Source organism: Diadema antillarum, unplaced genomic scaffold (assembly GCF_040938485.1).
Source record: "Diadema antillarum isolate AM-2024a unplaced genomic scaffold, OU_Dant_1.0 seq00001454_RagTag, whole genome shotgun sequence".
NCBI classification, from domain to species: domain Eukaryota; kingdom Metazoa; phylum Echinodermata; class Echinoidea; order Diadematoida; family Diadematidae; genus Diadema; species Diadema antillarum.
In genome coordinates this window covers 857,458-1,001,636 of record NW_027272200.1, presented here as the reverse complement: position 1 = coordinate 1,001,636, position 144,179 = coordinate 857,458, and the positions used below count along the sequence as shown (strand labels likewise).

Sequence of the window (144,179 nt, the reverse complement as noted above, 5' to 3'; positions counted from 1 at the left end):
CCCTGTTTACAAAAAAAAAAAAAAATCACACAATCAGGGACTGATAATAGAATAAAAATATAACACAAATACACATAGAACGGTACAATGCATTACAACATTGTGACTACATAATCATATACCATATATTACATAATTGTTCATGTTTCACGTCATGAGAACTCAATGTTCGTACCTGGTTACTTCAGTATTTACTGTATAGGCCAGGTCGTGCGTAATTTCGCGAAATCTGCATAGACACGTGAGCGGACATGTGTGTGTCTGTGCTCAGGCGTACAGGCATGACGATTTAAAAGTTAGTTGTAAAATCCCGGGTGTAAAATCAAACCTCATCGTGATATTAATGTGACAATATGGTAACGTTTAAGATAGGAACAAATAAAAAGATATACATCTTTGTTCAAGATGTCGACAATTGATTTCTCATGAAACACTTCAGCTAACGAAAGAAAAATCCTCCAAGTCTGTTAGCTGGAAAGCAAGCTGATGTAAAACTTTAATGTATTTACCCGGGAACCGAATTAAATGTTTAGACAATTATAACTCCACATATTAGGATCTTGCGTTGGTATTTTCTAGTGTATAACATGAACATAGAAAACAGATCAAAACTTATTTCAATTTTTGTCGTTCATTATGATAAAGTACGTGTTGGAATTTCAGTATAAGCAAAACCTAACACTGCCAACCAACATTTTCAATATCTCAGTATAATACAATGCTAAACCACCAACTATAATTATAACTACCGTCAAAGGCCACTGCGAATGCGAGCAAAATTACAGTAATGTCTTTTCATACTACTTTTTATCTGATTGTCATTCTACCGAAGGTATATCTATTTTGTCTAATTTTCATTGTTGTTGTTTTTCCCCAGCATATTCCATGGCAAATTGTACCAGAGAAAAAGTAAAGAAACAAAAGTGGCTTTGCCATCTCAGTCAGTACAGTCTATTTTGCCCATCCATTTTTCAATGTTAGTTAAACTAATGAATTGTGGAGCATTTTTATTTTGATAGCATTTGCCCGTATCATATTCTCAGTCTTGAACGAACTCCGTTAATAAGGCAACTTCTTCTACAAAGGTACAGTCAAACATACACGATGGTTGAACTATCAAACAGCTATGTGAGGATCTTAGGTGTTGATGAGTTCGAAGAACTATCCACGGAGACTGTCTTTCCAAGATTATCCCAGTCTCATAAAAAAAAACTACTCAGGTCAAACTTTGGAGTGTTTCCTTTCTCTTGAAGGGGGAAGGTGATGGGGAAAAGAGCAATCATTCTTTTAACTAGCTACTTCGAAGAGCAGATCGGAAGCCTCTGTTGGAAAAGGAAGAGAAGGCAAGATCCGTAGCTGCCATCTGGAAAGTGAAGCTGTCGTACACGGCAAACTATCGCCAAGTTTAGGACAAATACGTTCGAGAGCGAGTTTTCAAGGCCTGTTGAAATTGTTCGTCTCACCCCTCTCCCTCTCTTTCTCTCTATATATCTACCTATCTACCTCTTTCTATCTATATATCTACCTATCTACCTCTCTTTCTATCTATATATCTACCTATCTTCCTCTCTTTCTATCTATATATCTACCTATCTACCTCTCTTTCTATCTATATATCTACCTATCTACCTCTCTTTCTATCTATATATCTACCTATCTACCTCTCTTTCTATCTATATATCTACCTATCTACCTCGCTCTCCCTCTCCCTTTCTATCTTTAATGCTCTATGTCTTTCATCATCCTTGACTTGGGCGGACATAACTTCGTGTTGGATCAGAATGACATAGTGCACCCCCGCACCTTTTCTCTCTTTCTTTTTTCTCTCACACTTTTTTTCCCCGTCACACACGGTTTGAATTCTTCGCCTGAAAGTATCCTTTGCCGCTCAATAATATCAAATTTGTGAGACCTTGACTAAAAATTTACACCCTTTATCTGAGTAAATACCTTTCCCCCAAGAATGTCTTGTTAAGAGTAGAATGATTCAAAGAAGCGGTGAAAGAGAAATGAAAAGCACCACGAGGTGAGAGGGATAAAGGTGAGCTAGGATTTCTTGAGAAAAGATGAAGAGACTTCAGGAGGTGCGACAATCTTGGGGCATAAAACTATTTTCATCCTAGAAAATACTTGTAGCGGTTTGATGTTTTCGAGATCCCGTGAAGGTGCACCTTGCAGAGAAAGGCAGAGAGAAGAATAGAGAGGGGGAAAAAAGAGAGAAAGAAAAAGAGAGGCGCAGAGGCGAATTCCGTTGATGAATTGGGCGAGCTATCAATTTACGCGCGCCTGCAGAGTCAGTTTCTAGGCGCGAAATAAAGACGCCCTCTTAGTCCAAATCCCGACTACAGATTTGACGGCTAAACCCGTAGGGTCGGCGAGAACGCGGTGTTATGTTCCTTTTCTCGCTGTGCTTCTTCATGCTGAAGAGAACAAACAAAGGGAAAAAAGGAAGATGGGGGAAACGTGGCTCTCACTTGTGTAATAAAACAGGGGAAAAAACTTTAAAGATAATATTGCGCATACCTCAGTCTCATACTTGTCCAACTTGTCAAACTTATCAATGTCACCAACCCCCTTTCTTACCTGGCATTTACAAGTTAATCTTTGCGAGGCAATATTTCTTTCTTTTCTCCCCTTGCCGCCTCCGTCATCGCCATATTTTCGTTTTCCCCGCTCCGTTTGATTTTCCGTGTAATTTCGTTGTTATTGTTTCTGACTGCCTCGCTCACGCACCAATGTCAACCGCCAAATACTGCGCATTCCAGTCATGGTCGTAGACACGTCACACATCTCACGGAGGACGCGGCGGGGAGCGAACATTGTGGGCAGCTAGCAAGCAGCCAGCGCGCACGCACAGGGGTAAAAATAACAGGGAATTTCTTGACATCGGGGCGAACGCGGAAAATGAGACAGAATGTAACAAACGATGCCGTGTGAAAACAAACAGGGCAGCATGACACGAACAACACTGAGTGATCCTCAGACCCTGTTCACATCCCAGTTTTAAATCAATTATATTGTCATAACTCTCAACTTTTCAAAAAAATGATATTCTAACAATCTTGATTGGATTAAGATTACTGCACACATTAATATCACTTGGTACATTATGTAACCTTATTTGCAACATATTTTATAAGGTAATTGTTCGGATTCTTTAACTTTGTTTCAAAAGTATGAAATTATTCTAAATCTGCAAAAGATTTGCAAGCAAAGTTTGACAAATCTAGGTATATTGTAAGCATTTTGTTTGTTTTGTTTTGCACTGTGTTGTACCCAACTGCTACAGTTCAATGATAGTTCTGTAGACATAGGTAGGCCTATGTAGAACACAAATGTGAGTACTTTTTTCTTTTTTCTTTCTCTTTTCCCTCACAGTATTACGATTACAGTAGACACAAACACACACACGAAATCAGACCATCAAACTCGGAGGTGTGTGTGTGTGTGGGGGGGGGGGGAATCCCTAAACTCACAGGTACAGACACGCACACATGCTGAAAACTTTGTCGAGAAACGGCAACATCAGTCCCGATGACATATTGTCACTGACACACAAATCCTTTTCCAATAATCATACCATGTTGTCACATGTGCATAGAAATCGCATCACCTTTCCGTCTTTTTATTTCTCACCTCTCGCATACCACAGGTGACAGCAATATAGGTGGGATTCGGAATTACGGTGGGCCAGCTCCGCGAAGATCCGGCTTAAAAATCGCGGTGTGAAAGTTTGCCGCCGTAGGTATAGCTCGGCACATCGCTTCGTCGCTGCACGGCTTTAATTGTTTGACTGTCTTGACACGCCATATTGGCTGTCTAGATGAGGTGCCTTTTGCTCACAACTATTTCGGGTGGATTACGTCCGGGGATTCGTTCCATATTTTCGCTCTGATCAATGTAAGCCTGTGTGTGTTGCGAAGATGGTGATATGCCAAGATAGACAGACAGAAGAACAGAAGAGTAGGGGAGAGAAAGGGAAAGTAAGAGATAGATAAATAAAAGGAGAGATAGAGAAGGAGGATGGGAAGAAAGAGAAGAACATGAAGATGAGACATCACTTTTTTGATGGTTAGAGGAAAAGGCTCTACTTGCCAATTGACAAGAATGCCTTTGTGATTCATTTTCATTCTATGTCATATTTGGAGACACGGATTGAATTAAGAGAACTTTCTATAGAAGCATAGGACGATTCCGCTTTATTTTTCGAAATTTTCCTTTTCAAATTAAGCTCTTATACTCCGTCATAATATCGCAATTTCGTTCCGCGCGTCACGTTGATATGAATGCATCATGATATACAACGTATCACTATTTGCTATCGTTTTGATATCACACATGATATAGCGACTATTCGATGCAAATGTTAAACAAAGAAGAAATCAACAAAAGGGATTTGGGAGGAGCAGAAAAGTTTGAAATTGATTCTTACAAATTCTAAACGGTCACTATAGTCTGACCAACATTAGTACAGATTAGGGCTAAATCGCTCCAGAATTTCGCCATACAGACCATTCACTTCCACCGCAACGTCAGCTGCCGTGCGCTCCTAACTAAAAATTGGTAGTAAAATGAAGAGGAAAAGATCTAAGTAGGATAGTGCGACGATGGGATGTAAAATCTATCCACCAGCTTAGGTGAATAATGTAAAGACACGCCATTTGGGCTTTATGCGCGTATTTTGGACCAGTTATCTACCGTAGACGTAAAGTTATTACGTAATCACCAACCACGTAACAGATTTATATCAGTGTCAATGTTCAAGCAAATTTGTTCCCCTCAGTAGCGTACTGAGTGAATGCACCTGATTTGATATATTTTGATTAATATACACAGTTGTACGAAACCCGACAGGTATCGCGCACTGCACACCAACCAAGAACAATGTCCAATAGCGTGAATTGGAATTTTTCAGCATCGCTGAATCCAATTCTAATGGACGCAGCACTGATGATGTAAACAAAACATGTAAATAATCCTTAAAGTAATCAAACGTTGATGCAAGAGCTGAAAAATAGAAAAGAAATGAAAGAATACACATGATAAAGTTAGGGAGAAAGGTAGGGAAAACGAAGTATGCAAGTCTTATTACAAAACTCAAAAGTCAAAAGTTTACGGGTTTGAAAGAAATGCATATCAGTATCTGGCCGGCCATTCGGTCAGTAGCTATAGCTGTATACCTCAGACTACGCTTGTTCGGCCAGCGAGCACTGGTGGGGAGACCGCTTTTCCCTTGCTCGTCTGTAACACTTGTCGACATTCGAACGTAAACAGGCCTAATCCGCCGGCCTACCTGCGTTTAAGGTCAGGGACGCGTGACAATAGCTATCGCAGCGAGCGGGGCGGGCGAGCGAGCCGCGCCGGAGCGGGCTGTATATTTATTCGGACCCCGTCGCAGGAGCGCTCAGGCGGCGAGCGACGACGTACGGCCAACTCTTGAGATTTGCGACATGAAAAACTTTCTGTCGACGTGGTGAGTTAGAGGGTGTGGGACGGGAGAGAGGAGGTAGAAAGAGAGAGAGAGAGAGAGAGAGAGAGAGAGAGAGAAAGAGACATACAGAGAGAGAGAGAGATGAAGAGAGACTAGTGGGGTGAAACAGAGGAAGAGTTAGAGTATAACAAGAAGGAGACGGAAAGAGAAGAAATGAAGAATGCAGAGGAAGAAGAAGAAAGAAAAAGAAGACGAGGGCTGAGAAATGGAGACAGAAGCAAGGCAAAGTGATGATGGCAGTTTTAGAAGTATAAGGGTAATGATGATAATGAGGATGAATCAGGACACGAAAAATGTCAATGAAACAATGAGGTTTAATGCTTACACGTTATTTCCGAGATTCCTTAAGCATTGACATTCTGTGATCTACTAGATGACATTCATTATCTTGAAGCAGTTGGGAATTGCAACTTAAAGGTGCACGCATTTTGATCGGTTGTCAGGTCAATATTGTCAACAAGTCAATATTGTAGCACATGGCAGTATTTGATACAAAAGGAAAGCGAAGATACCACAATATTCTAAAATCACAGAAAAGCATTGATTGCGAATGCATGAAATTAATTGTCAGATCACGCATTTATAATGTTGGATAACATTGCTTTTAATCACCAGGAACACAAAAGAAAACATGAAATTAAATGAAATGATAATGCTATGATTATACATGAGTGTGTGTATGTATGTATGTATATATGTATGTATGTATGTATGTCAGAGAGGGGGGAGGAGGCAGGGGGAGGGAGAGAGGGAGGGGGTATGCGAGAATAGAATAATACTAGGTTAGTTAACTAGAGAAAGTATGAGCGCTAGTCAACAGGTTGCCACAAACTCTTCGTACTTCCGTCCCTCCTCCCATCTCCACTGCATTCACATTTCACATTTCATACATTTGTCTACTGTATCCCCAACGCCCGATTTCAATACAGGAATTCAAAAACGATATTTTGACGCCTTGCTTCATCCGACTTTATATTTCATTTCATTTCATTTCATTTTATTTCATTCTCCTTTTTCCAACAAAACACAACACAGTATGAATTAGGTTATTATCACAATCGTATACACACAACTTACAAATGATATCAAATGATACAATAATAAAGTAACATTTTATGTATACGCAAAATAATATAAGTCTTTGTTTCAGTTGAAAAAAAAGGAGAACTGAGAGGTCCACTAAAAAGCAAGCTTGTAGATTGTGAACCACTCAAGAAACTCTAACTAAATACTTATTTGTATATGCTGGACACAAGTATGATTTACACAAGACGGAAACAAACGGGAGACACACAATAACATGACACGACTAGACAGAAAGGTGGAAAATGAAATGAAGGAAGGAAGAAAGAAGGAGAATGCCTACACGCTGATCAAAGAAACGAAAGAGAGAATTGAAGAGGGAATTGAAGAAATTCTTTAAACAGCCGGTGGTTGCATACAGCTGTGTAGAAATTATAATGGCTATTTCATAAATTAATGAATTCAGAAATCAATTGATTGATGGTTGGATGATAAACTCTGTGGTTGTTGGAACTTGATTAACAAAAACGAACATCAGAGAGGGTTTAACAGAAAGGATTTCAACTTACGCTTAAAGGAATACAAAGAAGGAGAATTTTTTATTTCGCTACTTAATGAATTCCAGAATCTAAGGCCTGTGTATATAAATGTATTCTGAGCCAATAATGTTCTCAGAAGAGGTAGATGAAACTCAGAAGATTGTCTGGTGGGATAATTATGGAAAAATTGATTCCTTGCAAACATTGAATTGAATATACAGGGAAGTGCATTTGTGTTGAAATTAAACATAAACTGTCCAAGCTGAAAAAAATACAAATCTTCAATTTTTAAAATCTTATATTTAGTGAATAATGGATCTGTATGGGAACGTGGCGGGACGCCACAAATAACACGAAGTGCCTTTTTTTGTAATACCAGTAATCTATCTAGTAAAGTTTGATGAGCGTTACCCCATGCTAAAAGACCGTAGTTAAGATAAGGTAAAATTAAAGAGAAATATAACGTCAGCAAAGAAGACAATGGAATATGAAACTTAAGTCTATTAATGATTCCAATATTACGTGATATTATTGTACTTATGTTAATAATATGCGGCCTCCATGAAAATTTATTGTCTACTGTAATCCCCAGGAATTTTATATGAGATACGCGTTCTATTTGAATGTCATCAAAAATAATCTCTTTACGTAAAACTTCTGTAGAGTTACTAAATAACATATACTTAGTTTTCAAAAGATTAAGAGATAATTTGTTAGCTCTTATCCATTGGGTCACTTTTTTAAATTCGGAATTAACAATGTGCACGAGTTCATCTGGATTTTGATGTGAAAAGAAAACATTTGAATCATCAGCAAAAAGTATAAATGACAACACGTCGGATGATCTGCAAAAATCATTGATATAAATGATAAAAAGTAAAGGACCTAATAAGCTACCTTGTGGGACGCCACACTTAATGAATTCGAGACTTGAAACGTTCTCGTTCAGAGATACGTATTGTTTGCGGTTTTGCAGGTAGCTCCTGAACCACTCCAAGACCTTCCCCCTTATCCCATAATGAGACAACTTGTAAAATAAGATTTCATGATTTATTGTGTCAAAGGCCTTGGAGAAGTCCAGGAATATACCAATAAGATGGGAATGATTATCAATAGTATGCGCTGCGTGGTCGATAAACTTCAAAAGGGCATGAATGGTACTGTGTTTTTGTCGAAACCCAAATTGAGAATTTGTAAAAACGTTATGAAAAGTTAAACAATTAATTGTTCTTTTAAAATATCAATTTTTCCAAAACTTTAGATAAAGATGAAAGCAAAGAAATGGGCCTGTAATTACTCATATCAGAACTATCGCCTTTTTTGAATAAAGGGAAAACCTTAGCTATTTTCATAAATCAGGAAAAACACCACATGATATAGATCTATTAAAAATATGTGAAAGTGGGTCAGCGATTGAAAATATAATTCCCTTTAAAATAAAATTACTTATGTCATCGTAACCAGCACTTCGCTTGTCATTCATTGCAGTAACAATATCAATAACTTCATATTTCGTAGTTGGAACAAAAAAGATAGAACTTGGGTTTGGTTGACCTAAAAATGTTGAAAATGCGTATTTGACTGTGGTACCCTTCTAGCCAAATTCTCCCCAATCATTGAAAAATAAGAGTTAAAAATATTAGCTATGTCACTTGGATCTTCATATATTTTGTTGCCATATCTTATTGTTGTAATATTTGATTTCTTTTTTGATATATTCATGGCCTGGTTCAAAACCTTCCATGTATTCTTCATATCATGTTTATATTTTTCTAACTGAAACATATAATATTTCCTCTTTTCTAACCGTATAATCTTAGTTAAAGTATTTCTATAGGAAGTATATTTTTCTTTTGACTTCTCAGTTTTTTCCATTTTGAATTTATAATATAGCCTATTTTTCCTATTGATTGAACGAAGAAGAGATTTTGATATCCACGGAAATCTGGGAGATGTTTTATAATTAACTAACTCATCTTTTGATTTAGGTATATACTCATCTAAATAATTACTAATTATCCCTGAAAAATTGTTAAATGATATATTAACGTCATCACTATCGTAAACACTAGACCAATCAGCCCTTTCTAGGCTAGCACCAAGGCTAGCCAAATTTTCTGGTGTAGCTCTACGTCTGGTTGGAGAAAAACCAAATTTATCTACCGAATACCCGAGATCAAAACACGCTATAATAGGGAAATGATCAGTCATATCAGATAAAATAATAGAAGAGTTTAAAATTTGCAATACATTAGTGAAAACATTATCAAGAAGGGTGGCGGAATGATTTGTAACACGTGTGGGTTTCGAAATTAATGGCAAATATGAGGCTGACAAAAATATTTCAAAAAATTCTTGTGACGTATTATCGTCATTTTTAATCAAATCAATATTAAAATCACCCATTATAAAAATATTTTTATTTACCAACAGGGGATTTTTCAATAAATTTACAATACAACTCAAAAAATCTTTAGGATTAGAACTTGGGGGTCTATAAACAATACCAACAATAATGTTTTTATTTTGCGGAATGGAAATTTCCACAAACAAGGACTCTATAGTATCATTCATAATTTGTAATTCCTCCTCACAAACAGTAAACTCAAATTTCTGTGATAAATAAAACGCAACACCCCCACCCGTCCTATTCACTCTATTCACTCTATTATTGACAATTAACTCATAACCATATCAAAGCTATAGGCATGATAGGTGTTACATGCTACTGCTATCATACTGGAGAGATGTTTGACATAGACGATGGTGTGTTTGTGTATGTGTGTGTGAATGTTGAGAGTTGATAATGTTTCAGCCGACTTATCGCAGGGATAAATCACCCTCTGAAATGGGTACCGAAAAAAAAAATATGAAAGTAGCTCCACACACTAGAACATAAACTCAAGGGGTCCCAGGACGACGGCATCTTAACTCGTAATTTTGTGACGCCAATATCACTGTTAGTAATGAACAATTTCCGACTTTTTCCTTTGTTACGATTCAGTTACAATTTGCCCTTGCATTTCTTTATCTAATAGTATGTTTTGTTTCATTGCAAAAAAATGGCATGCATTTAAATCTCATTTGAATATGCAAAAGTTACATTGTGCTTTACTTTGTTTATATGCAAATGTCATATTGTATACTTTCGTCGGAAATGAAATAAAATGAAATGAAATGAAAATTGAATGAAAATGAAATGATAACTCTCGACTCAGAAAGTGCGATTGAATAACTAAACTCTTCCACACTGCTCTCTCGAGTTGGTATCGCAGCTGTATGAAGTGTTCTCTCATTTCCATTACTTCTCATGCCTCACCTTCCACACGTAAAAAACGTAGTTTATCCACTGCGTACTGACCTCTGCAGTACCCTGTTAAGATCACATTGGAAGACGTCATATCTAGGATGAAATGGGGTTAGTAAAGAGAGATAACTATCTCCACAAGGTGCGAAAAAAAAGAAGAACCCAAAGAGAAGTCAGATGTGTATGTTGAGACTGTTTCGGAGCTGGGGTGGCGAGATGGAGCCGGATACCAAAAAGAGGGACTGGTATTGGTCCTTACATGGGTAGCCTAGAGGGAGTGGAGTTGTACGTTATTGGTCCTGGGGATCGTCCCCCCCTTTGATTGGGAAATCGTCAGGTCACCCCTTGGCTTGTGAGAAAGACGGATTCAAACAGGTGAGAACATAACTTCCGTTTTCGTCTAGTTTTGACACAATTTGGGGTGAGCAGGCGCGTCAAACGACAACCACCAATACCACCACTATACCATTACTCTTTCTCACCTAAGAAATCCCTTCAAAAACCCATAGAAATGAAAGAGGACATTTCTCCGCGACGCAGACATTGACCACGAATTTAAAATTGATTGGTGAAGTCCGTTTTCATCATCTGAAGAATATTCAGGTCTACAATTACCTGAGGTCGAAAGGGGGGGGGGGGATATTATAAATGTATAAATGTAAGTTGTAATAATGTCACTATTGATAGCGAAATGAAAATGGCACACAGTGGTTTTGACATGAAATGACAGGAAAGCGTACGTACATCATTATAGTGTCCTGCTAATCCTTCAATAATCAGTCGCATGCAACATTAAATGGCAAATGTCTCATTATCGAATCTACCATATATGGAGTATAGTTTTGGGCATGAAAATGTTTGGTCTAATACATAATTTTATTTACTAGTAACCGAGAAATGAACTTTAGATTAGTAATGTTTATTGGTGTTTCTGCCTGGAATCGAAGTTCAAACTGCCGATAAAAGAGAGTTGGAGGTTTAACAAAACTTACTATTGCCTCACTGACGTCACACGCACAAATTCTCTTACATGCCAAGATAGACATGCATGACATTGTGTGCGTTAATGCTTTTTAGAGTCATTGCAAATATACGTTGAAATAGAATGTTAAATGTTCTGCATGCTTCTTAATACCAATGATTATGGATATTAATTTCTGAACTATGTAGGGCCTACTTCATTTCGAGTTATATACTCATTTTTAAATTCTGATTTTATATATTGCATTATACAGCGATTTGGCGACTTCTGTATGTTTTTAAGACCCTATTTCATGAGCTGTTACAAAGCTTTGATTGGACTGTGCTGTCACTAGGCTCTGAATACACTCGCTCATCAAAATGTGTATCATTATAAGATTGTAAATTCGATAGGCGGTGTCTGGAACAGTGTAATAAACTTGATTCTTTCTTACAGCTGTCAACCCTCTGCGCGAAGAAAAGTTTTATTTTGTTTTCCTCTCAGCTCTCCATCCATCTCTCTCTCTATGTATTTCTCTCCACCTCTTTGTTGATGTTTTTTTATCTGTTTGTTTGTCTGTCTGTCTGTCTAACTGTCTCTTCCCTGACATGTGTCTTCCTCTGCCAGATACAATGTCATTACTTACTGACGATCTCCAACATGAGTGTATGATTGGTTGTCACAACCAATGTGACCCGCGGGGTTAGTCTCGCCGCTATTCAATGTTAGCGAACCCCTCTCCCGTCAATTATTCTACACTATCCCCTAATTGTCTTAGAATTCACCTGCTTGGCTGTCTGCATGTGTCAATGAAGGAGGACCGGAGCGAAGAATAATAGAGAAAATCTCGCCTCTGTATTAGTTAGATCCGGCGCAACTGCGAATATTTTCATTGCGTCTTATTTGGTCTCGGTGTGAGGCTTAAATCAAATACTGTTCTTACCGGCTGGAACTAGGCTAATAGAGGTGGTAAGCATGAACCGGTAAGAGACCAGAGAAAGATGAAGAAGAGACTTCAAGAGAGGAGGAGAGAGAAGAAAAGTGAAACGGGAGATGGAAGGAAAGTGCAGCTCACCCCGAGAGCTTGGTGGCGTTAAGAAGAGGGCTAGCTTTCGACGAAGATCCTCGCTAATGCTCCGCTTTGCACCTACCACTAAACAGGACTTTGGCGTTATACACAGTGTATACCAATATGTTGCCCGCGCAGACTTCGACATCCGCTCTTATCCCTCTTCTGCCCCCACCCTCTCCCGTCCACTCCCTGGTTCGCTGACTGAAAAAAAGAGAAGAAAACCCTTCCCGACATCGACTCACGTTGGGAGCTATTGTTTGGTGTCACAACACCTCTTTGGGGCTTGTTTGCAAACGAGCTGTATTACCCACACATCAATCATATGGGATAATTTCTCATTCTGCTCCTTGTTCTACAGCTTTTCCCCCACTTCACCTCGGAAATATCACTGCGCCGCCCCCTTGGCAGATATAAACAAGTTCATACGGGGCAATACGCTCAGGCTCGAACTGTCTAACTCCCGGTGTGTGTATCTGGAGGTGTGAAAAGTGCAAAGCAAGCCACTGCTCAACTATACTGCGTGCCATAGTGAATAAAAGTTACATACTCAGCAGATATTACCATATCGATTTCAAGTGATAAGAAGGCAGGGTAACGTGACGTCACAAAAGATATGGGATCTTAACTTCCAACTTTACGTTACTCCTCAACATGATATTTTCATATGTTTTACAGATGAACAAATAATACTAATAGAAACATCGTTCAAATATTGACGAATTAAGAGAAATTGGCCCAACAAGTTCAATTTTGTCTGCCAATCTGAAAAAAAACCCCAAATCTTAAGTCTGCGTCCAGGTAAGTTTTACCATAATTATGAACATTACATAAATTTCCTAATAGATTCGTTAGTCTTTTCGGGTTTAGCGTTTAAACAGAGCATTAACTTTGAGGGGTTGTACTTCACGTGATCTTTCTTTGCATGCATATATACCTCAAGTGGAATGTACGTTTTGTTCCGCCATTCCAACAAACTTTAAATGAAATTAATCTTTAACTGTTTTTTTAACTTGTCCTATCTTCTTAAGTGCAATGTTTTCTTATATTAAAAATGTTGCACTTGACGAGGAATTGATAATACTGTGACCTTATTCACATACAGCACTAGATTCTTAATGTGAACTGGGTTGACATACATTCTACTCCACCCCTTTTTTTCCTACCCAACCCTGTTTGCTTACGACTTTGTTTCTTTTTTTCTCAAGTTCCTAGCTCCCAATCGGAAGAGGGAGAAGGATTGCAATGTTTTTGTGGACCAGAGTAGAGTTTCTTCGCCTAGATATCACCACATTTATTTGCAGTGCTTTACCCCTGGCCGAAGGGTTTGTTATTTTCGCCTGATAATTGGGGTATATTTGACAAATCGCATCGGAGAGCGACACCCTTTCTTCTCTATCCGTCTGAGTTTGCACTTTCTGCTTGATCATCGACCCAGATTTCATCATAAGTGATGGTTGAGAGGAATAAACCACGGCGATGTGTCATGAGAAAAAAAAATGTTATTTCATCCGAACTTAAATTGTTTGGACTGAAAGCATGTTGCAATGACAAGTCATGGTAGAGAAATGCGCCACCATGGAATTCAAACAATTGTCTCTCTGTTGTCATTGTCTGTTTACTTGTCTCTTTTATCTCTGATACGCCTCCCCTTGGTGGAAAAAAAAGTGTGACATTTATGTTACTGTCACAAATGGGAGTAAAACTAAAGAAACACACAAACAGAGACAGTTCGGGCCACCAGGAACATGATTAGTCTCACGTTTGTCTCGTATTAGGTTTATAGAACAAGATTGTCTCCTTTTTTTTTCATTGGTCAAACGGTGATGACTGAAGTGAACTAGTGCAATGAATCCTTTCTCAATAAAATGAAGCATCGTTCTGTAATGCATCAGTTCAACCAAACAATAACAATGAAACATTGCTTTTATGAATGAATAATATAAATTATACATATATATATATATATATATATATATATATATATATATATATATATATACATATATATATATATATATATACATATATATATATATATATACATATATATATATATATATATATATATATATATATATATATATATATATATATAATGATAGATAGAAATGGATATACGTATAGATATTCAATTCAATTCAATTTTTATTTTCCGCTCATGGGGTGGAACACCCTCGTCAGCCAAAGGGTGGATTTCAGAGGGATCCACACATACAGGTTAAAAATACAAACATACATACAGTATGACAAACATATACGTCACATATGCAAAGAGCAGAAAAAAGGTATAACTTAAAGCACCATGATAAGCTTGTTTCAGACACAAAAGAAGAAAAAGGAAAAGAAAAAATAACAACAAGGCCTTAGATTACGACATGGAGAGAGATAGGGCCTTAATAAAAAAAGGGGGAAAAGAAAGACATCACAATATAGATTAAGATTGGAGATAGATAATATGTCCCCGAACAAAGTGTTGATGGAAATTGAGGAGGTAAGCAGATTAATACATTATAAGTGAAAATGATGCATACAGAGATATAGGAATTGATAACAAAGTTATACAGGTAGCGCCTGAGTTTTAGACACACAAATAGATTATAAGAATAAAAAAGATAGATAGATCAATAGATAGATAGATAGATAGATAGATAGATAGATCGATAGATAGATAGATAGATAGATAGATCAATAGAAAGATAGATAGATAGATAGATAGATCAATAGATAGATAGATAGATAGATAGATAGATCGATAGATAGATAGATAGATAGATAGATCAATAGAAAGATAGATAGATAGATAGATAGATCAATAGATAGATAGATAGATAGATAGATAGATCAATAGATAGATAGATAGATAGATAGATAGATCAATAGATAGATAGATAGATAGATAGATAGATAGATAGATAGATCAATAGATAGATCAATAGATAGATAGATAGATAGATAGATAGATAGATAGAAGCAGCACAGAGGAGAAAGAGAATGGACGAGAGAGTGAGAAGGAGGGCAGAGAGGGAGAGGGGAGGGAAGGAGGAAGGGGAAGTACTGGAGAGTGAGAGAATGAGAAAGTGGGAAAGAACATCAGGAGGAGAAAAAGAATACAACAAGAATGGGACACGATCGAGGGCTGCCGAGTTGGTGACGGACGAGGGGGCGAGGAGGGCACGAAAATTTGCACCCCTTCCGAGCGCTGTCACACCGCGATCTGTCATCCAAGACCGGGAGGGTTATCGGAATAGCACTGAGAGCTTGGGGAGGTTTCATCCTTTGTTAAGGAGCAGTGCAGTGGTGTTCCACGTTTGTCATCCGTGTCAAAACTGAGGCGAATATCAAGCCAGCTCTCTTTCTTTTCTTTTTTTCTCGACATGTGCAAGATGAAAACTCTATCACTGATCACACAGTCGATGCACGAAGTGGGTATAAGCAGTTGACCAATGCATACGTGGATTTTGAGTAAAAATGTCCTTCTCGTTAAGATGCGTGCTCCACTCCCTACCTCATGTCAAACCATGGCAAACACTTGGGATAGTCATGGCCTACCTCCTTTAAGTTTTTTCCCCCTAGTCATGTGACTGGCGTTGCTTGTACAATGTACACTAAAATATTGAAGTATGCCGTACTGTCTGAAATGATTTGCCATTAATCTTGTCAATTTGACTTTCTTCCCCCCCCCCCGTCCTCTCATTAGATAAATGGGAAAATAACAAAAGCAATACAAGTATTATGTTGTTTCGCTCATGAAATTGTGATAACTTGAGGAAGACTCTTAAATAAACACAATAATCGATACTGTATGCCGAGATGAAACAATCAGTATGATAATTTCTGCAAACAGTTTTCGTTGTGGATGGATACATGAGCTCTATTCTATTCACAAGATAAAGACAGAAAAAAAAACTGTCAGAGGCTATTCATAGCAGAGCTGTCAGAATTGTAACAAATCCTTTTAATTCAAGAAGCTTTAGAGCGGCGTTCAAATGGTCTAAAACCTATTTAAATAAACAGTATCGAACTTCGCTCAATTGTATTTGTCTATGTATTCCACATAGTTTCGATTCCAATACTTTCATAGGGAAGCACTGTTCTTTTTATCACTTAATTCTTTGTAGTAAGTCAGAAGGCTTGGAATTTATTGTTTGACCAAGGAGCTTTTAAGAGTGTTTGAAGCTCCTTGGTTTAGCCACTGAATTATGGAGATACACACAATATGTTGTAGCTCCATGGTTTGGAGGGATATCCACCTCCGATGGTCCGACAGTAAATTGTCGAGTTGCTTCTTTAGTGGCTTCTCTAGTGTGCGGTAATTTACTTGTCAATTTACAGTTCTATTTTGTTTCGTGGTATAAAGTTTAATCAAATGCAAAATATCTTACTTAACCCCCAAACGATCTCTCATCCTCTCTTTCTTCAAATTTTCTCTCCTATCTCTCTCTCTCTCTCTCTCCTCTCGCTTCCTTTCTCATGCACACACATACACACAAGCACAAACTCACCCCCACACACACGCACACGCACACGCACATACACAGACACGCACACACACACAGACACGCACACACACACACACACGCACATACACACGCACACAAACTCACCCACACACACACACGCACACGCACACGCACACACAACACACACACACATACACACACTCACACGCACACGCACACACATACACAAAGACAGACAGACAGACAGACACACACACACACACACACACACACACGCACATACTTGCACCCCTCCCTTGATGACCGTTTCTTACTTCCTCCCAATTTCTCCCTCGCCCTCGCCCTTGAACTTTAACACGTTGAAGTTGTTTGCTCCTCAAAAAGCCCCACCGGCATAAGGCATCGTGACGTGAGGCTTTCGAGACTGAGGACACAACATGTCGACGGCAGAATGGTAGGGGGAGGGGGCAGTTGGGGGTCGGGATGGGGTCGGGGGTGGGGAGGGTGGTTTTTATGCTTCATATACAGCGGAAGGAAGGAAGGTACCGATTATACTGGGTGGGGTGGGATTGTATAGTAGCAAGAGGTTCCCACCTGACATCATTTGCACGCCCTTTCCAGTCGTCCGTAGCAAGGGGCTATGCTACTGGCGGAAGTTATTTGTCCGTAGTGAAAGATGCGATGCGTACCTTGATATCAGTTAAGAGCTCTGTGAGTGAAGTTGGTTGTGGTGGGTATACCAAACTAGGCTGTCTATACTAGATTACAAGGGTGGGTGGAAGTGTCATATGGTCTGGCGCTTGTGTAGGGGAAAGGGGTGTGATAGCTGTGGATGTCAGGCATCCACCTCAGAATATACATGATCATATACATCCGGGACCCACACGTATTCCAGGAGGGAGTGAAAGAAGCTCGAAATTAAAGGGTCCCTGCAATCCAATTGATGAATTAGCTTCTTAAAACTAAATAAGTAACAAATAACTTATACATTCAACCCTTATCTTTTTCAGGAAATCTCTGATTGAGCAGGAAATGAAAATACCTTTTACCTACTTTTCCACAATGTTACGCCTGCTAATAGTCTCGGCCCGACAAAAAAGTTAATTGCGGACGTGACTTATGAAGTAGCGTACGTGTTGTCACTGCTGGAAAACATGTCAATTTTGAGCCATACAGCTGTATAGTCAAGGCCTGAAAATAGGATGATAGTACACATTCACATATGTAGAAATTACGGTAAACAGCATTGGCTTATCATTCATAAGTTTTCATATGAATATCAAAAACTGTTAATGTCTTTTTTTTTTTGAAGTTTGGATTAAATGGGGATTTTTAGATGTTTTTGAGGGCCATTTTTTGGGGGGGGGGGAGGGAGTAGCGAGCAGTTGGTTAGACTCACATTACAGTAGTTAGTGTGGCTGGCGAGTCTGGCTAGTGTTGTGATGAATACCGTAAAATAAAAAAACGACTGGTTAAATTTCCACGGTGTTTTATCATCTCCAGTTGACTGATTCACCCTCGCTGTGTGAGCTTCGTTAGTTGGTTCTTCGATCAGCTGAGCAGATTGCTTTTGATGCTGTAATTCGTGAATTGTCGTGTTCTGACCTCTGAATTTGAGTTGTGAGTTGTCTTTCTATTCATCTGTGTAAAATGCCGGCATGCTTTGCTATAGCTGGCTGTAGTGATACAAGGAAGAAGTGATTTGCGTAACGTTCCCTGAGACGAACGTTTGCGAAGGGCTTGTTGCAGCCATCAGCGTCACGCTCATTCCAGCCGAGCGGAGCGGCCCATAGCTAGGTGTAGTCACATTTAAGGCTAAGGTATACTACATACCTGCTCTGCGATGCTCTATTGATAATGAAAAACGAGTAAAGATTATACTGTGGATCTCGGATTTGGGATTTAAAAAAAAAAACCGGAATACTCACCTGCCCCTACTGGAAAGAACACAGTGTGTTCACATAGTCGACTATGTGAAAACGCTCGAATTTAGCAGTGTGAAGATGATTTCACAATGTAGTGTGGTTTTCACAGAGTGTTCACAAGTAATGCTTTGTTTCAAACCGTGAATTGGTGACTCCCATTGTATTCACACTGTTAAAACGCTTGAATTTAACAGTGTGAAGAGATTTCACACTGTGTTCAGAGATTTCACACTGTGTTTCACACTTTGCATCTCACACTGTGGGACACTGTGTTCTTTCCAGCAGGGGCAGCGATTGTTATTTTTGTAATCGTTGATGTCTCTTTGGTCGTGAACAGCTCTTTTTATCTGTGACTCAGCTCGAACTTCGTCTTTACTGTCATAATGATACGATGGTTCAGACTGATGGCTCTGTACAAGCCTACTGCTTTGGAGCTCCTCACGAAATGACATCACTTCTCTTCTTGTAATGGTTCGATGCGTTTTGACAGAGTTTCTATAGAGGCGTTTCCAGTGCAATTCCCCCACCCTTTTATCTCATTTCTCGTTCAAAATCGTCGAAAGTAAGTGCACCAATCACAATCAGCGATGAAAATTACATGATGCCTATGAGAATAAATGAGATGAAAGCATAATATCATTAAAGTAGAGGGGTGAAGATGTGCTATAACAGATTGTAATCAGTAGTCTCCCTTTAAGAGCCGGGATATTTGTTCCAAGTTTATCGTGTCACTGCCGGCAACCAGGGATAACCTGGTGGTAGTGTCGCTACTCGGAAAGCAGCAGATGACAGGTTTGAGTCCCACTGGATTTTTCTTTTTCCCCGACATGATTGTTAGAATATATATATATAGATCAGTAGTTGCAATCTTACAAATACATTTGTTCAGAGAGAGATAACTGATAATCTGTCATAGCACGATGAATAAGATGTTCTGGACTTCTTTTTGTAATATCTAAAGTGCACTCAGCAAGACGATTTGCAAAGAAATGAATTAGAATCCTTGATGTTTAGACACACATAACACTATACTGCTGAAATGGAACTATTGACACTTCGTGCTGCACTATCAGTAACCATGGGGCTATCCAAAGATATCATCACCCGTCCAAGAGTCTTACTTCCATAAGATATTGACGCGGAATTCAGCTCCAAGATAAGTTAGTAACAAGAAATGACAGCAAAAGAAAACGAAACTAAGCAAAAGCTCATTCTTATCCGGAGATCAATATAAGTATGATGAACTTCTAATATGTCTAACGTGGTTCGGTGATGGTGTCTGTAGAGTGACATTAGCTCATTGAGGATAATCGATGCCGCAGAAGCAAGACTATTGCTGTTAATTTGATTGAAAATTGGGGTGTTCCCTATCGCCAGATTCGCTCGCATAATCTGTGTTAATTGCCCATTCAAACAACTATAATCCCAGTGATTGTTAATGGAAATTAAGCAAATGTGTACATAACGGATAGATTGACATATTATTGCCTCACATTAACGCCAATTGGAACAATGCTTGTATTTGTAAATCTTATCAAAAGCGTCTCATCTATAGCTTTACAAATTTATACGATCAACACTATCCGAATGCGTACTGAAGATTAAACAATAGGGGTCCGAGAAAGAACCCGCATTCCAATATCGATGTGTGCGATACCGAAGAAACGGAAATCGATTGCCCGACGGACGATACAAGACGCCGAGTAATATATCAATTAATTGAGATTTCTGGAGACATCCGGAAGTCTCCATTTGAGGATTTGTCTGCATCCAGCGATTTGAGAGGAAAATAAAAAAGGTAAGGTGAACTTTGCAATAAGCCCAAGATCTCTCGAAGTTGTTATTCGGCGCTGAAAGCTGAAAGCGGGAATATTTGTGATTGCGTTTAGGATTATATTTTCCCCCCTCCGCATGCGCTTTCCTCGGCGATACACATTCGCGATATAAAAGCATTAAGTAATTGAGCACACAATTTGGGAAATGGTTATGTTTGACGTCCTGTAATGATAATGAGTTCCTTTTTCTGTAATAGATTTACTTTCCCCCTCTCTCTCTTCATTCCTACCTTAGAATTCGGGATGCCATTTCGTAACAAGCTTCTGCAGGTGCACCGAATAACTATCAAGGGAAAACCGCCTTGGCAAGCCGCACTGTACATACACCGAATGAGAAGAAAAAAGAAACGAAGGACAAAAAGAGAGAAGAAGAAGGAGGAGGGGGAGAAGGACAAAAGAACTAACTAAGAAAGCCACGTAGTTTGAACAACGAAACAGGGGCTCGACAATGAGGTTTGTCAAACGATCTAAGTGACAAAACATTTAGCTAAAAATGTGATATTTTAATGTCTATAGACTCAAACTCCGAGCGGGAGCCCAGAAATTTACGGAGTATTCGCTCCTGGAATGAGGGTCAAGAAGGGTTATTGAGCGGCCACTCTGCCCTTTCCCACGTCTCACAAACTTTTTTTTTCTTGACTAACTGAAACATTTTGTCATCACCTTCTCACGTCCTGCCTTCAGACATCACCCTAACGTTGATCTCTAAGTAGTATTTTCATTTTCCTTGCCGTCATTTCTTTTCCTTAAATTGATTCCTATGTTTTGTTGTTTTCATTCTTCCGGAGCTGAAGATTGATTGTATAACAAGGTGATGCAGAACATATATAAAAATGATGCTTTTACGACTTTAGATTAAACAAAACGCGTCAGTGTACTTTGTCTTTCTCTCATTCAGAGCATAATGCTAATATTTCATTTGACTTCGGCACGTAATTTTATTAATCAGGATGGTCAACTTAAATGTAAACAAATACCAAAATATAAATGAAACTTTCATTCCAATTAATTAATCAGCTGACAGGTAGATACGGAAAATTAAACATAAGAGAATATTACACCTACGCATATTGTAAGGAGAGACCACAAGAACGATGATTCATTTTGAACCCTTAAAGAATATGTATATATGGATACATAGATCACATGGGTTTAGAATATATCGGATCATATCATATCATATCATATCATATCATATCATATCATATCATATCATACCATATACCATATATCATATCATATCATATCATATCATATCATATCATATCATATCATATCATATCATATCATATCATATCATATCATAATACAAAATCACATCACATCACATCACATCACATCACATCACATCACATCACATCACATCACATCACATCACATCACATCACATCACATCACATCACATCACATCATACCATTAGGTTCCTGGACCATATCAAACAATTTGATAAATAGGCTTTGTGGAAGATATGCTTTCTCTTCCAGCCTCTTCGTCATTAATATCGTTCATGATACCAAGGATTATCCCTATATATTTGACATTTCTGAGACAAACGACCCGAAAGTCGATTTTATAATCCATCAAACTGTGGCAAGGATTGGTCACATCCGTAGACTTCACTCAGGTTTATGTGATTTTTTCCCTTTCTTCAATCCATCACCTCTCACAAAAATGTACCTTAGAACGCGGGAAGTTTGACCAGACCCCCCCCCCCCCCCCCCAAAAAAAAAGCGGAAAGTCAGTGATCATAGCTCTCTGCTATACCATCAGTTTAGAGCCTCGATGCGGAGTCATGCAATATTTGATACGTAAACTATTTACGTGCTTAGTACGGCATACTTTTATATTGATACTATAATTTCAAAAGTTACGGAGATTTCATCTAATTTCCACAAAAGATGATAAGCAGGGTGTGGCAGCTTGCTAAGCGATTTACATTTACCATATCTTCAATATTGGCTTCGAAACGGTAAAAGGCATGAAAATGTACTTCTTTTGGAATTGAGCTGATTGCAAAGAACGTTAATTGCTTCCTCCCGTCTTCCCTGCTTCTTTGACACAATGTTAAACACTGAGCATGCGTGATGGGTGGAGATGGATGCCTTTTAGAGGCGAGCTTAAATTTGTACAATCCCTCTATACCACTCCTCGATCCTCCTCTTGTTTCTCCATGCAGTAAATTAAGATTGTATTCGAGTTTGATCACTATACAGGTCGATAAGTTATATCAATCAAGGAACTTTGCTCCCTGTTTATCAAGGCGTGATCTGCATACTGCAGTTTCTAAAGAACTACCGAAGAGTGGCAAAGATGGAGAGGTTAACTCGCTCGAATTTCTTCCAAAGGGGCCTCTTTATCGACAAAATGGACGATCACTTGTCTCCGTGTTCGTACCTCTCACCTTGTCTCTCCTTATCCCCATCCCCTTCCCTTCCCTTTCCCACTTTCATCGTCCCTACGAAACCCCAAGCATCTCTTTACACGACCAGCTCGGTACATTGATGGATAATTCCGGAAGCGAGTGCGCGTGACATCTCCCGTTTTGAAATTGTGGGTCCCCAGAATTTCAGACGATATTTCATACAGAACTCATGCTAAAATTTCCTCCATATTTTTGTTTTCTCTTGTTTATTTCTACTTTTTTTGCTCGATTTTGCTCAACTCTGTGTCAACACCGGAAGGACCATTAGAGAGCTGTGGAGCAGCGAAACAGGATGTTTGCAAGAACGTCCTGCGAGACGTTTTCACGCTCAAAAAAATAAGATATAAGAGGGGAAGGCGGACCACTCTTCCCATGCAATTCTCTTCGTTTTCAAGGACGTAGAATGACCGAGTAAACTCGCTCTTGTTTATGACGAAACTTCGTTTTCGCGTGGATTCTCTTCTTGCCACTTCGATTATTACACGTTCCTCTTAGAGAATTCATACCCGGTAAATACGATGACGCAGAGTTAGACGGTATTCCATGGTGGATTATCCGAACAAGAGTGCGCCAAACGAACTCGTGCGCGGGAAAGGAAGGGGGCCGAATATTTAGGAGCGAACTAGAGGGAAGACGAACTCTCAGTGAGACACTGTGATGTCATAATACACTTTATTCACGTCACTGACTTCGTGTCATCCCTATCACATGTGCAATCCCTTGTTTCACCTGCTGCTGTACTTGTCAAAACATACAAGGGTAAGAAAGAGGAAGATATGGCAGGACAAAGAAGTAGAAAGAGAAATGGGCGAAAGAGCGTGACCAGAGGTATAGTCTTGCTTTTCCTGTTTTGTCTGTTTGATCAAAGACCGTGAAAACATCACGTGTCTATTATACTGAGACTACATTTTTGGCAAACTTAAATTTATTGATTGTTACTATGACGCATCATTACGTCATCTTAAGCAGTCGTCTCATTTTCTGCATAGTGGCCAACTCTTCCACTGTAAATCTAGATTAATTGCATAATGTCATTCTTGAATATATATTATTTCATTATAAGTCGTTATTTTCAGCTTTAACCATTCCATATCAAAATAGTCATACTATATAAATTAATAAGTGTGTCTATTGACATTGCAATGACTGAATATGACTATGGTGACAGCGACGAAAGTGTCGATGTTATTATCATTGTTATGATAATTTCTTGTATTGTATATCTTAATCATTATCATCGTTATAACTATAAGTACTTTTATTGATAGGCCTATCATCATCATCTTTATTTTCATAATTATCACCAGTTCTTTGCGTGTCTCATTGCAACTGTTTGTTAAAGTGAGAGATACATGTACTTACTTTTATTTCATTATTATTATTATTATTATTATTATTATTATTATTATTATTGTTATTATTATTGTTATTATTGTTATTGTTATTATTATTATTATTATTATTATTATTATTATTATTATTATTATTATTATTATTATTATTATTATTATTATTATCATTATTATTATTATTATCATTATTATTATTATTATTTTGCTGTTAGGCGACAGCGTAGGTTCGAATGGCAAAACTTTCCTATTTCTTTGACTCTTATTTTTCAGGTATTCGTGGTCGTCTACGTTGAATGCCGAGCGCAACTCCAGAAAACAAGAACAAGACTCGGTAGCAACCTGTCCCATAAATCTGTTTTGCAATGTCCTTGCCATTCGCTGGATACATTTAGCCTGTTAACACTGTGAACCCGGTTATACATCCTATTTAAAAAAAAAGACGTTGCCGATTTAAGTTTTCACATCCTGTTTTTTGTTTTGTTTTGTTTTTCATAAGAGCTTGGGCCACTTTTATAAGTGCCATTCCAAATATCGACTAGAATAAAAATGACATTGTCGCATTCAGGCCACTTCAAAGTGGCGTCGACCTTATCTTATTTTCCGGACCAAAACGAAAGATGAAAAGTTGCGATCAGACACTTGCGAAATACTGTATTTTAACCTTTTTTTGTGTGTTTCTGTTAAGGGGACTATATCAGTTGACTTCCGTCAGCTATTATCATGAGTGTTACTGCCGGACGGGCAGCCCGCTAGGCTCCCGCTGGTCTTTTAGCAAATCTCGATATTTATTTAAACGACTCCTCGGGTTGGTGAAAGACGTCTCGTAGATAACACGGAACTGTCTCCTTGCAACAAATAGACTGCAAAGGGGGGGGGGGGGGAGGAGGAGAGAAAAGGGGAAAATATAATCGCTAGTCTGTAAATCCCCAATCACCTATTCAGACAGATTATCTTTTTTTTAGTTTTATCTTTGTCCATGTGCATTTAATAGTTCCAAAGAGGACTTTATGAGAATCTTTGCGCAATGAATATAACTCAGGATTCTCTGGGTTCTACACGCTTTTACTCATTCTATTCATTCTACGCGATGTGATGTATCACTGAAGTGTAACAAGAAGGAAAACTCTCGGTTATATTGTAACATCGAGTCACAGCATCCTATAAAATGAAATGGTATGATCAATCTCTGTGTTTACACGTATCATTGCACTGACGACAGTCACGCAACAGTGCCAATGTCCTTCTCTTTGTGTTGTCGATATAGTTTAGTGCAATGATGCCGTATCAAAATTTCAATTTTTATTTATCTCTGCAACTTCTTTCTGTCAAGAATACATCGTATGAACGAAAATAAAACAATAAAACAATTATAGAGATTTTGGTAAAGCTTTATTTTCTACCAAGAAAAAAAATACTGTTAAAGTGTTACAAGCAAATTCTATAAATCATTCAGATACAATTAATTTTGCATCATCTCTCCAATGACATGTACCATGTTGCAAGGGCTGTCATAATAAAGATACAAAAATGTGCTTGATGGGATGACAACCTTTTTCCTCGTCCCTTAGTTCTTTTGTACATTGCATATACATCTCATGTTACTAATTTGTACACGTTCTGATTTTTGATTCATTGTAACTTTGTATAAAACATATACACTTTGTATAAATGTTCACGGCCTTGCTGAAAACCAGCTAACAGCTGGAAGCATTTTTTTTTAATCCATGATGAAATAAAATCAAACAAACAAATAAAACGACTCAAATACATTTTTTTAGATTATTTACACATGTCACACGAAAGAAGGGATTTATTACTGGTGCTCATATTTTCGTCATACACTTGTATTGGAGCGGACATGGTGAACGGCCTCAGGAAGGGGGGGGGGGATTCCTGCTTTTGTAGGTAGCCTCTTTGTTGTTGTTATCGTAGTTGTTGATATTCCTCAATCTGTTACAAACACTTTTCCAATCTCAGCGACTCTCACGTGACCTTTGACCCGACCGGATGCACTTATGGGAAGAGAGCACTCAACGCTATAAACATCTTCCAGCCGACAGAGTATTTGGAGATGACGTATTTTAATTCCGTCTTCAGTTCATATTATGGTGCAAGTGTCCCCTTATCTTTCAGTCAAAATATTATTGTTACTCCTGAAGTGGAGGTCGGCTAGCTCGAAAATATCAAAACGCTCCTCAAAAAAGTATCCATTAAAAGCGTCAAGATTTCCCAACCCTCATGACCCGAATTATATTTATCAACTAGTGTTTAGTCCGTCCAACTCCCCTAACACATTTTACAGACAAACACTTTTTTTTTCTCAAATACATGCATAAAAAAAAAGACGCTTTATTTTTGAACTAGGTGCTGGCATTGCCCTTCATTGGTGAAAGTGTGCGTGGTACAGATGTCAGGCGTGTGACGTCACATGAGGTTTTACTAAGTGAACGATACGCTGATTTGCATTCACACCGGAACTTTATTAAACCAAATCCGAAGCAGATATCTCGAATTTTTTTATTTTACACACTGCCATTAAATACTCATTTAACTTAATGAAAAGCTTAAGCACGTAATTGCAAATACAAAAACGTTTTTTTTTTTTCATCCTGACTTTCAGTATCAGTGTCAAATCAATTATATTCAGTTATGCTTTATTGCCATCCAACGAAAGTAATACATAACACAATACATATTGCAAATTATTTAAGAAATACAAATAAGAAATATAATATGTCGTAAAGGACAATACACAATTTATGCACAAACATGATGAAAAATGAGAGAATTGGTACATCGCAGCTTTGGTGCAATCATAACTTCTGCGCTTTTATATCTCATTCATACCTATTTCTTTCTTTCTTTCTTTCTTTCTTTCTTTTTCTTTCTTTCTTTTTTCATTCATTCTTTCTTAATTTCTATGAGCTTTTACTTTGAAATTCCATCAACCACTCACTCAATTTATGAACTTATCAAATCAATATTTTGAATTATTACAACGATGCAAGCAACTGGGGACTGCTCTACAACCGAGAAAAGAAATATCACGAACACGTATACAAAATCAGAGCCGTGCATACCTATAATCCACTTCACAAATGCCGAATAGAAATCCCCTTAAGGATGACATTAAATTGTTTTAATATCTTTCATCAAGTGCCCGCAATGGCAAGCATACTTGTTACGAAAGAATGATAATTATTTACAAACTTACGTCACTGTATTGTCATCTCATCCGCTTACCTTGTTAGTTTGTGTTCTGTTTGAAAATTGAAACGAATATTCAAACTGAGCTAAACTGATTTGAAATAGATTTGGAACATGCATTGAATTGTCCACTGGATTGCTTCGCTGTGTCATCGATCTACATGATCTAGCGACTAGCTAAAAGTTGGTTTTACATCTATCAGAAGCTGAAGACATAAAATCATCTACAACTTTATTCTGTTAGGTGTTATAACTATGTAATCACACCAAATTGGTGTCTCGCTGGGCATGCTGGGAATCACTGAATTTTCTGAGAACTGAGGAAACTTAGAAAAGGAGAGGGGGTAGGGGAGGGGTGTCGGAACGAAATGGAAAAGTCACCTTGCGAATGGCCGTCGTTCCATCGTCTTGCATCAAAACTAAGTTTTCATTCACATTGTAAATGCATTGTAAATGTTTGCATTTGATACTTTGTTTTGATCTACAAATTTGTACAAAATGATTCTTGGTCAGTTTCACATGCTATTTCTCCTCAATCAAAACCCATCTATAGGCGATCATTCCTTAAAGTCGGGCCGTGTGTCCGACATTCGGTTAGGTGGTCTGAGATGAGCCTCCATTCAAGATTTATTACCACAGTTGGACCGAGAAGAACCTTCTTAGCTGTTATAGTGATTACAATGCGAACGTAAACTTGCTTTATAAACTTGACACATCTCATCTTAATATTCAACTTTAATTTGAAATCCCCCTTTCCCCTTCCCTTCCCCTAGAATTGTCAACGTACCAATGATTTTTATCTCTTTAACAATATCAACGAAATAGACAATGACTATAGTTGACGATGGTGGCGCTATTTTCTTCCCGTCTCGGTACTGACGAGATAGGTAGGCTGTGGTGCCGAGAATATACTTGATATCATAGCCTCCTATGGGTATACTGTACAGTCACTAGGGAAGTAGTCAGGCAAATCTACGTTATTAGACCTGTCTGACGATGTGAACAAAAGAATAAGGGGAGATGGTTTGAAAGTCTCGACAATACATTGTATCACCACCTTCCCTTGGTTCCAGAGAAAACAAAGTGGGGAATGAAAAGATAAAGAGCTGGACCTGCAGTGAGCAAACACGTTGAACAATCCTTGCCCTATTCAATCTGATTAGCAGCGGTAACTATAACATGCCGAAACTCGATTGCAGATCAAACGAAAACGTTTCTCCATTCAATCCCAGTCTTGTTTGACTGTGGAGAATAGGGATTAACATCTGATTTCTTCCCCCTATCTCTTCTCATTTCATCGCACTTGATGTATCTCTCACGGCAACGCCCGGGCCACACAGAAGCCCATGAATAGCCGGGGAGGGAACACAGTGGACTGGACACTTCGCCTGGAACAGCAAACAGAGTTTAACTCGATTTAAAATCTTGACAACAGTCGGCGCTGTTTGGTTAGCTCATCGCCGTTGTATGAACAGAGGGCGACTTAGTGACTTCGATGATTAGAGAGTTTAGGGTTAGAGAGGAGAAGGGGGGGGGGGGGGTTCAAGTCAAATACAGCTACGCAACGAGATTCTGAACATAATGGCCGTGTTTGTTTTCCCGCCGAAAGATCGAATGAATCAAAGAGTCATCGCATAGAGCTCCACTGCTCTCGCCTTTCTTGTTGCCCTCTCGGGTTTGTGCGGTGAAAACAGAAATGGTGTTTGCCCAAACCGAAAGTTTGGATTTAGCGATACAATGATGATCGGTGGCGTTACTAACACCAGCCCTCATCATCTTCCTTTTAAAGGGACCAAACTATTCAAACTCACGCCTCCCTTTGATAGGATTAAGAGCGATGGGTAGGTAACTCGTACCACTCGGGACATTATCTCTGAAGTGTGCCAAATAGGTCACTGTTTTACCCCTTCCATGGTAGCAGAAAACTTGTATACATCGTACTCGAAGAAACCACGGGGATGCAAAGGGGCGCCAAATGCGTTAAGTGTTTTGCTCTGACTCTATATGGGATTAACTCTCGGATAAAAAGCAAAAATGCGGACGTCTGCCCTTGCTCTCGCTATTTTTATCAATATCTATTTTCTTTTTATAATACAAGATCAAAATAACTGAGTCTACTTATACATTTTTTTTTTAAATTTTGAGTCCTAATTTATAATTTCTATACCTTATTGCAACTATTTCTTTCCGTAGTTAGTGAATATCATGTTGAAATTTACTGTAAGATATCAATTGTATTATTACACCTTATGTCCCAAAGAATATTACAACGGCACCCTCCGCAATGATAACTTTAAAAATGGTTAATCAATCCAAATACATTGTCAGGGTATGAAAGTATAACTCATTGCCCACATCTTACAGAAAATCCCATTCGATTTGCTTCAGCGGTCAAAGAGAAATGATGAATTTTGTAGAGCATGTCAGGAATCTCTTCCCTCCAAATTTTGTCTATTATGTTCACACATTAACATGCAGTTCCAAGAGCATCCAAGTGCTAAACTTGGAAGAATTAGACTCATGACATGCATTACCACAACCCACATTTATCTGTGACCGCTTAACCAAATTGAATGGAGTTTTATGCAAAATAGAGCTAAGATGTTATATTTTAAGACCCTGAAGTAGCATTTAGACGGTTTAATCATATTGGGTGTTATCAATGCGAAAATCCGATTGTAATTTTTTTTGGGACATACTGTATACTGAACGCGCAGGAACAGAGTCCTTCCTGAAACAAGGAAGCAAATCAATCCTGTGTGTTGATCAGATTTGAAATGTTTCTTACGTAAAGGGGGGGGGGGCGTTGTATTCACTCCAGAAAAAGAAAAAAAAAATCTCCCTGAAATGTTAACGAAACATTGGAATTCCCTGGATAAGATTAAGATGATCACTGTTAAGCTATGTTGATATCATAACATACTAGTACCCATTTGTTTTCTTAGGAATTCTATGTTTTTCAGCATCGATGACATCTATTATATTGTAAGTGTTAGAAAGACAAGAAGACTAGACGCTTATTTAAACCAAAACTGGAACAATGTGCCCACTCAAATTACTTTAAATAAAGGAAGACATGATTCGCAAATCTAAATTGTTACTATATAGTTCCACTGCCTTTCTCGTGCATGTGACTGACATGATATGAATATCCAGGTTTCGCTGTACAGTCTCAAATTCTGACAAATTCGAAACAATGAGAACGACTGACCTGAGATGACATACTTTCTATACACAAGTCAGTCTTAAAGAATTAAACAAAAATGAAATGTATTGTTCCCCTATATAGAAGAACAAACATTTCATAATATTATGATACAGATTAATTCGCTATCAACCTATTGTATGAACTAAAAATCAGTGGTTCGTAGTAAAAACTAACAAAAAGATGAACTAACTACAAATGTATGCGTCAAATATTATCTCGGTATTTTATAGATACGTGTAATTTCCCTGTCTTCAATACTACTGTTCCTTAAAAAAAAAAAGAAACCCTTGCCTCTTTTGTATAGGTCTGTATTTCCCTTGGGGTTTTTTTCTCTCTCAAAGATAGAGAGTCAACTTAAATGGAAATCAGTCGTCAGCGCAATCATAATGATGATGATGATATTCTGTTTTGAGATGGTCAAGATGCTGATTATGTTTCGCAGAATGTGGTTTCTCCTCTCAGCTCCATTCGCGAGTGTGAGTAAGCGAAAGGAAGAGAGGGAGGGAGAAAGTAAGAGTTAGACAAGGAAATCGAATAGTGATGCCCGGTGTCAGTACATCAACTTGGTAACGAATTTTGGGGAAAGCATGTCGCGCCCATAGCAACCGCGTACACACAGCTACCGAATAACAATATCATTCCCATTGTGTCGGATCTTTCTCTCGTTCTTTCCCCCTTTTTTCTTCTTATTCCAAAAGTTGACGGATCGGGCCCGGAGAAATGGATGATCGTCCGGGCCTGTAAAAGGTTGAGTCAATAAGATTCTTGCAAGCATTTTTCTGATACCCGGTGATACAAATTCGACGGCAAACACGCCAAATTGACAAGTGCGCTCCGAATCACAATGAATGCCCAACTGGTTCTATATGGCGTTCGGTTCAGAAGTCGCTCATAATATGTTTCGATGTCATGTGCAATGATTGTGTAGGTAGAGCTACCCAGCAAAAATAGTCCTTTCTTGAGTCCTGAAGGCAGTATAAAAAATACGAAGAGATACAACCTCTTGAACATGCCTTATTGACAAAAGTTTGTCTTATGAATTCAAGACATATTGACGTCTCTCTTACTTTATACGCTTTCTTTTTATTGCACATGAATCGGTATTAAGCGTCATATATCATATTTATACAATGCATGGCATGCTCATTCTTTTCGCGGGAGGGGTGGAGGGGGTGAAGGGAAATGGAGAAATACCAATGAGGGAATGAAGGATAAAAGATGAAGGAGAACACAGAGGTTAAATTGTCAGAAGAAGCTGATTGTTGCTGCTGATATATCTTGCTGGAGAACAATTGGTATGATTCGTGAAAGCTCACAAAAATTGTCACATTTCATACCTTGAAATACATTTTATTTAAGTATATGCTATCACAAATCAAGCACGAGGTACAGTACATTAGATGAGCTGCGTGAAAGGAACGGAGGATAAGAATAGAATAATGCACCCGCTGCTACAAATTAGTATACTTTAAATTTGTTACTCTATCAAGAGCTTACTGTCTACGTGATTTTGATTCTCTGCTTTGTATGTTTCTATGGAGGATATTGGGGCCCCAGCAGAAATCACTAATCAATTTATCATTCAGAATGCTCTATCATTACAAGACAAACACAGAAGAGATTGAGTTTCTTATCGTAGTTATTCGGGATACAATCTACCTTTCAATAATTGCTCATTCACATTTTCATACACTATCGCTGACTCGATTCGAAAGAGACTTGAATTGTAATCATATTCCTACCAATATCTATAGCAAAATGTATTTGCAAAAAAGGAAATAAAACTGAAAATGTAAGCTACATTTCTTGTTTGACTATGGTGGACATGAAATCATCACATTGAAAGTAACAATTAAGGTATCCGTGGCACACTGCATACCCGCACGCGGACCACTACCGCGGCTTATCCCGGCCGCTGGGGGCTTTTGTGTCCACCTAGCACCAATTGGTCCCCAGTGTACAGAGGCAGGTGTATTTACTCGATTAAGCTGTTTGTTCTCCGTCATATTATTCACTCTGTCCTCTCTGTCTTTTTCTCTCTTTTATTTGAGCTCGCCACAATACTGTAACGGTATTTTTTTTTGTCTGTGTCGATCTCCATGTTACCTCCTTGCCCTTCATCCACTTTTTTTTTTTTTGGGGGGGGGGAGGGGCTTTTTTGATATTTCCTTAATTTCCTCGATTTGATATAGCAAACATCATTCATGAAAAGGAAATAAATGGTGGGTAAGAAAGAAGGATGAAAGCATGAAAGAGGGAGAGGACAGACCTTAAGATATATGAAGAAAGAGAGGGAGGGTGAGAGAGGGAGAGAGAGAGAAAGATGAAGGAGTGAAAAACAAGAGAGAAGGACTGACACAAAAAGGAGAGAATAAGAAAGGAGAATGAGAGATAGGTAAAAATGTAGGAGAACTGAGAAGGAAACGGCTTTCCTGGTCAGTGATATGTGATATAATGTCGCCACAAGTTACATTTCCCAAAATGTTGTACGCCACAAGAGTTTGACCTTGATACCGACCGCTTCTCGGGATGGCGGGGGGGGGGGGGGGGGGCGTGGGAGGGGGTTGATACACCTTCCCTTAACTCTTTTTCCGGTTTGAAATCATGGCATTAAAGTTTAGATATAAGTGAGAAAAAAATGGGGAAAATGTCATTGGCCCTTTGCTGGATTTGAAAGCGTGCCCGTGGTATCGCGTTTATAAGGCGACGAATTGGAGACAAACAATGTGAGAATATGTTCGAGGAAGCTCTGTGTTCTCAACCTTATTGTGCATATCGGGTTTGTTTGCGAAGTCAATTTAGGCAATCCTAGTGGAAATTGTGCATTCTCTAACCTTTTTTTTTCTTCTCGTTTTCTCTTAACATAGTTAATAAGGCCATTTCTAGCTGAGGAAGGGGGATGCGGCTGCACCTGAAATATATCTCTACTGATAGAATTCACGACCACACTTCAGTAATTGTTACGGTTCTGCTCTCTATCAAGCCCGATCATTTAACATCACACAGATTTTTTTTTATATATAAAGCATTAGTTCTTGTATTTAAGTATCTGGTTTGTAAGGTTTATCAGGACAATGACTGCTTGAATACTATGGTGAATAAACCAGTAAATCAATATAAATGGATATATTGGGGGAATGTTGACGGTATGTTAGCACATTAGTGCTGAACATGATTTGATGTCTAATTCTTCAGGTGACATAAAAAAGAATGTACAATAATGAGGATAGATATAATATTCCAGAAGGGGAAAAAGTGGACTGGTAGGTCTGGACTTCTGGCCAAGTGTCTGTGATAAGTTTCGCCCTAGAGCTTGGAAACTGAGGTCATATTATTCCCGATAGGTTAAATAGCAACCATGGACAAGTCTTTTTATTCCTCTAGAAAAAGAGAAGACAACGTAATTACCGTGTATGTACGCAGAAAATTGAACGTCATGTATGGGAGTTGCAGGGCTATTGTTACAAAGTGTGTATGTATTGGATGTAATATATATTTGGAAAGATTACGGATATATAGATTATGGAGAACGACTGCAGACTGACAGTTATGATAAGAAGAGGACAAGCTAATTATGAAACAAGAGTTTCATTTATTCAGATCTCTCACGAACTTTCACCCAAATCTTGACGCTCTCTCCCCTTTCCCCTGGACTCGATCCCCCTCCCCTTCATCACATCATAAGAAAGAAAGTGACAGTGTGTTCAAGGAACCGCAGCTACATTCCCTCCTCTCCTCCCCCCTCCCCAAACAATCAGGATACCTTCTTCTCAATTCACTCTAAGCTCTAAAGATTAAAATCCTCCAGAGGGTCCCTATTGTCGTCGGGGATGTAATCTTCAAAGGATGGAGCGAACTGCCGTATTTCGCGAGTACACGCCACCCGGGGACGGATCCTCGCTGGTCCAGTGGGCTCGGCTCGGCCGCTCTGACTCCATCTATACCGTCACCGCATCTCCGCTATGCATGCCCGCCTGGTGTCGGGCATCTAGATGCGAACTGTCAACATTTGCTCACCGGGAAGGGGGGAAAAGGACTATACAGTTTCCCCTTAATATTATGGGTGAAAGGCAACAGATAAAAAGACAAGTTACTGGTAGACAGAGTGAGAGGTAGAATGAGAATGGAGAGGGGGCAGAAAGCAGACGAGAGAAGAGAGTTGGCAGAAGAAGATGAAAAAGGAAAGGAAGAAGAAATTCAAGCAGAAAAATAGACAAAGAAGGATAGAAAAAGGAAAAATACAGTGAAGAAGAATTCGAATGGAAGTTGTAGAAGAAAAGAAACAAATAGGGCCTACGAACAAAGTAAGTCCAAGAATGAAAATAGAGGTAGATATGAAAGATAGAGGGAAGCAGATCAGATCAGAGGCAACTATATAGAAGCAGACTGAGAAAAGTGTAAGCGAAGAAGAGGAGAAAGAATAGAAGATGGAGCTGACGGTGAAGAAGAAGAAGGAGGAGGAGGGAAAGGAAGTGGAGAAGAGGACAATGAGAGATTATAGAAAGGAAATATCAGGTATCACCATTTCTGAATACACTGTACAAACAATCGAAACAAAAACCTCAGTAACTATACATGGGTGATCTGCACAGTGGAATCTTTTCATCTGCCTCGAGTCTGCGATACCACATGCTTCTCTTGTTGCATTGATCGAAATGGCACTGGTTCCAGGTAAAAAGAATATTACTATTGAAACAAAATGGAATGCAGTCGTAATGGAGACTGCTTTAAGATGTGATACAATGTATCATGACTTCATTTTAAAAGAGTGTAATGAAGGAAGGACACTAAGATTTCTCACTGTGTGATGTCTAAAGATTTGGCGTAGATTACAGCCTGTGGAATACAAGACGTGACGTGAAGATGCCTTATCAATATACTACTTCAGTACTTTCTATATTGCGAGTAATCATTTTCGAGATTTAGCTTAGGACGAGACTCAATAATAGTTCAATGAAAACCACCCAAACACGTTGCCAAATACACACGCGCAAACACACATGAACGCACATCTTTAACTATTGACAATCTCAAGGAGCTTGTCTGAAGGATCGTAACATGATTATCAGACATGCTCGAATAAAGCTATACATTCAATAAGTACGTTTTTCAATACTCAATCGATCATTTTGTTGCGATGAATTTGTTACTCTTGATTGAAAAAAAAAGTTCATCGTACTGGAAGAAACAGTATTAATCACTTGACGTGTGTGTTCGGAGAAAAAACAAACACACCAAACAATTAGCAACAATGTCAGGAATTGACTTTCTATGATAAAAGAAGGAATACAATCAAAATCAATTTGTATTCTAAAACAAAGTAATTTAAAATTTGTGTCATTTTGTTTCACGTCAGAGAAAGTATCCACTAAATGTTATCTTATTTAACATGTTTAAGGTTATCTGTTACACCCACTTGACTTGATGTATTCCTAAACACTATGTTCGTTGTCGTTTGTACATTTCCCTCTTTCTCTCACTCCATCAACATGGCAGTTAAAAATCAATTTCCCTTTACCTTTCCTCAGCCTAATGCAATCCGTCTCACGAAGTTTTTTTTTTTCTATCTTCCACGTCTTTATATCTCCACGAAGATTCTTTGAACGGTGTTGAATTGATTTAGCGGTCATTGGTTACATAGAAACCCAACTCAACTGTGTCAATTTGTGGACACTGATTGCTCTTATCGAATTCAATGGCGTCCAACTTGGCCTCATCAATAGATGGGCTCCCTCACCGTGTTTGGACAAAGTCGACAAAGCCTTGTGGAGTAGATGGACACATAAGAAACGGTCTTTATATTATTCTCTTTTCCTTTCGTCCCCGAGTTGACTTAAGACTTGAGAGCTTGGCAGAGAATTTCAAAAGTTGTCACACAACCCTGGCTGCTTAGCCAAACGTGGTCGAACTAAATGGATTAATAATGAATGCCAGAACCAAGTTTAAACTTTGAACGAAGTGGTCCGCTATTTAAAGATGGGGCGATGACCCTTATTTCCACTTCCAACACGGGCTAAACGAGATTATATCAGTAAGATATCTGTTGTAGGGTTGCAGTCTTTCACCACAATAATTTGATGTCCAGGAAAATGTGTGAAAGATTTCAACTTTGTGTTGTCGTGTGACTCCGGTAGACCGTGATCTTGAGTCCGATATTTTTCGATAGTACCTGCCTCATGGAATTATTGATATATTCTTGTATAAAATCACAACTTTTTCAAGATAAATCTGTAATTTCAAACTATGTTGTCAGAGTATATAGGAACTGTAAAGAATCGACGTAACGTTTTACCCCTGACTTTGCTTGGCTACTGTCACACCATTAATTTTATACACCAAGTAATACGATACGACGATTTTTAATAAAATCATCGCCGCGTGGTTCGTGATTTTATTCTCCAGTTGTTAGCGACAGTTCCTACACTATCGCTCCAGATAAGTTGTCTATTAACACAGTTAATATTATTATAAGAAATCTATACCTTAACAACGAAGCTTTATTTCAACGAATTCTGTCCTACCTATCAGACCGTTAACGTTACATATCCGATTCTAATAATGTTCTGTACCTAGAAATTTCCTCTGTTGTTGGTTTCCTAAAGTGATTATGCATAATTTAATGTCTACGACTAATACAGATCTTGGTTCCAAGAGGTTTATGAAAACGAAGAAAGACAAAACATTTATTTTTTGTTGTTTTTGGATTACTGTTAGTAGTCAAACTCCTCAATTAACATGAATTTTGACAATACGAAAACCTAAAGAATTATGTGTTTCATCTCAGAAAGCATTAAAACAGAATTGTTAAGTATCCATCAAGTACAATACATTGTAAAAACATGCGTGAATAATGGAAAAAAGTCACATGTTCCATCTTTAAACAAATTTAGATAAAGAAATAGTTTGTAAAGCAAAACCCTTGATATGAACACACAACATGAAAGGGCCTAATAATGAATACAAGATGTGCGTGCTTAACAAAATAGCACCATGCCTGTAACCCCCCCTTTAAAAAAAGGACAAAAAAAGTTTCCACACTCGAGTCATCTAGAAACGTTCGCGGTTTTACTGTGCTCAAACACAAACATGAAAGCGTCACGTATCTACAATGAGCTAGTTTCCATTCAAACTATTGTTCCCTAATACGTTTACCTCCGTGCTCTTTTCAGGAATGTGTGCTTTCGTCAGTTGACAAGTGTCAATTAAGTCTTCAAGCAGTCTGATTCCGATGTTGCGGCAAGAAGCCAGCGGTTAGTCGTACCTTGAACTCTCTCGCTTCCTCAGTTTTCTTTATATCCATTCAAAAGCTGGAGTCGACGGCTAGTCTTCATTCAGTTCATATTTGAAGAGCGCCGAGAACTCGTTACAACGAACAGCAGGTACCAGGGCGTAGGGACACATTGGTAATATTGGGATAAAACTCTCGTGAGGTCTGAAGAGAGACTAACAAACCACAACCTTGTCGTGACAGAATATACAAGGTGATATTGACAATGATTCGGGGAAAAGCACTTGTGACTATGACTAGATTTACACCGACACCAGAAATCATTACATTGTGCAAATCACGGACCACTTTTCACGAAGATGGCAAAAAGTATCGACAGAGCACGTCAATGGGTGTTCATTCTATAAAGTGGCTTACCTTTATACCAGAGTAATTAAAGGCTATACACAATGTTACTTTTTACGTTAAAGGGACATTCCAAATGATTTCCATAATTTCACATCATGAAGTACATAGATAGATAGTGCCATGTATAGATTTGTGGAATTTATGGTGGTCCTTGAGCAGAGAAACCAATACTCTGAAAAGCCCATATCAAAACATATTACATTGAACAAGGATGATGACATAGAAGGCTAACATAATGTTCCAATACATGTAGCAGTGTAATTCCATTACGATAGCACTTGCTTTAAAAAAAAAACACCTGTGTGGAAGTTATGTATGCTTTCTTCCTTTGTTTTACTTCTTTTAGCACCGAATCATGCATTCATAATTTCATGCGAAGCGCCATGTCATAATTCACGTTAAATGTGATTTGTTCTAAATTGTGAAAACATTCTTATTCCTTGTCCCAATCACTACAAATTCTGAAACTCTGTACCTGTATAACCAATTTACATAGATGATCAAATGCAAAAGTCTGAAAAAAAAATCCGGAAGTCTTCTTTGATGTAGGAGATTTTTGCACAGGGTGTAACTACAAGTCTCTTTGAGTCTTCAAGTCTTGTACAATCTACACTGTAACATTATTTTGGGGATGAAACAATTATTATTGATTACGTGGTAACGGATATGACGCGCAGTCCTTTGTTTAGGCCGTAGAAATGGGTTGACATAATTATCTCGGAGACGATGAGTTAAACACCCTGAAAACAAACAGACAAATAACAACAACAAATAACTTATTATCTTATTCCAACACATGCGGGGAGACATCTTTGCTAAGTTAAAAGACTTTCTATAGGTTTTGATAACGTAACACAAACAGAAACACAAAAATACTTTTCCTGCATATGTAACCGTTTAGAGAAATCTGGATAGTAACTGTTGAGGCAAATTTCAAATACCAATTTTTCCCAGTGGAGTTACATTTCCTTGAAAATGCGGAGTTGAGTTTGTTCTTTTAATTGATGTAGTCATAAGGGATTGAGTACAGTAAAACCAAAATAATTATATAACGGTAGGCCCATAAGTTTCACATCAGACATGAAATTAGAAATGACTTCAAAGTTTAAACTGCTTCCTTATCAAAACAGTGATACCAGCCCCAGCCACAATGGAATATGCAAATTAGATAAAGCCAACTTGACTATGGTTCGAATTTTGCCACCATGTCCCTCTTAACCATGGTGTTCGGGATAACTGACAATGTTGGGTCAAATCTGCAGCGACCTTTGCGAGAGTATAGCTGAACAGCATAGCTACCCTTGGAAATAAGCTCACATTTTTTAAATCATCACTGTCATGTATTTTTTTTTTTGTTACAGTACGACTTACAATTATATAATAGCAGCATTATTTGTAATGATTATGTATGCATTTTTGTTTTATCGTCTATTTCTATTCGAAACGTCGGATATGGAACGTCTGCCCTTGTATTCCGAGACCTGTATTGCTCACTATTTCGAGAAAGTGCACTGTCTAATGAAATGCGATAGATGGCGCCACACACGAATTTTGCCCAGAGCCCTCTAAGAGGGCTCTGATTTTGCCAGTGAGCGAACGACAGGTTGGTTACGACGAAAAACGGCGTTAGTACCACTTTGACTATCAGGGCCATGATGAGCTAGTTTAACCCAACATTGAATGTCTTTATGGCTCACAGATTTTATCTCTGTTTGCTGCCATCTAGTGATGACCATCAGCTAGTAAGATAGAGCTGAAAGTCTCTAAGAGTACATCTACAACATTATGAGGGTTTACAAAAACTCTTTTCTTGTGAATCGGCTGCCGATTCGGTTGTTTTATACGACTTGGTACAACAGGAACTTCAAATATAGTCAAAGGAAATAAAATTTCTTTTCTTACCATTGTGTCATCTACAGTTCTCCTTTAAATACTGCTGCAAATAAAGTCTTGCCATTGCGTTTTTGAGATAGTTCGACTATTAATAATAACAATCTACCTTAAAAGTATTTCCATTTCATGACTTTGTAGTATAGTATCAGAAAATAGCTGCATAAATCACGCACAGACCAGTGGGGTGTCTCAAGTAATGTTTTACGAATGTTGCACCCAAACACATTATCAATATTATGTTTATTAATCGCACGTTTTCACATAACAATATTATGATGATGAAAACAATGACAATCATAGTCATAATAATGATCATAGTAATGATAAAGGTAATGTTAAGTATTAAACAAATTCAATTTAAAAGCGGCAAATCTTATCTCTTAGTACCAAGAGTTTTTTTTCCTTTACAAATTCTGTATAGTTATCTAGAGTTGCGTTCAATTTGTTGTGCAGTATAAATAATTTGATATTACTGTGTGCAAATCAAAACCTACCATGCTCTGAGAGACCCCTTCCCCTTCAAGAAAACAAAGCAAAGTTGAACTCACGTATTGATGAGCTCATTTTGCATGAAACGAATAATTAATACTGCTCTCGACTGGTCGAACCAGGAATGTTGTGCATATTTTAGCATCCATTCACGAAAATCTTTCGTCGGAAGAGATTTAAAAAATACGTAGGGCTTGTTTTTTTTTTTTCATTGTGAGTGTGTGTGTGTGTGTGTGTGCGCGCGCGCGCGCGCGCGGGCGTTGTGTGTACATGATACTACTACTCTTGGTAGAAACATAATTTAATTTGATTTAATTCGATTTCTTTGGTCTTATAAAAAAAAGTTTTGTATTATCATAAAACGTAAGTCCGTCAAGCTGCAGTAGGCCTACTTTATGAGATCAGTGATGTTAGGCCCCATAGCTACAAACGGACAGCCACTGTGAAGGTTATGTTTGAACACAAGAGGGCGGTAATCTCCTTTCACCACCGGAGAGGGAGAGGTCTGAGAAGTCTTGCAGCGGCCAGTGGGAGCAAACGTTGTCGAGAGGTAATTATCGATACTTAGTTGGCACAACTTCGAACGTAGCTGTGAGAACTTTTTTGTTTAATGGAAAAGAGAGCACATCCAGGCCAGCGAAGAATATTCATGTTTGACAAGTGAGTGAAAGTATTTTTCTTTCGATCATATTTTTTTGTATCTACTGCGATTTGCATTCACATCGCTGGCATCGGATAGTTTACAGCGTTCTGTTTCTTTTGTGTGTGTAATTTGTGCACTATGAAACAACAAAATAGTAACGTCAAAAAATGTTCCGTTGTTAATCAACAATAAAATCTTGACCAAGATGAGCCTCCTTTTAACTGATAAAAGAATTAAATACAAGGGCATTATTCTGGACGTTTCTTGTGGCATTCCTGTCGAAGCATTCTAAGTCTTGCTTTTGATTTTTTTTTAATGTTATTATGCTATTACAATTTGACATCTGTACGGTATACTTCCCCCGACAAAGTAAATTATTCGTAAAAATGACTGTATTAAATATCATGGTTAATCATGACAGTTCTTGTAAGAGGTATCATGATTTCAAAGTACGTAAAGCTTTTTTTCATCTTTTGTTGTTTACATAGTTTTGTTTTTCAAGAACACGTTTGTGGGCATTTCTGACCTGAGTTTTCTGTTTGCTCTGAAAATTCTATACTGCATCCCTCTGTCTTTCTTTTTTACCAAGCAAACCCTTGTCATTAATGCTTCTTTACTCATCTCAGCTGTCTTTTGATACATAGTGTTACTGATTACATGATATCTTCTTGATCATACTTCTTAGTGGGCCTTGTCTTTTAACATTATTACCCTCGCGTCTGCATGACTTTCATGATTTTGGAATAATAAGTGTGTATAAAGCCAGCTAATTCTTTTGGTAGAAATACTGAAATTCTATAATTCATAACGTACTTTGCTGTATAACTTCAATATGATTTTCATTAAAACACACACACCCACCCACCCACCCACACACACACACACACACACACACACACACACACACACACACACACACACACACAATACAGTCCTTCTTGAATCTGCGCATCAATTAATTCAATACACAATGAAGAATAGATCCATTACAGAGGATCCCCCCCCCAAAAAAAGAATGCTGTTAAGAACTTTGAAAATTATATCTTAATTCCGAACGGTCTTCAGTCAATATCCGACGTTTCCATGGTAATGCAGAGATAACATTTTTTAGACCTTGAAGTAAGTGCGCATCATTATTATTAAAATTTTTCCTCAGTCAACATAATCATCCTATTAAGTTGAATGATTTGCCGCTTTACTCCCCTGTCACGTGAAGTACTCCCATCTTAGATTTTAAAGTATCCCTTTTTGGGGGGGGGGGTGGGGTTGAGATGAACGCATTTTATAATAAAGAGTTGCGTATGAAAGGAAAGTGTAATATACTATTTCTTTACAGTATAGTTGGTGAAGAGATACTTTATTTAAGGGACTTTAAATTTTACGGAATATTTGCCTAAAACATTTCTTAATAATGTTTCGATAGAAAAACTAACGCGCTGCTTTTGTCGTGGTTCTTGTTCAACAGTCAATCATTTTTTTTTTCAGGTTCTATCCCACTGCCCATCAAACTATCATCAAGTAAAGCATCATTATCATTTAAAGTTAGAAATGTAACACTAAAGATCATGCTCACACTAATGTTAGAGCGGTGTTATGGAGAGAACTTAAAGACATGAATACATGCGGTCTTAGATATCCAATATCTCGCGATTCTTTTTCACAAACTGGCATTCCTTACAATGAGTACTGGTTATTCCTTTAAGATCTTCATTGTACGTACTTGCAAACAGTTTACTCTTTTTTCTTTACCTTTTTGAAGAACTTAAACTTTTCAGCATCTTTTGGTTTGTTTAAATTGAACATTATTGTAGAGTCAAATATTATGTATCGAATCTGTAAGGAATAATATTTCCTCATTTTTTTTTCATGTCAATCCCTTTCCTCCGAGATAATATTTCGCAGGAAACGGGTTAAAAAAAAAGAATAGCAAAGAATATGATGTGTATGTCGGGTCAGCGTGAGACTTGCGAGGAGACTAACATTCATTCTTTTTAAAAGGACTTAGTTATTCTTAATATTGGCTTACGGCGTAAATATTCTTAGAGGAATGATAAAAGCCAAATTAAGTCTTGACGTAACAACAACTTTTTTTTCTTATGAAAAATTATATTCCCATTCAAACACACAAAAACCTAGGTTTTCAAAGCAAGGGTTCCGCTACGTATCCCCCTGCCTTCCGCAGTCCCTTCAGTATCACTGTTTAGTGTGAAGCAACGCGGAAGACTTTTAGAAACTCTACAATTTTCCTGGTTTACTTGCCATTCTACTGAATCTCCGAAATTCTCTTCGTTTTTAACAAACTCTATCTCCCTGCCCACTCCCTGATCTTGTTTGTCAAAATCAATTTTGACATAAATCTGAAATGCACACGCGTTGTCCGATTACTGATTGCGTTACCTATCAACGTAGAGGGCATAATCCTCCCAGCTTCATCAATTCTTGGAAAACTCGAAATAACAAAGGCCGTATCGGAAGTCAGCGACCACATACACAGCGGACCGAATATTTCTGAAATTCCTGAAGTGACATTCGTGTTGGTCGGAACTGTGTCAGCACTCCATTTTGTTATTATCTATGAGGAAGACACTTATGTAACCATCATGGCTGGCGTCGTAATCGAAAACCTGAGCAACAGGAAACTTCTTGTCCTCGTAGCTGTGCTGTTGGTGATGCAAATCGTGTGTTTTCTCGTGGGAGGTCTGATCGGTGAGTTTGTGCAGCCCCCGAAGCTCTGGCTCCACGTTCATTGGAAGTCCGCTGCTGTCGCATTGTGCCAGCCGCACACGGCAGGGTTCAGTTGTATAGCAGGTTCTCGATCTATGGTTTCTAACTTTAGTGCACGTTCTCTGCGGGAGTGCACTACCGACGGCGTTTATCCTGTCTGTAGGCGGTTTATTCATTACTGATTTGACTACACGCTCGACAGGGTTAACCGCGCGTAAAATTGAACTTCTTGTAACCAAAAGTAATTTAATGTTGCACTGGTATGAAGGGAAAATATCCAATGTCGATGGTGTTGTAGGCATGGCACACTGGGCTGGGCTGGTCTGGGTGGGCCCACATCATCATCATTCACAATCACAGTTTAATCAAGAAACACAGCGATGTGCTAGCATATAAACTCCAGATTTGTGGTGTTTGAAGTATGCTGAGATAATTGATAATGATACCATTTATAGGATATGAACAAGCACCTGTAGGCGTAGGCAAGCAGGTGCGGTGCTGATGCAAGACAACTTTTGATTTTGTAGAATATTTTTTCTTATGTTTGAATATGAAACATGACAGTTGACACTAGACTCCAGTTGAACGAGTAGTCTAGTTCTATTCTCTAATCACATCTCTTGCTTTCACCTGACCTGGTCATTAGCTTGCACCTTAGCTTATGTTATGCTTCCAATGAAATGGTAGGTTATTTAGATGGTCTAGTACCTTCTCCAGTGCAGCATACAGGTTAACCCGTTGAGGGCGAGTCCTGAGTATACTCGGGCAAGCGCATTAAGCGTCTATGGGAAATGTGTGTTGTAGCAAAATCAAACCGTCCTCAACGGGTTAAGATCACGTGTGTCCAGTCTTTTTGCAGCGACGTCTCTGCAACATTTCCTGTAGTTGCGGCCAAGTTGCAGAGACCCATGGTGACCTACAATGTACCGGCGACAATGTGGAGACGTCGCGGAGTACGCTGAATGTCTCCATGACTGAGAAGATGTCTCAGAGACATTGCAGCGATGTTCCCCATCAGGACTGCCACTCGAATAAGTTGTCAACTTTTTTGTACGCATCTCAGACGTCGCCCTGAAGTAACCTTCTTTGTGAGAGCGCAAACCATTTTTTGTCTTTCAAGCTGCACAAGTCACACTACACACAGTGATTGATCAGTCGTGGCAACATCTCCTTTGGTGAGATAGGCCCTTTTTTGTAGGTGATATTAAAATCATTATGAAAACATGTCAGCCATGTGACTATAAAGCAACATGTTTTTGAAATCCTCTTAGCTCAGGCGGGGTGCAACACACTCAATTCTCGGGATCGCCAATACCTGGGTGCCTTGCGGCAAGCATCGCTTTAGATGCATTATGGGATAGCTCGGGGGACAAACTTGCACGGTCGGTTTTAGCTGCAAATGCATTCAGGTCACGTTCTCTCTTAATCCAGCACATTGAAGCCTTGCAGTTGGAAACCATCACTCTAGTGACTGCAAATTAGTAAAATTTGGAAGTTTTAAACTTTTTCTAGCTCTAATTTTTTTAATTCAAACCCGAAGAAAAAAAGCAGGAAAAAAAAAAGCAGACAAAAATTGCATTGAATTGCATGGGAGCTAAGATATGCACAAGACAACTGGAAGCGACAATAATGAGGAATCCCATCCCGCAGTGCATAAATTAGGTGACAGGGCTCTGCAGCATGTGCAGAAGCTTTTTGTGCATAAAATTGGCAATACTGAGAATTACAGAAGCACTTGCCAGAGGCAATGAAAACTCACCATCATGCAAGTCAACTGAAGACAATGGCACTTGCCCTTTAAAATACACAGGACACTTGCCCTAATGCCTGGTTTGGCAAGTGAGCAAAATCAATATTTATTTTATAATGCTCTTTCAAGATAACACAAAATATATTTGGACTATGTATCCTTACAATGTGACAATTTTAATTTTCATCATATTTTTTTCACTCATACTGTGGTTGATATTGATGTTTTTGTTTGATAACATTTATAAGAAACTAATCTTCAACTTCTTGTTACTTAGTTCTTGTGTTTATCATGAAACCTTCCTTCGACAAAACTTTTTTTTCAGTGATTTACCAGCTAAACTCCTCTTTTAAGGTATCATAATTTCAATTTACTCATTATAATTCTGTAGCAATTCATCATGTGGTCAAGAGGTTATTCTTTTGCCAGAAATGTTGGAAAGAGAAAATGTAATAAACATACACGTATGCTTGCCATTACAAAACTTTGGTAGCAGTGACATCATTTCCCTATAAAGCAACTTCAATAGTAATGTGTACTAGTATCATGTGATTGTGACTGTTGTAATGTCTGTTAAGCTGTAAAAGTGGAAATTTTTGCTGTGTGAATTTTTTTTTTTTAACCAGAAAGTAGTGCAAAAAAAAAAGCACAAATATTTTTGCTTGTTCATATGCACCTCAAAGTACAATGTCTTGATTCCATGGGATCAAATGTGACCCTGCACCTCAAAACAAACAAAAAGTCGCCAGACATGAATTTTCAGTGAAGACCATATTGTGAAAGAGTAGACTTTAAGCTTTAAAATGATGTATATAACTCAAATCAAATGGACTCTCCTAACCTATCTAAATATTGGAAAGAAAGCACAAACTCAGGAAAAGTGTGAACTGAGAAAAGAGGCTCTGAAGTACAGTGTCTATTCAAGCGCTTAAAGGACAAGTTCACCTTCATAAACATAAGGATTGAGAAAATGCAACAATATTAGTAGAACACATCAGGGAAAGTTTGAGGAAAATTGGACAATCGATGCAAAAGTTATGAATTTTTTAAATTTTTGTGTTGGAAGCGCTGGATGAGGAGACTACTACAGCTTGTGAGTCACATGCGTACAACAGTATAAAGAAAATGTAAAAGAAAATTCAACATATTTTCACTTTTTTCGCATAATAAAAGAGCACTTGACTTGCCTCTTTCTAAAGGGAGGGGGAATAATATTACCCATAATATTTGTCGGTAACGAGTCAGGGGAATGTGTACTTTTTTTCAAAAGATGGAATTTTGTGAAATTCTCTTTATATTTTCCTTATATTGTTGTACGCATGTGACATCTAAGTTATTCATACACTGCAGTAGTCTTCTCATCCAGCGGGTACTGCACAAAAACTTAAAAAATTCATAACTTTTGAACGGATTGTCTGATTCTCCTCAAACTTTCAGTGATGTGTTCTACTAATATTGCTACATTCTCTCAATCCTTATGTTTATGAAGGTGAACTTGTCCTTTAATCTTTACCAAACCGTGCTGGCTGTGCGATGAATGGGACAAAAAAAAAAAAAAGGGAAGTAAACCACCAGAGTAACAACAATGAAGGGATTATCAGATTAAACTGAAATTACGCATGCCTCATTAACACATTCTGTCCGTAATTAATGCCAACTTTCAAAGCAGTAGCACTATCTTTTCAAAAGTTATTAGAGTTGAAAGTGAAGAGTGTGGACAAGGTTTTTATGCCTCCGCCACGAAGTGGTGCCGGAGGCATTATGTTTTCGGGTTGTCCGTCCGTCCGTCCTTCCGTCCGTCCTTCCGTCCGTCCGTAATGAATTTTGTGGACAGGGTAACTATCAAAACCTTTTGAGGTATCCTAATGAAACTTGGCATGTATGTGTATTAGGGGGTGAAGTTGTGCCTATCAACTTTTGGCTGCACATGCTCAAGGTCAAAGGTCAAAAGGTCAAGGTCAAATGCGTAAAATTTCACTATTTCCCCCATATCTATGCAATGCCTGAAGATATTTTCTTGAAACTTAGTGTATAAATGTATTACGCAATTAAGATTCTCTGGTGAAAGTTTGGGGCCATGAGGTCAAAAGGTCAAAGGTCAAAAGGTCAAGTAAAATGTTAAAATTTCACTTTTTTCTCTGTATCTTGGAAATTGTTCAAGGTATCTTTATGGAACAAAGTATATGCATATATGCATATATATATATATATGTTATCTAGGGAATTTGGGGTTCATGGGGTCAAAGGTCAGGGGTCAAAGGTCAAGGGCAATACTTCAAAATGTTACTATTTTCCTTATATTTATGCAATGCCAGCAGGATTATTTTTTTAAAACTTGATGTATGCATGTACAACCCACTAGAGATTCTCAGGGATTTTTTTTTTTGCCAAGACGGTCAAAGGTCAAAAGGTCAAAGAGCAAGTGAAAGTGCTGAACTTACTTTTTTTCCGTATCTCGGAAGTGGCTCAAGTTATCTTTAAACTTAGTATATATTTATGTGTGTTCTGCCTGACAGTGATTCTCTTATGAATCAAAGGCCAGATGAAAATGATAACAATTTACTGTTCAATACAGAAATTGCACTTTTTCTCCATACCTTGAAAATTACTCAAGTGTGTAAACTTATGAAAGGGTCAAAGTCGAAGTTAAAGTTCTTAAATCCCCAAATACATGATCTCCTATTCATCCAATTGAACATAGGTCAAGGAAGGTGAACATTTGATACATTTGTGACAAATATGTCATTTTAATATTTTGCCAATTTTGTGAAAATGTAATCACACAATGTCCACATGTACTATAGACCTATTAGGAGAATCATGCATTACGGCGGAGGCATACCAGTCGCCATAGCGACATTTCTAGTTTAGAAATGAAAAAGGGACTCTAAAGACACACCTAATCACACTATTCTACCAAAAATGTTCGAGATAAACTGCTAAAAAAACATACTTTTCTGCCCGTTTTATGATACCAAATTTTAGCATAATGTAAAAGAAGAACCGCTCTTTCAGAAAATATGAAAAAGTCAAGTTCGGTTAGGTTGACCCATTTCACTTATTTTCAGTCAGACTCACGCAAAATCAGTGTGTGCGACTTTATGTTCGTTTTGAGGTGCACGGTCACAAATACACAAAAGCTCATCTTACCCGACCAGGCAAGAAAAATTACATGCAAATAAACTTTTACAGTGTCACCAGGTATTTCATAACGGCCTGCAAAATTTTATAATTTTCAGTTGTAACTTTACTATTATTTTTTTTCCGACTGTAATTAAATTTTTGCTAAATTGTGTTGTTGGAATCTGTTCTGGATCTAGCTAAGTTCTGTGACACTTTTAATATTATGTAAATGATGCTCACAACCAGTGCAGAGACTCCAACTCTCCTGTTTTCGACGGGAGATCTCCCGCCGAAAACCCATTTTTACAAAATCTCCCGTTCTCCCGTTTGAGATTTAATTTCTCCCGCCCTGGCTCTGTGTCTCCCGTTGGAAAGGATTTCTTACTTATTGCTACTGTATGTTGAAAAAATAAGCCTTAGATAGCACCAGAGAGCATCTAGAATCCTAGGAACTTCGCACTTCGCACACATCAACTCGGAGTCTCCCGTTTGCTAGGGGCTTCAGGCGGGAGAATCTCCCGATCAGAAGGTGCTTGGGGTTGGAGTCTCTGCCAGTGCTGTGCAGCTGATTTTTGTCTGTAATGTGAAGCATGCAGTCATCGAGTAGTGTGAAACATACTATTACTTTTTAAGATGAAACATCTCATCTAATGTGTATTCTATAGTTAGTGAAACTCTGGAGGGGCATAAAAGGGGGTGGGGGATTTGGGGATTGCTTGGGATTGATGAATGGGTTTTATAGTTCATTGCAGTAGGCAAAGCTTTCAAAGCGCTCTGTATACTTCAGCATGATTTCCTGTGTTCTAAATTCCACACCACGGTAAGCCTGTTCACACATGCACCAAAAATTACATTTAAAAACGAAATGATTATGATGAACTATATTGTATCTTGATACAGTGTGACCCAAAAGACTGTCCATCTTAAGTTTTGGGTTTTGGGTTTTTTTAAAATAAAAGTTGCCTTGCATGCTGTAGGCCTATGTCAATGGCACGCCAAAACAAAATGATTTTTTTTTTTCATATCCTGTGGTTCAACTACAACCATGCAAAACCTGGATCTTGGTGACCAAAATCATGTTCTGATCACCGTTTGGGCATGTGCACTTCAGATTTGGCTTGCAGTCAAGTGATTTCTTTATTCATTTTTTGGGGGCAGATGTGTGAACGGTGGGGAATAAGCTTGATTTTTGCATCGTGATCCATTTATACTGTGTAAACTGATAATCTTGCGTGTGAATGGGCCTGGAGAGAGCCAGATGCCCAGCTATCCTTCCCTACCCATAACCCTTTGATGTACCGCCAGCTACACGTAGGCCCAGTCTCCCCTCTCCACTCTCCACAGCAAGGAGCCACTTTAGAGGGCTGTATCAATGTCAAGATTTTTTCTTCCCCCCCCCCCCTTTTCAGGAGCACCAACCTCAAAGTGCAGAGGGACTGTTTACTCAGACCATAAAAACTTCTTAATGCAATCCAGCTAGTCTTTGCTCAGGGCTAAAACCTGATGAATGAGTGAGCAAGAATGCATGGAAGTCTGTACCCATTAAAACTGAAGTCATTCATTTTTTTTTTGTGTGTTTTTTTCCCCCGCATATAGGCATGTGTGGAACTGGCAGCTAGCCTACAGTACTTACAGTATAATTATTATGCAGACTGCAATTGCTTACCTTAGACTGTGAGAAATCGCAATTCTTTAGAGCTATGAAGTTCAGCCTTTTTTATCATTTTGTTACCTATTACCTGTCCATCTGTACTGTGAAACCAGCAATGTTTGCTTGTGATGTGAAAGTTCTTCTACACTGTATGCATTGACTGCCAATGGCAATTCGTGAAATTTCACGCTGCATAAAAGACTGTCAGGCCCAATTCACAAAAAGTTCATGCTGCAAAAATATCTTGCTTAAATACAATATTCAAAAGTAATGAACATGCTCATATGTATGTTAATTTTATTTGACTACCGGGTATGTATGGATTCACTTATTTTGAAAATATGTGTATTGCCAAGGGAAACTTGTTTAGCCCCCTTAAGTTTAAAGGGGAAATCCAGTCCAAAAATAAGTTGGTCTGATAAAAAAGAGGAAAATCTTATGAATTCAATGGTAAAATTTTGACTGTAATCGAATGAAAAATCAGGATGTTATGAAATTTTGAAGTTTTGCTTATTTTTGCAAAACAGTTCTTGTACAGTGGATATGAATATGCAAATGAGTGAGTTGACCATGTCATCACCTCACAATTTTGCATTGATCGTGTACAAAAAATGGCGTAAATTCAATGTTTCTGTCATTGAAGTCTAAAGTATGATGTTATTCCTGGTTGAATAACTTCAGAATAATGATCAGTTAGATATATCAGGATTTGAGCCTCGGGCATAATTGCGTTTGAATGAAAAATTGGAAATTCCACAATTTTATGTACAAACTATGGCAAGTTGTGAGGGTATGACATGCTCACATTGCCATTTGCATATTTCATATTGACCGTTCAAGAACTGTTTCCTGAAAAATTGGCAAAACTTCATGATGTCATATATAACTTCTGGGCAATTCCGCGGTTAGTAACATTACATTTGAACAAATGTAGATATTTGTTTTTACTACTAAATTACAATTTATTCATTTTAAGTCAAAATTATGTCAAAAACATGTTCATCCTTCCCAGGTTTATGATACAGAAAAAAATGAATACAATCCAAGAAATATTAGAATTGCTATGGCAACTTAAAGGGCTGGTTAATAGTAACGTTACGAAAAAAGGACATGACAAAAAAATCAATGTCTTGTAACAAAAGTGTGCAAAAATTCAAGTTACTTCAAACAAAGTGTTGCATTAATTTCATTGCATCATGACAGATGTTCACACAATGTTTTTTAGCAGTTCGACCAATAATTTCTTAGCTAGACCCCCAAAGCATGGTTAGTAACGTTACGGTTAGTAACGTTACATTTGTCCGGAGTAATTCCGCAGGTCATTTCACCCTTTTGTAATTGACAAAATGTCACATGACTTCTGAAGTATTTAAATGTATTCATCTTTTACCCTTTAGCAAAACTTTGAGGAAAAAATTTCAAAGGAACCCACTGTAATTTGCATTTAAGTGAATTTCAGCGTCCCCAGTCCCACATGTACATTTTAAATGATGGTTTTAGATCTCGCAAAATCAATAAATATGAAAAATAAAATCTACTGAATTTGAAAGACCTAAATGATAGGTGAACATCCATGGCATTAGTTGATACCTAGATTAAAGAGAAAGATAGAGAGGCACATTTCTTTTATCCATGTCATGTCCACCTAACTCCGGAATTGCCCTCCTTATTTTTCACCCGATTTCGATCAAAATTTTACCGTTGAACTTGTAATATTTTACTCTTTCTTATCAGACTAACTTATATTTGGACTGGATTTCCCCTTTAGGAATTTGGCAAGGACTTTTTTGTTTCTTATGAATGTACTGTACAAACTAATAATGAACAATAGATTAGTGAAATCTAACTTTTACCGTATATATTACAAATCACTGAAGAATACAGTGGACACATCGTGATCTCTGGCTTGATCATCATGCTTCAATTTCTCCTACATGTAGATCAAGATCTACACAGAATTTTATGATTGAAATCTCTTTGAGTTTGTACATTTTTGACAGGTGCCTCCTTTGGCCTCTTCCATACCAGGACATACAAGCTTGTGATGTTTATCAAGTACACTCTAGCCAAAATCATAATATGAATCCCATCTCTTTAAGTTACAGATCTATAGATTCTCGAGGTCCTTAATATTTCAGGATAATATCAGTGCATGTTGGTGCATGTTTAGGAGAAAGGAACGGTCAGCTCTTTTAGTTCATCCCTCTAATGTAGCTCACTGTCTGAAATTGTGTAAGATATTCAAAGCTTAAAAGCTTTATGTGTGTTTGTGACTGCAAAAATAACTTGGGAACTGGGGGTGTTTAATGAAGCTGTTCTTAAAGTTACGAACGACTGAAGAACGACTGATGATCAGTTCTTGTGCTGATTTATTGAAATTCTGATAGGTACAGGACATGAGAACTTATCACCAGTCATTCTTAAGTCATTCATAACTTTAAAGAACAGCTTTATGAAACACCCCCAGTTTCTTTTATAACTTTTTCAAGTACAACGTATTCATTTTTTTATGGTGTTGCATTATTGCTTTGAAGAAAAGAAAAATATGTTGTAGAAGACCTGTATAGCTCCTAAATCTTATGTTTTAATATCGCACTGTGGTCATTAGCAACAAAGCAGTAGCAGTACAGTATAGCTCAAGCAGTTTGATTAGACCAAGGAGGTTCGAGAGATGGAGTCACAACAGTCTTATTCGCTTTGATCCCATGCTCGAAGCCGCCACTCAAAAATATTTGAACAGAAGTATGTGTCAAACTGGATCTGCCGCTCAGATGCGAAGACAATTGACTTGTGTCTCATTGCATAATCACCAGCCACTTTCCAAGGAAGATATGTCTTTGTGATGGTAATTACTTAATTCGCTATCCCTACTTACAAACGATGGGCGGTAGACAATGGTAAAGGCACGGGGGTGCGCGAATAGAAATTGCTCAAATATTGCTGAAGTACATATAGATATCAAAATTACTCGACTGTACGTGTCTGTACGCTAATCTGACATATTAATTTATAAAGAACTATACTTGAAGATGATACCATATTAGTTTCATTTGGCAGAAATAAGGAGAAAAGTGATAAAACCGGCTTTCCATGAGGGTAAAATTTCAAACACTTTCACAAAATACAGCTCAGATTTACACTTTTGCACATATTTTCGAACGGAATTGACTTTTGTTTTATATGAAATTTCATTGCATTTGATATATAAACGAGCAGCATATACCCGATATTATGTTAGCGTTAAGAATGAATCTTCAGATTGCTCAGAAAGATGGCGGCTTCAAGCATCGAACATCAAAGGCACAAATGCACCTGTGGAATTCTTTTGTCCATCCATAGAAAACTGACAGCTGATTGAATAATTATAGTCAGTTGTATTAAACTCCATCTCTCGAACCTCCTTGATTAGACACTGACCAGATATCATTAATAGGAAGGGTAGTATCCATAAACTGCAACATGCAACATGCATGAGAAATGATCAGTTTCCAAAACACCAGTGAGTTGAGTTCCAATAAAATTTGAAGGGTTGATTATAAAAGTGTCAAACAGTGAGTACCCTTTTCAATGAAGCCACACAAGACGTGCAGAGAGACATGATGAGGGGGTCTAGGTCAAAGGTTATATCAAAGGTCACACCAAAATGTGACACCCTAGCAGAACTTGGCTAACTCTATGATAGAAGAGATCCCAAAACCCAAATCAAGGCTCAAGTCTCACAGTTATTACACTGTATTCTCACTCTGTATCTGTGACACCACACATATTGCACAGAAATTGGAAACTTCTTTGTACACCTGTAAATTGCTGGCTTGTAAAAGCATTGATATCTGACATGCCAGAGTGCACATATTTGTTGCTGAGATTTCTTGTTACTGTATTTTCCTTCATTGTTTGGCTTTACATAATACACCTGTGAATTCCATTAACATACCAAGAGTCAATAAGATTGACTGTTTACAATGCCTCAGGCACAAGCAATCAATACTGTTTATTCCCTGAATGCAAAACACCTTTTTTTTTTTCCATAGTTAAACATGTACCATACATACAATTTGTAAATAAGGGATTTTTCTGTGATGATGACTGTTTAGTTTGATGTTTTTTATTGCATAAAAGCTTTATGATATTATAATGTCATATCTTATTCAAATTACCTTTTAATCATCCCTGACAGATGATTTCCATACATTATTTGGTGCTAGGTTTGGCAAGATAGACATGCTTCAGGCAAGATTAAAAGGGTTGTTTTGGATAACATTTTGTTGATAAAGTCTGTCAATAGTAGGCTGTTCAAAGACATTGTGTAAGTGTGTGTGTATGTGTTTTTTTTTTAACTTTAAAATTAATTCAAATCTGTGAAGTTGAAACAGCACACATGATTTGAATATTTGAAAATACATGGAGTTTGCAAATTTCTTTACAGAAGTCCTCAGGGTACTCTGACAACTTGAACATAATTTGCCTATGGTTAGCTTTTCTCTTTTGTTCCATAAATTGCGTAGAAACATACATATGTATATCTAAAAGTGTATAGTTTCCATATTAATTTTTCTCATTGAAGTTGTGTTCATTTTCTCTCTGTTTGATGTCAAGCACAGATCACTTTTCTTAGGTTTCTCATGTCTGAGATAGATCATTTTATATCTCACAAATTTCTGGAAATCCATCTGTGTAGTCATGATCAACTTCAGTGTCTGTGGAATGGGTGAATGCATACAATCCTTCATGTGGAATGGGTGAATGCAGCAATATTATTAGAACACATTGACAGTGAAAGTTTGGGGAAAATCGGACAATCCACTCACAAGTTATGAAAATTTTCTTAAAGTGTCTGCGCAGTCACTGCTGGATGAGAAGACTACTGCAGTGTGTGATGTCACATGCGTACATGTATAAGGAAAATATAAAGAGAATTCTGCAAATTTCTATTTTTTGAAAAAAGGTGCACATTTCCTCGACTTGTCGCTGACGTATGTTAAGGGTGATATTATTCCCCCTGCCTTCTCAAAGAGGCAAGTCAAGCATTCTTTTATTATGCGAGAAAAGTGAGAATATGTTGAATTTTCTTTATGTTTTCTTTATATCGTTGTACACATATGACATCACAGGCTGTAGTAGTCTTCTCATCCAGCAGTGACTGAGCAGAAACTTCAAAAATTCATAACTTTCAAACGGATTGTACGATTTTCCTCAAACCCTCACTGATGTGTTCTACTAATATTGCTGCATTCACTCAATCCACATGTCTATGAAGGTGGACTTGTCCTTTAATGTCTTTATTCCCTCTCATGAAAACGTACAGCGCCCTCGCCCACCTCTGCACACACCCACCTGGCCACCAAGTGTGTCGACCCGTCCATCAACCTGAAGAAGCCGTTTGTGCCCCACGGCCCCAATGCCTGCTCCAAGGTGTCCAACTTCGATGAGGCCACGCGAAAGGGCATCGAGGCTGACTGGATCGTCTTCTCCATCCAGATGCCCCACCGGCCCAACCGCATGGACCGCAGCTTCCAGTACATGCTAGGCGTGATGTCGCTGGACATCGTGTACGACCAGAACAACGCCATGGGTGAGTGAGTTAACAACATCACTAATAAATTACAAGGAAATTCCATTATAAATGTTTCAATCACTTAGTGAGTATGTTGTTTTGTGTAAGAAGAGAAAGATCAGTTTATTAAGTAAATTGCTGAAAATGTGGATAAGAAGGAGACTCATGAAAAGGCTAGCGTTGGAAAAGTTTATAGAGTTTCACTCTCAGAGAAAGACAAATTTGCAGCTCTGTGATGTAATGTAGTTTTGAGCAGCTGTCTGTTTATTTTGTACACAGTCTATCACTAATTTTCATTTAAACTCTCAAATATTCTAGCACAGACAACTTGCAAAACTGCTGAGGAGGGGACACAAAAATATATTACTTTCACATACCAAGAACAGGTGTGAAGGATTTTTTTTTTTTCTCAGGAGAAAAATGAAAATGAGTGTATTTATTGTGTACAATGTACAGTGTATGAACCAAATAGGGAGCTGACCCTGGCATGTTTCTTGAACGTTTGCATAGTGAAGTATTAGAGGGAGAAAGGTTTGTGGTAACACCATGTGTATGTAACTGTATTGTAACTTTTTGTTTGTATAAGCATGTATCTGATCCCCCCCCCAAGAAAAAACAAAAACAAAAACAAAAAAAAACCCACTGATGTTCTTCTCTGATTGTTGTTTTCATACAAAGCAATGTAATGTCGGGATGGAATTTTCCTTTAAGTGTGCAGAGTTGTGACAAGGAGTCATTGGGAGAAAAATTCTATTCCACAATAAAAACTGATCTTAGTTTATATTGAAAAAGAAAATCAAATGAAAGCAGCACTTGGTAGAAGTTTCACCATGAAAGGACATAAAGTGAGAGAGTGTTTTCTGTAATTTTTTTTTTCCTCTTTGGGGAACGGTGATCTTTTGTTGCAATTAGATGGGTGGTGTCATCACCTTACCACTCTTCCATTAACCCGTTGAGGACGAGTCCCGAGTATGCTCTGGCAAGTATCTATGGGAAATGCATGTTGTAGCAAAATCAGTCTGTCCTCAACAGGTTAAGCTTGTTCCCCAGAATGTTGTAAGAATCATGTTTTGAAAATTCAGCAAGTGCAGCTTTTTCCCACAAAAGTTGTCATTGTTAGATTGTTGCAATACAACGATATGATGCGAAGGTTACACTTCAAGTTCTTTTGTTGTTGTTGTTGTTGTTGATTTTGTTTAAAAAAGTGTCATTTGTTTACACTTTGAAACCTGAGAGAAGACATATCTATGATTGCTTGTATATTCATTGTATTGTGAAACTTGTAAGATAACATATATGGCTGCCCTTTTACAGTAGTTCCGATGTGATAATGGCCACAAAGAAATCTGAAAGTCCATCGAGGCTTGACCTTTTCAGGAAAAACTTAGCAATAAACAACCAGACCTATTCCCACTGATGAACTTAATGTGTTATCCTCAAATTTCACTGTATAGCAGAATGAAAGTAAACTTTCTCTTTCCTTTGCCCCCCCCCTTTCCCTTCTCTGCAACTACTGTGCTCCCATCCCCTTCATAAAGATGTCCTATCTTTGCAAAACAATGACAATGGGCGCGTTTTATCAAAAGATATAATTGATTATAAATTTCCTTATCACACAGGATGCTATAGACTTATGATAGAAATCAACTATGTAATCAATTATAACTCCTCATAAAACAGGGCCCTGAACTGCCAGAATTGGGTCCATTTTGTAGCTTTTATCAATTCTGTCACAAGAATGTCAAATTCTGTCTTGGTTCTCACGACTGCTGATCTTATTATCCTGAATGAGCATCTCAAACTATGAGCCCTGTCTACCTGTGAAGTCTTGATCAAATGTGCATCTGTATAGAGGAAGTTTGACAGTCTATGGTGTAAAGAGGATGGATTGTGGTTTTAAGGGCGCTGCCCATGTCTCGTCTGTGGAAATAAGCCCAGATGGGGTTGCTTATGACATCATTAATCAAGCAGCATTCACCTGCGCCGATCACCAGGAAATATGCCGATGACTCTATGCGGTAAAATCCTCCCGCTTCCATCGAGTTGATATTGTATCGCGGATGCTGCGGGAGACAATGTTGCCAAATTGATGATTAGAGGGAGGTAGAGTGATGCAGGGAGCAGGTGCGTAATATTGAGCGGATGATGACAAAGCCGGCGTGAGGGAGAACGAATTCCCGTTCCTCGCTGTGATGTGTTTGCAGACGGTCTGAAGGACGGCAGAATGGATGGCCATTCATGCCAGTGTCAGACAGTGTGCCAAACTCTTGTGAGAGATGTACTTGTTGATAGAGTCATGCTCCTTGGCAAGGAGTATAGTTAACAGGACATAATTATGCAGTGTTGTTGAAGACACGCTGTCAATAGTATCATGGCAAGTTTCTTTTAGATTACTGTGCATATTAGCAAACTACATTGTATCAGTGACAACACAAACATATATGCATGCACACATAAAACACTTACAAAATCATAGAAATACTTTCACCATGTTCCTCTTAAATTACTTGTATGTTAACCCACTGAGGACAAGCTGCATTTGCTGTAATATGCAGTTCCTGTAGACACCTGTTCAAGAATACTCAGGACAAGTCTTCAAGGGGTTAAGTATGGATGTTGTTTGTCAGCTTATAGGAATTCATAACCCAGAACTGATTTCTATGCTAAACCATTTTCTGGCTGATTGTGGAGGGAATTAATTTGTGTTTAATTCATTGGCTGTCAAATTCTACCCCCTCTGCTCCCATTATCTTTCTCTCTCTTTCATACACACAAACACACATGCATATCACACATGCCCTCTAATTAAACCAAGACTAATTTTTGCTGCATAATACTATTTCACTTTTAATTCAAAAGAAAAAAGGTTCTGTATAATTCTACCTGTATACATGAAAATTTCAAAAAAAAAAATGCATTTTTTTTTTTCATTTTTCCCAGCTGTTACATATTTGTATGCCCTGATTGTGCTATTGACCTTGTGAAATTTCATGATTTCATAACTTTCTTTTCATAATTCTCATCTGATTTTTGTCAAATTTTTTGCTGCTGTGCTTATTGGTTTGGTTTAACATTTTCTTTCTCCAAATACAGTAACAAATGAAAATAAAATGATACAGAGTATGAAAAAAAAAAATAAGAGGAGAGTAAAACATACAAATCAATAGAATTGTCAGTTTCGTAAAACATCATCTCTGATAATATATGAATAATAGCAACACGAGGCATATTGTATTCGTATGTGAACGAAGGAGAAATCAATACAGGGATCGGTCATCACTAGCAGAACTTGACATGGATGAGACCCTAGTATATGATATATTAAAATATGAAATATAAAATAAAATCTCCTCCTTTTTTCTCTGCGTCCAGGCGAAAATCCTGAGCTAACCCTTGTGATCCTGATGTCGTACAACAACAACGATGATGCCAGCGGAGAGTGGCACTCCCTCTATAAGGTCAACGAGACAAGGAAGATGACCTGTTCGTTCAGCCATGAAATGGTAGGGACATTCGCTGGGGGCGGGGGAGGGGGGAGCTCTTGGACTGTCTGTGTATGATATCAGCATATCCTCATTGTCCTGCAGGGCCCTGATTCATAAAGCTGTTCGTAAAGTTACGAACAACTTACGAGCGACTGGTGATCAGTTCTGATGTGCTATACTTATCAGAATTTCCATAATTTACCACAAGAGCAAATCACCAGTCGCTCGTAAGTCGTTCATAACTTTACGAACAGCTTTATGAAACACCCCCACTAGTATTCAAAGTAATGCTAGGTTTACATGATGGTGATGGTGATGGATGATCCACCGTATTTGTACAGCACCATATATCTGTTTTGATAAGAAACATTCAAAGGCACAGACTAGACTCCTCCAAGAGAGTTAGCAATGAAATGCGTGGGCAAGGATGATGCCGTTCAATTAGGCCAAAAAAAAAAAATGTTGCATTGGCGTAACCCGCCCGACCCTAAAAATTCCGCCGACCCCATGTTTTTTTATTATTTTTTTTTGCTATCGATATCAAATATCTTGTTGATTGCGATCGCGATCGCACAAACCCGGAAGTGGAAACGGCTCTGGGGATATCGGATGTACGAGGGAGAGATCTAGCGCCTCGCATAAGCCTTCCTTGATCAGTACGTCATCTGTTTCCAACACGGACACGTACTCTAACAAGATTTATTCAGTGTATACGTAGCATTCAGACTGCGATGTATTGTGCACAGTTTTGCCATAGGTTTCTTGTGTGGAGAACTTACACGAATCTGTATATGTGGGACTGTAATAGAGATCGCCGTGTGCGATGAAAAGATCGTACATATGGGTCAATTTGCATCTATCTAATCTAAGTCAAAATAGTAAAATATGAAGTGAAAATATTCAGGATAGGGATTTCAACATCTTTAAATTCTGTGAAGGGGTATAATTCCAGTAATATCGGCCTCATAAATGATTTGTAGAATAGATGAACACAGCACATTCGGTGCAGCAGTTGTAACTGTTTACTGAGCTGAGCACGAGTTTTACACGTAAAATGCAGGTAGCAAAAAAAAATAAAAAATAAAAAAAAATCCGCCCGACCGACCCTATTTGAAAATCTCATGTTACGCCAATGCAACAATTTTTTTTTTTTGGCCTTAGGGAAGACAGGTATCCTGGGGCCTGACCGTGAATGGCCTTAAAAGTGAGCAGTAGGATCTTGAAATCAATTCTATTCTTGATGGGAAGCCAATGAAGCTCAGTCAGGACAGGGGTGATGTGATCATACTTCTTCAGCCCAATGAGCTATTAAATGTATATGATGTTTAATGACCACTGGGAACATTATATGTAATGCAAACCTAGCATGACATAACCTCTGGGTCCCGATGCATAAAAAGATGCAATCAAACATAAGTCAGAAAATCAAACATAAGTCAGAAAATCAAACGTAAGATAGGTAGGAGCCAATCAGAATTTGATATTAAGAGTACTCATGTTTGATTTTCTGACTTACCTTTACAACAGGCTCTGGTGTTCTTACTTTGGAGAAATGTTTTCTGAAAAAATGTTACATTTCAAAATGTCATATATGTTTCTTCCTAACTATTTCTTATCCAATTTTTGTCATTTTTTTTTTTCGTTCCGTAGGGAATATTTTCTCCATCTTTTAAAGTTTATTTAATTTTGGGGTGGATTTCTTCTTTAATAGAGGTAATTTCTTGGTTTCTCCCTTGTCATTCGTATGAGTCAAACAATAAATGCAGACCATGCCCATGCACCGGCTGGATCATTCGTCACCCACTGTTCATGCTAAATAAGTGTATTAGAAGTCAAACGCTGTGACCAGTAACCTTGTCCATGAATATTTAACTAAGCTTTATTATTATTGTCTTTGTTGATGTTGTTACTCTTCTCCTCCTCCTCTTTTTTTCTTTTTTTTTTAAACTCTGCATTTCTTCATCTTTTCTTCTGTCATGTCTTTATATTATTTTTTTTAATTATTGGATGATATTTGAATTGTCATGATTTGTTTTTATTATTGTTCTAAACGGCATACTCGTCGCTCAATAACATGAAATACAAATATATCGTCGCTGGGGCGATAAGACCTCGTATCTACAAAATGTCAAATGTTCAGGAGAGCCAAAAAACATGGCGGCCAAAGCACTGTGGCGAATGGGATAGCCTTTCCTTTGACATGCGGTGGTGGCTTCATTTTTGGAGTAAGACTGTTGGGATTTGGACAGGACATCACTTAACCCATTATTTGACCATTAATCCAAAAAAGTCATTTTCACCAAAATTGCAGATACAAGGTCTTGTCACCCCAGCAACGAATATTATGTGCTGTGTATAAGAGAATTTTCATCCTTTTCTTGTTATCATCACTCAATTTGACAAAGTTTTAATCATTGCTACTGTATCATTGTTGTTTTCATCGTTTTTACTTATTGCTTCTATTTGCATCATCGCAACTTTCAATGATGATAGGTCAAGGAGTATGTTGGTTACAACTACGACTGCGAGCCCATCCCGCTGTTTGAGCTGGGCACAGTGCACCACAAGCACTACCTGCTCAACGTCCGTCTGCCGGTGGTCCACCACGGACCCAACAAGGGCCAGAACCTCAACCAGGACCTGGGCTCCATTCAGGATCTCACCCTGGTGGTAAGTCCACTTGGTCCCACCCCCTCCCCCCTCCCATCTACCAGATAAAACATTTCCTGACTATCTTGTTCACCACTGCAGATCCTATGCCTACCTTATACGTATTTGACCCTGCATCACAAAACCAACAAAAAGTTGTCAGACATGAATTTTTAGTTTAAGGCAGATTTTGAAAGAGCAGGCTCTAAGCTTTAAAATGATGTATGACTCAATTTAAATAAATTCTCCTAACCTATCTAATGATGGAAAGAAAGCACACTCTAGAAAAGTGTGAACTGAGAAAAGAGGCTCTGAAGTATGGGGTCTATTCAAGCGCTTTTAATAATCTTTACCAAACCATGCTAGCTGTGCAATGAATGGAACAAAAAAACAGGAATTAAAACACTGGAGCAACAACTATGAAGGGATTATCAGATTAAGCTGAAATTGAGCATGCTCTTTCTATACATTCTGTCCATGATTAATGCCAACTTTCAATTAAAAGCAGTAGCATTATCCTTTCAAAAGTTACAGTATTAGAGTTGAAAGTGAAGAGTGTGGGAATGATTTTCAGGAAATGAAAAGGGGCCTCCACATTTGTAAAGACATACTTGATCTTAAATACTACTCTGCAAACAAAAAGGGTTGTAGAAAAACTGCTAAAAACACACTGTCCCATTCATTTTATGATCCCAAACTATCCCAAAGTATGGAAAACTCAAGATTGACTTGATTGACCTGTTTCACCTGTTTTGAGTCCACTTAAAACCAAGGGGTGTGACTTTTTGTTGGTTTTATAATGCACTGTCACACATAAAAATGCGGTATGATGGCGCTGTTACGATTTATAAATGACATGCAGATGGGCATATGATGACATAAATGGTATCCCGGGGTACCAAATGAAAATCAGCCATTTTGTTGAATTATTTATTTTTTTAAAAAGGTTGTACCCTGGGTTGCCAAAAAGTGGAAATTATTTTGGTGCTGGAGCTAGTGGCGCTAGCCACTACACTGCAGTGCAGTGAAGCACACGCTATTGCTCGCACAGCGTGCCATGCATGCATCGTATAACATGCAGTGGCATGGGAGTGGCTATGTACACGCACACACAGTGCATGCATTTCTCTGCGGCTGTCCTCAAGTGGACATGAGGTGGCGCTACACAACGCGGTAACCCGGGGTACTACGGTACCCCGGGGTAACGCATGATGCATCTTATAAGGAATACCATGTTGCCTGCAACACCCAAGGGGGAAGTTGTATTCAATTATGCACTGAATTAACCATTTTTAATTAATTTTCTTCCCCCTCCGTGCGTACAGTTCATCTTTTAATATCTATTGTCTAAATACAAAGTACTAGATTATTTCTTCTGTGAACTGAATTTCAGAATTCCACAGTACTCACTTTCTTTGTCGTTAGTAAGTTTGTAAAATACCACCACATTCTAAGTACATGTAAGCCCATATTATATTATTTAAAGTGAGAAGGTCTTTATTGAATACTACTCAACACCCAGCTTTGAACAGATTGGACTTCAGAATTTGGCTAATGTTTTGATTTTTACTTGTTCAATGAGCATTTCTGTTCTAAAGATAGTGCAAGTATTTTCATGAGAATGTACTGTGATTTAAAGGAAGTACTGATGGGATTGTTGCTGTGAGCGTCATCACCAGAAGTGTGACCGAGTTTCATTGATTTGTCTGCATGTGCTATCTTTGTTCTTGTTCATTAAACTGGCTAGGAGTTTTGAATTCTTGCCTTTGCAATGAGTACATCTGTGCAAGACAAGAACAGACCTATTAAGGAAAAGTGTGCAAGCACAAGAACTGCAAATACACGAGTGTTTACATGTAGATAGCAGATTGCTTCAAACTTAAAATATGAACCTTTGTAGGTTTGCTTGATGACAAAATCACTTTCTCTACACTCGCAGGAGATCCATCAGAACGGTGGGTTCACACTCGTGTGGTTCACGCTTAAGACGGCCATGTTCCCACTCATCATCCTGGCCATGATCTGGTTCTGGAAGAGAATCGTCCAGCTGGCGAGGGCCCCTGTTCTCCTTGAGAGGTATGATGATCAAATTCTGTCTTGTCATGCTGGCATGCACAACAAAGTTGCTTATTGTCTCTATTAACCCGCTGAAGACTAGTCCCGAGTACTGTATACGCTGAATATTTCGCGAATTTTGTGAGTAGGGCGCTATTCACGAAATTCAAAACATGCAAAAATATTGACTCTGTTCCCGATGTGGATGTGACGTACGCTAGCACATTTCTCCATTTTGTACAGGACTCCACTATCGCGAATTTAACCACTCACGAAATTGTCGGGAATTCCTGATTCGTGAAAATTTAGACTCGCGAAATATATGGCGTATGCAGTATACTCGTTCAGATGTCTATGGGAAATGCTTGTTGTAGCAAAATCAACTTGTCCTCAACAGTTAAAACTTTTCTTGACTTTTCTATGTTTGCAACGGAGTTGCTGTTCACTTCCTTATTAAGTCATTCCAGCCCAGAAATAGTTTTTTCCCCATGGGGTTATTTAGGAAATTACATGCCATTGTGAGCGATGGCATTAGTAAATTACTTCCTTGCAAACAAAAATTTTTAATGCCTTTGTTATTTAGTAATTTAGTGCACTACTAAGAATGAAGGCACAGCTGCGGGTGCAGCTGAAAAGAATAAGAACACACAATCACTTGATAGGTTTCACTCCTCCAGTAGATTATTTTCTTTTGCTTTGTTACAATGTACATAGTTATTAAACCTGTTACTTCTGGGAACTGGGTATACCAGGTTCCAGTTGTGTCATCTTGGGACACAGTAACCAGAGATACCCGGTTCCTATAATGTACACGAGAGTGTCAGATGCAATTGTGGCCTTTTGTGTATCCGTATTATACAACAGTACAACAGAATGACTTTGATTATTAAGATTACAATTTCTGCTCTCAATATCTGATCTTTCTTTCTGACTCAGAATTGTGTGCATTTTTGTGTAATGTACCATTTCCAATATAGTGGTGTACTTGTTTGGCTGTAAAACTCTTATGAAAATGAACGTAGCATTAGCGGCTGAGATGACTAGATTTTGGCTTTGGCTATTTGGCAGTCATGTTTGCTTCAGAATAGCAGTGAATTCTGTTAGGCCATATTTTTTTACTTTCTTTGCATTGGCTGTAGATTAATTCTTTTTCTCTTTCAACATTATCTCACTCTCAGTCACAAATGTTGTATAAATGTGTGTACCAATAAAGAGGTTTTCTTCTGAAACAATACATTCCGACAGTGATCCTTAACCTCGAGGATAGCTGTCTTTGAGGATACAAGCTCTGACCCTCTAACTACAACATGCGTTCACTCAACGAAGCTTATCCTCAAAGGTAGCTATCCTCGAGGATAGGCTCACTGCCCCAGTAACTACACTTATCTACAAGTTCCTATCAAGTTCTGTCCACATGATACCTAACTACGAGTGGTGACCCTCCTCGGCTCATTCATAGAGCGCTATTCAACCTTGAGATATCTCATGGATAGCTACAATTTTGAGTCAACTTTAAGTTAGCTATCAACGAGTGCGTCTACGCGATGTTTAAGTACGAGCTTATCCTCAAAAATAGCTATCCCCAAGGTTAAGGATCACTGTCTAAATGTAACTTATATCACAAGGCTACCGGTACTTGATATGACTGCAGAGTAGAACCTCAAACTTCAACATTTAACCATCTCTTCTCTATCACGTGTACCTACAACAAAATCTACAGTCATTATCATCGTTTTTCTTCTCCTTTCTTTTCCAGGACCATCCTTGCTCTTGCCATCACCATCAGTATACTGAACTGTAAGTATTTTTTTCCCAGCCCCCTAGGCTTTCAACTGATCATGGAACATCATATTTATGAATATGTTAACCTCCCATTTCAAGACTAGCTTCATGCTGTAGATGATAAATATGTCACGATGTGGCATTCAGAAATAAACAAACAAACAAATATTGCACTCTATTAAACTAAAGAAGAGAGTAACAATGCTTAGTTTTTTTTTTCTTTGAGATATTGAATAATGTAGAGAAATACCCATGTCCCTGAAATTGATAACAAATGAAATTTGCTACATTTGTAATGTTTTTATTAGGTTCATCACAATAATCATTTTGTAATGTAGTAATATCAGTAAAATTCACCAAATGATATGCCTTTTGGTTGTCTTCTTTTGTATGATGGCAATGAGGTGTGAATCAAATTCAAGCTTGAGTCATCCTCTAGTGTACGAGTGCAAAGCCACACTACTTTTTTTTTTTTTTTAAAGTGAAGGTGCAAATTGAATATTTGCACAAAACTGGCCTATTAATTTCATTATTTGTATTTTTTTAATGTACTTGCACACACCATATCCCTTGACCTCTGACCCCACAGTGCCCCTGGAGTGGCTAACCTTCTGGCACGACATGCCCTACATGCTGCTGCTGGGTGACATCCGTCAGGGGGCCTGCTACGCCATGCTCTTCTCATTCTGGATCATCTTTGTCGGAGAGCACATGATGGTGAGTGAGGGCGCCCTACCTAACTGGGGGAGAGAATTATCGCCTTTAAGTAGGCAGATGTAGAGATAGATGCTGGACTTGTTTTGACCATTTCCTTTTCTTGTTGTAGGTCAGCTATGGTGAGGTTGTCCATGATGGAGAATCTCTCTTTACCCAGCTGTTGTCATGTATTTTCATGTTTTCCATCTTCTCTCTGTAGGACAAGACTTTCACCAATATGTGCCTTTCTTTCTGTCATGATGGGCTCGCTCTAATATGTACTTTGACATTCATGTCGAAGTGTTGCTTGATGCTGCAGTTGTGGATGTAGAGATTGTGTGGAGTTCGTCAAGGTTTCAAGAGGTGTATGCTACCCAAAAACTTCTTATTTGATGCATAGAGGATCGTATGACGTGTTCACTTAAGCGGCGCCATCATCCGAAGAGCTGTCTCTTTGTGTACACTCTAGTCTTATGAATGATACTGTGGTTTTTCAACAGAAGGCTGTGGGTTTGAATCTTGCTGGATGTTTGTTTGTTTGTTTGTTCATTTCCATCTAAGAAGATGGCTGGATAGCCCATATTCAGCTTCGTTAAGCTGGTCTTCCATGGGGTCCAGTTGGATGAGAGGTGGGACCACTTCACCGGGTTAAACACCCTACTCTTTGCGATGGATGAATGAAGCGGGATCTTTTACGTGCATGAGTTGTGACTCTCTCATACACGGGACCTCCATTTTATGTCCTATCCGAGGTGTGTCCGTCCTTGGAATCTTGCTGGGTGTGTCCGTCCTCGGACACAATTTTTTCTCCCCCTAGTGTCCATCTTGACCAGCCAGTGCATGAACAAAAGAGATATTTGTTTGGGATTAATGTAAAGTATGGTTTTGTTTATTTGACAGTATGAGGGTAGGAGTTATCTCTAATTGACATGGCAGTCACTGACTATGGCAGATGATTTTGAGATGCATGTAGGACACCAAGATAGCTTACTCATTGTAAAACACCCAAATCTTTGGATGTTTTTAGAATTAGCAGAAAACAGTCCATCTGGCTTGGGAGCATCATGTCTTCCTACTGCTCAGTACCTTGCCTGTTGAATCATACTGTGAGTGTCTCGGCTGCCTTCTGAATGGTAGCTAACTGACAGTGATATTAAATACTAGTTTCTACTATGTGTTGCAACACCAGAAAGTTAATTTTTTCTCTTTATTCACTGTGATAAGGTGGTTATTCATGTAGTCCTTGTGAATGTTGCTGGCCAGCACATAGCTCTAGCAGCAAGCCTGGTATTTGGCAATACTGGTATAAAAAGTTTGCTTACATTCAAATCAACATAAAAGGACAAGATTGGCATCCAAATCAGCCTGACTATCACAAAGGGATATAAAGACCAGCATGCAAATCAGCCTGACCACTTTCAACAAAAATCTTGGTGATCCAAACTGGATTTGTTGTTCTTGCTACGGTATAAAATGGAGGAGGTACTGTATGTAACAAAATTTAACATAACCAAGGCATCTCTTATCTTTTTTGCTTGACGTTGCAGGACCAGACGGAGAGGAATCGTCTGAAGGTGTACTGGCAACAAGTTGGCTCCATCACATTGGGCTGCATGTGTCTATTTGTCTTTGATATGGTGGAGAGGTATGCACCGACAAGGAACTTTGTTATTAACCCCTTCCATACTGAATTCTGAAATGCCCAGACTTAAAGGCATAATTTACCATTTGCAGACGAAACAAAAAGCCAGCATTAGTGCTTTAAAATAGTTCTAAAATATGAATTCGGGATAGAAACGATCACTGTAAAAATTTGAATCAGTAAAATGGATGTTAAGTATTGTTAAATTTACAAAATGTGAACAGTAGGTATAATAAAAATGTTTCAAGACTAAACTGTCTACAGTTATGGTTTATTGAGAAAAATACTGATATCTCCTTATATTTTAGGCTTTATTGCAAAGTTATTATACAGTAGGATGTTTTGTGGTATAACAGACCTACGCATAGCATATGTATCAACTGTGATATCTGGAAAATTGTTAAAATCACTGCTCCCACAGGTAAACAGGACCTTCAATACGCAGCTCAACAGGTTCTCGTACGGAACAGGTTAACATTTTGATATCATACAGTAGCTTTACTGTTCTTGTCCCAGCTCTGCTGTGGTTATCATTATTATCACTAGCTGTAATTAGAGTTTAAGAAGTTGTGAAAATTGAACTCTCCTTATCATTTTTATTTTGACTATAACTATTACTTTTACTGTTATTGTTGGTAGTTTTGTTGGTGTCATTATCGTCGCTACTGCAGCCTCTACTATTGTCATCATTTTTCACATTGAAATAGTTCCTGCCATTATTGTCATCATGTTTACTGTAAAGAAAGATATACTAACAAAACCAGCAAATAAAGAAACAAGATGCAAAGAGTTGGAATTGCATGAAAAGCAGTTTTCTTCTTATGCTGGTGAATTGATTTAATCTGTGAAATGTAAAGCTTTATTTTTTATGCCTATTTTGTGTTTGTGTATTCTTCAGGGGTGTGCAGTTGATCAACCCATTTTACTCCATCTGGAACACGGAGACTGGCAGAAAACTGGCTGTATCCTTTCTCATTCATTACATTGATATTAGCAAAATGAGGTGGCTTTGAAATCAAAACAAAATAAGCAAGCAAGTAAACAGGAACAAAAACCAAAAGTCAACTGTTTTGAACTGGATGTTAGACATTGTGCTATTAATCCATAAAAAGCAATCATCTTTTCCATTAAAGTGGGGATAAAAAAAGAGACCTCCAGTTTCCATATGATGACAATTAAGAGTGCTGTAAAGCCCTGTTGTGATCATAAAGGTGAATATGTGACCTGCTACAACAAAATGATCCTAAAGTCGGGCGAGGTCGATTATTTGAAAATTGCATGATATAATCCCCTAATCTTTCTGCTTTAAATTGATATATAACACATTTTATAAAAATAATCGGCTGCGGAGATATCGATGTTTAAAAGAGAGCATGTCGAGAAGTCTGGAAAATCACTGTTTCGAGAAAAGCGCTCTAAAAGTCTTCCTTTCGACCCAATCACGATCAAGGGACACGCAAGTCAGTTTTCACCTCTGGACAATAGAAGGTAAGCCCTAGCAACCCCCGAAGAGTTCATTCAAGCACATCAGCGTCGGCAGTCTCCTCACCAACCAATCAGTGACCAGGATGTGAGAAGTGGCTGAGCATAGCGCACCCTGCCCGCACACACCAGTCGACTGGGCAGTGTGCGAGCTTCACGCTTCGGTTAGCAGCAAGCAGCAAACTGACCAATGAGATCACTCTGGTCGTTGTTAGGGACGGAACCTATCTGTGGCGCTCAATCCAAATTTTCGAACCAGTTTCTGCTTCGTTGAAACGCCAAAAAACATGGCTCAGAAAAACGATATTTTTTTTATCTTTCATCATTTTGCTTCAAAATTTCGACAGATGATAGAAGACATGTTAGACTCCAAAAATATATCAAAATCAGAAAATCGTAAGTTTTGACCAATTTTAATGATCTGACTTCAAACTCGATTTTCACGGCTTTGACCGTGCGCGACTGTAGGACCTTTTTGTTGTAGCGGGTCACATATATTTGTATTTCATGTTATCAAGTATGATATTGATGTGTTGGGTAACTGGTAGCTGAACTTTCAAATTCTGACATTCCAATGTTGTTGTTTTTGATACTCAAAAAAAAAAAAAATGGGGCCCTCCCACTGATAATGTGCTACAGCCAAAACATATTAAGTGCAAATCAAATGACACATTTCACTGTTCTGTGGCCCATATAACTGACCTACAGTATGTGTCTGAAGAATGGCTGACCCTTTGAGAATTAAGTGTCCTTGCACCCAGTGGTAATTTTCATCAAAGCTATATATATTTTCATTTATAGCTAGTTCCCCTTATTATTGCACAGTCCATTAACCCATTGCTGAGATATGCCAAGGCATGTGCTTATCTTGTGAGTCCATGCCATATGTGTGAGGTAGGTCAAATGTGAAGTTCTTGACCGGTGGTGGTGTGAAATTCTACAATGAGTATACTTGAGTGACCCGCACCTCATCGTAGTACTAATGTTTATGCATGTTCAAATCACACTACGTCACTGAAATGCGATGAAATCCCACTCACATACAGGAAAAATGCTGAGGATTCCAATTGAAAGTCTACAAGTTCAATGATAGATGCTAGGAATTTGCAGCTATCGTCGTCACATGCGAACAATGGGAAATAGTTGTGTGCTATAAAGGAAGGGGCCCGCACCTCGCCACCCCGTGCTCCCATAGACAAAGCACGTAAAAGACGTGTGCGGGTGACCGTGATGATACTGATAACATGTACACATATTCTTTACATAAATGTCAGATTTTCAAGAAAAACTGTTTGGTTTTCACCTCAGTTTGCTTGGTTGTGGTAACCCTGCAAAGGTTCAAGCGTACTGAACACAGTCCCGTGCGTACATTTTTGTTCAGTGCAGTTGTAGCAATTTTAGGCAGGGTGATGATATTAGGGCCCCTGACGAGGTGCGGGTACCTCACTATACATTTTTATGCCTCCGCCACGAAGTGTCGCTGGAGGCATTATGTTTTCGGGTTGTCCGTCCTTCCGTCCTTCCGTCTGTCCGTCCGTCCTTCCGTCCGTCCGTCCGTCCGTCCGTCCGTCCGTAATCAATTTTGTGGACAGCATAACTAAAAAACCGTTTAAGGTATCCTAATGAAACTTGGCAGGTACATGTATATGTACAAAGTGTATAATGGGGTGAAGTTGTGCCCATCAACTTTTTGGTCCAGATGCTCAAGGTCAAAGGTCAAGGTCACATGCTCAAAATTTCACTATTTCCCCCATATCTCTGCAATGCCTGAAGGTATTTTCTTGAAACTTAGTGCATACATGTATTACCCAATTGAGATTCTCTAGTGAGAGGTTGGGGTCATGAGGTCAAAGTTCAAAGGTCAAGTGAAAACGTTAAAATTTCATTTTTTTTCTCCATATCTCGGAAATGGTTCCAGGTATCTTCATGGAACATGGTACATATATGCATGTACTGACTGGAAGTGATTATCTAGTGAATTTTGGGGTCATGAGGTCAAAGATCAGGGGGTCAAAGGTCAAGGTCAACTCATTAAATTTCAATTTTTCCATCATACTTATGCGATGCCTGCAAGATTTTTCTTGAAACTTGGTGTATGCATGTATCACACAAAAGAGATTCTCTTGAAAGTTTTGTGGCCAAGAAATTCAAAGGCCAAGAGGTCAAAGGTCAAGTGAAAGTGCTAAATTTCACTTCTTCCTCCATATCTTGGAAGTACTTGAAGGTATCATTATGAAAGCAATATTTATGCATGTTCTGCCTGACCGTGATTCTCTTGGGAATTTTAGGGTCAAAGGCTAGGTCAAAATTCTAAGAATTTACTCTTTAATACAGGAATTACACATTTTTTCTATACCTTGAAATTGCCCAATGCATAGACTTATAAAAGGGTTAAAAGTCAAGTAAAAGTCCTCAAATCCCTAAATAGATGCTCCCTTAGAAAATGTAGCCATTCATCCAATTAAATCTAGTTCAAAGAAAGTGAACACTCACCACATTATAACAGTAATGTCATTTTATTATTTTGCCAATTAGATGAAACTGTCATCACACATATAAAGACGTACTATAAACCTATCAGGAGAATCATGCATTATGGCGGAGGCACACCAGTCGCCATAGCGACATATCTAGTTTTTTTAAATCAAAGGATGGGTTTTAGAATTCTTGACCGGTCTGTGACGTCCAGATGGTCTTTGTGGTGCTGGCTGGTATCTGTGGCTTCCTCTACACCATCTTCCTCATCTTCATGGTGTGGGGCGTGTTCAAGAACATCAGTGTGAAGCGGACGGCCCTCCCCAGCATGATGGAGGCCAGGAGACTGCACTATGAGGTGAGAAAGAGGACTGTGGTCACTCTTTAAAACCAGAAATGTTCTCATTCATGAAACTTTCGCAAATTTCGCAAAGAGCCAAGATTCATGAAAGTAAAATGCACGCGAAAGCTTTTTTCTACACAATGAATTAAATGTCAGCGACAGTACGTGAAAGTTTCATGCTGCGAAAAGAAGGTTGTTGGTTCCAATTCGTGAAAGTTTTATGTCGTGAATGTTTGTGGTTTTAAAATAACACATCTTGCATTCTAGACTCTTTCTCTGCCCAGGCACTTGACTTTAGAATGTGCCAATACCCTGGAAATCAAATTTGTGTGCAGCTAGAATACACAAAAAGCAGCCATAATTTATCTGTGAAAAAGCCCCTGAAAGTATAAACATTTCGATAAATCAGTCTATCTCCAGACGTTTATGTTTATGTTTATTCTCTAAAATTTAGATTTAAACCCCAATGAATGAAAGTCGGAGAGACAAGAAATTCTAATAGTTTGCAGAGGGCATGTCTCAAGTATATTCTACAAAATATAGCTAACATAGTACTCAGCTCAGCATTCTGTAATCCATCCAGTCTTGGCCTACCTAGTTATAGACTAGCGAGCCCACTTAGTGTAGCATTGTGCCTCAGTCCAACAGGAACGTACATGTAATTGTGACACAGCCAAAGATTAGGAGGATCATGTAATCTCTATTCCCAGGGCTCCGTTTTATCAAAAGATATAATCGATCATAAATTTCCTTACTACACAGGCTGCCATAGACTTACCATAGAAATCAACTATATAATGAGTTATAACTCTTCATAACACAGGGCCCAGGTATTTGTGTGCCAGTTAATGAAGAGAGCCGAGTAAGGGCCAAGCAGTAAATAAAATGAGATCATGACCTCACAAGTCTCATAGGGGTGTTTACACAATTTCTTTTTTTTTTTTAAAGCTTTCTTTTTCTTTTTTGAAGTGATTAAAAAGGGGAAAAAAAAGATAATTTCTCTTGCATTGAATAATATTGGAGTCGTGAAGAATTTTGATTTTTTTTTAATTCAGTTTGATTGGAATTCTAATGGCTAAATTACAAAGAGCAAGACTTGCAATGATTTCAATATACCAAGCATTTTTACCAAAGTATCATTCTGTTGGTTAACATGGAATGGAGATTTTGCTTTAACCTGTTCAGGACAAGCCCCGAGTATACTCCGGCAGGTGTCTATGGGAAATGCGTGTTGTAGCAAAATCAGTCCGTCCTCAATGGGTTAATAGGTAGTTACCTTTAATAGACTATAGTGGAGTCTTTGTATGTGTTTGAAATAAATCATATGTGTGCTTAGTCTAACATTGCTGTACACGATGATGATTCCATCAAAAATGTCAATTTTTGGTTGATTCCTTATCCTATCATTTTTTCCCCCTCTCCTCTCACACTCCAGGGCCTGATCTTCCGCTTCCGTTTCTTCATGTTCATCACGCTGGTGTGCGCCCTCATGACCGCCATCTTCTTCATCTTCTCCCAGATCAACGAGGGCAACTGGAAGTGGGGGGAGGACGAGCACAACATCCAGTACAGCAGCGCCTTCTTCACCGGCGTCTACGGCATGTGGAACATCTACGTCCTGGCCGTGCTCATCCTCTACGCCCCGTCCCACAAGAAGACTGCTCCCCAAAATGGCAAGTCTGTGTGTTTGTTTGTTTCTTTGTTTGTTTGTTTCATTCATGGAAATACTGCATTTTTTCCAAGCTGTGTGACTACACATGTCTATTGACAGGAAAGGTAAGAAATACAATTTTTCCACCGAAAATATGCCTTTTTAATACAATTGTAGCACTCAAAGTGCTGCAATGCTGTTTACGAGGTTGGCATCCCTTCTTAATTTCCAGCACCCTGTCCAGTCCCCCTTGCCCCCCCCCCCCCCCCCCCCCCCTCCCAAATAACTTGTCATTTAGATAGGTTGTTCATATATTTGGTTTTTGATTGTTTTTTTTTCCCTTTTTTCATTTTTTTTTAAAAATCCTCTTACATAGTAACTTTTAATTCTCCTCTGTTTGAACACTACATTACTGCTGGACTTATTCATGTGCTCAAAGTGTACCAGCTATAGGCCCTACTTCCAGTCCTTTTTTTTTTCCCCCTGTTGATGCTCTTTACTAGAGAGGCCTACTTTTTACAATCCTTGTCTTTTTAGTGGGTCCCTTCATTTTTCACGCTTTGCATATTGTTAATTCCATTTCTGTCACTTTAGTCCTCTACCAGAAATACACAGGAGACAGTGTATTATTACTGTATAAGGTTTCACAGTTATTGTGTACTCTCTTCTTTTTGCATTGTTTTGCTTATGAAACCTTATTCTCTGTTACCAGAGAAAGTGAAATGTATATGTTCTTGTAAAAAACTGAAATAAAATTTGAAATAGAAATAGAAATAGAAATTGAAATTGAAATATAGAGGCTTGGGGGCTGATATCAAAATGTTGAATGTTGAAAGCCCATGATTTTGACTTGCAGCCAATGAGAGCACATACAGGAAGCCCCTGGACATCTTCAGTGTTATTTATCGTCCCAATTTGATGAAGAAGGCTTCGTACTCTTCATTTAAAGCACAAAAAGCAAAAGCAAACTGGTGATATTCTACATGGAGACTTAAAGAGGAAATCCACTCCCAAAGTAAATAGACTTGTGTGTGTTTGTGTATTGTTTGGCAACAGTAGCCTGAACTGCAATAGCCCCCTCTAGTGCTGAATCATTAGAATCATCTACAGTAGAATCAGAGACTGTTTTTTTTTTATCATCCCAATTTGACAAGAGGAAAGTTTCTACTCTTGATTTAAAAGACAAAAAGCAAAGGCAAACTGGTGATATTCTACATGGAGACTTAAAGAGAAAATCCACCCCAAAACTAAATAAACTTGTGTGTGTCTGTGTATTGTTTGGCAACAGTAGCCTGAACTGCAATAGCCCCCTCTTTGGTGCTGAATCATTAGAATCATGTACAGTAGAATCAGAGAATGTTATTTATCATCCCAATTTGACGAGAGGAAAGTTTCTTCTCTTGATTTAAAACACAAAAAGCAAAAGCAAACTGGTGATATTCTCCATGAAAACTTAAAGAGGAAATCCACCCCAAAAATGAATAAACTTGCGTGTGTCTGTGTATTGTTTGGCAACAGTAGCCTGAACTGCAATAGCCCCCTCTAGTGCTGAATCATTGGAATCGTGTACTGTAGAATCAGAGAACTGTTTCGAGGATCTGTGTGTGCATTCGTGTGTGTGTGTGTGTGTGTGTGTGTGTTTGGTGGTGGGCATTAATGCGCAATGTATGCGCTTGTTCATGTGTGGGCTCATGAGTGTGTTCGTCTTTGTGTATGTGTATCTTATGTCTTTGCAGGGTTTTTTTTTTTTTTTTGCTTTGTTTCTGACAAGAGTTTGATAACCTCTTCATTTCATAAAATCAACCTTCATAAGTTGAAATATGTTGGATCAAGTACAGAATCTTTCCTCTTGTGTATATCATCTCAGAGACTGATGGTTACGGTGCATGACACAGATTCATGAACCCATTATCTTGTCTGCATCATATTGTACATGAATATGTCATGAATATTTCATGAATTCTGAAGCAGGGTATTTCCTATCCCTATCCATGCAGGCGTACATTTATTCGCCATCATACGCAAGCAAGTCATCAACCCCCATTAGAGACACAAACATACAAACTAACAACTACAAAATAATGTAAGAGGACAGGAACTGAAAACAGCCATACTGATAAATGGTAATCATTTTTTTCAGTAACTGTGCAAATTTTTCATGTGATACAGGACTAGTATGATGAAAGAGTGACCTCATTTTTCACACCTCCTGTGTTTCCAAAACATAAATGAACCAACAGAGCATCTGTCAAACTAGTAGCCCTCCCACAACTCCATCCCCAGAATATCACTGATGTTGAATGCAAACATGTTGCCGATGGTAATGGCAATGGTAACAATGAGGTTTGGCTTGAAAAGTTCAAAAGAGAAAAGAGGAATTACCGTCGTACCTGGAACATAAAAACATACTGTGTGCCAATCTTCGACACAATTTACTCACATATCTCCCCTGTTCTGACTTCAAATGTATCTCTCCTACAATAACTTTATAGGGACTGTACAGTACTGTTTAAGGTGAGGATTCAGGTTTATATCATTCCTAAGTGAGATAATGAGAACCTCTTATGAAATATGAAAGAGCATGTAATTTCAAGAAGGATTCAACGTTTATTTGATGAAAATTGGTTTTTAAATGGCTGAGATTTATATCCAAAAAAGTGATGATAATAAAAGGCGACAGGCCACGTCTTTTATTAGGATCTCTTTGTTTCACCTTGTTTTTGGATATCTCAGCCATTTCAAAACCGATTTTCATCAAATAAACTTTTGATTACCTTTAGAATTGCATGCTCTTTGACATCTCATAGAGTGGTTTGTGAATATCTTGCAAAACATTAAAAGCTAAATCCTCACCTCAACCAGTAACTGTGCAGTCCCTTGCTCTATCTATAATATTTAAAGCCCTATCAATTGTTGCTGATGTGAAACATTGCTATGGAGTCTGAAAGGAAGAAATGTTGTCGGCATGCAAGATTCAGCCAGTCCCTCTCTGAGTTTGTACTCACTGAGTTGACAGCGTGTGAAGCATTTGACAGTCATTGGTGATATTTCCAGTGGTTTGGATTCATGTTAGCAAATCAATCAGCAATCCAGGCACCTACAAAGACTCTGGTGAAGTGACAAAAAAAGAAGAAGTAAAAGAGAAAGAAATATATAAAGGAAAGGCGCTCAGTTTTTGTTAACATTGTTTTATTTTGTTATGTTCATGCATCTTCACATCTTAGAAGTGGTAAATGAAAGACCAGGGAGTTTGATATTTTGCTTCTAACCAACCGACCTCACTGATGTTGATGTCAAGTTGAAAATGTTTATGAAAATGGGCAGAATTTCTAATGGAAAGATACAACCTTCATTAACTCATTGAGGACAGGCGAATTTTGCTACAACATGCATTTCCCATAGGCACTTGCCCGAGTATACTCGGGACTCGTCTTCAATGGGTTAAGATTTAATCAAATACCTAGAGAGAATGATATTATAATCATGAATGATTACACACTGAATGCAGAGACGTAGCATGTAAGCTAGTCTTTGCTTCAGTTCTACAATATTTTTTAAGGTCAAAATGTATATGGCTGGAGACCCTTCAGTGCTCAAATAATTACTTTGAAAGGTTGTGTTTTCCTCCTACTAAATACTAATGCTTTCATGTAGTGCTGTATATTGGTATAACTGTAGTGCTGTAAATTGGTATCAGCATAGTGCTGTAGATTAATTGGTATAAGTATATCACTGTATCCTTGACCAAGGCTAATGAGCACTCAAGTTATTGGGTCATTGCTCGAAGACTAATCCAGTTTATACTATGTTTCCAGGTGGCGTATTTCATGAAGGAAGACTTGCTGTCACTTGATGAATATTTATGATCCTGACAAAGCCAGTTGAGGAGTTGCCAAGGTTTATGACTTTTCTGAGCTCTGGTTACATGCCGTTCATTTGAGATAATCAGAGTGTGAAATAAACACTGAAACGTTGCATGGGCCTCTCTGTAGAGATTTTTACAGTTATAGCTTTTGTAGATACATGAATTATAGTTTTACTACTACTCTGAGATGGCAATACCTGTGGTAAACCTTTTTGGCTGATATTTGGCATTTTCATCAATACCCAACTAAAATTTTGTTATCACAGCATTATTTCACAAATTTTTTGTGCATATGTGTCCATTATAGAGCTGACAGTTTCTGCAGGCATATGGGAACTATGCTGTACCTGTAATGCAGACCTGGGGTTATTCTGCAGCAAAATTCATCATTTTGTCATTATCAAATTGGCACCTCCAAATTTCATTGCATACCTCATGTTGGAGAAGAACTGGTTTCATTCATTAAATCTACAGGAAAGGAGTATAAAAAAAATGTACAAGAAGTTGCTACTTTGAGAGAAAAAATGGGGAATTACATCTTCTTTGATGCATTGCCAATTAGAGTATCACATATAAAGTTAGAAATCAAGAGGCTTTCAAAAACTCTGCAACTGCAAGTAGAAGAGCAACTTAGAGCTCAAATAAAATATTGTGTTTCATCCTTTTTGTTGAATGGGAATATTCAGATGATAGTTGACATGAATAAAAGAGATATCCATACTCTACCATATGAAACTAAGAGTGAAAACAACAAAAAAAGCTACAGAACAAAACACCAAAGATGAGGTTCCAGGGACTCTACAGGTGTCGGAAAGATGCCTTAAGCATGGATTTGAAAGTGAAATGAAATCCAAGGGATATTTTTCTTCCTCGCAGCTAAACAGGATCTGATAGTATTTTTTATTGTATTTTTCTTCTTCTTAAACCTACAATGTATGCTCTTTAATAGTGTCTGCACAATGGCACACTAGTTGATGGGGTACTTTTGTTAATTGGGTATTAAAGGGCCATTCCGGACGATTTTCATAATTTCACATCATGTAGTACATATATGGACAGCTCCATGTATAGATTCATGGAATTTATTGTCAGTGGTCCTTGAGCAGAGAAACCAATAAATTGAAAATTTTAAACAAATTACACTGAACAGTGTTGATGGCATCAGAGCCTCATATATTTTAGAAATGTTGCAGTGTAATTCCATTACAATGCCGCTTGCTCAACAAGTTCACCTGTGAAAAATCTATGCATGCCTTCTTCTTTTGTTCTGCTTCCTTGAGCCCCAACTCATACATTCTTTTGGTGAGGCTGCCATGTCATCATCCTTGTTCATTGCAATTTGTTTTAGATTTTGAAAACATTCTCATTCCTCATCGCAATCACTATAAATTCTGAAAGTCTGTACTCAGTTTAACTAATTTATAGTTGTTCAAATGTAAAAGTCTGAAAATCATCCGGAGGTCCCCTTTAACCCATTGAGGACAGACTGATTTTGCTGCAACACACATTTCCCATAGACACCTGCCCGAGTATACTCTGGACTCATCCTCAACAGGCTTAAAGGCTTTGCTCCTCTTTGATTGAGTAAGCTGGTTACAATGTAATTACATAAAGATATTTTGCTCTTACTGACCCTACTAGGCTTAGCAGAGTTCCTGTATGGAACATGGTGGATGTATACGTTATTAACACAAAGTCTAATGAAGATTCAGGGTACTCTTTACTCATTACACAACAAAGAGGATTCTACCTTTAATGTGAGTGGGAAAACAATCACCCAGTAATTTACTGCCCTCCAACTAGATGGCAGGTAGTTTGACAATCTAGATGAGTGATTTTTCTGATCCAATCAGCTTTTTAACTTGGTGCTAATCGAAGTAATGAAAGGCTATTAAATGTGATGCAATACTGGCTCTGTGACCTTTGCATGTTATCGACATTAATCAGCCTGAAACCTTTTAACGGTGTCCAGCATAAATGCTTGGAGTTCCTGGAACAAAATTTAAAGAGGCATAATTGCAGACACAAATTGTTAATATTGGGAGTGACCTGAATATACTAACCCCTCTGTCTTCTTAATTTCGTCAACCATCTCCCCCCCCCCCCCCACCCACCCCATCCAGTTTCTGTGGCAGCTCAGTGTTTTGGGGCTTTTGTTTTTTTTCCAGCACAACTACAACTTCTTTCTCATCTACAACTTCTATCTCATCCTTTTTTTAAACCATTGACTATACAGTATGTCCCAAAAAAATTACAACTTGATGTCTGCATCTAACTTTCAAAATGATTAAAAAATCCGAATGCTATTTCAAGGTATGACACTATAACTTTAATACTACAGTACATCTTGCAGAAAACCCCATTCGATTTGGTTAAGTGGTCACAGAGAAATGTGGATCATTGTAAAGCATGTCATGGGTCTGTTCTTCCAAGTTTAGCAATTGGGTGCTCTTCGCATTTTATAGAATGTGAGCACAATGGACAAAACTCGGAGGGAAGGGGTTCCTGACATGCTGTACAAAGATCCCAATTTCTCTGTGACCACTAAAGCAAATTAAGTGGGATTTTCTGTAAGATGTACGTAATTTGTAGTTTCACACCTTGAAATTGCATTTTTATTGAGTCACCATTTTTAAAGTTATTATTGCAGAATGTCCGGTTGTATTTTTTTTTTTGACATACGGTATATCAGTAAAGAGGAGGGAGTAGCAACGTGTAGTTGCTACTGTATGAGAAGAGTTATTTCATAATATTTCAGTGTACAAACCAAATGGAGGGTCGCAAGTCAAAACAAATGCTTTGTCTAATTGTGTCTAAATGTGCTTGTGAATAATCTGTTAAACAATGGCATAATTAGGCATTTTCACATCAGCCTAATAAAAATCCAAGCTCGAGATATTTTTTGCGATCGCAAATTAGCGCGCTATTTCATTTCCTATTCACATCAGCCCGAAGAGAATTAGCCCGAAATTTTTTCGAGCTAATTCGACAGCTGAGCATGTGCAAACAGTGTCGGGTATACCAGTAGAGCGCGCGCTTTCGGGTCACACACGCTAGGCATGATGGGATGCATCGCGCTAATTTCTTGAGGCGATTTCACATTATCAAATAGCGCGCTAGTTCGCAAATTATCCCGCTATTTCAGAAATTTCCCGAGTTGGACTCGAGAAATTTTCTCAATCAGAGCAATAAAATTAGCGCGCTAATTTGTATTCACATTATCAAATAGCGTGCTATTTCGTGATCGGGTTAATTTCCCAAGTCAGAAAATAGCGCGCGCTATTTCGAAACATCGGACTGATGTGAAAACGTCTTTTGATACCTCAAAATAAATCTATTTCTACATTTTCATTTGTCGGATTCCAGTGAACCTTTCTCAGAGCTGTTTGTTTGACTCAAGTATTCTTCCAGTCAATTTCAACACAAGTGTGGAGTTACCCTTGAAGAGTTGTCAGTCACATTCCATTTGGAGTCAGAGCAAAATATGAAGATGAGTCTGGAGTATAAAAGATGTCCTCATTTAATGAACAAACTGCCTCGGTGTGGGCTGTTGGACTTGAGCTTAAGTTTCAATGGTGGTGAGGTCGTTGATCTTCTATCGTGGCAGGATTGACAGTTCCAAGATTTGTGAGGAAGCGAAGTCAGCGTGGGGTTGATTTTGATGGATGAGCATAAATAAGATGAAGCGGTAGGGCGAAAAAACTTTTCCTGAGGCTGACTGAACTACATCCATCTCTCCCTGCCGGCTGTTGATTGATGTCCGGGACTTGTTAATCATCTTCCGATCAGTGTGGTAACTTTATCAGCACCGGCAGCGTTATGCAATAAATCACCTCAATTTTTGCAGCCACGTGCAGCCCTCATTTCAACGAAAAATTATTGTACTCATTACTGTGTGTAGCCTTTTTTTTTTTTAATCATTAGTGTGCTTCTCCGCTTGGAGATATGGACACAGTTGAGCTGAGTTGGTTTGCAGCGAAAGAATCCTGATGAACGAGACGGGGTTGAATTTCATAAGACTAAACTGTCAGCAGTTGAAGGGGCGTAACATGTAATTTGTCAGTGTCTTCAATCATCTGGATGTTATAGTGAGAGATTATGTTATCGTTGTTGTTGGTGTTAATTTGGTAGTCGTCGCTTGTTGTCATGGCAGCAGTGTCGGTCTGCTCGTCCAGCTGGCGAATGACGGAACACAGCATCCTCCTAGAACTTGGCAACATTGTGGAGACACATAGCTTTCAGTTTTGTTGCTATTTGCTGCCACTCTTTGATGTTTTTCTCAGTTACTTATCAGTTCTTAGTTTGTCGGATCTTAAAGGACAAGTTCACCTTCATAGACATGTGGGTTGAGTGAAGGCAACAATATTAGTAGAACACATCAGTGAAAGTTTGGGGAAAATCCGACAATCCGTTCAAAAGTTATGAATTTTTAAAATTATCTGTGCAGTCACTACTGGAGGAGAAGACTACTACAGTGTATGATGTCACATGCGTACAATGTTATAAAGAAAATAAAAAGAGAATTTCACAAAACTTGACTTTTTGAATAAAGTGCACATTTTTTCAACCTGTTACTGACTTAAATGTTAGGAGTAATATTATTCCCCCTGACTTCTGAAAGAGAGAAGTTGAGTGTTCTTTTGTTATGTGAGAAAAGTGAGAATATCTTGAATTTTCTTTACACTTTCTTTATATAGTTGTACTCATATGACATCACATGCTATAGTAGTCTTCTCATCCAGCCGTGACTGAGCAGAAACTTCAAAAATTCATAACTTTTGAACGGATTGTCCGATTTTCCTCAAACTCTCATTGATGTGTTCTACTAATATTGCTGCATTCACTCAACCCACATGTCTATGAAGGTAAACTTGTCCTTTAATCTGAATAGTTTATCTCACTGATATTTCATCTTGCCCAATCCCTTCTCCCCCCCCCCCCCCCACCATCTTTTTTTGGCACTTAACTTGGACGCCGACTTCATCATCCAGTGTGCGATCATGTGATCAGAGTTGAGCATGATTGAAGGTGGTGCAGATGTACACAGGGTTAAACAATCATTACTTGGGCTTGCTGCAGCATCTTTTTATCAATATATTCTGTCTTACTGATGCTCATAATAATTGTTTTGTAGTGTACATTGAAAACAAAAATATCTGTCATTGAGCCCTTTTTTTGTTGTTCATGAATTATTGTTTGTGTAGGTCAGAGAGTTTTCCAAAGCTTCTAGATTTTCTTCATTTTGACTGATTCTTAAATTGGCACCATATTTTAGAAGACTGAATTTCTTGCAACACTTGCAAATTCGCAGATTCTTTGAATACTTCTTTCTGATATTTGTGCAGCATAACAAATTAAACCAGTACCGATATCTTTCTGCCATGTATATGCAATGCCACTTTATTGAGCAGACAAGATGGTGATTATTTTTTGTTCTAGCAAAATTACCCCAGGACATAAAAGGGGGACTATACCAAATTGCACTAGACTTTGACCAAGCTGAAGTTATGTCAGACAGGAGCCCATTTGCGACCAGTTGTGCAGAGATTATGTTCACTGCGAGCAACCACCCTACCATTTCAAGGCTTGAGAGCTCATCCCCCACACTCTGCCTATAAGTGTCTTTTACTCCACGAACAGTCAAGTGTAAAATGACAAGCTGTTGTGGTTACTCTTTTATGCCTGTTTTCAAGCTTGTGATGTTCATGCAAATGTAATTGAAGTGAGTGAAACAGGATCATTCAAAAAAGAATTTTTTTCTTTAATGTGCGCATAAACAATGTTTCCAATATTACACCTGTCAGCCAGTTTTACATGTAGTTGTATCTAGATGGTTGTCTGTTAATCCATTGAAGACAAGTCCCAAGCATTCTCAGGCATGTGTCTATGGGAAATGCGTGTTAAAGCAAAATCAGTCTGTCCTCTACAGGTTAAGTCTCAAGCAAAGCAGTTCTTCCAATATCAAGTGGTGGAGGAGGAGGAAGAGATTAGCATAATGTGAGTTACTGAAAACCTTTTTCGTATCGTCTTTGAATGAATATGTAAAGATTTTTTTTTACTTCATGTTCAGTAGCACTGCCACATGTGAGACATTCGATATTCACTTACGTATAACTCAATGTCTCAAAACAGTCGGCCATTTTGTGAAGGGCCTCCTGAAAATGCACGGCCACACATTTTGAAGAACTCGGGGGAATTTCCTCCACATCAATGGCATCCCATACAACCTAGATGCCGAAACCCTGAGACCCACTTTTTTTTTCTTCTTGATTCTGGACTGTCGAGCTCCTGAAGACCACCTATTAGAATGGCAACAGGTCATTCAACACCGACTCCTGAACCCACGACGATCTTAACCTGGATGTCTGGAGGACTTCTGAGGGGTTTACAAGGGAGGCGCTATTTAAAGTCTGAGTAGTATTGTGGTGGCCGACATTTGGAGATGAGCGTGTTCGTCTGTAAATTCCAGAATTTTTCTCCCTCGTTTTCTCTCTATTAATGCAGCTTTGCTGTTGTGAAGTGTTCATTCACATTACACAAATGCCAAAGCTGTTAGTGGCAACCCCTCCCCCTCCCCCCCAAAAAAAATAAAGATCCACACACATACATGTACACACGCACACACATACACTTGCTAAAACAAACGAGAGACCTGAATAATTACAGTGGACATGCAACTGAATTCTTTGTAGGTTAGCAGAGAACAGATTCCTTCAGAATAATCAGAATTCTAGACTTTATGTACAAGTCAACTGCAATCTTCTACCTTCCACCCATCTTTTATTCTTTGGTTGTTGTTTGTTTAATCTTTCTCTAGCTTTTGACCAAACATTTAGTTTTTCTTGACCATAATAATGCAAGAAAATTGGATGTTTAGGGAGCACTCAGAGAGGAAGCGTCTTGTCAAGTAATGCTCAAAGCGTGGGGGAGTATTCAAACAAACACTTCAATGTTTGTCGAAGTCCAATCAGGTTTCTTGTTTCTGTTTCCTAATTTAAGATTTCTTCTCATTCAACATAGGTCAGATATAAAGAAAAAAAGTCTGTTTCTAGGAAGGTACAAACGTTGTATATAATGGATGACGACGAATCATGAAATGATCTCCACGCAGCAAATCTCGCAGCGTAAATCTATCCGTCTGATATTTGCTAGAAGGTGCATTTTTCGTGTTACCGGCACATATTTTTTTTCCCACCGCTACTCCTACAGACAAATTAGAACTTCCCCTGTGAGTTCATTTGAATGCCATTTCATGCATCGCCATTTTTTCCTTGCCCCCTCCAAAAAATATAAAATCTGCAAAAATGTGCAGCATACTTTACATGTACATGCCAAAAGCTGTCAATATGCCACATGCTGTAGTAGTAATTGGTTGACATTTGCCATCATTTGGAAATCAGTTTTATTATTCACCTCATTCTAGCTAGATTCTCTTTTTTTCGTGGAGCAATCTGTTGTATAAAATACCATTTTGAATTAACTCTAGATTTCTGTTGATACACACTGCGATTATATAACATTGTGTAGAAAGTTGACATTAACATGTCATAGGACATCAAGATTCTACTGAATACTCTGCCAAAGCTGTGTTTTTCTTCATATATATGGTAAACAACAACAACAACCAAACATGACATTGTTATCACAGCAATCTTTTTTTTTTTCACTCTGGGGTGCAAAGCAGGTTTAGGAGTATTACCGAGTCTTTGTTGATTCTTAATTTTGCGTGATATTCCCATCAGCACATCTATTGACGTGCTTCCTCTGCTGATTAGCATAGATGTTGGGAAAAATGACCTCGGATAAGAATAGAGATAACCGTAGCTCCACTCTTCACAATTACATAACCATGTCCATCCTGTTAGACCAGACACTCTTATGCATGTGAAGTGACTAAACTTTGGTCACGTTTTGAGTGATAAGCCAGAATAGTAAATTTGCACAAGAAGAGAAAAGCAGTGGCAAATTAAGAAATAAAAACACATCATATTCATACGATCAAGATTGATAAATGTGAGGTTTTTGGTAGATGTCATGTTTAAAGGAGATATACTGACATTAACATTTCAAATCTTGCTCTTTGTGTCTCTTTACCTTCCTTAAGAAAGAGTTTAGTGTCTCGGAGTAAACTTCCTTGATAGCCTTAGTACTGGAGAGATTTTTTTCTATGGTCATATTTTACATGGAGATACAGTGATTTTGAGTGTGTGTGTGTTTGTGTGTGTGTGTGTGTGTGTTTAAATCACAACCTGCAACTTGGGGAAGCACATCAGGGAAAGCCTTACATCTTGTATCCCTGTATTACACTCGTTTCATTTGATTGTCTGTTGTTTGCTCATTCACTTGTATTGTTTTGCAAATACCAAATAAATAACATTTGATAATAACAATGAAAGAGTTATGGTAGATAGACAGATGTGTGGGATTATGAGCCACATCACAATCTGTGACCATGCATCACAACAGCAAGAAAAAGTCACATGGCAAGATTTTACGTGAGGACTCAAAATGAGTGAAATGGGTGAACTTAGTCAGTTTTCAGTGTTGTGTACATTGTATTTGCTGAAATAGCAATCCTTCTTTTACATAATATGTAAGTTTGAGAGCATTCGCAAATGAATGGGAGGTTGTGTTTTTGCAGTGTTTGACCCCGTTTACAGTGCGAGGCTCGGCCGCGGCCGTGCCCAGCCCTGCTTCAGTGTAAACGTGCAAAAGGCCAAATGCGAGGCCAAAATTGGCCTCGCATTTGGCCTTGCTCTGGAGGTGGTCTCGGCCGCGGCCGAACCGCGGCCGAGCCCGGCCTTTTCTTGGTGTAAACGCAAACTGGGCCAAATGCGCGGCCAATTGCGCGGCCAATTTTAGTCTGGCTTCCAAACCCTCTGTCTGTACTATTTCGCTAATCAGGATATTAACCCCCTCAACGTTGAAAACTAGCATAGTTTAAGGTGGTTTTGTCCTGCAAAGGATTTTTTCCTTCGACAAAGGCCTTTGCCCGAACCACGACTTCGTCGCCACGGTATTCATTTGGCAAAGGGTCTGAAAACCAGACAATACCAAATTGCGTTTGTTTACAAGCAGAGCGCCACTACGACAAAATATTGAAAGGTTTGAATTAAAAGCGCGGCCGAGCCCAGCAGTGTAGATGGACAAAATTGCGGGGCTCGGCCGCGCAATTGAGGCCGGGCTCGGCCGCGGCCGAGCCGCGGCCGAGCCCGGCCCGGCACTGTAAACGGGGTCTAAGTAGAACACCTTCTTTTGTAGAATTGCATGTGATAGATATGTTTCTCAGAAACTTGTTACACCCTCTTCACTTTCAACGCTAATAACTTTTAAAAAGATACTGCTATTGCTTTGAAAGTGTTAATAGTGATCATGAATAAAATGTGTTTAAGTGTGCAAAATTTCAGCTTAATCTGATAATCCCTTTATTGTGGTTGCCTTGGAGTTTTACATCCTGTTTTTTGTACCGTTCTCGTACAGAGCACAGCTTTGTGAGATTATTATCAAAAACACTTGAATAGACCCTAAACTTCAAAGCCTCTTATCTAAGTAAGCGCTATTCCAGGGAGTGTACATTCTTTTCATTATTTGGATAGGTTAGGAAACTTCATTTGTATTGAGTTATACATCATTTTAAAGCTTGGACTCTGCTCAATTCAGAATCTGTCCTTGACTAAAAATTCATGTCTGGTGACTTATTGTTGGGTTTGTGATGATGCAGGGTCATACTTGTTGTATATGCATGTAAAGGTCACTGCAGACATTCTCTTGGAATTGACTTGAAACAGAGATATTTGAAAAATAGGATAGGTTTCCATAAAAACTACATAGCTGTATGTTAAAAGCATTCATTTATGAAAAAGGTGCATATTGGAATGTACAGATGGATGTGTACATTCTTTTCAACCACATTGACAAAAGCCATTCCTGGAGCACATGTATCACATGTAAATTACCACTTTTTTGCTTGGCTGTTTTCAACTGCTCTTCTAATTAAAAGATTAATCCACGTTTTTGAAAGCCTGTGGTTCAGAAGTCATTGTAGACCATGGTAAACTGTGAACTGTGAAATGCAGACCTCCCAACCATACTGAATTTGGAGGATAAAATCTGAATTTTGACCATTCCCAGCTCTTGTTTCAACAGGACTTTCCTATTTTTCTGGATAATTTTACTGCACACTCCAATGGGAACTGCTCTTTCTTTCCTACTTTTGAGCCAAATCATCCCTATTTTTCAGTCAGAAAGGTTGGGAGGTCTGGAAATGGCTTTGAATTAAAAATTGGCAGCCATTCTCAACTGTAAGTGACATCATCTCTTTAAACTTAGTGGTGATGATAGCAGTGTTGATCTATTTTGGATAAGTCCAAAGCGATTCCAGGCACAGCCCAATTTTGCAGGAAATGTGTATCATTGTGACATCATAAATTAAAAAGAAATACAAAATATCAAAACTGTAAAAGGCTGAAACCCGTTCCCTTTATGAATTCATAAATTCCCCTTAGACTTTTCCCAAAACCCATATAAGATTCTGGTTTGCAGCACTTGGCTTAACAGTTGAAACCATATCTTGCTGGTGCAAGTAAAGGAGATGTTTTATGTTGGAAAAACTCTGCAGGGAGGACACAGTTCACAAAATGTCTTTGCTGCCCTCTGTGGGAGTAAAGGGCAAAGATCTCTGACTACTGGCTCAGAAAGAATTCCGAATTTGTGATCATGGAATATGAATGATAGTCATATGTTACCGTAAATAGAAACACAACCAAAATCAAAGACCATCATTTTCATTATCATTTTTTATATTAGGTTGTTATTCAACCTTCTGTTATTGTACTTGATTTGTCATTCTAAAGCGTACGCTGTACCTGGAATAAAAAAGTGACCATGTGATTTCAGTGGGTATGCATGAATAAACAGGACGTTTTTTATGCATACTTCAAGGACCTCCACAAAAAAGGAATTACCACATGCATGCTTTAGAATACACCTCTTCTCAGTTTCAAGAATTGAAAGCAAAAACATATTTTTTAGGAAATGTACATGCTTTCCAAATTTCCTGTAGTTTCATGTATGGAGAAAAATGAACAGTAGCAGTTTTATGATCATTTCATTATCTCAGTAAAGAATAAAACAGCAAGTAAAGAGCCATAGAGCAGGCTTTTAACATCTACCTTAGATGGCACATATTGATGCATGACCAAACCCTGCTGACCATATTTTGCAGTCAGATACCGTTTTGGGTTGCCACAAATATCCTTATGATGTATGTTGTTCTTTTTTTTGTTGTTGTAAGTTTTCACCGTTTTTCTTAAGCAGTGATTTCTTGATAAAACTGAGAGAGTGATGAACAGCCTTAATGTATCTACAGTGTGTGAGGGGACATTTTAAAGTATGCTTCATTTCCATAAAAATCATTTGCAGCCTTGAAAGTTATTTCAATCCGTTGATTGACATGCCGCGAAAAACTGCTACATTATGTTTCACGCTAAGTTGCCACAGTAATGAGGTCCATAGAGCTAGTGGTGGGCACACTCATGCGTGCATTGTAATTTGCAAAATGCAAGCATCATTAAGGTAATTGTATTGAGAGTGCTTCTTTGCTAGCTTGCTGTCACACAACAACAAAAAAAAAATGTTGAGATGCAGAGTACAAGTCAACACCCATTCACATGAATGATCGGTGTTACAAAACAAAGCCGCATGTGACGCTACTAATCATTATGGGTTGCTTAAGAGTTTGATACGCAGCACATGTATGAAGTGCAGCGAGGTATGTGAAGACAGCACCGTCTGCATTTTCTAGATTAGTAGCTTCTTTATGGGATAGAGTTCATTGCACTTTATACGTCATTCGTATTTTGGAGATCTCAGATGTCTTGCTTTGTGTTGTATTTCCTGTTTTGAAGGAGGCTTTATTTTTGCCAGCATTGGTTTGTTTGTCAGTCAGTTTGTGTATTAATTATTTGTTTGTTTGCAAAATAACTTGAAAAGTTAAGAAATGGATTTGGATGAAGTTTTCAGGAAAAATTGATAATGGCACAAGGAACGGAGAGTACATTTTGAAAGTGATCCAAATCACCATTTAGATCCAGGAATTAAAATAAAAAACTACAGGATTCTTTATCATTAGAAAATAGGGCCAACATTTGAGGGAATTCAAGCTTCATACATTTGAGGTGCTCATATAGATACTGAGCATGTGCTTGAGGAAGCTTCAGCGGAAAGTTACATGTACATTAGAAAGGCTGGAAAAGATTCATTAACCCATTGAGGACAGACTGATTTTGCTGCCACACGCATTTCCCATAGACACCCGAGTATACTCGGGACTCATCCTCAATGGGGTAACATGTGGAAATATGGCTATTTTCACCATATGTGCATATGGGAGGAAATGAGTTTCTTGGCAGAGGTCTACACTCCCCGAGTACTTTTGTAGTTTTGTTTTTGTTTTTGGTTGCTGAGATGAAAGCTGGTATACATTCACTGCAATTATACACGAAAGCATGAAATTAGATTGACAAAATTTCAATGAGAGGCACACTCTTGCTCCTTTCTTGTATTGAATAGTGCCGAAGCTCCAGGGTCTACTTAATTAATTGTATTTTTTCTCTGTTTTAGGGGATTTCTTGTGGCATTGTTCTGTAATAGGGAATAAAAGGGGAGGAAATGGTTGCAGGGCAGATATATGCCATGACTTGTGCTATGAAGAAACCCACACGCACACTTCTAAACCGCATTTGCCAAGGGGCTCAAAGTGTGTCTGCTCGCGCTCATTCACAAATCAATACTGCACCTCGCTTTTCACCTTTTGAACCCTTCCTTCTACTTTGTTAGTTTCACAAGACCATTAAACATTTACAGCGTGTGTAGAACCATGTCTTCATTCATTCCTTCCATTTTATGGTTGCTAATGCTATGCATTTTATGTATCTTTAACTTGATGCTGTTGTATCACAATTATCTCAAGCATACTTGAATCTTCCATGAAAAATTCACTTTCAGGGGTGTTTCTTCACAAATTGCCTGGAAACAAGCTATTCATCCGTTTCTTTTTTTCTACTGGTAACACCTCATGCATTTACAGAATTATTTTGCAGACATTAATCATCAGAAGGGATAAAGTTGTTTTTTTTTTTCCATTTTGAGTCAAATGCCCTGACTGTTGAAAATGCGGACCACATACTGTATAAGCTGTTATTTTAGCGAATTTCGCGAATCACAGTTGGATTGTAAATTTAACAACAGACAAAGATGTCACCAGGCGCTATGGTAATAGTGCACTTACGTTTACGTCGGACGGTGTGAATTTGTGAAAACAACATTTCGTGAAAATGCTTATGACCTCCTCATTCGCGAAAATATCTGTATGTGAAAATAACACTTTATATAGTATGCACAGAAGCTTTCTATATAGGTCATGTAACTGCTGTAGCATTTGGTATTTCATAGTCATGGCACTCTTTTTTGATGAATTAGAACTGTCTCAATTCGCACACTGACGAGGGCGTGTCGGTCAAAACGTTAATGAGTCATTCGGAAAGGCCCCGCCGTGCTCTCACCTGGTGATGTGAACGGCCGCGACGCTCGAGCGGGTTACCGGGTTACGCTTGCCTGGAGCATTTGCGGAACGAAAAAAAAAAAGGGGGGGGGGAGTGGCACTGGTGCGGAGCAAGTGATAGAAGTGATGCCAAGACAGAGTAAGTGAGGGAAGGAGAGCATGAAATTAATGACTTACAGTGGAAGACTTTAACATCATCTTTCATAAAGACTTGACGTTAAGGTAGAGGGAGGGTAAGATGGTGTGGAGATAGGAGCCAGACGTGGTCCTAACAACTGTATGGGTTCATGATACCGGTTGATGACCCCAACAGGTCATGACTTCCATATCGAATTTCAAATAGCAGATGTGTCTCCTCTCCCAGTAAGACAAATACGTGACTATGCAGCACAAAATGGGTAAAAGTCAATCTCCTCATTGAGCATGGAATGACATTTTATGTTTTTTTTTTCGTTTCATACATTTGTCCATTACAAAGATACATTGAAAATTAGCCTCCATTGGATGAAAATCAGTTGATTGCAGTAAGTTACATACATGGACATGTGAAATACACACAGTCTATATATCCCAAATGCATTCAGTGGGTTAATGCAAAAAAAAACTTGTAGCAACCATTTGCTTTATGAAGGAGCTACATGTACAAGAAAGAAAGCAGGAGTCAGGTTCACATTGTTGTGTTGTCTCTTGTCTGCAAAAGAAATATATATATCTATAACATCTGCAGTAGATATCAAACTACTGGATCATATCCATCTATCTCTCCCTGTATGTTTATATATGTCTCTCTCTCTCTCTCTCTCTCTCTGTCTATCTCTCTATCTGTCTATCTATTTCTCGATCTATGTTTATATATATGTGTGTGTGTGTGTGTGTGTGCGTGTGTGTGTGTGTTAATGTGTGTGTGTATGTATGCGAATGTATGAATGTGTGTGTGTGTGTCTATTGATCGATATGCATAATCTACAGGCATCTATTTTGGTATGCTCACATAGATGGATATAGATAGGCATGTTTATTCTCCATGATGAAGTCATGTTTTTGAGTCACGACGCATTTGAACTCGCTGCTTGTTATCGACAATGAGGCTCGACAGTGAAGAATGACGACCTTCATTCTGGATGTTGCTCCCTGGATTGTTGTATCGTTTATTTTTTTTTCACAATTTTTCTATCTTAAACCTTCCAAAATGATGGAACAGCTCTTTCAGAGGGTTGGACAAGTGAAATTAATAATACATATATTTGCACATGTTTTGGTATAGCTGTTGTCTTCTATATATGGCACAAAAATGACACCAACAAAATAGTTGGCAGAGTTGAAATAGAACTCTACTGCAGTATGCTGATGCACCACAACATTTTTTTAAGTCTTTGTAGGTATAATGTGTGGCATAAAGCCATGTGTCAACATTTTTGGTAAATTGCTCTTTTCAAGGAATCTTGAGTGAAAACTCATACCCCCTCCCCCCGCCAAAAAACAAAACAAAACAGGAATTACATTTGACATTTTTTGTGATGAACATTTATTTTGTTTTTCCCAGTTATAAATTTTGAGTTTAAGCTTGGCTAGAGATTGATAGCACATAACTCATTTTCCACCCAGTTGTACAATTATCACTTCTTCTCAAAGGTAAAGTACAGCATATTCAGATTTAGGTGAACATTTATTTTGTTTTTCCTGGCTATATCTTTAAAGTTTTAAACCCGTTGAGGACAGGCTGATTTTGCTACAACACACATTTTGCCATAGACACTTGCCCAAGTGTACTCGGGACTCGTCCTCAACGGGGTAAGCTTGGTTAAAGATTGATAGCTCATAACTCATTTTCCACAGTGTTGTACTTGTAATTAACAGTTCATTTCATCTCAAAGGTACAGTGTAGCAGTCATTTTGTACTTGAGACCTTCTTGTCCTATTTTGTAATGGTCACGTTTACCCAGCTCACAAACTTTCCGGTCTTGTGCAATATCCCGAGGAGAATAGAGATAATTCAATTCTTTTAACTCTGTGTCACATTGCATTGGCCTACATGCAGGACATTGATGCATTATCACACCTGAGTGGGTGTGTCGTAAATGAAATTACTGCCAAGTTTTGAGGGATAATCATAGATGGCCATCATGACGGCATGTAGGCTAAGGGTAGGGGCATGCATACAAATAGATTAAGCTCTCTGCAAGGCATAGAACATAATGTGCCCAGCATGGCAACTTGGAAGGTAATGGTGTGTTACATGTACATGTACAACTATAGTATAAAATATTCTACTTCGTAGCAGCCATGAATGATATGTCATAGGGCAAATATTTTATTCTGCGTATGATAAGAATGATATGCCATTCGGTAAATAGCTTTTGTCATGGTATTTTTGAATGGCATTTCAGATGGTAAATGTTTTACTTCTTGATAGCTTTGAATGATGCTTCAATTGGTAAATAAATTACTTCCTATGTACAATTAAACTGCTGAAATGGACTCCTATATGTTCTGGCTGCGAACTAGTGCTCAAAGCTGTGAGAAAAAACATAACGGTGATGATATCTCTAAGGGATACATAAAAAAACATAATGGTGATGATATCTCTAAGGGATTAAAGTAAAAGGTTAAGTATATTAATGTTCTCCAGTAAAAGAGATCACTAGTTTGAGCTGAAATTTGTCCCACATCACATTGATAATAGATTCCAGTTTTACAGGATGGAAACAGGGCTTTGCCGATGATCACTTTGTATATTTTACCCCAGGCATGCAGAGAAATTTTGTAGGTATGTGTAGCAAGTGATGCATATGATTAAGAGCAAGGAGCAGAGGGAAAACTTTGTAAGCATACCTCATTGTGTCTTTTGTATTTGGCGAGCGACTTCTTTCCTCATGAGGCAAAGGGGTGGTGCCAGCAAATAGTTATGTGCGAATTTGCGTCATCAAACTGTCAAGAGCTGCGAGACTACCGAAATGATAAGCATCACTGCAGATTCCAAGGGTGGTTTCGCCGTCTCTGAGGGCAAGCCCGTTCTCCAAAGTCTCAAGTGACGGTTAATGAGTCTTCATTTAATGTCTATCAGATCATTGCACATTTATGCCTCTCGTACTAGTAATTCACAAGCCCATGATGGTGGCAAGCGATGATAAAAACACAAGCAAGCAAAAAAAATTACAGCAATAATGACAACAACAACATGCCTTATGGCTGCTCTATATCGTGGAGCTATTTTACGTGTTGATAATAGTCGTCCTGATCCATCATATAGAGTTTATGTGTCGCAGAGGATGTACTCCTGGAATGTTCAATCATATGCTGTTCTTGTCATTACCATCTCTATGGCCTGATCTCACTCTTCCGTAAGCAATGGTTTCCCAGAATAAGTTGTTGTTGTTTTCTTTTAAATATGGTGTGAAAGCCAATAATTTTTATGTGTGATGACAAAAACCTCATTGCGATGTAAAGATCTGTCTTTCTTGATTTTTTTTTTTTGTGTGTGGAAACTATCATGATAATTTTCCATGTGCAGTATGTGTGAATGGCATGCTAATAAGCGATTCATATTTTTTCCATTTTTCATGCTCTAACTCTGCCATACTAAACTCAGAGTGAGGATGCCTAGGATCTTGGTCATGTTTTGGCACGGGTAGTTCAGTGATATGACATATGCCCCTGCAACAATTACTCCGGTCTTATTTTCTCCAAGGACTTTGGGCTTGAGTTAGGGTTGTGATAGGGTATTAGATTTAGTTTCATGTGAGGATATGGAGTAAGGTTAGGGTTATGTTTGTGGGTAGAATTGATATTCGGCTTAGCATGCAGATATTTCATGGGAGCAGTTGTTGCAGGAGCAAATATTATGCAATGGGGTAGCTCAGAGATTTGAAGTGCTGTGCTTACAGCAGAGTTAGGCTTTGTGGCCACATGTAAATGGCAATAAATCAAATAGATTTTTGCACTGCAACCCAGAAACCGATAGTGTAATTCTTGTGTGTGAATGGGCCTTCATGAGCCTTCATAAGCCTTCATGTGCCTGTACTGCCCTTGTAAAAATGTATTTTGCTTCACTGTCGAGAGCAGCCACCACCAACTGAGCTCTGTGGCATTTGCAAGCAAATGATGTCACACGTTTAGAAAGTTTGTGCAGACGGCGACAAACACTTGGATTCCGTGACTGATACCATGAATGCAGTGGAATGTGTATGCTGTAAAAAGAGGGCTTTAAAACACCCTTTTCATCTGGCCGTGTATTTTCTGAGCCCATAATGAGTGAGGAGGTGTAGTCTTGACGCACTAACATTCATGAAATGATGATTACTTGCTCATTTGCATGATTGGCTTGAATTTCATGTGTTTTATTTTATGAGCTGCCTGCAGCAACAAGAATACAACAACAGAGGATAAAGTTAAAGAGTAAACTGAAAGGGGGACATTAGGGGGAAACAACACCTCTTCATTCTTGCGGTACTTCTTACTTTCAAAAGAGCCCCAAGGAAGATTGCTGTTCAGGGAATGTGTTATCCTGTCTGGCAAAATCATGACTATAACAAGATGAATACATACATTCTGATAAGAAACTTCCAGACTGATAAGGCATATAAAATCAGTGTAGGTCATCAATACTGTAGACTCTCTCCAAGAGAACCATCACCATCACATACGTACCCCTTTTTCAAGTGTCATGTTATTCTAGGTAAGCTGATTTTATGACCCTCATAAAAGGCAACAAAGAAACAGAGAAAAATGAATGAATAATCAAACCAACAAGCATCCTCAAAACAGTTTTTTTCCACTTTCGGAGACTAGCAACAACAACAGTGACAAAACCCCCAGAATCATGGGGTACATTGTCAGGACTTAAAGGGATCGTACAGTTTTGGTTGAGACCTAATTTCAGGTTTCTAACATTTTTTGGTGAGATAATGAGAAACCTCTTATGAAATATGAAAGAGCATGTAATTCTATGAGGAATTCAACATTTATTTGATGAAAATTGGTTTTGAAATGGCTGAGATATCCAAAAAAGAGCAATTCTAATAAAGTGTGGGACCCACACTTTATTACGATCGCTTTGTTTTACTTTGTTTTTGGAGGTTTCATTCATACCAAACCCAGTTTTTATCAAATAAACTTTGAATTCCTCTTAAAATGGTATGCTCTGTACTATATCATAAGTGTTTTCTTGGTATCTCGCAAAAAGTTAAAAGCCAAATTCTCGTCTCCACCAATACTGTACTATCCCTTTAATGCTTATGATATTTGTATCATCATGGCTGCTACTAAGACACTGAATGATTGCTGTATATATAAATACATCAATGAAGGATAATTTGTCAATCAGTTCCAATAAAAGCAACTCGGCACAAGAATTCATGAATTTGAATGAAATCTCCAAACATACCCCCAAATATAATGCATAAGAGGCTCCAAGCACAATTGTATTAGCATAGACTCCTAGCATGATTGTAAGTTTGTTTGTTTTTTAAATCTAGTGGACTAATTTTTACTCAATATCTTAATGCTGTCATCCCATTGCTGTTGTTGCTTTGGTGTGATGTTTTATCATCTGCTGACCACTTGAAAAACATAAATCTGCAACCAGATATAAAATAGAATACTCATCTCCTAATGACATGGGGGGAATATCTCAATGATCATTTTTTAATTCGAGACTAATTTTCTCTGTAAACACAGTTGACCATTTCATAGAGTAATGTGATTGCTAGCTTGCAACAAACATGAGGATAACCACATTTATCCTTCCCAGTCAGTATTGTCTTGGAAAATCTGGTCAAAAGCTTGTTTGGGTAGCCATATGATTACAATTCTCAATAGTGGTATTTACAAATTGGTATTTTGTTCTACTGAATTCCTCTTTAAAGGAACAATGACAAAAGATGTATTCAAATATAAAGGTAAGAGAAAAGAAGAGAAAAAATTGAGGTGTATCATAGTGCTTCATGATATAGCCTCAGCTAACTGAAAAGTGAGTCACAGTGAATAAGACACTTGTCATTGGTTATGACTCATATCTTCTTCTGAAATCAGTAAACTAAGAAACAAGATGATATCTCTGTTTGAATACCATACAGTTCATTCAGTTGTGGCTTGTTCTGCGAAACCACTGATGATCTTTGCAGACAGTTCTGTGCTACACTTGTCAGTGCTTCAAGCTCTATTTCCCTCCCGTCTACAATTCAGCCGCAACTCTGCCAAATGACATGGCAAATTTGATTAAGCCATTATTCACTTTGAAAAAGTAGATCATTTCTACATTTCTTTGCTGATCATCATCTGAGTGGCTATGTAGAAGTATATTCAATAAGTGACCTAGTTTGTTTCTCGCTGTATATGGGGTTACTTTGAGGGCAGATGGATGTCACATGGGAACCGGTATGCCGTTGATTGGTCGGCGTAACCCTCACTTTGCTATGTATAGCCAAATGACACATTTAAGGGCTTGCAGTTCTTCCTAAAATTGCTCGTAAATGTTGCTCAGGGAGAAAGGATGTGTGGCTAGTACCCTTTTGTATCGAAATGACCATGATCAAAATTAAGTGGCTACTCCTGAATAATTTATTTACAACTCATATTAAGGCCAGGCTTTTAACCTAAATTCACAGAAAGCCAATACCGTTATAGCTCGGCATGGTACAGTTGTACAGCTGCTATTCTAAGTACATGAATACAGAAAGGGTTAAGTCAAAGTATAGTTTGCACACTGTAACAGAAAGAAGTCAGCGTGATGTAACTGATACCTAACACCACACTGTGTTTTTTGACCACTTCTCCAAGAGTCGAAATGAATAATTAAAAGTCAACTGAGAGGTGAGCAAACAGAGGGGGGAGGGGGGGGGGGAGGGAGAGAGAGAAGGAAAACAAAGATAGCATAGGGAATGAAAGCAATACAATCAGAAGCAGAGGTAGAGAGAGATATAAATGGAAAGAGGAACATAGAGAAAGAGAGGAGGAACCTCTTAAGTGCAGGAAAGAATTTAAAATGAGGAAAGAGACTGTAAAGAAGAGAAAGAGGCAACATTAAAAATGAGTTGTACAAATATCAAACACTTTTTATTTTGACAACTGCATGAATTGGGAGAAACTTTGGGTCATAAATTGGATAATGATTGTTATTCCAAGTGGAGGGGTGCAGGGAAAGATTGATGGATTATCAGAGGAGAAGAAGAGACAAGAAGATACATGGAAGTGAAGATTAGTCAAAATCATAATGAAAACTGTGGCAGCGTAGAATAGTGCTCTCACAGAACCTGCACAGAAAGTTTCACAGATGGAGAAAGGAGATCAACAGGTGCAAAAGTATGTCATGCTAGATGAGTACACCATGAGGATAAGAAGTAGTCGTGGATGTATCAGAGGTGAAGATGATCAGATTGATGGAGAAAAGGGATGATGGAGTCTCTAAAGATGTCTGAGTTGAAGGAAAGGGGAAAACTGACACCAGGAGAAATAGAAAGAATGGAGATGTTATTTGAGAAGTAAATACGAAAGTTCTGACAAAGTTTGAAAGTTCAGCCAAATTTTATCAGAAGATCTCAAAAGTGGAGTACATTTTGGAGGAGATATTAAAGAAGAAGAGGAGAGTTTTGAGAAGTTCTCCCCTGAAAAGAAAACAAAAGGACAGACCAAGGTTTACAATGGCACTCTCAGGGTGCACCGAATATGGTTTCAAGGAATCAGAGAGAATGTGAAAAGTACTGGGAGCCCTGTCTGGGCCGAGCAACCCATATCGATTCCCGTCTTGGGGTGGTTCCGGGGGGCGAAGGTATGTTGCGGAAGTCGGCCCGTGATGCGGGGGCTGTTCTCTCTCTCCTCGAGGGGTGGAAAATGAGAGCGTGGGTAACATAACATTGATTTGGCGAGAAGTGAGGGACCGGAATTGGAGGTGACTGGATGCGGCGTGGTTTTAGAGGAGTTTCACACTTGCAATACAACTTGTGTGTAATCACGTTCCTTGGGTGCATTTCTAAGTGGTTGAAGAGTTATGGCTGGTTCATACACTAGAATGAGCCTCTTCCCTGACTGCCAACTGCAAGCAATATTCTCATAGCCTGCCAATCAGCCATGCATCTCACTGTATGTTTGTGTGCACGAACCAAAGTGGAGTATATGGTCGGGCTGAACTCCACTTTCTCAATTCTGATTCAGTAGACAATTACCTCAGCTAGCTCAGAATGGTCCAACACTGACCAAAACTCACTTGGAAAATGCTTCAATACACCACTCTTCCCCAAACGTGATTTGAGAGTCGTGTTTAGGAGAAACCTGAATTGAGTTCACTTTCAGACTTATGAAAATCAGTGTGTTGGCATGAAATATGAAGATTTTAGAACATGCTTACAAAAATAGTAACTTTTGCAGTGTGAAAAGGTGCATAGACATATCACACCCTTGTGTAGAACCCAGAAAGGAAGGATGAGCTGTGGAGGAGAAACATGCAGGTGCTGTATGTGTGCGGGTGAGAGAGAAAGAGAGATAGATTGAGAGAGATATATATATTGAGAGAAAGAGATAGGGGAGCAAAATGGAAGTAGATAGATGTATGTATGTATTGTTATACGAAGAGAAAGAGATGGGGGAGAGAGAGAATTATATTGAGAGAGAGAGATGGGGGAAGTAGATTGTATAGATTTATGTATAGTGAGGAAGATAGAGAGAAAGAGAAAGATATGGAGTGAGATGGAAGTAGATACAAATAGAGATTTGAAAAGGGGAGAGAAAGAGGGAGAGATGGGAAACCAATGAATAGTGAAGTAGATATAGATGGAGGTCTGAAAGGGGAGGGGGAAGAGAAAGAGAAGTAGATATAGATGGATAGAGGTATATAGAGTAAGAGAAGGAGAGATGGGGAGCAGGAGAGAGATAGCTAGTGGTAGATTGAGAGACAGGAGAGATGATTGTCTGAGCTCCGAGGGTCTGCGTGAGGAGACATACTTCAATTTCCTAGGGACATGGTATATAGCTGGTGTAGAATTCTGCAGGTGTGAGCAAGGTGACAGTAATTTTGCCTTGACTCCTGTGATTCAGTTTTGAAGGGGATGGTTGCATTCTTTGTGCCTCCTTTCCCAGTCTACACCAAGTTCCTTTTGAATATGTACCTGATTTGATATCTGAGTGATCAGCATGTTTAATCTCAGGAACTCTCGTCACAGGAGAAATCGCAGTACTGCTTGGATTTTTTTTTTGTTAGTACAAATTGACACTTAATTAGAAGTGCAGCTTTTAGTCACTTTTGAATTCATCAAATTACTTCATGATCTTTAATAGGTTAACATTACATGATATTATGAATTAATTAGGTGATCCGAGTATCCTCTCGGATCACCTGAACTGTATCTGTACTGAATCTTTCTTCTTTCTTTGTTTCTTTCTTTATTTCTCCTCAAAAGTTGTGCAGAGGTTAGCTCAGAAAGTGCATTGCCTCTCAATGTCAAACTTATACCATATATGTATCATGTCGCAAAGACGACAGCACAAGTAAAATCATAGTGATCAGTCGACCGTGACGTCACTATGACGTCATTATATGAAAACATATTTTCATGCATATCTCATTAATAGAATGGAATATTTCAATGAAATTTACGTCACATATATTTCAAGTCAAGCGAATTCTACTCATATTCTCAAAATTCATTTTTATCTCAAAACGCGCGCGTACGCGCGCGTTGAAGTATTTGTATGCTCAAATCGAGCTCAAATTTTTTTTGCACACGTTTCAGACCATTTGGAGCATTTTTTGAAAAATTGAAAAAAATGGACGGACGCGTACGCGCGCGCACATATTCGCACGCACAGCTAATATGAAATTGAAATTTTCAATTTTTTCACACGGATCAGATGTCCGAAATGTCAAGGAATATTTCTACCAAGTTTCAAGTCGATCCGATTCAATATGACGTCATACGGGCCCGTCAAAGTTGAAATTCCGCGCGCGCGTCAATGGCGCTATACAGTGCAACTATGCCAAAAAAAAACGCCAATTTTAAACCCGATTTTACTCGTCAGGATGGACGGTGACCCCCGATTTTCTTTACATATTCTGAAAGCTGATGAGTTGTACATGTCATTTCATGGGTTGGCAATGCTGGAAAAATGATTAAAAGATATCAAATTTCTTAATAAAGTAAAAAAAGTAAATTTTCAAAATGACGTCATCAAATGTCAAATTTACTCGAGCGTATCTCACTTATCCTTTGCCAATTTTCATATAAATTTCAATATGTTGTAGCTTATGAAATGCTCTTTCATAAATGTAATTACATATTTTTGATTAGATGACGACATCACCTCGAAAAAATGGATTGAAGGTAACCTTGTCAAATTTGACCAGTTTACGTGTAATCTCTATGGGAGTGCAATTTTTATGGAAATGAAAATTGACATGACTATCTTTATCGAGCACTAGCTCACTTATGCTTCGGTGAATTTCTCTAAGATTTTAATATGTTGTAGCTGAGACGTAGGGCTATCGTAAGTGTGCCCTTTGTTTTTTCATACGTTGTCGGGATCACGTAAAAAAACTTGGTTGAAATTACTGCTTATCTTCGATGTATTGTAATATTTCTTTCTTTTTACAACTTTATGTGCAATAACTCAAGAAAAACATACCCAAATCACCACCATATTTTGCACATGTTTAGTTCATGTCACGAACAATATTTCATAAAATAACAACTACTTAATCAGACGCCATCTTGGGTATGTAAATTAGGGTCAAAGGTCGTAGATGTTTCATCCTGTATCCGGTGAATACATGTCCTATCTTTCCCATATTTTGCACACGTAAAGACCATGTTACAGGAATCATTTCATAAAAATAACTACTTTTTGCTCAGATGCCATCTTGTCTGTGCAAAGTGGGGTCAAAGGTCATATGTACTTCTTTTTCTATCTTCGCTATGACGTATTATCTCTATGGGAGGGAATTTTTTAGATGTGAAAATTGACATGACTCTCTTTATCGAGCACTATCTTACTTATGCTTCGGTGAATTTCTCTCAGATTTTAATATGTTGTAGCTGAGACTTTGCACTATTAGGACTCGAATCATTGATTAAAAAATCGGATCACCTTAATTTGTCAGTGATGACAAATTACAATCTCTAGTTTGGAATGATGCTGCTGTTAGTCATTATGAGATAAAGTTCTTATTATGAATGTAAATAAAGACAAAAGTAACAAGATAAGGGAGACATGGCATCTCTTTCTTCTTCTTGTTACTATCATTATTGTTATAATGGTTATTATTATCATTATTTTCTTGGTCATTTCACTGTCATCATCATTAGTATCAGCATCAACATCACTTTAGGTCGGATGAATGCAAAACGAAGGAGCAGTTAATTAGACCTCTGTGTGTCCAGGTTCTTATTTTCTTAACTTGCAAAGCATTCTCATCAGCATTCATCGATCCATCCAAACTTTAACCAGTTGGAAAAGTTAGTAAGCCCACTCAGGCGTAGCAATCTTCCCAAGTTCAATAGGAAGGCCATGGTAAGACAGGAAGGGATTAGGGGGATTATGTAATCTCCTGGGCCCCGTTTTATCAAAAAGATAAAATCAATTTTAAATTTGCTTACCACACAGGCTGCCATAGACTTAGAGTTGAAATCAGCTATATAATCAATTTTAACTCGTCATAAAACAGGGCCCTGGTCATTGATAATTAGTTTCCAGACATCTCTGGCGCAGAAAGCACTCCAGTTTGTGTGCTGATGGGCAAACCAAGGAGGTTTAAGAGAATGGAGTCACAACTGTCGTATTTTCTTTGAACCCATGTTCAATGTCACCACTCGAAAATATTTGAAGCATGTGCCAAACTGGGTCTGCCACGCAGATAGGAAGACAATTGACTCGTGTCTCAGTGTATAATCACCAGCCACTTTTTAAGGAAGATATGTCTTTGTGATGGTAATTACTTTCCACAGACTTACTATAAAAGATAGGTGATACATAATGATAAAGACATGGGGATGTGTGAATAGAAATTGCACAAAAAATGATGAAATGAAAATGAAAATTACTCGACTGGGCTTGCCTGGGCACTAATCTCATATATCTTTTGATAAAGAATTACACTTGAAGATTATTCCATGTCAGTTTTATTTATAAGCATTATGTGGATAAGTGATAAAACTGGCTTTCCAGGAGGGTATAGTTTTAAACGCTTTCACGTGATACAGCTTTGATTTTATACACTTTTGCACATATTTTTGGATGTGATTGATTTTTGTTTCATATGCTTTATCATTCACTGAGATTTCATATCAGTTTATAAATAAACAAGCAAAATATAGCAAACATCATCATAATGTAATGTTCAAAATGAATCTTCAGATTGCTCTGCGAGACCACAGCATCAAACATCGATCATATCAAAGGCGTAAATGCACCTGTGGAATTCTTTTGTACGTCAATAGAAAATTGATAACTGTTTGAATAATTGCAGCCAGTTGGAACTCCATCTCTCGAACCTCCTTAGGCAGACAAATCATGGGAAGGGTTAAAGAGGAAAGACTTGGTGCTCAATCTGACGGAAAACAGGAGCTGGAGACATGAAGCTCACGACAAAGAGAAAGAAAAATAAGGGAGGGGTGGGGGAAGATGCAAAGGAATGGGATAAAACTGGCAACTTCAACACAAACAGACAGAGGCAGTGTTGTCTGAGACAGAGTTTAGCTGTCAAAATATATTTTTCTCGTAAGCGCGGAGGAGAAAGATGGGCACATCATCTACAAAGCCTCAAAATATTCACGCAAATGTGTGTCAATGCCATTGAACTTCAGCATGTCGCTTTGAGGGATATGAACGTTCAGTCACCTCACTGTGTTTCCTTCTCTGTGCGATCGATTGCTGTATAAAAATGTTTGTGTGTATTAACTGTATTATGAACAACATGTATTCATCATTTGGCTGAAAATATGAAGATTGAGTTAGCTAGCTCAGGACATCATGAGCTTGATATTCTAGCAATTGTTTTTTCTTTCACATTTCAAAGTTGAAATTGTTTTTAAATACATTTTTTTTTTTTTGGAGAAGTATCTTATTTTCACACCTGCCATAAGTGAGACCTCCCAGCTGGAAAAGATGAGATGGTGTTATTAAACCATACAGAAACAGGTGCAAAATCAGTGCTATTTCACTACAAATGACATCAAATTTCAGAGGGAGGTAAATTTCATTTTGCTTAATACATTTGTTGCTAATCATTATTTTATGAACACTAATGGGAAGTACGGTCGTTGGAGACAAAAATGATTTTAACATGCTTTCCTTTAATAAATTTTTATGGTTGACTTTCTCCTTGCATAGGGCAATCATCTTTATCGACTATCTCGTTCGCGTGACTTCAGAACAGAGCATCTAAAAACTGCTGAGACAAAACAATTCATATCATTCATGATTGCGTGTAATTTATGATGTTGATGTGAAGTCGCCACTGAAAAGTGACAAGAAAAAGGTAAGCCGATGTAAATCGGTTCCCTGAAGACGTGAAGCGCCATCAAAATCTAATCGGACTCGAATTCGTCACGGGAGTCGTGCCAATCTAATGGATGTGCTGAATCAATCATAATGATAGATATATTGTCTGGTCATTAGGAAATCGCTGTAGAGCTGTTTTCCGCATCTGATAACCACTCGAATCAGATGAGAGTTGCTAGAAGTGCTAGCAGACAGTTTACTAGGAGCGCTGAGTCCTCACATTGCATTCAGAAGATGATCCGAGACAGCCGTCCTCTTCCATGTGCTACCTCTTAAAACTCAGTGGCTGCTCTTTGCAGTGCTTGAATTTTGTTTGTTTTTTTTTAAACAGAATTTTGCCTAAATTTGCCATTATGTGTCCCAGTAGTATTTCTTTCTTTGTTGTTGTTTTTTAGATTTCTGGTGCATTCTTGCATAACAGTGAAAACACACAGTTCTGCCTGGAAGTGCCAGATGTTTTCCCCAAGATACAAAAACTGTCTTTAAAGGTCTTCAGTATACATGCATATTGGCCTGATGATATGTCTAGCAAATGCCCTATGCATAGTCCAAAATGCCCTATGCGTAGTCCAAAATGCTGCAGTAGTGACAGAGCTACCCCATAAGTTGTTAACACAGCTAAAGTTTGCCCATTATTAATTGAGATGCTTCCACAATACACTGCATAATGAGGACTGTCACCGTGAACCTTTCATGTGCTCATGCACCGAGCAATAATTTTTAATACCAAACCGTGTTGTTAGCATAAAGTCATCAATTCTTCCAATCTTTGAAGTAAAGGAATAGGGAATGAAGGGGGTGGATGGTACATATAGAGCCACTTAATTAGCAAAAGTTTGCTAAAAGTTATGAGAATCGTGTTCCACTGGTTAAGAATAGACGAGTGCAAATTTCAAGTATCAATTCTGAAAACAACTTGTGACTGTCAAAAATTCTAACAAGTTTCATGGGCACCTTGTAGATGATATAAACTAAAAACTTGCAACATGGTATTGGGTATATGGGACTAGCAATTATGCTTGCAATTACTTCAAGTGTGAAAAATGATTTGGCCAGAGTAAGATTGTTCCATCATCTGTCTAGTCTTTACATGCTCTCATCAAACAATGCCTTGGCCATATAACTGTGAAGTAAAAATTGAGAGTCTCTTTATCTAGTAGGCCTACCCATATTTCCTTGCTCATTAACTTTCACAAGCAAAATTCCATTCCAGCTACAAATTAGTCTTAGAAAAAAGAGTAAAATGCTGCAAGCACGACAGTGAAAAATTAATCAAAGTCATATTTAAAGTTAGGAAGTTATGAAATTTTAATGATTTGCTTATTTTTGCTAAACAATTATCAAACAGTTTATATGAATATGCAGATGAGTGAGCTTATGATGTCATCACCTCGCAATTTTCCATTGATTATGTGCATAGATGGAAAAACAATTTTTCTGCCATGAAAGCGTAAAATATTATGTCATTCCTGGCTGATTAATAACTTCAAAATATTGATCAGTCACATATTAGGATTTGAGAATCTGGCCTTGTCGCATTTTCAACCCCCAAAAATTAAAGTCTCGAGGTTTTGTTTATAAACTATATTTAGCAATATTACAGTTGTGTGGCAATGACATCATCAACTCACAATTTTGTATATCAATGACTGTTTGTAACTTTCCTAATCTTTATCCAATTTTGATTAAACTTTCACTGTTGTAGTATAATTCTATACTCTGTTGTTTTTTTTTCAGACTAACTTTTGACTAGTCTGGAGTTCCCCTTTAAGCCCAATTGTTTCTTCTAAGACTGGTAATTCCCTCATAGACTTAATACTACACAACACACCTGGCTCCTGTGAGGGATATAGGTCGATTATATTCGGCCTTCGTGATAAACTGTATGACTGATTAATGAGGCTCTCCGGGCGTGAATGCTTAAGCATTTTTCAGTCCTTCCAGTGAAGGAGAGACAGACCAAAAGCTTGACGGTGTTTATTCAGGATTCAGAATACAGAGCTGAGAGCATATTTTGCTTATCTAGTGCAAATGATAAACATCAACCCTTCAAGAGGTTACAAACCTTATTTGAAAAAAAAAAAAAAATCTTTTCCCCTCGATGATGAAACGCTAGTGATAGATATGTTGAATGCTGCTTGCTTGAAGTAAGTGATGAGTTATCTTTACTTTCCCTTTAATGAGAGTCAAAGATGAATCTATGGAAGGTTGTTGAATCGGAACTGAATGTTCGCGACATGAGCACCAGGCTTTGGCCAGGAGGCGTTGGTGCGAATTGATTTGTGAGGAAAATTTGAGCTGATCTGCGGAGTTAGGTTTTGTACATACAGATTTGTTTGGCTTCTCAGAAAAACACAACACAAACCAAAGCAAAAAACAACTACATTTTATCCTTAAATGTTAGAATGTGGTAGTGTCAGGTTAATGAACTTTAACTAAAACACATGAACATACACACACACACACTCACCATGCATGTATTCATGTTCTCAGACAGAATTTTCTTTTCTGTATTTCTTTATTCATATTTCATATGATAAAATGAATTCACATGAATGGTAGAGTAGTTACCTGCCAGTTTAACATTCTGCAGATAGATATGTTATATTAAAAAAAAATGTATAGTGCAGTGTAATGTAATGTAAGTCCCATTGCAATGCATCTCCAACACTTGATTTAACCAAGTTTGTTACTCCAATGTGTTTAATCGTGCAAATCAACATTGTGCTGTTTATTCAAATGATTGTGCTTTATCAACCCCTGATTTTCTATATCCTTTTCTTTTATCTCTGTACAGTCTTTTTTAGGTAAGTAGAATTCATTGCAACTGGTTGACAACTTGCCCTACATCGACATAAGAATTGACAGAAGAATTTCATGAATTTGAAAGTAAAATTCATGTTGGGGCAAGTGTTCTGCAACAATTTGAAAATCTGCTTGCCCAACTGGGCAAGTGGTAAAAAAGTTTATGCAGCACCCTGCAATATGTTTTCAGGTTTTCTTTTCATCTGTCCCACAGCTTGTTATCTTGTTTTTAAAAAAAAAAGAATTACTGACTACTTTTTCAGTGCCTGGCCCATGTATGCTACATGAAATGAATTAAAGGATTAGCAGTCTGAAATGACAGGGCTGAAAGGTCACAGGTCAAGGTCAAAGGTCACCAGAAGTTTGCAAAAATCTCAGATTTCTTGCCACTAGATATAATTCCAGAAATATTTTTTATTTGTGTGTGTACATAATAAATCAAATTAGTTTGAAAGAAATTACTTTGCTGCAGAGAGGGTCAAAGTTCAATCCTCAGTTGGTGGTCAAAAATCTGAATGAGCTTTATTAAAGTAAGAAAAAATGTCCTTTATATTTGCGACAATTATAGCGATATCCTTAGAAGAAGAGGCATCCCAGTGGAGTTGCTCTATTCATATTTCTGATCACAGTGATGACTACGCATTTTTCTTTGATACACTCAGGTGTCTGCTTTGGAAACTGCTTGGCTTGGAGACACTGTTATACCCAGTTGATTAATTAGTCATCTATAGTAGTTTCATAGAGGCGTATCTCCATTCTTGAAAAATGGTCTCTCAGGGTTTGACTGAATACCTGCATCCTGCATGTAAGTTTGCAGAAAAGATGCTAATTGATTGCCATCCTTGAAATCAAGGCTGAAATGTAGCCGCTGAATGAAGTAGCGGTAGTAGTGTGTATCTTTGAGAGGTTGATGGCAATGTTTCGCTTTCCCTGTATGGTCTCAAAAGGGCAATTATCCAGTTTGGTTTATTGTGCAACCTGCAGCCCTCTAGGCTAAATCTTTCTCTGACCCTGTTTCTACATCATATGACTTTGTCAAAGAAAAGAAGCATTTCTCAACAATATTTGGATTTGTTCAGGAGCAAAATAATGTTCGACCTATCTTTGGAGAAAACCTCTCAGTGTTCATACGTTATTCACAGCAGACCTAGAATATACAGAGTACCTACCATGCCATTCTGTAGTTCATAAGTACATTCAGACACTTTAGTTTACAGACCACGTTTAAACTAGGTAAGGAAAACTTGAAATTCATGAAGACGCAGTGCCGTAATCTGATATCCCCCTTGGATACATACGCATACAACATGCATACACAATACAACGAAAGCAAGGCTCCTAAGTGTACAACCTGTCAATTGTGTTAGTAATTCAAGTCCAATCGCACTCTTTGTTCGAGCTGGCATTGAAAAACAGAGTAAAAATAAACAACTCCATGGCAGAGGTTATGTCTACCTCAGACATGAAAAAATAAAGAGAAACTGGACTTCAGAGTTTCATGTGTAAAAAACAAAACAAAAACAAAACAAGAACAAAACATAGATATTAATAGTTGAGACTGTATGGGGTTATGATGTCATTGCCTAAAAATGTTTCCCATGGAATTATGAGTGAATTTTCACTATCATATTATATCTTTTAGGTTTTTTAGCGAAGTCAAAGAGAGACCTTTTATCATCCTGCTAAAATTAGTGTTGTGATAAAAAAAGAAAAAAAGAATATCTACGACAATGTACTTATGTGTAAGAGGTGGAAGGATTGTAATGGCTGGAGTGATGGCCGAAAACATAAAGAGGACAAAGGTGAAGACGGAGATGAAGAAGGAGAAGAAGAGGACAATTAGAAGCAGGGTGGTCCACAACTTGAAATTTTAGCATGTTGCAAGCTCAGAATCTGAGAATATTGCAGAAATTGAATATGCACGGAGCGCACACGATGAGTACGTAGTACGCAATATTTTGCTGCTTATCTCTCTTTGTGCTGCTTACATTCAATGTTCTCTCTCATGTTTTGCACACAAATATCTAAAGTACCTGGTAGTTTGATGTTTCTTATGTTATGCACATGTTTTGCACATTTTTTAATACTTTTGCTTTGAGCTTGTTGCAAATTCTTAAGGATGTTGCATAGCATGTTGCTGGCTTTTTAGGATGTTGCACAAGAATTTTAGCATGTTGCAGCGACATGCTAAAACCCCTTGTGGACCACCCTGTAGAAGTATGAGAAGTTAAAAGAAAAACAAAATTGCAGATCACCTGATGATTCAACGTGTATCATTACAGTGCTGCGCAACAAATATACTGAGAATGTTACAGCCCATTTGCTTTCAATACCACACTGTGACTTTATTCTCTGCCATTTTTGTTTGTCAATTTGTCCTGTGTACGTGTATCTTCCTCTTCTTCTTTTTTTGCCTGCAAAGCCACAAAGATCAAATCATTTGTGACATGTGAGTAATTCACCAGTTTCTGTGGAAGTCTTAAAGATTATGCATAAATTGACAAACCTAAAAGTTACTGTAATTGAAATGATGCGTAAAAAAAAGCAGATTGAGAAGACTTTTGTCTCCAAAGCAATTTTTGTTTTGATGCTTAAAGTGAAGATGAGATGAAGGTTTTTTCATCCTTTCCTCTCAGTGATATGCTTTTGGTGGAGTTGATGGTGATATATGTACATGATATTTATATACACACATACATATGTGCCTGTTTGTAAAATCCATATACATTGGGTTATGGGTAGATGGCATTTTCATTCCAAGCCCCCTATTAGTGTGATCCAAGAAAGAATGCCAGAAGGGAATGGGTCATGGTATCTTTACAGTTTAATGTTTTCTTTAGTGCTACAAACCGTTCTGCACACAGGCATCAGGGATAAGGATATATCGAGAAGATGACTAAAAGAAAAACAATGTATTCTGTTTATTTCATGTCGTTAAACCTCTGGAAACTTTGCTTTGACATTTCAGACTAAAAAAACTAATGAATTTGAAGCGCCATTTGCAGTATGATGATGGACTTACATTTGTGACCGTACATCACAAAACAAACAAAAAGTCGCCCCCTTTGATTTCACGTGAGGACTCAAGAAAGGTGAAACGGGTCAACCAAGTCAATTTTGAATTTTCCATATTTTCTGAATGATCTATTTTTCTTCTACATTTTTTCTTGAGTTTGGGATCATAAATTGAATGAGAAAGCCGGTTTTCAGCAGTTTTTCTACAACCCTTTTTTTTTTGGTAGAGTGGTGCGATCAAGTTTTTCTTGGAGGTCCTTTATCATTTCTTGAAAATCCTTTGCACACTCTTCACCTTCAACTGAAATAACTTTTGAAAGGATAATGTTACTGCTATGAAAGTTGGCATTTAGCATGGACTGAATGTGTTAATAGAGCAAGCTCAATTTCAGCTTAATCTGATAATCCCTTCATTGTTGTTGCTACAGTGGTTTACATCATGGTTTTCTTTTTTGTCCCATTCATGGCACAGGTAGCACGGCTTAGTAAAGATTAAGCGCATGAGACCCTGTACTTCAGAGCCTCTTTTTTCAATTCAAACTCTTCCAGAGTGTGGGCTTACTTTCCAATATTCATATAGGTTAGGGGAATCCTTTTGAATTGAGTTATACATCATTTTAAAGCTTGGAGTCTGCTATTTCAGAATCTGCCCTTTACTAAAAATCCGTGTCTGGCAACTTTTTGTTGGTTTAGTGGTGCAGGGTCACATTTTGTGTAGAGATTCTTCTGGCCTGGCTTCAGATCAATTTCTGAATATGAAATAATTTTGAAAATTATGCTATGATTTACTGTGAAGCACGAGTGACACATATTACATACTATGAAAATAGTGAAATGTGTGTCCGCTCATGTGTGCTATTGTGACGGTGCCAGCTTATTGACAGCCTGTACCAAACTGAAAATGGAGGAGTGTAAACCATATCCAGTCTTCATCTCCACTGAAATATGTTATCAAATATAGTATAGTTTAAGGTACAATATCCTATAAGGAAAAAGCTGTTATTATCTTGATTATGTATAATTTATGTTATGTTTTTTTTTCATTGGTTTACGTATTTTCATGTTTAGATTTTTGTTGTTGGGGGGTGGGGGGGGGGGCACAAGGATCAGGTGAGATTTAGACCCCGTTTATAGTGCAGGGCTGGGCTGAGCCAGACCTCAATTGCGGTACTCGGCCCCACAATTTTATCCGTTTACAGTGGAGGGCTTGGCCCGGGCTTTTAATTCAAACCTTTCAATATTTTGTTGTAGTGGTGCTCTGCTTGTAAACAAAGGACAATTATTGGGAGCGCGACGGTCGCAATTTGGTAACGCATTTGGCCCAGTTTGCGTTAACAGTGAGAAAAGGCCGGGCTCGGCCACGGCCGAGACTACCTCCAGAGCTTGGCCAAATGTGCGGCCAATTTTGGTACAGCATTTGGCCTTTTGCGCATTTACAGTGAAATGAAGGCCGGGTTCGGCCGCAGCCGAGCCCAGCCCTTTCACTCACTGTAAACGGGGTCTATGAAGTGGAAAAAATTGATTTAACCCTTTTAATGCTGTGTTTTGTTCGCTGATGGGCACACACACACTGGAGTGCTTTCTTTGCCAATTAAGCACAGGTTTCCATGAATCGATTGGTGATTGAATAGATTACCTACAATGTACCAGTAATCCCAGTAATCCCTATTGTGTTACCAGATGGCCTTCCTGTTGGACTGAGGCACATTGCTACACCCGAGTCAGAGTGGGCTTACTAAACTGTTACTAACAAGGTCAAGTTTGGATCGATTGCTGAAATCTGATGAGAAAGCTTGACAAATTAAAGCTAAGTGCCCGGGCAACCGAAGTGTTAATTGGCAACAAGTGGGTGCATTGTTTCCACCTCTTGTCTTGAGATTCTAGCTTCCGCTGCAAAGTTTTGGGCAGAACATGAGAGCTGTCTGTCTGTCTGTCTGTCTGTCTGTCTGTCTGTCTGTCTGTCTGTCTGTCTGTCTGTATGTATGTACTGTTTTAATGACATGTTAAATGTCATTAGGGGAAGCTACCATTCTCATTGCACACATACTCCAGAAGAAAGACAATCCCATCAGGTGAAGCTAGAAAAGCACTCAGAGAGCGCAGCCCTCCCCCAAGGAGCTCATATCCGCCCATGTCCTATTTACCAATGGTAAAGAATCCTTTCTAATAGCTTCTGTCTGCACTGCAAGCGCGAGTTTAATGCGCGAAGGTACACCTCAAATACTTGGATCGTGAATTCCCTCATATGATGGCCCTACTTCCCAATGATAAGATATTCTTTAAAAAGTTCAAAATAATTCGTTGATTAAGATGGCGATCCGTATCACTACCAAAATTTAATCATGATCTGTTCCATATGTAATTATCAAGTTTTCCTGAAAGTTTCATCCAAATGTGTTCATAACTTTTTGAGTTCTTTAGCAAATGGTCAACAAACAAACAGACAGATACAGATTTTATGCTTGCTTTGTTCACAAAAATTGTCCTTGACAACCACAAAGCTTGCCAGGGAGGCTTGCCCTACCTAGCAACAACTAAGCATATTCCTGCCTATGGAACTTAACGGGAGGGAGCAGGTGAATGAAATACTTTGTCACTAGGCTTGGGGGGGGGGGGGGGGGGAGAGAAACATCCATAAATTGTAATACATTACAGAAATGGTCTATTGAGAAGTGGTCCCAAGATAAACCGGGAGTGGGCTCTCCAGAATGAAGAGGATAATGAACCTTCCTTGCAGATGTTACATGTGTCACCTTGTTATGATAATGAGTGGTCAAAATGGCCGGTTGCAATATTAATGGCCATATATATCTGTTAAAACCATTTTCATTTTTCTCAAATCCATTTATCCTCTCACTCTCCCCCTCCCCCTGTCCCCCTGTCCCCCCCCCCCCCCCCCCAAAAAAAAAAAAGAAAGAAAGAAAAGAGACAAGAAATGTTAAAGGTCTTCGGTGTGCATGTGGTATTTGATGCTCTCTTTCTGTTTTGGCACTTTTCTTATGCAAAAAGCAGAGGGTAAATCAATGCAGACTGCATTCATGAGGAGAAACTACTGTAGAAGTCATGAAGAATCTAATAACAGGTGACTGATGTGGGTTAATGTGAAGGACAGAAGATGGGAGGAAAATCGACTCAAACTTAAGCCGTTGAGGACGAGTCCCGAGTATACTCGGGCAGGTGTCTATGGGAAATGCGAGTTGTAGCGAAATCAGTCCATCCTCAATGGGTTAAAGTGCAGCTGCCAAGAACAGAATGAGTTATCATTTAGCATTGCCAATTTGCATCATCTGCTCTACAATGTACGACGTAGGTCTCTTCAAATAGGTGTCATCTTTATGAGCTAGACACCCACGAGTCATACGGCCCACAAGCTAGAAATTTTAAAAAGGTCCATGAATCATACAGCCACAAGTTATACAGCCCAGGAGCCAAACACCCAGTAAAACAGGCCCACAAACTAGATACTATAAGTAAAATAGGCCTAGGAGCTAAACACTATATAGGCAAATAAGACCCATAAGCTCAACGCTGGGGAAAAAAGGTCCACAAGCCCGACACTACGTAAATTAAGTCCTGTGATGTAATGTCGAGCTTGGGCCTTTTTTGCCTAGTGTTGAGCTTGTGGACCCTATTTGTCTATCGAAAGGTGCGTTCGAGCGCTCTCCTAAAGCGAACTGTACCGTACCGTACCTGTGCCAGAGCAGCGCTCGAACGCTCCTAAAGTGTACCGTACCGTACTGTACCGAGCCAAAAGTGGACCACTTCCCGATGTGCTCCAAAAGCGTACCAAAGCGTACCAAAAGTTCACTGGAAAGCATGCGCGTATCATGCGCATACGTCACAATGCAAAGACATCATTCTCTTTGTTCGGGACAGCTGTAAGTAGTTCAAGCGCCGGGTGGATGACATTCTTGCTACAAAATGCGTGACCTTTTCTAAAAATAACTCATGAGGTACACTTTCTCAACAGAGCGCTCGAACGCTTCAAATCTGGCACAGTTTGGTATGGTACGCTTTGGTTCACTTTAGAGCGCTCGAACGCACCCTTCCATGTCTAGCTTGTGGGCCTTATTTGCTGGTGGTGTTTATCTTGAGAACTTTATAGCTTGTGGTTCCATATAACTTGATGTCGAACTCATGGGGCCTAGTTCACTTTGATAGTGTCTAGCTCGTATGCTGTTTGATTTTCTTGAGCTGTACGACTCATGGGCAGTATGATTTGTGGGTATGGAGCTTGTGACGTGCAGCCAAAATATCTCTATATACCTCCCATTCATAAAATCAAACGAATGACAAAAGATGGGTAGTCACTTATTGTGAGAGAATGTAAATTCCCAGTGATATGTTAGCCAAGCATGTGCATGCACAATAATCCCTTTGGCTATACCTAGAATATTACATTTTTCCCCCTTACATTTCACAAAAGTTTAACTTCTTTACTTTTTTTGATAAGTGCTTAGCCTTTTTGAAACAAGTTCTGAGTAGGTTTGCAAGATGGAGGAGGTATTGCTCAATTTAATTTTTTTTTTTTTAAGAAGTGGATGAGGAAAGTGATAGTGAGCTGTCATCATTTGCAGAGCTTGACGTCATATTGGTAGCACAATTTAGTTTTATATGCATCATTAATTTTGTAGATGTTCAAGCTTCTTAGTATTTATAACAACAATTCATCAAGTTTTCTCATGTTGCCATATATGATATTTCTGACTGCCAATTGCACTGATCAAAAGCAATAAGACATGAGGATTTTCTTGCCAACTGCCAGTTTCTTTTTTTTTTAGATGCAGACCTAATCTTGAAGCAGCAAAAAAAAAAAAAAAAAAAAAAAAACGTGAAGGAAGAGAAAAGTTAGCAAGATTTGAATTTTAATGATGCATATATCAGTAATGAGAAAAAATTGAAACAGGATCTGATTTTTTTAAAATCTAATTGACAAAAAGTTCATTTCACACAATATGCACACTTCCATTCTTCATATCAAGGACACTGTCTTATGCCTTTTTTAAAACATATCTTTTACATATATTTTTTAAATATCAATTACTCATGTGCATCTCTGAATTGTTTGTATCCATTTGTCTGTTTTGAGTGTGCAGATTGACAAACTAGCATGAGGCTAAAAAGATGTAGGAAAAATCACTAGGCAGAATATTACATTATTTTGCCAACTGACGCATGAATATCATGTTTGGTTGTAGATATCAACCACACCTAATTTTCCCCACACTTTACCATCTGCCCTCTGATAATAGGCTTAAAGAGATAGGAATGTTTTCCCTCACACCTGTTTTCAATTGTTTTTTTGTTTCTCTCCTTTTTTTTTCTTAAACATGATCATGAGCCAGGGAGAAGACTTAGCTACAAACAAAACGGAGAAGGGGAAAAAAAAAGGAAATAAGGTTACGGTGTGTTCCTGGCCACACCGCGAGGTATTTTGGAATTCAGTGAACTTTAAGCAAAGTGAAACGTTAGAGGTCCGGAGATGCTCTCCTCGGCCAATTTGGAAGATTTCGGGCCGAATTAAAGGCCCCTCCGGAGGATTGGCAGCTCTTAACGCCGGCTAGTTAAGATTCCAGTGCGAGAGGAGGAGCAGGGGGTTGTTCTTTTTCTTAATTTTCCCCAACGATATCTGCGGGGACGTTTTGCAAAGAAACCAGCGACAATGCAAAGTGGCTGTAGCCTTCAAAACATGTAAATGTTCGTATTTCCAGTGAACTGTTCTTTTTTTACTTCAGAACTGACTTGTATGACGTAAAGTCGATATTTTTTCCCATTTTTTTTTCCAAGAGTGGATTCCTGTCCTTACTCTTCAGTGAACTTCATCCCATCAAATCTGACATTTAGGGGCATTCTTTGAAAAGAAAAATGCGGATTTCCATCTGCTGTACTCGTATAGTGAATGGGGCATACAATATCTTGGAATAGTCAGATTACTCGCTGCCTGTTACCCAAGGATTCTCTGTTTAGCATACCCCACCAAGAAATGCGGCCTAATGCTGTTTTTCAGATTATCAATCAGTCTGCCCATCTATCAATCTATCAGTCTACCTTTCTCTCAATCCATCAGTCTGTCCATTTACTATTTTCTCATCCATCCATCCATCCATTCATATGTCCATCCTTGGTCATGTGACATTGGCAATGGACAGGATCCACAGACATATCCATTTTTTTCTTTCCCGAACAGATGAAGGTTGAGAATGATAAGAATGGTTTTCCTCCATGGCACCACAGGTGTCAGGATGGGGCATGCTGTGAATTAAATCTTTCCAACAGCACTTGAATCTCATAATTCTTAACCACTTGAATTGACAAATTGTGTTTGAATTTTTTATTCACAAAGACATTTTATTCACTTATAAACATTCAGGTACCAATAAAAGTAATTCTACCTGTTACATGGCATGACTATTACAACACAATTTGACAGACATGTAGAAATCTTCTACATGGTATGAATTAGATTCCAACTAATATGGGATACAAATTAAGTTGCTTTTTTCTGACATGTATTCATCTATCTTCCTTGTTTGCTTTAGGATCAACATGACAAAATGCAGGAAAATCTAGTGATTTGCTTTTGTTTTTTGTAGAAAATATGATTTGAAATATTTAACACAAAAAGAAATTCACATTGTAACATTGCATTTGTGACCCGCTACAACAAAATGGTCCTAAAGTCGCGCACGGTCGAAGCCGTGAAAATCGAGTTTGAAGTTAGAGCATCAAAATTGGTCAAAACTTACGATTTTCTGAATTTGACACATTATTAGAGTCTGACATAACTTCTATCATCTGTCGAAATTTTGAAGCAAAATGATGAAAGGAAAGACCAAAAAATAGCGTTTTTCTGGGCCATGTTTTTTTGGCGTTTCAACGAAGCAGAAACTGGTTCGAACATTTGGATTTAGCGCCACACATAGGCTCCGCCACTAACAACGACCAGAGTGATCTCATTGGTCAGTTTGCTGCTTACCGCTAACCGAAGCGTGAAGCTCGCACACTGCCCAGTCGACTTGTGCGTGCGGGCGGGTTGCGCTATGCCTAGCCGCTTCTCCTGACATCCTGGTCACTGATTGGTCGGTGAGGAGACCGCCGACGCTGTGTTTGAGTGAGCATTTCGGGGGTTGCTAGGGCTTAACTTCTATTGTCCGGAGGTGAATACTGACTTGCGTGTGTCTTGATTGTGATTGCGTCACAAGGATAACTTTTAGGGCGCTTTTCTCGAAACAGTGATTTCCCAGACGTCTTGACATGCTCTCTTTTAAACATCAATATCTCCGCAGCCGATTATTTTTATAAGACGTGTTATATATCAATTTAAAGCAGAAAGATTAGGAAATTGCGTCATGCAATTTTCAAATAATCGACCTCGCCCGACTTTAGGATCATTTTGTTGTATCGGGTCACATTTGTGTAAAATTCTGTTTGAATCCTTGTTTGCATCTAAACCTGAAGTATGATATCATTAAAAAAAATATGTTGATTCGGTCACTGGCACCCTCACTATGTCCTTGGTAGGATTTGTCAAATTATGTTAAACAAATAGTCTAAGTTACCTTTATTCAACATAATGTATCATAATGATCATGTTTATTTTAATTTCATGAATGTCCGTCTAGTTGTCATGAACCGTTTCCTTTCCATTTCTTTGATGCTTTCGAGAAGATATTTAATGGAGGGATGATAATCATTTGTGAGGTAATTATGTATGACAGAAATATTACTCCACATGGAATGGACTTGACTGCACCCCCTGAGGAGCCTGAACCCCATGTCAAAACAAGGTGGTACAGACATGATTTTTCACTTGCAGTACACGAGACGTGCATCATGAATGGCAAATTTTTCTTCTCTAATGACGGCCCCATCAGGAGCGAGTGAAGAGAAAGGTGTGAGATCCACCACACTACCACCCCGCATCCCTCTACACCCCCCTCAGCATACCCCTCTCCTTACACCCCTCCCGTACACCCCTCGTGTACACCCCTCCTCCTATGCTCTGCTCCCCCATACCTTTCCCCAGGTGTTCCAGCCACCATCAGCTGAGTCAGTATGAGCAGGATAGCCAGAGGCCAAATGAGATAAAAAAATGATGAGATTGTGAATGGATGAATGCTCACCCCATCCTCATCTTGTTCTCTTTTTTGCTCTGCCCAACGCAGCCCCCTTTACCCCCCACCCCAACCCCCATCCCTTTCTCCCACTCCTAACCTTTTCTCCCTCCATCTCATCATTGTCCAGTTAGTTCATGGGAAGAGCCAAATGATACGGTGTCCCCAGGGCAAGGAAGAGTGCATTGGCGCTAAATTCATCAGCGCTAATTCCGCCAAGGAGGGCTTATCCCAGTCGTGGTCTGCACTTATAAATTTGCTGCGCACGTGGCTCTGGCAATTTGTTGAACAGCGGCTCGAAATTAGTTCAATTTTCTTAGGGAAGGACTCCATTATCTTCTTGCTCTCGCCCTCTCATTCTCTCCCTCGCTCATTCTTTCCCCCTCACTGTCTTTCTCACTCTCTCTTCCTTCCTTCTTGAATATTAATCTATATTTAGTCCATCCCCGTTTTCCCTTCTTGCATCTTTCCTATATATTGAAATTCTCTCTCTCTCTGTCTATTTTGGTATCTCTCTCTCTATCTCTCTCTATTTCTCTATCTATCTCTCTATCAATCTATCTCCCTCACTCTCCATCTCTTCTGGCAGCCAAAGCTGTGTCCTGGTCCCCCTTTCCTTTCTAGCTTTTGCTTTTTCACCTCATGTAGTTAAATACATGCCTCTTGATGTATGTCTTTACCATATCTTATATATACCTCTCCAGTATTGCAGTGTGAACTTCGAAGTTTTCCTCTCCTAAACTGAGCATAGATGATGATGATGATAGTGATGGTGATGCTGGGGATAATGTCAACTGTGCTTCACGGATACAGCATCTCCTAGAAATTAAATTTCCCCTCCACACTCCGCCCTCATTTAGCTTATTGATTGCAGTCACATAAATAGTATATGCTCTGGAGTACGCTCTGGTGGATTTGTATGCGTCGCGACAACTTCATAATTGTCCCCACTTCTCTCCTGTTGCTAAGCTACATGTGCGGAATCTGTGCACGAACTGTGTTGTGATCCAGACCAGCTCAAGAGAATGATGCGATGGTAGATAAAGCTGAATATCTTTTCTCTGTGCAAGAAGTTTTCAAACTACAGAAGAAGGTCAGGAGTGACAAGAGGTACCTCTTCCACTTTCTCTTCCACCCCAGATGTTCTATGTTCGTCCCTAGTAGGGTTGGGAAGTTTGTAGGTATGTTTACTTTGCATTCCAGTGAGTGGAACATGTACCACATTCATCCCAGACCTACATCTCAACTTGCACCTTTTATCCAGCAATCTTGCATTATCCATCTTTGAAGCTACTATGTCAAATATTTCTTTTTCACTTGTTGAGTTGACAAAATTTTGCAAGCTTTTTTTTTTTCTCTCTCTCTTTGGGGGGGGGGGGGAGGGTATCATTATGGTGTACTTACAGCGAGGCAGTGATCAACTATGAACCATAGAGTACCAAAGTGATGATGTCACAGTCTTTTGTTATAGCTTGGGTTGGAACCAGGTGTGTGCATGCATAAGTATTCAGGCCAGGTGAGGCTGTTTAGAACCAGTTGCCATGGCGATGAATGGCTACAACATTACACTTTGGTACTCTATAGGGGACACTTATGCACCATTAGGACAAGATGCTTGTGGATGGTTAGTATCAGGATGTCTGCCAGTTTGCCATGAAAACAAGCTAGTTGTTATGGCCATTGGCAAAAATACACAGGTAGAGTAAAAAGACTGCAAAAGGAATATGTTCAAACTCTTGCAAGTATTGATTAAATGAGCCTATTCCCCTTCACCGCATCCTACAAAAGTGCAGGAATGATATTTGTGAAGCATGATTTATCCTTTCTGCTCTAGCCAGTGGACTGCTTGTACTTGTGATAAGTCAGTTAAGCTATCAAGAATGTCAAGAAAATGGGTGGGGATTGCTTGATGCTTCTTGCTTTGTAAGCATTTGGCACCAAACTTACAAAAGTTGCAACCCTATGCAAAAGTTCGTTAACCCGTTGAAGACTGGTGCGGAGTATACTCACGCGGGTGTGTTTACGGGAAACATGTGTTATAACAAAATCGGCTCATCCTCAGCAGGTTAAAGTTCTTTTCCGTGATTCTATTCGTGTCTCAAGCACAGCATACCACAATGTGCACTGCAGTGAAATGCAGACATGAGATTTAAGGGGTCCTACCATTTGATGTAGCCTTTCATTTCACCGGCAATCACATATTGTACATGTGCTTTATGTGTTTGTTTGTGCATGTGTTTGTAATATGTGTGTATGTGTAAGAACTTCCAATACAAGGACTACCTCCTGACATTCTCAGAATCAAATTGGTACGATATGAAAGATGCTTTTCATTTGCTAACCAAATATGGGACTGTAATCAGTGTTGTGTTTGGGTCTTGATATAAAATCAATTGCAGGCGTGGTGATTTCTGTTTTCTGTTTGAGCAAATCTTGGAAGATGGTTTATTGTAGGCTCCTAGTGATGCCACAGTAGATGAATGGATGAATGGAGAGAGAGAGGAGGTTAATGAAAGGGAAATCAAAGAATGGTTGATTTATGAATATACGATAAAACTAGACAGAATGGAAGATAACAGAGTGAAAGACAGGCAGACAGAAAGAAGGACAGATAGGAAGAGAGAGAGGGAAAGAGAGGGAGAAAGAGAGGGGGGGAGGAGAGGTAGTGGAGGCCCATTTATCCATGGTGCAGTGTCAGTTTCATACACTTGTTTATCCAGGGAGTGTACCAAACCATCGTGAAGCATGCTTGACTTATTTGGGAGTTGGAGTGTAAATGGAGGATGGGGTGGGGGGGGGGGGGGGATGGAGGACGGAGGATGGGGGGGGGGGGGAGGATGGGGGATGGAGGATGGGGGGGGGTGGCCTCAATTGTGTCAAAACCAAACAGCACTGCCAAACAGAACACCAGCATTTTAAAAATCCCTGCTCTTGGTTTGTGGTGCCTCAGTGGATGTAACAGCTTCCTACCACATACTATGCAAAAATGCGTCTTGAGTTGAATGACTTGAAAGTGTTCTTGCTGTATAATGCATAGTGATGTGTCATCACATACATGTAAGCATAACAAAGTTGCACATCGCCAATATCCCAGCTCTGAGAGTTTTTCATTCGCCTCACACTAGCCTTTCAATGATAAATGATTTGTAAATATCTAATAGATGTTCGGTCATGTGGGCATCATGGACATGCTGCCTGTATGTATGCTTTTTTTGTGTGTATTTTTTCATTTCCTCTCTTGTATTTGATTCTTGCTCTAAAATATCTTTTGCTCTGGACATCTAATGATTTTAGAGTGTCTGTAGGTAATATTTTGCCAAGCTGTATCCACACCTCCAATTTCCTTTTCCACCTCAGAATGTTTGATGTTTTATTTGTGTGTATTTTTTTCCTGAATTTGTACACATATTTCAGTGTGACTCTGTATTTTTTACCTGCATCTTCCACAAGTTTTTTTTTTACTTTACAACCAAGCTCTTTGTATGTATCAACTTCATCTTCAAACATCTTTTTAATTTTCTCTTAGCGATTTGTAATCTATGACATTTTGTCAAAATCAACACACCTGCTGTGTGTGTGTTCTTCTATCTCTCATTTCCCCCATTCCTCTTTCTTTTGTGTTGCAAATTAGGGGGAAAAGAAGGTCTCACAGCTGAGGGTATCTTTCGAACTCGCCCAGTTTGACGATTCCATCTTTTCCCCTATTGCCGCGGAGCGAGGCTGATGCCGCGGTTAATCCATTTACCCGGATGTCACTGTCAGATGTGCTTTGCTATCTTCCGGGACAAAAGCCCTGGAGTTTCCTGTCTAAGTTTGGTGTGCAGAGGAGAAAGACAGAAAGAGAGAGAGAGAGAGTAAGAGAGGGAGAGGGGGAGAGAGAGAGAGAGAGAGATAGAGAGGCAGACAGGCAGAAACAGACATCCAGATAGATGGATAGATAGATAGATGGGTAGATAAATAGATAGATAGATAGATAGATAGATAGATAGATGGGTAGATTTGAAATGGATGGATAGATAGATAGATGGGTAGATAAATGGATAGGTAGATGGATGGGTAGATAAATGGATAGATAGATAAATGGATAGATAGATGGATAGATGGGTAGATAAATGGATAGATAGATAGATGGATAAATAGATATATAGATGGTAGATAGATAGATGGATAGTATAGATAGATGGATAGATAGATAGATAGCTAGATATGTAGATGGATAGATAGATGGATAGATAGATAGAAAGATGGATAGATAGATACATGAATAGATAGATTGATAGATGGGTAGATAGATAGATGGATAGATAGATTGATAGCTGGATAGATAGATTGATAGATAGTAGATAGATGGATAGATAGATTGATAGATGGGTAGATAGATAGATAGATAGATAGAAAGATAGGTAGGTAGATAGATAGATGGATAGATAGATTGATAGATGGATAGATAGATTGATAGATGGGTAGATAGATGGATAGATCGATCGAAAGATGGTTAGATAGATGGATAGATAGATTGATAGATGGGTAGATAGATGGATAGATCGATCGAAAGATGGGTAGATAGATGGATGGATAGATAAATAGATGACTCCCATTTCCTACCCTCTCCTCTTCTTCATATATCTCCAGGAACTTAGAATGTATCTATTTACAATCTTTTTATTTATGTGGAGCTGCCAATTTATATGTTATTTCATGTCGTTTTTTTTTTTTTTTTTTGGGGGGGGGTTCCTCATCAAAACAATTTTTTCATTAAAAGTATGACTTGTTGTCTTTTTCTGAAATTTGATTTAGCATTCTTTGTACAATTTTCCAAGTTTTCCAACGAGAACATATTTGTCTCTAACGTTTTTTAATATACGTGAGTATTGTAAATTTAAGAAGTTTGCACTCCTGTATGTGGGCATTGAAGAGTAATTTGAGCCACAGGCATTGAACACCGTATCCCAAAGAAAGACTGTATTTTTTATTGCTAACTGCTGGCATTTTTGCATTCTTTATATCATGGGGTACACCAACACATGAAAGCTTTGTTTGTTGACAATCATCTTTTTAGGACATCATTTCTTTATAGAATCTGGGGGGCATTTCAAGAAGCATTTTGTCCGACAACTCTGTCAGACAAATTTGCTCTCAGCCACTCAGATGCAAGGATTTCCGTAGCTTATAACAGTTTGTCAGACGAAATATCTGACAAAACGCTTCATGGAATTCCCCCCCTGAGCACTATTGATCAGTATCTTCAACTTTCAACTTCTCCTTAATACTGAATGAAGCAGTCATTTTCACACAGCTTTACTGCTAGGTTTGGATAAATTGATAGTATACATGTATGGAGGTTCAATGTGTCATATACATGTAGGGTAAAAGATGTACTGTCTTTGAGCAAGCGGTAAAACTGTTCGAACCTCAAAAGCAATTCAGAACCTTTCTAATTTCTCCTGCATGTACAAAAGCAAGATGCTGCTGGACAAAAAAGACATCCACAGTGCAACTTATTGTTTGCATTCTTTTATCTGAGATCAGTCGGAAATGTTTTCATATCTGTCAGTTGTGTTTGATATGCAGCTGTCTATTTTGCTCACAATAAATTGTGCATTTTGTCGTTATGTATTTTACATTGCACTTCACTGGTTTGTAGAGGATGATGAATTTAAATTCAAATTCAATTTTAACCCGTTGAGGACGAGTCCCGAGTATACTCGGGCAGGTGTCTATGAGAAATGCGTGTTGTAGCAAAATCAAACCGTCCTCAACGGGTTAAGCAACCATGTGCATGAATTCTTGTGGAAATTTTGAAAGGAGATTGAAAGGATGTGATATATTCTCCTGACAAATAAAAACAAGAAAAAAATTTCTTATGAATACCCTTTTTTTCTGTCTTTCTTTCTTTCTCTTTTAAATTCCAGTTGACAACAGCGAGGGTAGCCAGGTCGAGTTTGAGATGTCCACCAACGTTTCCTCCGTTGGCTCTGGTCCTTCCACCTCCGCCGCCCCGCGCCCCACCCCATCGGGCGCGGCCGCTTCTGCTGGCACCTCCGAGGTCTACCAGCTGCTGGGCAAAGTGGCCAATGACTAAAGAGATACCACCATCAGGGAAGAAAGGGAGGTAATAGCTTCGGATGGATTATCCTTTTTTTTTTTCCAGAGGGCTTATTTCTACAGAAGGCTGAAATTTGCCTACCAGTTTCACCAGGAGTGCTCTCGTTTCTGATCTCCAGATACCGGTATCATCGTTCAACAATCGCACACACAAATGAGTGATTTCATGCTAAATGGGCCAACATTTGATGCTAGACCTTGATTCATGCCATGGTAACTGTGTGTGCATATATATATGTATTTGCTCTCTCTCTCTCTCTCTCTCTCTCTCTCTTTGCCATAAAAGTGACATAAGCCACAAATTATTGATGACCAGTTCAAGGTAATAAGTTCAGCTCACGACAGGCTGTACTAGTCCAAAGTACAAAATGCCAAATAATTATGCAGATTAGTGATACTGCAAGGAATTTCGAGAAAGGCATAACTTTCATCTTTAGGTGACCTGGATATGGGTGGAGTACAGTGGGCTATGGACATGGTTTGCTGACACATAAAATTGTCAGCGCTAAGACTTACTCCATTTTCAGTTAGTGGGACTGAGAGAGCCTTGCATGAAATGAACAATGGACCAAAAGTGTGCACACTTTGTGGGCCCACATGGTTACCAGGTAAATATAGGCACAAAGCTAACCATAGGATCACTGGGAGTGTATGTGACATTTCTGGTATCAAGCAGTTTGCATATCATTCAAAGCAAGTACTCTCCAAAGTTTGTTTCGAATCTTGAATTTTGAATGTTAATGGTTAATGTCTGTAGAGTTTGCACAGGTTTGCTAATTGGGGAATTGTACTAAGGAACATAATAGTGGGGCAAAAGCACTATTCCCCATTGGCACAGTGGCATCTTGGGCAACAGAAGGCTCACCAGAAACTGTATGAAATCAAACATGTGGTAACTTGAATTTACTGAATGTTAGAGCTTGAAATTTGCCAAGTTATCTCCACAACATTATTGGGTAGACTTGTGTTGATAATCTATTGGACAGATACGGTTGAAGGGTTTAGAGGGCTTTGTTAGTCAATACTATGCCTGTATTTTGTTTGTTAGTTAGTTTGCTTGTCATTTTTATTGTGGTAGATCTCTCATACTGTAGTTCGAGCTTTGTGTGTATGGACGTCACTTTCTTAATGTTTAAGCCATCTGATAGTGCCATGTAGACTTTTGGAAAATGTACGAAGAGGCATTTTTCTTAGGAACCCATGCATACTAAATATGGATATTAGCTTTTTGATAATCATTATGTAATATTCCACTTCTCTCTATTTCTCTATGTTCTTTCTCTCTTCTATTTCTACTTCTTTTCTATTTTCATCTCTCTTCTATATTTATCTCTCTCTTCCTCTTTTGTTTTCATTTTCCCTGTCACTTTGACAATGCTTTCAAAGCATGTTGAACATAAAACAATCTGTCATTAAAAAAAAAAAGCCAGCTAAAGAGAGCATACGAATTTTCCCTATCCTGGTGATATGAATGAATGAGCAATTTCATGTTGCCAAATGCTCTGCCATAGAGTTCTTCCAGTATTCAGTGGAACATTCTATTCAAATAAATTAAAATCTTGCGTCAAGTTGTTTTTCATTTCCATAAATACGCAGTACCCACTGCATGCTATAAGGATTAAAGAACCAACACTTGCTGTCCGGTGAAAGTTCGGTGGTCTAGTAGAGATGATGCCTGTCCGGTGATCAGGAGGGCGTTGTTTCGAATCCAGCTGGAGTATGTATGTCCGTGAATCTTTATCAAAGCTACAACTAGAAGTTGTTTTTCATTTGCATAAATACGCAGTACCCACTGCATGCTATAAGGATTAAAGAACCAACACTTGCTGTCGGGTGAAAGCTCAGTGGTCTAGTAGAGATGATGCCCTGTCCGGTGATCAGGAGGGCGTTGTTTCAAATCTAGCTGGAGTATGTATGCCCATGAATCTTTATCAAAGCTACAACTAGAACACTGATTATTTCAGTGCTCATTAATACCTCGATGTAGTGTAATCACTTGTACTGTAATTGAACATTTTACGTAGTTGGCCAGTCAGAATTCTATATGTGCCCATATGGTAAACACTAGATATCAAAATAAGTTCATAAGTCAACCTGAATAAATATTGAACTGTGAAAAGGAATTGAATTATATGAAACAAGAAACTTCTGAAAAATGAGAATGATACATTGCATGTGATTGTACTCTTAAGTGGGTGGCTGCTGTTTGTGCCATTAGATTTCATGCTTGTGTCACGTTTTGAAGGCCGACAACAAAACCATGCCACTATTGTCTAGTGGCCCTGATGAAAAGTCAAAAGGTTATGTCAGCAAATTAAACTGTGGATAATGTTTCATGTTTTGCTCACATTTTCTTCATTCCATCTGTCCTACCCACGCCCGCCCATCAGTTTTAATTTGTTATTCATCGCAGGGTCTGATACGCGATATTCGTGCATAACAATTCACACAGCACAGTGATGAACAGAATATAATGTTGACAAACATGGACTGAAACTGTGGATTAAAAGGATGGTACAGTTTTGGTTGAGATGGGGCTTCAGGTTTCCAACATATTTTTTTTATGATGATTTTTTGAGATTCAACGAGAAATCTGGTATAAAATATGAAAGAGCATATAGTTCATAGAGGAATTCAAAGTTTATTTGATGGCGTTTGGTTTTGAAATGGCTGAGATATCCAAAACAAAGTGATCCTAATAAAAAGGTGGGACCCATCTTTTATTAGTATTGCTTTGTTGTACTTTGATTTGGATATCTCAGCCATTTCAAAACCAATTTTCATCAAATAAACTTTGAATTCCTCTTGGAATTATATGATTTTGAACATTTCATGAAGTGTTTCTTAGTATCCAGCAAAAAGTTATAAGCTGAATCCTCACCTCAACCAATACTATACCATCCCATGTTGATAAAGTGTTTTTTTGTAAGTTTCTGCTGGTATATTCAGGCTTCTCTCTAAAATCCTGGTTTCTGAGGTACCTCTTTCATAGTCTTCACACATGCAATGTTTTGTTAAAAGACATTTGAGTGTTTAGTAGAGAAAAAGGAGGAAAAATTAGAATGCATTTTTGCTTCCTTTGAATGCCTATTATTAGTGTAGTCTTCCTTATAGGAGATTCCTTACTATTGATTTAGGTGCTCAAGAATTGAAATACCTGCAAGGGCCACTGGAGGAATACTTAACCTGTGCTCTAATCGGGGAAAATTTGTATTCAGTGTTCAAAGGACCACGTTGATGGCAAATCTTATTGCTTGTTTCAATGTCCACTCTTAGTGGTGGGTCTACTTCATAGTTGAAGGTGGCAAAAGTCAGCAAGCAAGTTGTGAAATATTTTGATAGATAGAAGTATGTATTCTTGTGTTAGACTCTTGATTTAGACAGAATTTGGTATCATTATTTTTGTAAGTTACTGTATTATTCAAATTTAGTAAACCTTTGTATTATTTTGAATGGAAAGAGTATAATGGTATAGCATGCGTGCCGTTCAGTTTGTGGCGGGGCACCACTCTTGACCGCTAATGACCGCAAGGAGAGGCTAGTCTACCATGGTGCACTTCCTGCCATGGTCTAGTACATTGAGGCTTGATGCTGCAACCTAAAAACAGTTCTGTGTGACTTAGGGGGTGTTGCAAGAAAGTTGCAATCAATTGCAAATCCCTCAAATCAATCGCAAGTCTTGCAATTAATAGCAAAGGTCCAATCAATTGCAAGTTACAATCAATTCTGTTGCAACAAAGATGCTATTGATTACAAATCAATTGCAACTTTATTTTTGTGAGTGGACTTGAGCTTGAAAATACTGCAGTGTGTGTTTCTGAGGGTATGCGGCAAGACTCTCAGTGATAGCATTTGGTGATTTTAACATATTGAGTTAGTGCAAAGGAATAACAAACTTAGGCTGATGAACATTGATGCTCAAGTAAGCAAGACAACTCATGGTGAATTCTAATGGGCTGTAGGCCCTGCACTTTGTTCAACGTCCATCTTTGAGAAGGCGACATCTGAATGTGGCACTATCACTAATGTATCACTGGTTAGCCACACTAATATTTCCATTTACAAAGAGTCCTGTAATGTCCCTTTTTGTTTAATTTGCTTTATTTGTTTATTCTTTGAAAATGTAACCGAAGTGCTCACAGGTATGGTGTGAGTGTACTTTTCCCATAAAGATACAGTGTATATTTCTAAAAGGTCGTAAAACATTCTCTTTTTTTCTTTATAATGAAAAGCATCCTGATGTCATTATCATGCCGGACAAAATTCATACAGCTCTGTTTTACATAGGAAGGACCAAAAGCCCCTTTATCAAGACTCTTTGGGTGTATAGTAAATTTGCCCATGTTGAATCTATGTGCCTCTGTCGAGATATATATGGTTAAGCCAAGAAATATAGCTCTATGCCTTAGAATGAGAGTATGCATTGATAAAAAAAAAATATATATATATAATATGCAACAATAGTCGATGTTTATACACATATGTACACTTAGCTTTAAGCTGTCGCATCTGTTGTTAAAAAGAGTTTAGATCATCATGTCATGGGTTTGTAGTACGTATGTTGCGAGTTCTGGGTGATGATGTTTTTTGTCTCCAGTACTGCTGAAGTCAAAAAAGATTAATTTGTTCTCTCTTTCCTCAAAGTAATTTAATCAAATTACATGGGAAGTACTGGCCTATTTTATCGCTGCAGAGAAGTGAAATGGTGATTGTAGTATTTCCTTTTTTTTTTATTGCTGTTAGCAAGCAGCAAGAGAACATATTGCCACCATATAATTCCTTTGACAGAGATGAAGAAAGAACAAGCAGCATTTTTGCATGAAAGGTTTGCCGCTTGTGCAGTACCTGAAGCAATATACTAATTAGCTCATAGCAGGCCCCAGTACATTAATAAGCAGGTGTGTGATGGTATGTGTATTTGCAAGCACTAGTGGTCGTGGCACAAATTTCATTACCAGTGTGATTAGGATATACGATACCAGACAAGTGTTCAAGTGCATGTGCCTCAGTATAGACAAAGCTGTGTATATATTTTGTGTTGGTATTTATGTTTTAGGTGCTCAAAAAAGTATTCAAGTATGCAATGATATTGCCATAATGGTACAAGTAGTAGCTTCTTCTCTCTTTTTTTCTGTCTCTCTATCTCTATGCAAATATGTGTGAAAATTCTCGCTCTTATATTCTTTAAGGCTTTGTTGCTAGGAAGATGTTTAGTAGAATGTGTAGGAAACGCCAGGGACAGAAACATTTCTAGGGTTGTGGTCAGTAATAATGCACAAGCAATTGTGTCATTTTGTTTGTCTGTTTGTTTGTAAATAATCTGAGCTATTTAAACTGATGGAAGTATTTAACATCTGCCAGCAACTCGTGTATTTGATGAGGAATCACCTATGGTACTCTTTTTTGCATAACAGTATTCATATTTCTTTTCGAAACTGTCACATATGGTCAGATTAGTCATGCACTACATGTACTATCTTGACTCTGTTTTCATTTGTACCACATAAGCAAAGATTAACTGAAAAAAAAAACAAGTGTGTTCCATTGCTTCGGATCAAAGTTATTATCTTTTGCATTTACCATTAAAAGTTGCACAATATGTTATTATATATTTTTCTTTATTTCAAACAAATGTAATATGGGCTTGGGTTGATTAGGTACACAGTCAATGTCAGTCTTATGTTTATAAAATCTGGTTACATTAGTTATGTATGTAGAATGTGTTAGTTGAGTTCATACTTTCTTCTTCTTTTGCAGGAACTAAACATGGATGAAATGAATGTTTCTCCTTCTGATCATTTTTCGGGGCTGTTAATCTATCTTTGTGTCTGTACTCACCATTGTATTCTCTGGGTTTTGGTGATGTGATGTATTTATTCAGTTGATATCACTACAAAATGATCAAATTTGTATTCATTGATATATTCATTCAGTTAATATCATAAAAAAATATAATCAAATTTGTATTCAATGATTCGCACAGCACAGCTTTATTAAGATGAAATATCTTGCTCTTTATGTAATTCAATTTTTTAATGTGTATTTGTATGCACAATTTTGATAAATTGAATATTCCTTCTCTTTTTGGCCAGAGGGCTTAATTGAGGTTTAGTATATTCAATGCCAATTTTTCAATCATGTCTGTACAAATAGGACTTTTTTCTTTGATATCCCATTGCTCTGTCCAAGCGTGTGGTTTTTTTCAGTGAATAACAGCTGCATCCGGTCATTTTGAATTATTCAGACTTCCGTCCGTGGGTGCATCTTGATTCTGCGTTGTAAGACCTTTCCCTACCAAGCTCTGATTTTCCCACAGACTTTGTACTGAATTTGATGAGTTGCAGTGGATAGGGGGTTAGTTGCTCTTTCTTAATTATCACAAAGGAGTGGTCTTCGTTTGTGCACAACCTGCATGGAGCAGTCAAGGACGCAGGGAGAGAAAAACATGTTGTGTGTTCAGAGAAACTCTCATGTTTTATCGCATATTGAAAAGGAAAAGCATGCAAGTGTGAAACCATTCACACAGTCCAGTATTCATAAAGTCAATTGCCACAAGTGAATATTAGAAAAACACTTGTTTAATAATTCTCTTTTAGTTGTGATTCCAGCCGTGTGTTCAGACAAATTCTCAATCATGTATTCAGAAGAAAAAGAAAAGGATACAAGTTTGACACCATTCACAAGGTCTAGTATTCATGAAGTCAAGTGCCACAATTAGATAGGAAAAACACTCAATTTTCTTTTAGTTGTGATGCCAGCCACATGTTCAAACAAATTCTGAGTCATGTATTCAAAAGAAAAGCATACAAGTTTGACACCATTCACACAGTCCAGTATTCATATGAAGTCAGTTGCCACGATTAGACAGGAAAAACACTTAACTCTAATATAATTATGATTTCAGCCGTGTGTTCAGACAAATTCTGTATTAATGCACTCAAAAGAAAAAAGGCATACAAGTGTGACACCATTCACAAAATCCAGTATTCATAAAGTCAATTGCCACGAGTTATAGAAAGGAAAAACACTTAATTCTCTTTTAGTTGTGATTCCAGCGGTGTGTTCAGACAAATTCTCAATCATGTATTCAAAAGAAAAAAAAAATTACAAGTGTGAGACCATTCATACGGTCCAGTATTCATAAAGTCAATTGCTACAAGTGACTATTAGAAAAAACACTTATTTAATAATTCTCTTTTAGTTGTGATTCCAGCTGTGTGTTCAGACAAATTCTCAATCATGTGTTCAGAAGAAAAAAGAAGGATACAAGTTTGACACCATTCACACGGTCTAGTATTCAAGAAGTCAAGTGCCACAATTAGATAGGAAAAACACTCGATTTTCTTTTAGTTGTGATGCCAGCCACATGTTCAAACAAATTCTGAGTCATGTATTCAAAAGAAAAGCATACAAGTTTGACACCATTCACACAGTCCAGTATTCATATGAAGTCAGTTGCCACAATTAGACAGGAAAAACACTTCACTCTCTTATAATTATGATTCCAGCCGTGTGTTCAGACAAATTCTGTAAGTCATGCACTCAAAAGAAAAAAGGCATAAAAGTGTGACACCATTCACAAAATCCAGTATTCATAAAGTCAATTGCCACGAGTTATAGAAAGGAAAAACACTTAATTCTCTTTTAGTTGTGATTCCAGCGGTGTGTTCAGACAAATTCTCAATCATGTATTCAAAAGAAAAAAAAACTTACAAGTGTGAGACCATTCATAGGGTCCAGTATTCATAAAGTCAATTGCCACAAGTGACTATTAGAAAAAACACTTATTTAATAATTCTCTTTTATTTGTGATTCCAGCCGTGTGTTCAGACAAATTTTAAATCCTGTATTCAAAAGAGAAAAAAAAGCATACAAGTTTGACACCATTCACACGGTCCAGTATTCATGCAGTCAATTGCCACAAGAACTAATAATAGAGGTGCCATGTCTTCCAATTCTGCAGGAGGCAAGGTTTAGGGTTAGGATTTAGGATGGGGGTTTATCACCCAAGAAAAGAAAGCTAAAGCCTCCCGAATTGGATATTGCTGCCTCTTGAAATTATAATTTTGTTTTGTTTTTCATCTCTCACAGATATTTTTTTTTTAACTTCCGTGATTTTGATGTATGAATAAGAGCAGCGCCGAAATGTCCTCATAGAAATAATGTGGATAGTCACTTTTAAAGAGCAAGTCCATTCTGTTTTTGTCGATTTACCCTGATTAACTAGCATAAACTCAAATAGGATGGTAAACAACTTGTCATAATTGGACATGAAATAAAGACAGCTATGGGACTTTTAGCCCCACTTTTTCTTTTTTCTACCCCTGCATTGCCCATCACCCACTCCAAAGACGAATGACTTGAAGTAACCCAGATCAGTATGAGGGTGGCGTGTAATGGGGACGACACTTGGGAACATTTCTGAATTTAAAGGGAAGCAGTGACTGTATGTATTATATACTTGTATAGCTAGCAAATGTTGTCAAAAACTTCAGTCAAATTTCTAATGTCAACGTCAATGCAGGCCCTATGTAGTGTGACAAAAAAAGAAAAGAAAATGAGATGCAATCAATTACAGGTGTATTCAAGATGTGATTAGCCATTGGATTAAGGTAAATGTCGTTCATACATTCAGTTGCAGCTCTCCTTTTGATAGGGGCGCCTGGCTTTGTTTGTCTGTTTGTTTTTTCTTGTATGTTTGTTTGTTTTTATATAACGACATGCATATATAATATGTACGTATATACATGTATACTAGTATTCTGTGGTATGTCCTTTGGATTTTATTACTGCAAAAATTTTCAAAGAGTCTATTCAATATCATACTTACGGCTGTCATTTAACGGTCATTAATTTGATGTTGTGTAATGTTGAAACTCATTAATCCTTGACATCGGCTATTGTGTTAAAGAGAGGATCATTCTTTTACCCTTTCAAGAGTGATGCATTGGGTGTATTACTAGGACTACTAGTGCATATTGGAATTCACAAGTACGAATGGGATAGCATTTCACGGGCATGAAATAAAGTTTCAATTTTAATCAATTGAGTCTGTTGCCATTACAGGCTTTATGACATTAGCTGAGGGCTGAGAATGCCTTGGGGTAAACGCAAACCCGTGCCGCAATTAATGTGGGAAAAGAAAATTAAATTCTCTTTGTTGTGTGTCGTCTATTATGATATCCCCTGGCAAAATTAATTTTGTTTTTGTTTCTCTTTTCAATTGTTTGTTTGTCCCTTCCATGCTGTTTTCGTTTTGGCAGTGAAATGATAAACAATGTAGTGTGTCCGAAATTAATACCGTTTTGTAATGAAAGGCAAAGCACAATAGTGGGAATCAAATTCCTCATTTTAACGTTGAAAATGTCTTTATGCTGCTGTCATAAACTTGAAATATCGGTAGCTTGCACCACAATTTGATAAAAGATTAAATTCATTGTGTTGTGTGTAAAGTGTTGCCGTTGTTTTTTTGTGGGTGATTTTGTCTGTTGCTTATCCTGAACTGAGGAACGTACCTACTTATCGATTTCATGAAAGAATTCTTGAATAATGTCAAATAATAGTTACGACAACTAAGCCTTTGATTATGCAACTGAAAAGAAAAGGAAATTCAAGTCAACCTTCCGATTATGCAAAGAAAGAGAATCATGTCAATTCAATCCACAATGATGCAACTGAAGGAACTGTATAGATACTTTGTACAAAATTCTCCGTGTGATTGTCTTCCCAAAGCAAAAGATTTAGAGTGCCATTACAAAAATTGTGACTATAGAGCAACATGCGATTAATCACTGGAATATATAGCTGATCATGTCTTTCTCATCCGCGGTGTGTAGAGTAGTCTTCCTAAAACTTTGTCTTGGAAATAGTGTCATAATGCTTGTGCCATATAATTTGTATGTAGATAGTTCATATTGTATGTCAGTTCTTGGTAGATTTAGAGTCCGTCCCATTTCACAAGTAGTCATATAGGACCAGATGCGAAAGTGTAACATTACTTTCTGTATACTCCTTTGCGATAATATGTGAAGTTTGGTCCGTGTCAGCTACGAGTATTCTAATTTGCTGTATTATTTAAGCTTACATGTCTTGTATAACCCCAATAAAATACACTTGTTTCAGAGTCCCCAGATGTCTTTTATCTTTGTCTGAGTACTCATACTGTCTCGTTAGTCAGTGATGTTTTTATATTTTTATTTAAATATTTATTTTTCAGCAGCGAATCCAAATACTTTAATATACACTATTGAATTCTATTTTGCATGTCTTCATCATCTCCGATGCCGACCTGAAAAATGTTCGCCCCTTCAAAAATATCACGGAATATCATGGATGTTTTGTCAGTATATTATGTCAGACTGGCAACAGCGCTAATCGCGTGGCGCCGGCAACGACAGATGAATCGCGCAATCGCGAAGAACATATCCTCAAGTGAAAAACTTTATGTAAATATTGCGCTATTTCGTGAATTAGCAGGCAAAAGGAGGAGAAGAGAATCAAAACAAAAATGGCCCGGAGTCTGTCTCCACATAGCAGCTAACTTGATTTGTGGCATGCAAGAACGGCTATTTCCGACCTAGCAGCTATGTATCAGCCAATCAGCTTCGTACAATTGTATTTCCATAGTTGTTGCGGTGGTTTCTGCAGTGATTGTTACTTGCAATCGCTTTTTTTTTTAAAGAGGAATTTCAAACCAGTTAAAAGTCAGTCTGCAAGGAAAGAGTAAAATATGACACACAACTGTTCAAATCTGATCAAAATTGGATTAAAAGTAAAAAAAGTTATGAAATGTCAAAGATTCGTTGTTTTCTTGTACGACAGTTCTTGAACAGTTGATATGAATATTCAAAATGAAATGAGTGAGCTGAAATGTCATCACCTCACAATTTTCCGTTGATCGTGTACACACACAAAAAAAAAAATGGGGAAAATAATCAGTCAAATTGACAGCAATCAGGATTTGAGACCATGGGGCATAACTGCGTGTGATAAAAAAAAACAACTGGAAATCTCATGATTTTATGTACATACTGTATGGCAAAAAGGGGATGACATCAACTCCTTATTGGCTGTACTTTGTATATATACATACCTGTTTTATGAAAATTAGCAAGACTTTGCAATTAAATAACTTCCTTAATAAATGTACATGATTGGTTGTAAGATATGGTACGGACTCCTGATGTTGTGAATTTGCGTCTGATGTCTAATGGTCCTTTGATTTCTTTCTCTTTTAATATTCTGTGACGGAGACGTTATGAATAATTTAAAAAAAAACAGTAAGGGGAATTCGGACACGAATCCCGTATCAAAGTAAATGGATTATTCTTTTTGACAGGCCGAAGTACGAATGAGCAATCGTAAAGGCCGTGTCACACCAGCCTTGCGTGCGACTTGCAAAGAACAATTTTGACTACCCGGAGGTCCCCGTAGATGATCCGCACATGACAGTACCTAGCATGTATCTCAAAAGTAGTCGCCCGGAGGTGCGCACGCATATTTTTTTACCCGCAACCGTGTTTAGGCCCTGTCACACCTTTCCGGGCAAGCTACTCGGGCTTGTTATGTGTAGGGATTTTCTAGCATACCGGACATTCCTGAGGGCGGAAAAGGATTTGTGCGAGTCAGCGCATGTGTCTTACTTGCTGGACGCGTTATACTTGCGAGTATACTGCGTGACCTTTGTACCAGTCGCGTGGGGGCTGACAACTCAGTGAAGGAATTCCTCTAATGGAATGGCTGAAATCTCACAGAATTTCATTATCTTGGCTGCATACGGGACTGCGAAGTACCTGCGTGGGAATTGCCTGGGAAGTACTGCCGCTAAGGGTCTCCTACTGACGTTCTGCGTGGACCTCTACGGGCATTCCCGCGACTCACCCGGAAAAAAGTTTTGGTCATGCTCAAAACTTGGCTGCGGTTAAATCGGACTTGCGTGAGCACCTCCGTGCAACTACGCGCTGTCAGGTGCGGACCAACTGCGGAGAGCTCCGGGGAGTAAATTTGTTTCCCCGCAAGTCAAGCCGCAGAAGTTCCCCCGTACGGTATGACAAGGCATGAATGAAAATTGCAAACATTTTTGTTCGCCCGCTGAAAATCTTCTACGTGCTGGAAACTACCTCCTCGCCACAAGCCCGCGTAGCTTGCCCAGAATGGTGTGACACGGCCTTTACGTTGAAATCCGTTTCGGATACCTTGGTCTCACCCAGCGTGTTGAACTTCTGCCTTTTTTCGTGTCGATGTAAAAACGGAAGAGACGAGAAGTCATTGATCTGAAATTCATGATTTAAACTGGAGCCGAATTGGCGTCGATACAGCCCCGCTCTGTTTTCCGTGCGTTTAGGGCAAACGGGTCGACGTCGCAGAGACCCGAGGAAAAAAGAAAAAAGAAGAAAGAAAAACTTGGCCATATATAGACTCCGAAAGTTCTCCCTTAAGGATTACCTAAAGGAAGCTCAATATAGCAACAGTCCATCGACGAGACGTCAATATCGTGCGACGCGCATTTTTCTTTTTGGTAGGACACCAAATCGTCACTCCGTATAAAAAAATGCATTGTGGGTTCGATACGCATATACCATATAGGAAATGCATGCATTTTACGTTAAAAAAACCCCCCCAAAAAACCAAACAAACAAAAACACCGAACTGCCACCGAACTGATCCCAACACAGGTCGTAATCGCGTCCCTTCAAGCGTAATTTTTGTCGTGATCAACATTCCCATTAATACCTGGTAAATCAATAATTAGCACTGTTGGTGGTATTGGAATACTCGTAATAAAATCAACAATATGTCAATAGTTAATACTGTTGCTGGTATACTAAAGAGACAAAGGACAGGCCAAGGATTTTGTCATTATTATTATTTTTTTTTCCAGGTCGACTTTTGGTAGGATTTAGAGTATCCCGTTAAGTATATTTTCTATTTTCCCCGAAGTTTGATACTTGTATCGTTTGCATGAAATGTCAGACATTTTGATTGTCGCATTAACATAGGCCTAATGAAAGCGTTCCTTTCAAGTCGGTGTATTTTTTTTTTTTTTTTTGTCATTTGATTATACATACCACTGGAACGTATAATGTACTAAATACATTAAACATAACATCTAGTATCACAGCATGCAATGGACGAATGTACATGAAATCTTTAATCATAAGGAGAAACGACTCCCCTCCCCATATTTACATAGTTACTGCTCAAAACCACGCAGGCCATGTCAGGGAGTCAACCCCACTCCCCACCCGCACGCGCGTGTGCGCGACACACACAAACACACACACATTGTAGGCACACACATAATATTCCCAGCGTACCTGCAGGTAGCAATTAGCCATGCTCACATATAGCGACGCTATCATCGATAATAGATAAAGTAGCTCCCAGCTACAAGTTAACTTCCATGTGAACCTAACCATCATTGATTCATGAGTGGAAATCAACACGGAACAGAGAATTGTACCACCCTACCTATGGTCGAGCACTATTGTCGTGTTTATTTGAGCTACTTTGAGAAGTGAACTACTTGTCAACTTACACCATGTACACGATGCAGTAATTTTGCACAGAATTTCTCAAACTGGGTCAAAGAAATCAGTCATCATGTTCCATTCGTCGACTTCCTAATGTCGACTTACATTAAGAATTTTACAAGAAATAACGAAACGTGAAAAAAAAGAGGTACTTTTACGCAATTTTTCACGCCATTCGTCAACTTAAGCTACTTCGACTTTTGCGAGATTTACTCATCTGGTTGCCCCTGAAGATGGTGCACATGTACAGCTCAACGTATCAGCGAAGCGTGTCAGATGTTTGCAAACAGCGAGAAATTCTCGCGGTCATGGCGCGAAGACGTGCTGTTTATCAATGTGTGATGGCATGGGGGACAGTGTATCGTCTTTCATCAACGGCGCTTCCGGGAAAGTCATCCGAGACGAGAGAGGCGGCCAGACGAGGTATCAAATGGACTCACGTGGAAACTTCAGCCGATGTCAATTCTGCGGAGAAATGATTATTACAAGAACGCCAGGAATTGATTAGCGCCAAACTCTCAAATATCGTCGATGATTATGGAGTCCCATTGTATCTTCTCCTTTTTTTCCGACTTTGTCCCGTCCGCCGTCCTTTCCTTGTTCTTTTGTTTGTGCTAAGTTTTTGTTTTTGTTTTCAAAGGTGTTTTCCCTCATTTGTTGTTGAATGCTTGTACATGCAGCACTCAAAAACACATCTGAAACGAGACCACAAGTCGTGACTTGACTCGAGGCGAATGATTATTTTGTTTTCGCAAGTTTGGAAGTGCTGTCGTTTGCACATTGACATCTTAATTGAGATAGTGGAGAAGATGTCTTATCTTGATCTATTGGTCATGTCAATGCCGGGTGTCAATGTAATCATTGAAATACAATATCATACTTGAACAGAGCAAGGTCAACTCCTTAGAAAGGAACTTTGAAGTGTAAAAGGTATGTAGCCTAATGACACCGAAGGCACATTTATACAAGAATAAGCTAGAAAAAATATAAACACGACAATGACAAAGAGAAATATTGCGGGAAAACACAATCGGAACAAAATATGTATGATCCTTACACAACATTCTCTCTCTCTCTCTCCCTCTCTATCTATCATGTCTATCTCTCTATCTTTCTATCTATCTACCTATCTCTCCCTGTCTCTGTCTTCAAAGTTGCAATTTAAATTCCTAGATCTAACTAGAACGCCACGTAATTCCACATATCCTAAAAGTGCACGAGTCTTTGGACTTGGATAAAATGGGGCTACTTATGGAAAATGTGTGTTTCATAACACAAGTCCAACCGAATCAACGAAAGAGGCCAATATGAATATGATGTTTCAAAGCCTAGAAGGATATTTGGTGCCATTTGAATGAGGGAAGAGATGAATATTTAGGTCAGCTAAGAAGAGCGCAGAGACAAAAAAAAAGAAAAAAAAAGAAAAAGAGGAAGACAGAAAGATCCGAAAAGAGAAGAAAGAAAGGAAAGAGGAAAGGATAGAAAGATAAGACAAGACAGAAAGACAGGAAGACAAAAAATATATCACGAAATAGAAGTGTGTGTTTGTCCAGGGATGCTAGCAAGTATGGCTGTAAGAATGTTGTCGCCTTTGGTATTCTCGTGTAACGGAAATCCTTTGAGGTACGGTTTCCCGCCAAATTGAGTGAAGTTCAAAAATGAGACCTCATTTTGCCCCCTAGAAGATGACATACTTTACCAAAAGGAAAGATGGAATATACGACTTTACATGCATACACATAACACAAAGCGGGAACAAAGAAAGGGAATTGTACAGTTTCTTATTCTCAGCGTAACCCCCTCCTACCCCCCCCCCCAAAAAAAAAAGATATAAAAGCGCTTGGTGTTCGCTTCAATTGCTTCATACCTTTATCTCTTGCTAACGAATTCCCATGGATGGTGGGGGTGGGGAGGGAGCGACAAAGGGAGTGCCCGTCAAATGATTTCCCTATCGCACATTGGTGTGTTCCTATTTTCCACCAGCGACGGCCTCCACCGTAGGCTTCACTTGATTCTCAAGTTCATGAAGGCTAATTCCCTACCGTGTTGACACAAATTGCGATTAGAAGAGGCTGTGTGTGTGTGTGCGCGCGCGCGCGCGTGTGTGCATGTGTGTGTGTGTGTGTGTGTGTGTGTTTGTGTGTGTCTGTGCTCCTAAGGAGACATTTCAAGAATGCGATCTTAACAAATAATGTATAGGAATGATGTGTTTCCGATGGGATGTTCCCAATGGAACACCTCAGGGGTGCTTTTTCTTTTTGGTTTCCTGTGGACTTGGCATCCGCTGGGCCGCAGTGACTCATTCACCTGTGTAATACTATCACTGACAAAATTAAAATAGTTTATAGAATGGTATCACATATAGCCTACTTAAGAACCTATTACCCTCTTTTCTCTATCATTGTAATATTGTGTACTTTACTGCTTATGGATGACTATAAATATGACCATGTGGCGCCTTAATAGAGAAGACAAACAGGAAATCAAATGATACAATAAATGATATTTTGTTGAACAAGATGTTCCTTTTTGAAAAGTAAACAGTGTATTATACATATATATATATATATATATATATATATATAAACATATATGATACTATTATGATGTATGATATATTGTATATAGTATTATGTTTGATATGTATATAGTGTATTTATATCAAGAGCGAGGGAGAGGAGGAAAGGGAGGGTGAGAAGGAGAGGAAAAAGATGGTAGATGAAAATGGTAGAGGAGACTATGAGAACAGAATAAAAACATACATGTTGAAATATCGGGAGAGTGATGGACAGATAGCAAAATATGAACAAATATAAGAGATAAATAGAGAATAGAAGATACCAGGCAAGTGCGATGATATAACGAGAAACTATTCAAATCTACCAATCAAAATGCAGAAAGCGTGTGACGACAACGCACTCTTTGACGACGTCACTTTACAACTTGCTTTATCTGCGAAGAAGAACGCGAAGAAGAAGAAGAAGAAAAAAAAGCGCGCGATAAGAATCAATAAGTTCGCGCAGACGACAGGTGGATATGACGGAAGTATGGTGTGGTAGCACCGGACAATAGTAGATCTCGTTGCGGAAGCATAAGAAGGTGAAGTAGTTGACAATTGGAGAGAGACGGGAAGCAGGTAACTCGGCGTATAATTTAAAAAAAAATCTTTCCAAGTAGAATTACAGCTCATTTATATAATTTGGTCGAATTCACCACGACCAATTCCGCGCAGGTGCATAATTTCTTTTCTTTCTCTCTTCTTTTTTTTTTTTTTTTTTTTTTTTTTTTGCTGTCTTTCTCAAACACTCGGGGTCCAGGAGTACGGATCTTGTTTATCAGAGTCATCAACTATAGATTATCATTCAGTTTCGACTTTTATTTCGAGTAAGTCTTGACAGGTGAGATGTCAATCAGAGCTTCCTCAAGCCATTACCACACCAACAATAAAACCTTTAACAAAATGACTACGATCTGGACAGACCCAAGAAATCAATAGTCCAACACGCGATTTCTTTAAAAAAAAAAAACTTCATCATTTCCATAAGGTGTAATATTTATGAGAGCTTTCATCTTTGTTACGATCTTTGAAAATAAAATCTTTAATATTTAGCATTGTAATGAAGGGTCAATGGTCTGGCACCATTCACTCATACAACTATACCAAGTTGCAATGACTTCGCCGTGTCTTTCTTGCACATAGTGATTTGTAACTAAGGATTCTATATAAATTCTAACTACACGCACAAAAGCTGCAGTAAAAAGATGATTCTTACATTACCGTTTCCAGTCTGAACTATGGGGGAATAAATAAACTCACGGTTTCCAAACTTGCAGCTCACTTGAAACAATACGCACAACAACAAGCATACAAAGCAGACTGCTCGAAATTTCTTTTGTTTAATCTTGTTTAAAAAACTTCATGTTGAAATATTACGTACGATTTAGCGATACATCGACATTCATTTTGATGATTCATGCCTAAAGATGAGACATCTGAATGACGTAAATATCACGTAAAAAATAACATCACAGAAATAATTGACAAATACTGCCTTTCTTAAAGATGAGCTACGAGTGGACAAACAATGATTCATATGGCGAAAAGTGATTCCCCAAAAGTGACGCTTTTGATACAGCGAACGCGACCTTAACTATCCCTACTTCTGGAAGCAGCATGAATCAATTTCTGCTTGTTTGTCCCCGCCGAACGAGTTCGAGCAGGGGACTATGAAACGGGCTCCGTACGTGTGTGTGTCCGTGTGTCCGTCCGTGTGTCCGTCCGTCCGTCCGTCTGTGTGTCCGTGTGTGCGTCCGTGTGTGATCAAAATCTTCAATTTGCTACTTCTCTGTCATTTATGAGCCAATTTTGATTCTGTTTGCTTTATATGATAGCACTACATGGGAGCTTTGAAACTTCTACACAGAATTTCAGTCGTGACCTTTGACCTTGACCTTTGACCTATATTGTACATTTTGCTACAAAATGCTACTCCTTCGCCATTTCTAACCCGATTTCGATTCCGTTTGCTTTATGTGATGGCACTAGGTGAGGGCTTCAAAACTTCTACACAGAATTTTGACCTTTGACTTCTTTGACCTTTGACCTTGATTTTTTGACCTATATTGTACATTTTGCTACAAAATGCTACTCCTTCGCCATTTCTAACCCGATTTCGATTCCGTTTGCTTTATGTGATGGCACTAGGTGAGGGCTTCAAAACTTCTACACAGAATTTTGACCTTTGACTTCTTTGACCTTTGACCTTGATTTTTTGACCTGTATTGTACATTTTGCTACAAAATGCTACTCCTTCGCCATTTCTAACCCGATTTCGATTCCGTTTCGCTTTATGTGACGGCACTAGGTGAGGGCTTCAAAACTTCTACACAGAATTTTCACCTTTGACCCCTTTGACCTTTTATCTTCATTTTTGACCTATATTATAGATTTGCTACTGAATGCTTCTTCATTGCCATTCTTTGGCCGGTTCCGATTCTGTTTGCTTCACCAATTTCCTTTTTTTTTCTTACCCCTTCTACAATCATTGGCACTCTTCGTATTATTCACAGCCATTTATTTTCATTTTCAAATCGGACATTTTTTATTTTTAGCTGAAGGACATCCATGTTGATATGTGTAACATCAATCTGAGCCCACCAAAAGTGTGCCT

General features: G+C 38.4%; 1 protein-coding gene across 1 annotated transcript; it reads left to right on the top strand.

The window, feature by feature from the left end:
• The first annotated feature begins 44,064 nt into the window (after nucleotides 1-44,064).
• Nucleotides 44,065-125,477, top strand: LOC139709616 (protein wntless homolog). Its single transcript, XM_071621575.1, has 12 exons — nucleotides 44,065-44,170; nucleotides 56,018-56,284; nucleotides 59,639-59,769; nucleotides 62,245-62,421; nucleotides 64,340-64,476; nucleotides 66,212-66,252; nucleotides 66,827-66,954; nucleotides 68,481-68,578; nucleotides 69,474-69,537; nucleotides 72,747-72,890; nucleotides 74,311-74,548; nucleotides 125,284-125,477. Exons 1-12 carry the CDS (start codon nucleotides 44,065-44,067, stop codon nucleotides 125,451-125,453), a joined length of 1,701 nt encoding a protein of 566 aa, XP_071477676.1. The 3' UTR covers nucleotides 125,454-125,477.
• Nucleotides 125,478-144,179: the final 18,702 nt, after the last annotated feature.

What these genes read in the sequence shown, in the direction of transcription:
- LOC139709616 (XM_071621575.1), top strand. Translation starts at nt 44,065, where the DNA reads ATGGCTGGCGTCGTAATCGAAAACCTGAGCAACAGGAAACTTCTTGTC. An exon ending in CGACCAGAACAACGCCATGG is followed by an intron (nt 56,285 to 59,638) that starts GTGAGTGAGTTA and finishes CTCTGCGTCCAG; the next exon opens with GCGAAAATCCTGAGCTAACC. An exon ending in TTGTCGGAGAGCACATGATG is followed by an intron (nt 66,955 to 68,480) that starts GTGAGTGAGGGC and finishes TTGACGTTGCAG; the next exon opens with GACCAGACGGAGAGGAATCG.